The sequence below is a fragment of the Tachyglossus aculeatus genome, chromosome 13 (assembly GCF_015852505.1).
Source record: "Tachyglossus aculeatus isolate mTacAcu1 chromosome 13, mTacAcu1.pri, whole genome shotgun sequence".
Taxonomy (NCBI): Eukaryota; Metazoa; Chordata; class Mammalia; order Monotremata; family Tachyglossidae; genus Tachyglossus; species Tachyglossus aculeatus.
In genome coordinates, this window is record NC_052078.1 from 1,584,956 (window position 1) to 1,729,134 (window position 144,179).

General features: G+C 50.2%; 1 protein-coding gene across 1 annotated transcript; it reads right to left on the reverse strand.

Annotated features, from left to right (window-relative positions):
• Positions 1–32,153: 32,153 nt before the first annotated feature.
• On the reverse strand, positions 32,154–117,247 carry WNT3A (Wnt family member 3A). Its single transcript, XM_038755942.1, has 4 exons — positions 117,177–117,247; positions 74,338–74,579; positions 42,538–42,803; positions 32,154–32,633 (listed from the first exon to the last, which is right to left on the reverse strand). Exons 1-4 carry the CDS (start codon positions 117,245–117,247, stop codon positions 32,154–32,156), a joined length of 1,059 nt encoding a protein of 352 aa, XP_038611870.1.
• Positions 117,248–144,179: the final 26,932 nt, after the last annotated feature.

The following is a 144,179-nucleotide window of genomic DNA, read 5'->3' on the forward strand; positions in this document are numbered from 1 at the left end:
GAAGGGAAGACCTTCTAATTATCCAATTATTCTGTTTCAAGTGACAACTCCTGATAGGTGGAGACTGCCGGGCTCTGCTCCCTCTTTGTTGAGGAGGAATCGAGGATCAAAGCCTTCTGAGTTCTGCACTCTTATTTTCTTCTTCCTTCATCATCATCAATCGTATTTATTGAGCGCTTACTATGTGCAGAGCTCTTCCTTGAGCTCCTTCCCATCCCCCCTCCCCACCCTTTCTTTCACCAAGCGCTTAGTCCAGTGCTCTGCACACAGTAAGTGCTCAATAAGTACGCTTGATTGATTTCACCTCCCCCTCCCTACCACTTCTCTCCCCCGACCCCGGCCACTTTCCTTCATTTGCTGCATCGACCTTGGGCAAGTCACTTAATGTTTGTGCATATTTATCACTCTATTTATTTATTTTACTTGTGCATATCTATTCTATTTATTTTATTTTGTTAGTATGTTTGGTTTTGTTCTCTGTCTCCCCCTTTTAGACTGTGAGCCCACTGCTGGGTAGGGACCGTCTCTATATGTTACCAACTTGTACTTCCCAAGCGCTTAGTACAGTGCTCTGCACACAGTAAGCGCTCAATAAATACGATTGATGATGATGATGATCCTCTCTGGGCCTCAGTCTCTTCATCCGTGTATTGGCTATAAGATACCCGATTAAATAATGATAGTAATAATAATGATGGCATTTATTAAGCACTTACTATGTGCAAAGCACTGTTCTAAGCGCTGCTAGCTAAGGAACTCAAGATCATAATAATAAAAATAATGGTGTTTGTTAAGCACTTACTATGCGTCAAGGACTGTTCTAAGCGCTGGGGGAGATACAAGGTGATCAGGTTGTCCCACGGGGGGCTCACAGTCTTCACCCCCATTTGACAGATGAGGTCACTGAGGCCCAGAAACGTGCAGCTACTTGCCCAAAGTCACACAGCTTACAAGAGAAGCAGTGTGGCTCCGTGGAAAGAGCCCGGGCTTTGGAGTCAGAGGTCATGGATTCAAGTCTTGTCTGCTGTGTGACTTTGGGCAAGTCACTTGACTTCTCTGTGCTTCAGTTACCTCATCTGTAAAATGGGGATTAAAACTGTGATCCCCCTGTGGGACAACCTGATCACCTTGTAATCTCCCCAGTGCTTAGAACAGTGCTTTGCACATAGTAAGCGCTTAACAAATACCATCATCATCATCAAGTGGCGGAGCCGGGATTAGAACCCACGACCCCTGACTCCCAAGCCCGGGCTCTTTCCACTGAGCCACACTGCTTCTCTAAGATAAATAACCAAGTATAAGGTAGCCTGTGTCAAGAATACCTGTAAGGGTGAAATGCGAATATAGCTGTAATTCTATTTATTTCTATTGATGCCTGTTTACTTGTATCGATGTCTGTCTCCCCCATTCCAGACTGTAACCCAAATTGTCTCTCTTTGTTGCTGAATTCTACTTTCCAAGCGCTTAGTACAGTGCTTGGCACACGGGAAACGCTTGATAAATAAATATGATTGAATGAATGCTAAAACCGGGAGTTCTCGGAAGGCAGGGATAGTGTCTGCTAACTGCCGCGTTCCTATTCCAAATTGTCTCTCTTTGTTGCTGAATTCTACTTTCCAAGCGCTTAGTACAGTGCTTTGCACATGGGAAGCGCTTGATAAATAAATACGATTGAATGAATACTAAAACCGGGAGTTCTTGGGAGACAGGGATAGTGTCTGCTAGCAGCCGCGTTCTTATTCCAATGCATAAGAATTGGAAATTTCTTGTGGATAGGGACTGTGTCTGCTAAGTTCATTCATTCATTCAATCGTATTTATTGAGCGCTTACTGTGTGCAGAGCACTGTACTAAGTGCTTTAGAAGTACAAGTTGGCAACATATATATATATATATATATATATATATATATATAAGTGTATTGTACTCTTCCCAGACTCTTCTAATAATAATGATAATAATAATCATGGTGTTTCTTAAGCGCGTGCTATGTGCCAAGCACTGTTCTAAGCACTGGGGTAGATACCAGGTAATTCAATTCAATTCAATCGTATTTATTGAGCGCTTACTGTGTGCAGAGCACTGTACTAAGTGCTTTGGAGGTACAAGTTGGCAACATATATATAACATAGAAGTGTATTGTACTCTTCCCAGACTCTTCTAATAATAATGATAATAATAATCATGGTGTTTCTTAAGCGCGTGCTAAGTGCCAAGCACTGTTCTAAGCACTGGGGTAGATACCAGGTAATTCAATTCAATTCAATCATATTTATTGAGCGCTTACTGTGTGCAGAGCACTGTACTAAGTGCTTTGGAGGTACAAGTTGGCAACATATATATATATAACATAGAAGTGTATTGTACTCTTCCCAGACTCTTCTAATAATAATGATAATAATAATCATGGTGTTTATTAAGCGCTTGCTATGTGCCGAGCACTGTTCTAAGCACTGGGGTAGATACCAGGTAATTCAATTAAATTCAATCGTATTTACTGAGCGCTTACTGTGTGCAGAGCAATGTACTAAGCGCTCGGGAAGTACAATTCAGCAACAGAGACAATCTCAGCCCACAACGGGCTCACAGTCTAGAAGGGGGGAGACAGACATCAAAACAAATAAACAGGCATCCATAGCATCAATATGAGTAAATAGAAATATGGATATATACACATCATCAATCGTGTTTTCATCAATCATATTTATTGAGCGCTTACTGTGTGCAGAGCACTGTACTAAGCGCTTGGGAAGTACAAGTTGGCAACATGTAGAGACAGTCCCTACACAACAGTGGGCTCACAGTCTAAAAGGGGGAACAGTCTAAAAATTAATAGAATTATAAATATATACATATATACACAAGTGCTGTGGGGTGGGGAGGGGGGTAGAGGAAAGGAAAGGAGTCAGGACAATGGGGGGGAAGCAGAGGAAAAGGGGGACTTTTAGTCTGGGAAGGCCTCTTGGAGGAGGTGAGCTTTCAGAATGATGATGATGATGATGGCATTTATTAAGCGCTTACTATATGCAAAGCACCGTTCTAAGCACTGGGGAGGTTACAAGGTGATCAGGTTGTCCCACGGGGGGCTCACAGTCTCCATCCCCATTTTACAGATGAGGGAACTGAGGCCCAGAGAAGTGAAGTGACTTGCCCAAAGTCACACAGCTGACAGTTGGCGGAGCCGGGATTTGAACCTCTGACCTCTGAGTCCAAAACCTCAGTTCCCTCAACTGTCAAATGGGGATGAAGACTGTGAGCCCCGTGTGGGACAAACTGGTCACCTTGTAACCTCCCCAGCACTTAGAACAGTGCTTTGCACATAGTAAGTGCTTAATAAATGCCATTATTATTATTATTATTATTATCACCTTGTATCCCCGCCAGTGCTTAAAACAGTGCGTGGCACATAGTAAGCCAACATTAGAGAAGGGAAGTAGAGAAGCAGCGTGGCTCGGTAGAAAGAGCCCGGGCTTTGGAGTTGGAGGTCATGAGTTCCAACCCCGGCTCTGCCAGTTGTCAGCTGGGTAACTCTGGGCAAGTCACTTCACTTCTCTGGGCCTCAGTTCCCTCATCTGTCAAATGGGGATGAAGACTGTGAGCCCCCCTGTGGGACAACCTGATCACCTTGTAACCTCCCCAGCGCTTAGAACGGTGCTTTGTGCATAGTAAGCGCTTAATAAATGCCATTATTATTATTATTCTCTGTGCTTCGGTGACCTCATCTGTAAAATGGGGATGAAGACTGTGAGCCCCCCTGTGGGACAACCTGATCACCTTGGAACCTCCCCAGCGCTTAGAACGGTGCTTTGCGCATAGTAAGCGCTTAATAAATGCCATTATTATTATTATTCTCTGTGCTTCGGTGACCTCATCTGTCAAATGGGGATGAAGACTGTGAGCCCCCGGTGGGACAACTCGATCACCTTGGAACCTCCCCAGTGCTTAGAATGCACATAGTAAGCGCTTAATAAATGCCATCATTATTATTATTATTATCACCTTGTATTCCCAGAACAGTGCTTGGCACATAGTAAGCCATCATCATCATCAATCGTATTTATTGAGCGCTTACTGTGTGCAGAGCACTGTACTAAGCGCTTGGGAAGGACAAGTTGGCAACATATAGAGACGGTCCCTACCCAACAGTGGGCTCACAGTCTAAAAGGGGGAGAGCCATCGAAAGCCGTCATTATTATTCCCCCCCTGCCCATATCTCTTCCCACTCCCTCCCCTTGGGGGTCTCTCCCCTGCTGTTGTCCCCCATCTCCGCCCCTCTCTCCCCAATTCCCACCTCCCTTCCCACTTGGGCCCCCTCCTCCAGGCCTCACCTTGGTGCCAATTGCATTTGGCAGGGAGTTGTGGCCAGCGTCCGGCCAGGCCCGCTTCCCTCCCTGGGGAAATTGCTGGCTTTATGGGCTTGGACTTCAAAAGGAAAATGCTCCTGGAAGGGGGGAGAGGGCGGAGGTGGGCGGGAAGGGCGCTGGGCGGACAGACCGGACAGACGGACGGACATCCCGGGGGTCGGGGGGCGGCAGTTCCGGGACTTGGGAAGAAAACCCGAAATCAAGGCGTTGAAGTCCTTCTCATCCTCATCCCCGCTGTCCCTTCCCAGTCCTTCTCATCCTCATCCCCGCTGTCCCTTCCTTTCAATCCCAGTTGCAGGCCGGACACGGTCCAGCCGGAGGGAATATGGGGAGAAAGAAGTCCGATCCGAGGGAGACGGATGGACGGGACACGGCCTTGTCCTGTTGGGGAGAAAGGATGGATGAACGGACAACCACAGTTGGACGGAGATCGTCATCATCATCAATCGTATTTATTGAGCGCTTACTGTGTGCGGAGCACTGGACTAAGCGCTTGGGAAGTACAAGTTGGCAACATATAGAGACAGGCCCTACCCCACAGTGGGCTCACAGTCTAAAAGTGGGGGGGAAATGGGAGATGGGGCCGGGGGCTGGACTGTGATCCCACTGTTGGGTAGGGACCGTCTCTTGATGTTGCCAACTTGGACTTCCCAAGCGCTTAGTCCAGTGCTCTGCACACAGTAAGCGCTCAATAAATACAATGGAATAAATGAATGAATGAATAAGCAGCTTAGTACAGTGCTCTGCACATAGTAAGCGCTCAATAAATACGATTGATGATGATGAATAAGCAGCGTGGCTCAGAGGAAAGAGCATGGGCTTTGGAGTCAGAGGGCATGGGTTCCAATCCTGGCTCCGCCAATTGTCAGCTGGGTGACTTTGGGTGAGTCACTTCACTCCTCTGTGCCTCAGTGACCTCATCTGTAAAATGGGGATTAAAACTGAGAGCCCCCCGTGGGACAACCTGATCAGCTAGAACGTCCCCAGTGCTTAGAACAGTGCTTGGCACATAGTAAGCGCTTAACAAATACCATCATTATTATTATTAGTATTATTGGAAAGCAGGAACAGGGTCAAGACTCAATCACCCGGCGAGTAACCTTGCTGAGCGCCGGAAGATGCTATCAAACCCAGAGCCTGGCGGTTGTGAGAAAAGAGAGAAAAACAACCTGGAGGGAGGGTGGACCGGGAATCCTGGGGGCAGGGCGGACCGGGATCCAGACTCTCCCCTGGATCCAAGGAGTGTTTTAAAAATTCCAAGAAGCAGTGTGGCCTAATGGGCTAGAAGCCGGGCCTGGGAGCCGGGAGGATCTGGGTTCTAATCCCGGCTCCGCCACTTGTCTGCTGTGTGACCGTAGGCAAGTCACTTCACCTTTTTGTGCCTCGGTTACCTCATCTGTAAAATGGGGATTAAGACCGTGAGCCCCATGTGGGACGAGTACTGTGTCCAACCCTATTGACCTGTATCTGCCCCAGCGCTTAGTACACTGCTTGGCACATAGTAAGCGCTGAACAAATACCGTCGTTATTATTAACCACGGTATATTGCGGGCAGGGAATGTGTCTGTTTATTGTTACGTCGTACTCTCCCGAGCGCTCAGTACAGTGCTCTGCACACAGTAAGCGCTCGATAAATACGACTGAGTGAATGAATGAAAAGTGTCAGCCACGTACTATGTGCAAAGCACTGTGGCAAGCGCTGGGGTCCCACATGGGACTCACAGTCTAAGCCCGAGGGAGAGCAGTCTTTCCATCCCCATTTTGCAGATGAGGGAACTGAGGCCCAGAGAAGTGAAGGGACTGGCCCAAAGCCACACAGCAGGTGAGTGTAGGAGCCAGGATTAGATTCCAGGTCCTCCGACTCCCGGGCCCGTGCTCCTTAATAATAATGATAATTAATAATAATAATAGTTATAATGATGGTATTTGTTAAAGGCTTACTGTGTGTCAAGCACTGTTCTAAGCACTGAGGTAGCTTGGAGAAGCAGCGTGGCTTAGCGGAAAGAGCCCGGGCTTGGGAGTCAGAGGTTGTGGGTTCTAATCCCGGCTCTGCCACTCGTCAGCTGTGTGACTTTGGGCAAGTCACGTCACTTCTCTCTGCCTCAGTTCCCTCATCTGTCAAATGGGGATGAAGACTGTGAGCCCCATGGGGGACAACCTGATTACACTGTATATACCCCAGCGCTTGGCACATAGTAAGCGCTTAACAAATGCCAACATTATTATTATTATTACAAGTTAATCAGGTTGGACACAGTCATTCATTCATTCATTCAATCGTATTTATTGAGCGCTTACTATGTGCAGAGCACTGTATTAAGCATTTGGGAGGTACAAGTTGGGCCCTGTCCCACGTGGGGCTCATGGTCTTCCTATTTTACAGACAAGGTTACTGAGGCACAGAGCGACTCTCCCGGGGTCACACAGCATAGTGCAACGCTCAGTACAGTGCTCTGCTCACAGTAAGCGCTCAATAAATGCGCTTGAACGATTGAAAGGCCAGCAGACCAGTGGCGGAGCTGGGATTAGGACTGAGGGCCTTCTGACTCTCAGGCTGGGCCTCTTAGGCCCCGCCGCTTCTCTTAAACAGCGTGGAAGCAGCGTGGCTCAGTGGAAAGAGCCCGGGCTTTGGAGTCAGAGGTCACGGGTTCAAATCCCGCTCCGCCACTTGTCAGCTGGGCGACTTTGGGCAAGTCACTTCACTTCTCTGGGCCTCACTTCCCTCATCTGTAAAATGGGGATTAATCAATCAATCAATCAATCGTATTTATTGAGCGCTCGCTTTGTGCAGAGCACTGTACTAAGCGCTTGGGAAGTACAAGATGGCAACATATAGAGACGGTCCCCTACCCAACAGTGGGCTCACAGTCTAAAAGGGGATTACCTCGTGATCACCTGATCAGCTTGTAAACTCCCCAGCGCTTAGAACAGTGCTTTGTACATAGTAAGCGCTTAATAAATGCCATCATTATTATTATTATTATTATTATTATTAAACCCGGAGGGTGACCCGTCCCGGAAGTGAGGGCCGGGATGGGAGAAGCCCACCTCGAGGCCTCAGTCGGTCTTCCCCTACAATCCCGCCACGTCCCGCTCCCGCCTCTCCCCCGGCCTCAGACCCGGGCGCATCCGAGTCGGGAAACCCAGACTCCCCTGGATCCCCGCGCCCCAGATCTGGCAATTATTAAATAAACAAGCCAGGCCCCGTTTGATCTACGGTGCTAATTCTAGCTCCCAGAGAGACTTCAAACGGGCCTCTTCGGCCCTCCTCCCCTCCCCAGCCCGCCCGGCGGATCGGCAAATATGAAATTATCGAGTTCACGAGTTGAGGGCGGTGAGAGGGGGAGCCAACCCTTTGATGGCGGGTTCTGCTGGCGGCCGGCCACCGCCGTGAACCGGGGGGGAGATTAATTTGCAGCGGCAAGATGGCAGCCGTCGGGATTTCGGCTCGCCGCTGGCGGGCCCGGGGAACCGGGGGAACCGGGGGAACCGGGGGGAAGAGATGATTAACCTTAATTAACCTCCCGAGCCGTCGGAGCAGCCGCCGAGCCTGTCGGGGCTGGGGGCGCGGGCGAGGGGGTGCCTCCGTACGGGCTTGCTAAGGCCGGGTGGCGGGGAGCCAGGCGGGCAAAACGTCTCTGGGCCTCTCGTCTGAGGAGCAGCCGGGCCCGGGGCCTTCCTGGTGCTCTGCGCACAGTAGGCGCTCAATAAATAATAATAATAATGGCATTTATTAAGCGCTTACCATGTGCCAAGCACTGTTCTAAGCACTGCGGGGGGATACGAGGTGATCAGGTTGTCCCACTTGGGGCTCACAGTCTTCATAATAATAATAATAATGATAATGGCATTTATTAAGCGCTGACTAGGTGCCAAGCACTGTTCTAAGCGCTGCGGGGGGATACAAGGTGATCAGGTTGTCCCACTTGGGGCTCACAGTCTTAATAATAATAATGATGATGGCATTTATTAAGCGCTTACTATGTGCCAAGCACTGTTCTAAGTGCTGGTGGGGGGGATACAAGGTGATCAGGTTGTCCCACTTGGGGCTCACAGTCTTCATAATAATAATAATAATGATAATGGCATTTATTAAGCGCTGACTAGGTGCCAAGCACTGTTCTAAGCACTGCGGGGGGATACAAGGTGATCAGGTTGTCCCACGTGGGGCTCACAGTCTTAATAATAATAATAATGATGGCATTTATTAAGCGCTTACTATGTGCCAAGCACTGTTCTAAGCGCGGGGGAGGTTACAAGGTGATCAGGTTGTCCCACGTGGGGCTCACAGTCTTCATAATAATAATAATGATGGCATTTATTAAGCACTTACTATGTGCCAAGCACTGTTCTAAGCGCTGGGGAGGTTACAAGGTGATCAGGTTGTCCCACATGGGGCTCACAGTCTTAATAATAATAATGATGATGGCATTTATTAAGCGCTTACTATGTGCCAAGCACTGTTCAAAGCACTGCGGGGGGATACAAGGTGATCAGGTTGTCCCACTTTGGGCTCACAGTCTTAATAATAATAATGATGATGGCATTTATTAAGCGCTTACTATGTGCCAAGCACCGTTCTAAGCGCAGGGGAGGTTACAAGGTGATCAGGTTGTCCCACGTGGGGCTCACAGTCTTAATAATAATAATAGTGATGGCATTTATTAAGCGCTTACTTTGTGCCAAGCACAGTTCTAAGCGCAGGGGAGGTTACAAGGTGATCAGGTTGTCCCACTTGGGGCTCACAGTCTTCACAATAATAATAATGATGGCATTTATTAAGCACTTACTACGTGCCAAGCACTGTTCTAAGCACTGGGGAGGTTACAAGGTGATCAGGTTGTCCCACTTGGGGCTCACAGTCTTAATAATAATAGTAATGATGGCATTTATTAAGCGCTTACTGTGTGCCAAGCACTGTTCTAAGCGCTGGGGGGGTTACAAGGTGATCAGGTTGTCCCACTTGGGGCTCACAGTCTTAATAATAATAATAATGATGGCATTTATTAGGTGCTTACTGTGTGCCAAACACTGTTCTAAGCGCTGGGGAGGTTACAAGGTGATCAGGTTGTCCCACTTGGGGCTCACAGTCTTAATAATAGTAATAATGATGATGATGGCATTTATTAAGCGCTTACAATGTGCCAAGCACTGTTCTAAGCGCTGGGGAGGTTACAAGGTGATCAGGTTGTCCCACGGGGGGCTCACAGTCTTCATCCCCGTTTTACAGATGAGGTCACTGAGGCCCAGGGAAGTGAAGTGACTTGCCCAAAGTCACCCAGCTGACAATTGGCAGAGCCGGGATTTGAACCTCTGACCTCTGAGTCCAAAACCCATGCTCTTTCCACTGAGCCACGCTGCTTCTCTAATCCCCTTTTTAATAAATCCCCTTTTTAATAATAATAATAATAGTGGCATTTGTTAAGTGCTTACTATGTACAAAGCACTGTTCTAAGCGCTGGGGGGATACAAGGTGATCAGGTGGTCCCTCATGGGGCTCACAGTCTTAGTCCCCATTTTGCAGATGAGGGAACCGAGGCCCACAGAATCAATCAATCGTATTTATTTTTTTACAGATGAGGGAACTGAGGCTCAGAGGAGTGAAGTGACTTGCCCAAGGTCACGCAGCTGACAAGTGGCGGAGCCGGGATTCGAACCCATGACCTCTGGCTCCCAAGCCCGGGCTCTTTCCACTGAGTCACGCTGCTTCTCCAGGGGCTGGAGGGGCACAGAAACTGGGAAACAGGTGTGACAGTGACAATGGTGAGGACGAGGATGAAGAAGGCGGGCGGGTGCGGGGGTGAAGATGGGGATTAATGCAATAATAATAATGATGATGGTACTTGTTAAGCGCTTACTGTGTGCCAAGCACTGTTCTAAGCGCTGGGGGTCGATACAAGGTCATCAGGTGGTCCCACGTGGGGCTCACAGTCTTCATCCCCATTTTCCAGATGAGGTCACTGAGGCCCAGAGGAGTGAAGGGACTTGCCCAAAGCTACGCAGATGCCGTGGCAGAGGCGGGATTAGAACCCATGACTTCTGACTCCCAAGCCCGGGCTCTTTCCGCCGAGCCACGCTGCTTCTCATTGGCAATCGTTAGCCAATTCTAACCTTGGCTTGATGTGAAACTATTTGACGGCAGGGATCGGATTCCAACAGTTATTCCTGACTGTCAACTCGCTGTTTATCATCTCCCAAGCGCTTAGTACAGTGCTGTGCACACGGTAAGCGCTCAATAAATCCGACTGAATGAACGGATGAATTGATGGATTGATTCCCCATTAGGGTGCAAAATCTTGGAGGGCAGGGATCATGTTTGCTACATTTATTCTACTCCCTCAACTGCCCAGTGTGGTACTCAGCACACTGCAGGCACACGGTAGATTTCCTGAGCAATTTCTGCATGGAGAACACTGTACTGAGCGCTTGGGAGAGGACGATGCAACAATAAACAGTACAAAATAAAACTACGTACAATAGTGCGTAGACGTGATTCCCGCCCCGGAGGACTCGATGAGTCCTTGGGAGAGTCCAATGATAATAATAATGTTGGTATTTGTTAAGCGCTTACTATGTGCAAAGCACTGTTCTAAGCGCTGGATGATAATAATCATCATCAATCGTATTCATTGAGCCCTTACTGTGTGCAGAGCACTGTACTAAGCCCTTGGGAAGTCCAAGTTGGCAACATATAGAGACAGTCCCTACCCCACAGTGGGCTCACAGTCGAAAAGTCTAATAATAATGATAATAATAATAATAACAACAATAATAATGATGATGATGGCATTTATTAAGCGCTTACTAGGTGCCAAGCACTGTTCTAAGCGCCGGGGAGGTTACAAGGTGATCAGGTTGTCCCACGGGGGGCTCCCAGTCTTCATCCCCGTTTTACAGGGTCGGCAGACACTATTCCCGCTCTCAAGAAGCTTCCCGTTTACTATGCGCAGAGCACTGTACTGAACGTTTGACTACATAGTAGACTGTGAGCCCACTGTTGGGTAGGGACTGTCTCTGTATGTTGCCAATTTGTACTTCCCAAGCGCTTAGTCCAGTGCTCTGCACACAGTAAGCGCTCAATAAATACGATTGATGATGATGATGATGGGTCCCGGGTCCCGGGTCCATCCTCCTCCAGGAGGCCTTCCCAGACTGAGCCCTTTCCTTCCTCTCCCCCTCGTCCCCCTCTCCATCCCCCCCATCTTACCTCCTTCCCTTCCCCACAGCACCTGTATAGATGGATATATGTTTGTACAGATTTATTTCTCTATTTATTTATTTTACTTGTACGTATCTATTCTATTTATTTTATTTTCTTGGTATGTTTGGTTTTGTTCTCTGTCTCCCCCTCCTAGACTGTGAGCCCGTTGTTGGGTAGGGACTTTCTCTAGATGTTGCCAACTTGGACTTCCCAAGCGCTTAGTCCAGTGCTCCGCACACAGTAAGCGCTCAATAAATATGATTGATGATGATGATCCGACCGTCAGCAGTGGTAATTGCTGTTTAGGGGCACGGGGGCGGGCGGGCCTGCCGGGTTTTTATTTGAGTCCTTAATACTCGCCTGCTGCGGACCGTAAATACTCATTTGGCTGTTGCAAATCGGTGTTTTCGGCCTTGGGCAGACTCCACCGTTCGCCAGGGTAAAGCCGGGGCCCATCTCGGCCCCGTCGACGCTCTGCCCACTGCCCGTCCTGCGGGTACCGGAGTCAGGGGGCTCCCACTGAAGCAGCGTGGCTCAGTGGAAAGAGCCCGGGCTTTGGAGTCAGAGGTCATGGGTTCGAATCCCGGCTCTGCCACATGTCTGCTGTGTGACGTTGGGCAAGTCACTTAACTTCTCGGAGCCTCAGTCACCTCATCTGTATAATGGGGAGGATGACTGTGAGCCCCACGCGGGACAACCTGATCACCTTGTATCCCCCCCAGCGCTTAGAACAGTGCTTTGCACATAGTAAGCGCTTAACAAATGCCATCATAATCATCATCATCCCACGCCGAGGGGAGGGGACCACAGGGCTGTGGAGAGCGGGGAGGTGGGTGTGACTTTGGACCAGTCACTTCACTTCTCTAGGCCTCGGTGACCTCATCTGGAAAATGGGGATTAAGACTGGGAGCCCCATGTGGGACAGCACCTGTATATATGTTTGTACGCATTTATTACTCTATTTATTTATTTATTTTACTTGTACAAATCTATTCTATTTATTTTCTTTTGTTAGTATGTTTGGTTTTGTTCTCTGTCTCCCCCTTCTAGACTGTGAGCCTGCTGTTGGGTAGGGACCGTCTCTAGAGGTTGCTGACTTGGACTTCCCAAGCGCTTAGTCCAGTGCTCTGCACACAGGAAGTGCTCAATAAATACGATTGATTGATTGGTAGGGACTGTCTCTATATGTTGCCAATTTGGACTTCCCAAGCGCTTAGTCCAGTGCTCCGCACACGGTAAGTGCTCAATAAATACGATTGATTGATTTGATTGATTAAAAGGGGGAGACAGAGAACAAAACCAAACATACTAACAAAATAAAATAAATAGAATGGATCTGTACAAGTAAAATAAATAAATAAATAAATAGAGTAATGAATATGTACAAACATATATACGTATCATCATCATCAATCGCATTTATTGAGCGCTTACTGTGTGCAGAGCACCGTACTAAGCGTTTGGGAAGTACAAGTTGGCAACCTATAGAGACAGTCCCTACCCAAGAGTTCTTCCTCTCCCCCTCATCCCCCTCTGCATCCCCCCCATCTTACCTCCTTCCCTTCCCCACAGCACCTGTATATATGGATATATGTTTGTACATATTTATTACTCTATTTATTTATTTATTTTACTTGTACATATCTATTCTATTTATTTTATTTTGTTAGTAGGTTTGGTTTTGTCTCCCCCTTTTAGACTGTGAGCCCACCGTTGGGTAGGGACTGTCTCTCTATGTTGCCAACTTGTACTTCCCAAGCGCTTAGTCCAGTGCTCTGCACACAGTAAGCGCTCAATAAATACGATTGATGATGATGATGATAAAAGGAAGGCACATATGTCAGCTGTCAGCTGGGTGACTTGGGGCAGGTTGCTTCACTTCTCTGGGACTCAGTGACCTCATTGTTACTCTATTTATTTTACTTGTACCTATCTATTCTATTTATTTTATTTTGTTAGTATGTTTGGTTTTGTTCTCTGTCTCCCCCTTTGAGACTGTGAGCCCACTGTTGGGTAGGGACTGTCTCTAGATGTTGCCAACTTGGACTTCCCAAGCGCTTAGTCCAGTGCTCTGCACACAGTAAGCGCTCAATAAATACGATTGATGATGATGATGACCTGGAAAATGGGGATGAAGACTGGGAGCCCCACGGGGGACAACCTTGGAACGCTTAGAACAGCAGATAGTAAAGGCTTAATAAACACCATTATTATTATTATTATTATTATTATTCCTGGCCCTCTGGAGGGAAGGGGGGCATCCCGGGTGACCCCTGGGCCCCTGCTGCCCCTCCTTTGTGGAGTCCAGCCCCCCGGCCTCTGATTACTGCCCTGACCCCGCAATTAACCGACTTCTGCGGGGTCTTTGTTCTCTTTGAAAGATTCCTTCTCCACCTCTCCCGCCACCCCCAGCCCCAAATCCCACCTGGTCATGGGTGGCGGGTTGGGAGAGGAGGGAGAAATCATTTTCCATCCCCTCACCCCTGCCCAGCCCCCCAAGATTGGCCTCAGGATGGCCCAGGGGTCGTAGGCCGGACGGGAGCTGGGCCTCCCCGCAGCCCCCCGCCTCCGCCGTTAATTGACGGTTTCACCCAACTGGACCCTCTTTTCTTTCGACTTTAGTGGGGGGCCCACGCGAGGGGGGGTGTGGGATCTTTTCATCTTCGGAGATGGAGGATGGGAGATAAGCGAGTAATTGAGCGGGCTCAGAACAGAGACTGGATTGGGGGGTCGCGGGGAGGTCTGAGCCGAGGTTATTACTCTATTTATTTATTTATTTTTTTAATGGCATTTATTCAGCGCTTACTATGTGCAAAGCGCTGCTCTAAGCACTGGGGAGTTTACCAAGTGATCAGGTTGTCCCACGTGGGGCTCACAGTCTTAATCCCCATTTTACAGATGAGGAAACTGAGGCACAGAGAAGTTAAGTGACTTGCCCAAGGTAACACAGCTGACAGTTGGCAGAGCTGGGATTTGAACCCATGACCTCTGACTCCAAAGCCCGGGCTCTTTCCACTGAGCCACGCTGCTTCTCTAATCAATCGTATTTATTTCCCTTGTGCATATCCACTTACGTATAATGATGGCATTTATTAAGCACTTACTATGTGCCAAGCACTGTTCTAAGCGCTGGGGAGGTTACAAGGTGAACAGGTGGTCCAGCGGGGTGGCTCACAGTTTTAATCCCCATTTTACAGATGAGGTCACTGAGGCCCAATCAGTCAATCAATCAATCGTATTTATTGAGCGCTTACTGTGTGCAAAGCACTGGACTAAGCGCTTGGGAAGGACAAGTTGGCAACATCTAGAGACGGTCCCTACCCAACAGTGGGCTCACAGTCTAAAAGGGGGAGAGAGAGAACAAAACCAAACATACTAACAAAATAAAATAGAGTAGATATGTACAATTAAAATAAATAAATAAATAAATAGAGTAATAAATCTGTACAGACATATATCCATATATCCAGGTGCTGTGGGGAAGGGAAGAAGGTAAGGTGGGGGGATGGAGAGGGGGACGAGGGGGAGAGGAAGGAAGGGGCTCAGTGTGGGAAGGCCTCCTGGAGGAGGTGAACTCTCAGTAGGGCCTTGAAGGGCAGCCCAGAGAAGTGAATGTTATATATAGATGTTTGTACATATTTATCACTCTATTTATTTATTTTACTTGTTTACTTATTTTACTCCAAGTTGGCAACATCTAGAGACGGTCCCTTATTATGGGATCTGTTAAGTGCTTACTATGTTCCAAGCGCTGTTCTAAGCTCCAGGGTAGCTAGAAGGGAATCACGTTGGACACAGTCTCTATATCGTTCTTCCCAAGCGCTTAGTAATAATAATAACGATGATGATGGCATTTATTAAGTGCTTACTATGTGCAAAGCACTGTTCTAAGCACTGGGGAGGTTACGAGGTGATCAGGTTGTCCCACGTGGGGCTCCCGGTCTTCATCCCCATTTTCCAGATGAGGTCACTGAGGCCCAGAGAAGTGAAGTGACTTGCCCAAAGTCGCCCAGCCGACAACTGGCGGAGCCGGGATTAGAACCCATGACCTCTGACTCCAAAGCCCGGGCTCTTTCCGCTGAGCCCCGCTGCTTCTCTACAGTGCCCTGACCACGGTAAGCGCTCAATAAATACGACTGAATGAGGGGGAGAAGTGTGTCTCTGTCCAGTGGGACACCCATCCGAGCCAGGGACGGAGAGCGGGGGCACCATCCTCAATCAATCAATCAATCAATCAATCAATTGTATTTATTGAGCGCTTACTGTGTGCAGAGCACTGGACTAAGTGCTTGGGAAGTCCAAGTTGGCAACATATAGAGACGGTCCCTACCCAACAGTGGGCTCACAGTCTAGTCCTCATTGTCCAGTGGAGGAAATGGAGGCCCAGAGAGGGTAAGTGACTTGCCCGGGGACACACAGGGGGCCGGGCCTCCTGTGTTCTTCCCACTGGGCCACCCTGCCTGCCCAGTTTGGCAGTGTGAAGTGATTATTATTGGCAAATAACAGCCCTATGCACTGTTTAAAGCCGCCCTTTACGATCAGCCATCGGCTAATTGAGGTGGGCATCTCTCCGGGCACCCACTGAGTCAGCGGCGGCGCCAGCCACCGAGTCGCCTCCTCGGCCACCTGCCTCCTCCTCCTCCTCCTCCTCCTCCTCACCTCGGTGCCCGGGTTCTCACCGTGGGCTGAGGCCCAGTCGGACCGTCCGGCGGCCGGAGATCCGGGCCCGGCAGCGGGAGGTGGGAGGACTGGGTTCTCTCAGATAATAATACTAATAATACTAATAAAATAATAATAATAACAATAATGGCATTTATTAAGCGCTTACTATGTGCAAAGCACTGCTGCTGATCGAGGCGATAATAATAACAATAATAATAATAATAATAATGGTATTTGTTAAGTGCTTACTATGTGCCAAGCACCGCTGCTGATCGGGGCGATAATAATAATAATAATAATGGTATTTGTTAAGCGCTTACTATGTGCAAAGCACTGTTCTAAGCGCTGGGGAGGATACAAGGCGATCAGGTTGGCCCACGGGGGGCTCACAGTCTTCATCCCCATTCTACAGATGAGGTGACTGAGGCCCAGAGAAGTTAGGTGGCTCGTCCAAGGTCACACAGCTGACAAGTGGCGGAGCCGGAATTCGAACCCATGAGCTCTGACTCCCAAGCCCGCGTTCTTTCCACTGAGCCACGCTACTTCCCTATAATAATAATAATAATAATAATAATAATAATAATAATGATGGTATTTGTTAAGCGCTTACTATGTGCAAAGCACTGTTCTAAGCGCTGGGGAGGATACAAGGTGATCAGGTTGTCCCACGTGGAGCTCACAGTCTTCATCCCCATTCTACAGATGAGGTGACTGAGGCCCAGAGAAGTGAAGTGGCTTGCCCAAGGTCACACAGCTGACAAGTGGGAGAGCCAGGATTCAAACCCATGACCTCTGACTGCCAAGCCCGCGTTCTTTCCAATGAGCCACGCTGCTTCCCTATAATAATAATAATAATAATAATAATAATAATAATAATGATGGTATTTGTTAAGCGCTTACTATGTGCAGAGCACTGTTCTAAGCGCTGGGGAGGATACAAGGTGATCAGGTTGTCCCACGGTGGGCTCACAGTCTTCATCCCCATTCTACAGATGAGGTGACTGAGGCCCAGAGAAATGAAGTGGCTTGCCCAAGGTCACACAGCTGACAAGTGGCGGAGTTGGGATTCGAACCCATGACCTCTGACTCCCAAGCTTGCTTTCTTTCCACTGAGCCACGCTGCTTCCCTATAATAATAATAATAATGATGATGGTATTTGTTAAGCGCTTACTATGTGCAGAACACTGTTCTAAGCACTGGGGAGGATACAAGGTGATCAGGTTGTCCCACGTGGGGCTCACAGTCTTCATCCCCATTCTACAGATGAGGTGACTGAGGCCCAGAGAAGTGAAGTGGCTTGCCCAAGGTCACACAGCTGACAAGTGGGGGAGCCGGAATTCGAACCCATTCGACTCCCAAGCCCGCGTTCTTTCCACTGAGCCACGCTGCTTCCCAATAATAATAATAATAATAATAATAATAATAATAATAATAATAATAATAATAATAATAATAACAAATGTGGTATTTGTTAAGCGCTTACTATGCGCCTGGCACTGTACTAATACACTGTACTAGATGCAAGCTACTCGGGTTGGACACGGTTTTGGACCGGGGAATTGGGGTCATTGGAGCTCTAGAGAGAGAAAGAGTTCAGGTTAAAAGATAATTAGATGTGTTACAGACAATTTTGGAGCACTCTGGAACATTTGGGAACATTTTGGAAAAACATTTGGGAACCACTCTGCATTATGAGCTTTCTATTCCCTAGCTTGCGGAGTTTTTTTTTTTCTTCAAAAGGTATAAAGTGCTAGGGAGAAAGAAATTATCACCAGAAGGAGAGACCTCCAAGATGAAAGCCAACACGATCCGTTCATTTATTCACTCAATCGTATTTATTGAGCGCTTCCTGCGTGCAGAGCACTGTACTAAGCGCTTGGGAAGCACAAGTTGGCAACATATAGAGAGGAGCAGCGTGGCTCAGTGGAAAGAGCCCGGGCTTTGGAGTCAAAGGCCATGGGTTCAAATCCCGGCTCCACCACATGTCTGCTGTGTGACCTTGGGCAAGTAACTTAACTTTTAGACTGTGAGCCCACTGTTGGGTAGGGACTGTCTCTATATGTTGCCAACTTGGACTTCCCAAGCGCTTAGTACAGTGCTCTGCACACAGTAAGCGCTCAATGAATGCGATTGATTGATTCTCTGAGCCTCAGTTACGTCATCTGTAAAATGGGGATGAAGACTGTGAGCCCCCCGTGGGACAACCTGATCACCTTGTACCCTCCCCAGCGCTTAGAACAGTGCTTTGCACATAGTAAGCGCTTAACAAATGCCATCATTATTATATAGAGACGGTCCCTACCCAACAGTGGGCTCACAGTCTAGAAGACTGACAATTCCAGTCTGTAGGGGTTTATGTGTTTTGTTTTGTTGTCTGTCTCCCCCTTCTAGACTGTGAGCCCGCTGTTGCGTAGGGACCGTCTCTATTTGTTGCAAACTTGTCCTTCCCAAGCGCTTAGTACAGTGCTCTGCACACAGTAAGTGCTCAATAAATACGATTGAATGAATGAATGAATGAATGAAAATGTAAGTTTTGGTGAGTAAAAGCTTCTGCCAGAGCTTTGGAGTCAGAGGTCATGGGTTCAAATCCCGGCTCCACAACTTGTCAGCTGCGTGACTTTGAGCAAGTCACTTCACTTCTCTGTGCCTCAGTTCCCTCATCTGTCAAATGGGGATGAAGACCGTGAGCCCCCCGGGGGACAACCTGATCACCTTGTAACCTCCCCAGTGCTTAGAACAGTGCTCAGCACATAGTAAATGCTTAACAAATACCAACATTATTATTATTATTATTCCACAGGGGCTCATGCTTTTAACCCCCATTTTACAGATGAGAGAACTGAGGCACAGAGAAGTGAAGTAATAATAATAATAATAATTAATAATGATGGCATTTGTTAAGCGCTTACTATGTGCCAGACACTGTATGAAGCACCGAGCACCGAGCTGGGGGTATGAACCTCCCCAGCACGTAGAACAGTGCTTGGCACATAGTAAGTGCTTAACAAATACCAACATTATTATTATTATTATTATTCCACAGGGGCTCATGCTTTTAACCCCCATTTTACAGATGAGGGAACTGAGGCGCAGAGAAGTGAAGTAATAATAATAATAATAATTAATAATGATGGCATTTGTTAAGCGCTTACTATGTGCCAGACACCGTATGAAGCGCCGAGGAAGATACAAGCTTTTCAGGTTGGACACGGTCCATGCTCCACATGGAGCTCATGCTTTTAACCCCCATTTTACAGATGAGGGAACTGAGGCGCAGAGAACTGAAGTAATAATAATAATAATAATAATTAAGAATGATGGCATTTGTTAAGCGCTTACTATGTGCCAGACACTGTATGAAGCGCTGAGGAAGATCCAAGTTTATTGGATTGGACACGGTCCATGTCCCACATGGGGCTCATGCTTTTAACCCCCATTTTACAGATGAGGGAACTGAGGTGCAGAGAAGTGAAGTAATAATAATAGCAATAATTAATAATGATGGCATTTGCTAAGCGCTTACTATGTGCCAGGCACTGTATGAAGCACCGAGGTAGATACAAGCTACTCAGGTTGGACATGGTCCATGTCCCACACGGGGCTCACGCTTATAACCCCCATTTTACAGATGAGGGAACTGAGGCGCAGAGAAGTGAAGTAATAATAATAGTAATTAATAATGATGGCATTCGTTAAGCGCTTACTATGTTCCAGGCACTGTACAAAGCGCTGAGGTAGATACAAGCTTTTCGGGTTGGAGGTAGTCCCTGTCCCATATGGGCCCGTTCTTAATCCCCATTTTACAGAGGCGGGAACTGAGGCACGTGAGAAGTGAAATGACTTGCCCAGGGTCACACAGCGGACAAGTGGCGGAACCGGGGTGAGAACCCAGATCCTACAGCATCACTAAAATCCGCCCTTTCCTCTCCATCCAAACCGCTACCACGTTAACACAATCCCTCATCCTCTCATTCATTCATTCATTCATTCAATCAATCGTATTTATTGAGCGCTTACTGTGTGCAGAGCACTGGACTAAGCGCTTGGGAAGGACAAGTTGGCAACATAGAGAGACGGTCCCTACCCAACAACGGGCTGGATGACTGTATCAGCCTCCTCGCTGACCACCCGGCCTCCCGTCGCTCTCAGTCAATCAATCAATCGTATTTATTGAGCGCTTACTGTGTGCAGAGCACTGTACTAAGCGCTTGGGAAGTACAAGTTGGCAACATATAGAGACGGTCCCTACCCAACAGTGGGCTCACAGTCTAGAAGCTCTCCAGTCCAGGCTTCGCTCTGCTGCCCGGATCGCTTTTCTACAAAAACGTTCAGTCCACGCTTCCCCAGTCCTCCACGAGTTTCCACTCCTGGACTGGAAACTCGACGCGGGCAATGAATGTGCTTGTTATATAATAATGATGGTATTTGTTGAGCGCTTGCTATGTGCCAAGCGCTGTTTTCATTATATTGTTGTGTTATATCCTCCCAAATGCTTAGTACAGTCCTCTGCATACAGTAAATGCTCAGTCAATCAATCAATCACTCAATCAATCGTATTTATTGAGCACTTACTGTGTGCAGAGCACTGTACTAAGTGCTTGGGAAGTCCAGGTTGGCAACATCTAGAGATGCTCCCTACCCAACAGCGGGCTCACAGTCTAGAAGGGGGAGAAAGAGAACAAAATCAATCAATCAATCAGTCGTATTTATTGAGCGCTTACTGTGTGCAGAGCACTGTACTAAGCGCTTGGGAAGTCCAAGTTGGCAACATATAGAGACGGTCCCTACCCAACAGCGGGCTCACAGTCTAGAAGGGGGAGAAAGAGAACAAAATCAATCAATCAGTCGTATTTATTGAGCGCTTACTGTGTGCAGAGCACTGTACTAAGCGCTTGGGAAGTCCAAGTTGGCAACATCTAGAGACGCTCCCTACCCAACAGCGGGCTCACAGTCTAGAAGGGGGAGAAAGAGAACAAAATCAATCAATCAATCAGTAGTATTTATTGAGCACTTACTGTGTGCAGAGCACTGTACTAAGCGCTTGGGAAGTCCAAGTTGGCAACATCTAGAGACGCTCCCTACCCAACAGCGGGCTCACAGTCTAGAAGGGGGAGACAGAGAACAAAACCAAACATACTAACAAAATAAAATAAATAGAATAGATATGTACAAGATAAATAGAGTAATAAATCTGTACAAACGTATATCCATCTATAATTATCCATCTATAATTACCGCAATTATTATTATTCTGGAAGCCGGAGGACGGATCCTCGGAGCAGAGCTGTTCTCTCTCCCCAAAGGGTTGTTGGGATTCTTCCAGTGCCCACCCCAGTTCTTCTTAGAGAAGCAGCGTGGCTCAGTGGAAAGAGCCCGGGCTTTGGAGTCAGAGGTCATGGGTTCAAATCCCGGCTCCGCCACTCGTCAGCTGTGTGACTTTGGGCAAGTCACTTAACTTCTCTGTGCCTCAGTTCCCTCACCTGTAAAATGGGGATGAAGACTGTGAGCCCCACGTAGGACAATCTGATGACCTTGTATCCTCCCCAGCGCTTAGAACAGTGCTTGGCACGTAGTAAGCGCTTAACAAATACCCACAGCACTTGTGTCTATTTGTACAGATTTATTGCTCTATTTTATGAATGAATGAGACTTAACTTCTCGGAGCCTCAGTTACCTCATCTGTAAAATGGGGATGATAACTGTGAGCCCCATGTGGGACAACCTGATCACCTTATATCCCCCCCAGCGCTTAGAACAGTGCTTTGCGCATAGTAAGCGCTTAACAAATGCTATCATTATTATTATTATTATTATGTGTACTCCCCAAGCGCTTAGTACAGTGCTCTGCACATAGTAAGCGCTCAATAAATACGATTGATGATGATGATGATGATATAGCTATAATTCTATTTATTTTTATGGTACCCACACCCGTGTACTCATTCTGATGTCCAGCGCTTAACAAATGCTATCATTATTATTATTGTGTGCATATCGCTATAATTCTATTTATTTTTACGGTATTGACACCCTTGTACTCGTTCTGATGTCCGTCTCCCCCCCTTCTAGATTGTGAGCACGTTGTGAGGTGGGGATTGTATCAATTGGTGAATTGTACGCTTAGTACAGTGCCCTGCACACAGTAAGTGCTCAATAAATGCGACTGATTGATTATCAATCAATCAATCAATCGTATTTATTGAGCACTTACTATGTGCAGAGCACTGTACTAAGCGCTTGGGAAGTACAAATTGGCAACACACAGAGACAGTCCCTACCCACCAGTGGGCTCACCGTCTAAAAGGGGGAGACAGAGAACAGAACCAAACATACCAACAAAATAAAATAAATAGGATAGAAATGTACAAGTAAAATAAATAAATAAATAAATAAATAGGGTAATAAATATGTACAATTGATTGTATTGATTGATTGATTGAATTATTATTCTGAGGAAGGGGCGAGGGGCTCAAACCGCAGTGGCAGGGATTGAGGCTAGACCTGAAGAAGAAGTTTCCATGGCACCCTAGATGGGGGGGGACCCCATTTCTGGGGGTCTCTGGGCCCTCCGCCCCGCCACCCCGCCGCTCGGCCCTGGTTCCCAAGCTGGCTGGAGCTCGTAAAAGGCCGCATGGGACCAGTCCAGGGCCGCGACGCCGCGTAAAGGCCCGGACCCGCTTATTAGGGCCCGTTCCCACCCACCCCCGTGACTCAGTTGCCACCCACACCCCCACAGTCGCCTCAGGGGGTGGGGATGGGCGAGAAACAGAGAGAGAGGGTGGGGGGCAGCGGCCGGAGAGATCATTATTATTACTAATATTAATAATTATGGCGTTTGTGAAGTGCTTACTACGTGCCAGGCACTGTTCTAAGCGCCGGGGAGGATACAAGGATAAGCGCTTAGTCCGGTGCTCTGCACACAGTAAGCGCTCAATAAATACGATTGATTGATCAGATTGTCCCACGTGGGGCTCACAGTCTCAATCAATCAATCAATCAATCAATCGTATTTATTGAGCGCTTACTGTGTGCAGAGCACTGGACTAAGCGCTTGGGAAGTACAGATTGGCAACACATAGAGACAGTCCCTACCCAACAGTGGGCTCACAGTCTAAAAATCCCCAATTGACAGATGAGAGAACCCAGGCCAAGTGGAGTGACTTGCCCAAGGTCACCAGGCAGACAAGTGGCGGAGCCAGGATTAGAACCCATGACTTTCGGACTCTCAGGCCCACGATGATGATGTTGATGACGGTATTTGCTAAGCACTTACTATGAGCCAAGCACTGTTCCAAGCGCTGGGGTAATAATAATAATAATAATAATAATAATAACAATAATAAAGATGATAGTATTTATTAAGTGCTTACTATGTGCAAAGCACTGTTCTAAGCGCTTAGAGGGGGATAAAAGGTGATCAGATTGTCCCACGTGGGGCTCACTATTATTATGATTATGATGATGATGATGATGATGATGATGATGATGATGACATGGGGCTCACTATTATTATGATTATGATGATGATGATGATGATGATGATGATGATGATGATGATTAGTAACAAAATCTGAACGTCCACTGCGGGGGACAGTATTTGTTGAGGGTCTACACGTGTGTGTGTCTGTGTGTTCAGTTGTGGTGGTGACACTATTTTCTCCCTGGTTTTGTGTTTTCCATTACTCCCTCTCCATCCCCCCTGCCTTACCTCCTTCCCCTCCCCACAGCACCTGTATAGATGTTTGTACAGATTTATTACTCATTTATTTATTTATTTTATTTGTACATATTTATTCCATTGATTTTATTTTGTTATACAGATTTATTACTCTATTTATTTATTTTATTTGTACATATTTATTCTATTTATTTTATTTTGTTATACAGATTTATTACTCAATTTATTTATTTCATTTGTACATATTTATTCCATTTATTTTATTTTGTTATACAGATTTATTACTCTATTTTATTTGTACATATTTATTCTATTGATTTTATTTTGTTATACAGATTTATTACTCTATTTATTTATTTTACTTCTACATATTTATTCTATTGATTTTATTTTGTTATACAGATTTATTACTTTATTTATTTATTTTATTTCTACATATTTATTCTATTGCTTTTATTTTGTTATACAGATTTATTACTCTATTTTATTTGTACATATTTATTCTATTTATTTTATTTTGTTAATATGTTTTATTTTGTTGTCGGTCTCCCCCTTCTAGACTGTGAGCCCGCTGTTGGGTAGGGACTGTCTCTAGATGTTGCCAACTTGTCCTTCCCAAGCGCTCAGTCCAGTGCTCTGCACACAGTAAGCGCTCAATAAATACGATTGAATGAATGAATGAATCCCCATTTGACAGATGAGGGCCCAGAGAAGTGAAGCAATAATAATAATAATAGCATTTATTAAGCACTTAATATGTGCAAAGCATTGGGGAGGTTACAAGGTGATCAGCTTGTCCCACGGGGGACTCACACTCTTAGTCCCCATTTTACAGATGAAGTAACTGAGGCCCAGAGAAGTGAAGCGACTTGCCCAAAGTCACCCAGCTGACAATTGGCAGAGCCAGGATTTGAACCCCTGATCTCGGACTCCCAAGCCCGGGCTCTTTCCACTGAGCCACGCTGCTTCTCTACTGGGCCACGCTGCCAAAGTCACCCAGGTGATAAGCGGCGGAGCCGGGATTTGAACCCATGACCTCGGACTCCTAAGCCCAGGCGCTAGCCACTACGCCACACTGCTTCTCTAAGGGATTCTGCGCCCTCTCTCCCCTGCCTCCTGGTCTTACGTTGCTGGTTGCTTTGCTTACTGTAACACAGTAAGCGCTCAATAAATACGATTGATTGATTGATTGATTGATTGATTGATGGGCCTTGGGGGCTAGGAACAGGTGGGAGACGGGGGGTGGGGGGGTCCAGGATGACAACCCCCTAGTATCACCCACCCTGCTTCCTCCTTCCCGTTCTTCCCCCAGCGATGCCCACCCCCAGACTATGCCAGCTGCTTCTTAAAAGTAGTAATTGCGGTCTTCGTTAAGCGCTTACTAGGCGCCAGACACTGTACTAAGCGCTGGGGTAGATTCATTCATTCATTCAATCGTATTTATTGAGCGCTTCCTGTGTGCAGAGCACTGGACTAAGCGCTTGGGAAGTCCAAGTTGTCAACATCTAGAGACGGTCCTACCCGACAGCGGGCTCACAGTCTAGAAGGGGGAGATGGACAACTAAATAAAACATTTGGACGGGTGTTAAGTCGTCAGAACAAATAGAATTAAAGCTAAATAATAATAATGATGACGGCATTTATTAAGCGCTTACTATGTGCAAAGCACTGTTCTAAGCGCTGGGGAGGTTACAAGGTGATCAGGTTGTCCCACGGGGGGCTCACAGTCTTCATCCCCATTTTCCAGATGAGGGAACTGAGGCCCAGAGAAGTGAAGTGACTGGCCCAAAGTCACACAGCTGACAGTTGGCGGAGTCGGGATTTGAACCCAGGACCTCTGACTCCGAAGCCCGGGCTCTTGCCAGTGGGAGAAGAAAGAAGGGGAAGGAGGAGGGGGATGACAGGAAGAAAGGAAGGGGAGGAGGAAAATTGAGAGCAGGAGAAGGAAGAAAGGAGGGATGGAAGAAGAGGAGGAGGAGAGGGAGGAAGGAGGAGGAGGAGAAGGAGGAGAGGATGCCACAGTGCGATGATTCTGTTACCTGATGATCATCAATCGTATTTATTGAGCGCTTACTGTGTGCAGAGCACAGTACTAAGCGCTTACGATGATGATGATGATGATGACTGTGGGGTTTGTTAAGTGCCTACTGTGTGCCAGGCACTGTACTAAGCGCTGGGGTGGATACAAGCAAATGGGGTTGGACACAGTCCCCATCTAGCAATCGAACCCAATTCCGTTGATTCTCCCTGGGCCGAGGGTGGAATCCGGGTGTGGGGACGGTCTCTCACGCCTGTCCCCCCCAACGCAACGATCGAGTCGTTGAAGCAGCGTGGCCCAGTGGAAAGAGCCCGGGCTTTGGAGTCAGAGGTCATGGGTTCAAATCCCGCCTCCGCCCCTTGTCAGCTGGGTGACTCTGGGCAAGTCACTTCACTTCTCTACGCCTCAGTGACCTCATCTGGAAAATGGGGATGAAGACAGTGAGCCCCCTGTGGGGCCACCTGATCACCTCGTAAGCTCCCCCGCTCTTAGAACAGGGCTTTGCACATAGTAAGCGCTTCATAAGCGCCATCATTATTATTATTATTGTCAGCTGTGTGACTTTGGGCAAGTCACTTAACTTCTCTGGGCCTCAGTTACCTCGTCTGTAAAATGGGAATTAAGACTGTGACCCCCCCGTGGGCCAACCTGATCACCTTGTTACCTCCCCAGCGCTTAGAACAGTGCTTTGCACGCAGTAAGCGCTTAACAAATGCCATCATCATCGTTATTATTATTTTTTAGACTGTGAGCCCACCGTTGGGTAGGGACTGTCTCTACGTGTTGCCAACTTGTACTTCCCAAGCGCTTAGTCCAGTGCTCTGCACACAGTAAGCGCTCAATAAATACGATTGATGATGATGATTATTATTAATAAATCGAGCTCACACCCGACGGATTCTGTGTGGGAGCCTCTGGTCCCCCATCCCACCCCCCCCAATCTCCCAACCCTTACTAGCGGTTCCATTACCGGCCCACTGCAGCGAGAAGGAGCCGGGGAAGACTCCGCGGGCTCCGGCCTTAATCCGCCCCCCCCCCACGGGGGAAGGGGTCGCGGCGCGGGAGGGGGACGAAGCGTCCCGCTCCCCATTTCCCAGCCCATTTTTATTTCTCCGTTAATCCGGAGTCCTCTCCCGCCTCTGACCGCGGAGATTGTTTAGGGCCTGGTGGGGGGAATCTAAATCTACTTGTGAGGGTTAGGGTTAGGGTTAGGGGACACAGGGAGAGAAAACCCCCGACGGGATTAGGAGGGAAAAAGAAGGTATTTTGGGCCAAGCTAAATATTATTTTGTTTGCCCTGAAAGGGGCAGAGACACAAAGGCCGGGCGCTGGCTGGCAGCGTAAAGCGGGGTCTCCGGGGGGCTGGGGGGGAGACAATGCTGTCATTCTCTGCCTAAAGCCTTCTCCTGGGCTCCTCCACCAACCTTTCATAATTCCGGCCTTTTCAGGCCTCGGCGGCCCAGCTGAGCGCCTTAAGAAACACTAACAAAACGCAGAAAGAGATTGCCGTCGGAGGCGAGGGGAGGGCCGGCCTGCGGCGGGCGAGGGAGGCGATTAGCCGGAGCCTGAATAGGCCGCCGGGCGTGAGTCCGGGCCTAGCACTGGCCCGTCGGGCCCGCTCCCCCCATTCATCCCGCCACGGTGGTGCCGCCGGAACCCCCAGCCCCAAATGACCACCGGCCCCCTCCCCGTGAGCCGGCTGGGGAGCCGAGGAGGGGCCCATTCAGATCCCGGCTTATTATTTCTGAATTCCCGGGGACGGGACGGGCGGGGGGAAACCGAGCCCGCAACCGAGGAGGGCGGCGTGGGAGCCATTGCCCGGCGTGCTCGGCCGGAGGGGTAAGAGGATCCGTCGCCTGGCACGTACTAAGAGCTGAACAGATACCGCAAGAAAAACCTTGATTCGGTCGATGCTATTTATTAAGTGCTTAATAATAATAATGACGATGGCGTTTGTTAAGCGCTTACTAAGTGCCAAGCGCCGTCCAGGTTACAAGGCGATCCCACGTGGGGCTCGCAATCTTAATCCCCGTTTTCCAGGTGAGGTGACTGAGGCGCAGAGAAGTGAAGTGAGTGGCCCAAAGTCACCCAGCTGACAAGCTGGGATTTGAACCCGCGACCTCTGGCTCCAAAGCCCGGGCTTTTTCCACTGAGCCGCGCTGCTTCTCCTATGCTGCTTGCTATGTGGGAGGCACTGTACTAAGCTCCAGCTGGGGCACGGTCTCCATCAGTCATCGGTCGGTATTCCGGGTGCAGAACACTGTACTGAGCGCTGGGGGTGGAATCCCAACCCTTTCCCCCCAGGCTCCTTCGGGCCCTGGCCTGGGGGCCGGTTTAGAGCAGCGGCATGGCATACGTGGGTAGAGCCCCGCCCTGGGAGTCATGGGTTCTAATCCCGGCTCCGCCGATTGTCTGCTGTGTGACCTTGGGCGAGTCGCTTCACCTCTCTGGGCCTCAGTTCCCTCATCTGGAAAATGGGGATGGAGACCACGAGCCCCACCTGGGGACGGGGACTGGGTCCAACTTGATTTGCTTGTATCCACCCCAGCGCTTAGTACAGTAGAGAAGCAACGTGGCTCAGTGGAAAGAGCCCGGGCTTTGGAGTCAGGGGTCATGGGTTCGAATCCCAGCTCTGCCCATTGTCAGCTGTGTGACTTTGGGCAAGTCACTTGGCTTCTCTGGGCCTCAGTTCCCTCGTCTGGAAAATGGGGATTAAGACCGTGAGCCCCCCGTGGGACAACCTGATCTCCTTGTAACCTCCCCGGCGCTTAGAATGGTGCTTTGCACGTAGTAAGCGCTTAATAAACGCCATCATTATTATTATTATTACAGTGCCCGACACATTAAATGATCAAATCCATTTCCTCCCTTTGGGTCAGTGATCGGCCCGTGGTCCCCTAGGAGGCCGGAAATTCACTGTGGGCAGGGCAGGGGTCAACAGACACGGTGAGCGCTCACTACTGAGAGCTCACCTCCTCCAGAAGGCCTTCCCAGACTGAGCCCCCTCCTTCCTCTCCCCCTCCACCCCCTCTCCAATCAATCAATCATATTTATTGAGCGCTTACTGTGTGCAGAGCACTGTACTAAGCGCTTGGGAAGTACATGTTGGCAACATATAGAGACAGTCCCTACCCAACAGTGGGCTCACAGTCCACATCCCGCCCGCCTTACCTCCTTCCCTTCCCCCCAGCACCTGTATATATGAATATGTTTGTATATATGTTTGTACATATTTATTACTCTATTTATTTTACTTGTACATATCTATTCTATTGATTTTATTTTGTTAATACATTTGGTTTTGTTCCCTGTCTCCCCCTTCTAGACCGTGAGCCCACTGTTGGGTAGGGACCGTCTCTAGATGTTGCCAACTTGTACTTCCCAAGCGCTTAGTACAGTGCTCTGCATACAGTAAGCGCTCAATAAATACGATTGATTGATTGATTGATTGATTGACCGTCTCTATATGTTGCCAACTTGTACTTCCCAAGCGCTTAGTACAGTGCCCTGCATACAGTAAGCGCTCAATAAACACGATTGATTGATTGATTGATTGATAAGTAACACTGTTGGATTGATTGGAAGGCGGCCCCCCACTGTGGCAGCCCTATCCCCCCCAGGAGAGCGGGGCAAGTCTGGGGCCAGTTTAGGCGCCCATGCCAAGGTGCGGTGATGTCACACTTGTGGGATCGTCACCAGAAGGGCTGGCCGGCCCTGGGGCTCACTTTTTTGTCTCCCCCTGGCACGCGGTCCTCCCCTGGCGACCCCGCCACTGCCCTCCACCAGCAGGGCCCAAACTCCCAGGCCCATCCCGGTGGCCGGAGTTGTCCCCACTTGGGCCCATTCCCCATGCCCAAGGCTGCTGGGAATCGTCTTGCAGATGGAAAAGCCCTCCCGGGTCCTCATCGGCCCCCGGGGTCTGGGACCGCTGGTCCGCCCTCTGACCTTCCGGGCGACCCACCCGGGCGGTCCCAGCTCGGTGCCAACGGAGCCCCAGAGGCAGGGGGTGCGGGCCAGGCCATCACCCCTCACGCTCCACCCACCCCGAGGCCGAGCCCGTCCGGGGCCGGGGGCGCCGGCGGGAACCAGTCACATCCTGTGCCACCTCCTCACCCTGGCGCGCCGCTCTCTTCCATTCCTCCCGAGATGCTCCGCCGTAGTCTCAACCGTCCCGCCTTCCCCTCCAGACTCTCTGGAGTCCAGAAATCTCCATCTTCACCTCGCCCCCTCCTCCCTCACCAGGCTGCTCTCCTATGCCAACCCAGCCCTCACGACTCTGCTCCTCTAATGCCATCCTACCCTCTGTCCCTCCATCACCTCTCTCTCGCCATCGACCTCTCGCCCACGTCTCGCCTCCGGCCTGGAACGCCCTCTCTCCTCATATCCCACGGACAGCGACTCTCCCCCCACCCCTTCAAAGCTTTTCCAATCAATCAATCAATCAATCTTATTTATTGAGTGCTTACTGTGTGCAGAGCACTGTACTAAGCACTTGGGAAGTACAAGTTGGCAACATATAGAGACAGTCCCTACCCAACAGTGGGCTCACAGTCTAGAAAGGCCCATCTCCTCCAAGAGGCCTTCCGTGACTACGTCTTCCTATCCTCTTCTCTCACTCCCTTCTGCGTCGCCCAGACTCGTCCCCTTTCTTCATCCGCCATCCCAGCCCCACACCACTTAGGTCCTTGTCTCTCGTTTATTGATTTCTATTCATATCTGCCTCCCCCTCTAGACCGTCAGCTCGTTGCGGGCAGGGAATGAGTCTGATAACTGTTATATTGTCCTCTCCTCGGCGCTTAGTACAGCGCTGTGCACACACACAATAAATACCATCTCACCACCTGACCTCCCTGATTGAGCATTTCCCTTCCACCTCCCACCTCGGCTGGCAGGGAGCGGCTGGGGTTTGGATATCTCTAGACGGAAAGCTCCCGGTGGGTGGGCACCCTGCTGTATTATACTCTCCCTAGCGCTTAGTACAGTGTCCCGCAGCCAGTGAGCACTCTGTATATCCCTGGAATGATAGGCTGCAAAGTGGATGGGAGCGGGGACAGGATCAGAATCAGCCCCGGCACCGCGTCGGGATAATCCCCCTCCCCTCCCCAAATCCACCTCTCCACCGGCGGCCCGAGCCCCTCCGCCTCCTCGGTCGGGGGTCCCGGGCCTTTGAGAACTTCAGAAAAGTAGCAGGCGACGGCACAGGAGATAGATGTATTTTTTTTTTTCCTTTTTCTGTATTTTTTTTTTCTTTCAAAAGCTACAACTAAAACAATTTCTTTCATAGAAAGAAAACATCCACCTTCGTGCTCAACTAGCTCCAGGACTTTGTCGGAGGGCGGGCGGTGGGTCGGAGAGAAAGGGAGGGATCCGTTCGCATTCCGGTGTCCGCGTGTGTTTGTGTGTGACGGGTGGGCACCCACGTATGTGGGGAGTGTGTGGACACCTGCTCACGTGTAGATGGGCTTGACGGGCCCGGTCTGTGCTCCCTCGTGGATATGAGGGATGCGTGTGTGCACGCGGGGAGCGTGTGGACACCTGCCCACGTGTAGATGGGCTTGACGGGCCCGGCCTGTGCTCCCTCGTGGATATGAGGGATGCGTGCGTGCACGCGGGGAGTGTGTGGACACCCGCCCACGTGTAGACGGGCTTTACGGGCCCGGTCTGTGCTCCCTTGTGGATATGAGGGATGCGTGTGTGCACGCGGGGAGCGTGTGGACACCTGCCCACGTGTAGATGGGCTTGACGGGCCCGGTCTGTGCTCCCTCGTGGATATGAGGGATGCGTGCGTGCACGCGGAGTTTACCCTGTGTCCCGCGCGGCCCGGATAATCCACGGACAGGAGGCCAACCTCGGGATAACGGAGAGCGGCAGCCTGGGAAAGGCACGGCAGAGCCGGGGAACGGGGGGGGGGCTGAGTCCGGAGAGGCGTGCCCTACGCGTTCCCCGCGCCCACCCTGTTCCCCGGGCCCCGGAAGCCACCCCCGGGTGGTGGTGGGCGGGAGGGTGCCGCTCATCAGGGGGCCCGCCCCTGAGCCGAAAGACCGGTGGCCCCTCTCCGTCCGTCTCCGGCCTCTAGCCGACGGCGTCTCCGTAGTCCGAAGGTGGGGATGGCGGGGGGTGGGCGTCTCAGGGGTCGCCTCCGTCCGAGCCCCCCATCGTCCCGCGCCCGCGGCGGGGAGTCCCGGCGCCCGGCCCCCCCACCCCGGGCGGCTACTTGCAGGTGTGGACGTCGTAGACGCGGCTGCACTCCTGACAGCTGACGTAGCAGCACCAGTGGAAGACGCAGCGGCACTTCTCCCGCCGGCGCTCGGTGCGCGTGTTGTGGCCGCGGCCGCAGCAGAGCAGGTCGCAGCCGTCGATGCCGTGCGAGCTGACGTTGCAGGCCCGGTCCCGCGTGCCGAAGGAGCCCGTCTCGGCGTTGGGCTCGCAGAAGTTGGGCGAGCCCTCGTAGTAGACCAGGTCGCGCTCGGTGGGGGCCTTGAAGTAGGTGTACTTGGGGCGGAGGGTCTCCACCCAGCCGCGCGACTCCCGGTGCTTCTCCACGGCCATCTCCGACGCGCTGTCGTACTTGTCCTTCAGGAAATCCCCGATGACCCGGAAGTCCGGCTGCGACCACCAGCACGTCTTCACCTCGCAGCTGCCCGACAGCCCGTGGCATTTGCACTTGAGGTGCAGGTGGTCGATGATGGACTGGGGAAAGACGGAGGGCGGCGCGCTTAGAACGGTGCTTTGCACATAATAATAATAATAATAATAATAATAATAATAATGATGGCATTTGTTAAGCACTTACTATGTGAAAAGCACTGTTCTAAGCGCTGGGGAGGATACAAGATGATCAGGCTGTCCCCCGTGGGGCTCACAGTCTTCATCCCCATTTTCCAGATGAGGTCACTGAGGCTCAGAGAAGTGAAGCTTGCCCAAGGTCACACGGCAGACATGTGGCGGAGCAGGGATTCGAACCCATGACCTCTGACTCCAAAGCCCGGGCTCTTTCTGCTGAGTAAGCCCTTAATAAAAGCCATCATCATCATCATTATTATTACAGTGCTCTGCACACGGTAAGCGCTCAATAAATACGACTGAATGAATAATAATCTTAACGACGGTATCTGTTAAGCGCTTACTATAATAATAATAATAATGATGGCATTTGTTAAGCACTTACTATGTGCAAAGCACTCTTCTAAGCACTGGGGAGGATACAAGGTGATCAGGTTGTTCCCCGTGGGGCTCACAGTCTTCGTCCCCATTTTACAGTTGAGGGAACTGAGGCACAGAGAAGTTAAGTGACTTGCCCAAGGTCACAGAGCAGACATGTGGCGGAGCAGGGATTCAAACCCATGACCTCTGACTCCAAAGCCCGGGCTCTTTCCGCTGAGTAAGCCCTTAATAAAAGCCATCATCATCATCATTATTATTACAGTGCTCTGCACACGGTAAGCGCTCAATAAATACGACTGAATGAATAATAATCTTAACGACGGTATCTGTTAAGCGCTTACTATAATAATAATAATAATGATGGCGTTTGTTAAGCGCTTACTATGTCCAAAGCACTCTTCTAAGCGCTGGGGGGGGATACAAGATGATCAGGCTGTCCCCCGTGGGGCTCACAGTCTTCATCCCCATTATACAGATGAGGTCACTGAGGCTCAGAGAAGTGAAGTGACTTGCCCAAGGTCACAGAGCAGACATGTGGCGGAGCAGGGATTCGAACCCATGACCTCTGACTCCAAAGCCCGGGCTCTTTCCGCTGAGTGAGCCCTTAATAAAAGCCATCATCATCATCATTATTATTACAGTGCTCTGCACACGGTAAGCGTTCAATAAATACGACTAAATGAATAATAATCTTAACGACGGTATCTGTTAAGCGCTTACTATAATAATAATAATAATGATGGCATTTGTTAAGCGCTTACTATGTCCAAAGCACTCTTCTAAGTGCTGGGGGGGGATACAAGGTGATCAGGCTGTCCCCCGTGGGGCTCACAGTCTTCATCCCCATTTTACAGATGAGGTCACTGAGGCTCAGAGAAGTGAAGTGACTTGCCCAAGGTCACAGAGCAGACATGTGGCGGAGCAGGGATTCGAACCCATGACCTCTGACTCCAAAGCCCGGGCTCTTTCCGCTGAGTGAGCCCTTAATAAAAGCCATCATCATCATCATTATTATTACAGTGCTCTGCACACAGTAAGCGTTCAATAAATACGACTAAATGAATAATAATCTTAACGATGGTATCTGTTAAGCGCTTACTATAATAATAATAATAATGATGGCATTTGTTAAGCGCTTACTATGTGAAAAGCACTGTTCTAAGCGCTGGGGAGGATACCAGATGATCAGGCTGTCCCCCGTGGGGCTCACAGTCTTCATCCCCATTTTCCAGATGAGGTCACTGAGGCTCAGAGAAGTGAAGCTTGCCCAAGGTCACACGGCAGACATGTGGCGGAGCAGGGATTCGAACCCATGACCTCTGACTCCAAAGCCCGGGCTCTTTCCGCTGAGTGAGCCCTTAATAAAAGCCATCATCATCATCATTATTATTACAGTGCTCTGCACACGGTAAGCGCTCAATAAATGCGACTGAATGAATAATAATCTTAACGGTATCTGTTCAGCACTTACTATAATAATAATGATAATAATGATGATGGCGTTTGTTAAGCGCTTACTATGTGCCAAGCACTGTTCTAAGCGCTTGGGGGGGATACAAGGTGATCAGGTTGTCCCCTGTGGGGCTCACAGTCTTCATCCCCATTTTACAGTTGAGGGAACTGAGGCACAGAGAAGTTAAGTGACTTGCCCAAGGTCACACGGCAGACATGTGGCAGAGCTGGGACTCGAACCCATGACCTCTGACTCGAAAGCCCGGGCTCTTTCCGTTGAGTAAGCCCTTAATGAAAGCCATCATCATCATCATTATTATTACAGTGCTCTGCACACGGTAAGCGCTCAATAAATATGACTGAATGAATAATAATCTTAACGACGGTATCTGTTAAGCGCTTACTATAATAATAATAATAATGATGGCGTTTGTTAAGCGCTTACTATGTGCCAAGCACTGTTCTAAGCGCTGGGGGGGATACAAGGTGATCAGGCTGTCCCCCGTGGGGCTCACAGTCTTCATCCCCATTTTCCAGATGAGGTCACTGAGGCTCAGAGAAGTGAAGTGACTTGCCCAAGGTCACAGAGCAGACATGTGGCGGAGCAGGGATTCGAACCCATGACCTCTGACTCCAAAGCCCGGGCTCTTTCCGCTGAGTAAGTCCTTAATAAAAGCCATCATCATCATCATTATTATTACAGTGCTCTGGACACGGTAAGCGCTCAATAAATACGACTGAATGAATAATAATCTTAACGACGGTATCTGTTAAGCGCTTACTATAATAATAATAATAATGATGGCATTTGTTAAGCGCTTACTATGTGCAAAGCACTGTTCTAAGCGCTGGGGGGGATACAAGGTGATCAGGTTGTCCCACGTGGGGCTCACAGTCTTAAGTACCATCATCATTATTATTAATGATGATGCTTAAGTACCATCATTATTAGAACAGTGCCCCGTGCTTAGAACAGTGCTTTGCACATAGTAAGCGCTTAAGAAATGCCACCATCATTATTATTATTACAGTGCTCTGCACATGGTAAGTGCTCAATTAATACGACTGAATGAATAATAATCATAATGATGGTATTTGTTAAACGCTTACTATGTGCAAAGCACTGCGCTTAACAAGTACCGTCATTATTAGAACAGTGTCCCATGCTTAGAACGGTGCTTTGCACATAGTAAGCGCTTAATAAATGCCATCATCATTACTATTATTACAATGCTCTGAACACGGTTAGCGCTCAAGAAATACGATTGAATGAATAATAATCATAATGATGGTATTTGTTAAGCATTTACTATGTGCAAAGCACTGCGCTTAACAAGTACCATCATTATTAGAACAGTGCCCCATGCTTAGAACGGTCTTTGCACATAGTAAGCGCTTAATAAATGCCATCATCATTATTATTACAGTGCTCTGCACACAGTAAGCGCTCAATAAAAACGATTGAATGAATAATAATCATAATGATGGTATTTGTTAAGCGCTTACTACATGAAAAGCACTGCGCTTAACAGGTACCGTCATTATTATCATTATTAGAACAGTGCCCCGTGCTTAGAACGGTGCTTTGCACATAGTAAGCACTTAATAAATGCCATCATCATTATTATTATTATTACAGTGCTCTGCATACAGTAAGTGCTCAATAAATACGATTGAATGAATAATAGTCATAATGATGGTATTCGTTAAGTGCTTACCATGTGCAAAGCACTGTTCTAAGCGCTGGGCACTGTTCTAACAATGATGGTATTTGTTAAGCACTGACCATGAGCCAGGCACTGTTTAAGCGCTTACTACATGCGAAACACTGTTCTAAGTGCGGGACACTGTTCTGATAATGATAATAATGATGGTACTTGTTAAGCGCTTACTACGTGCAAAGCACTGTTCTATGTGTGGGGCACTGTTCTAATAATGATAATAATGATGGTACTTGTTAAGCGCTGACTATGTGCAAAGCACCGTTCTAAGCATGGGGCACTATTCTAATAATGATAATAAAGATGGTACTTGTTAAGGCACTTACTATGTGCAGAGCACCATTCTAAGCACGGAGCACTGTTCTAATAATGATAACGATGGTACTTGTTAAGCGCTTACTATGTGCAAAGCACCATTCTAATAATGATAATAATGATGGTACTTGTTAAGCGCTTACTATGTGCAAAGCACCATTCTAAGTGCAGGACACTGGTCTAATTATGATAATAATGATGGTACTTGTTAAGCACTTACTATATGCAAAGCACCGTTCTAAGCACAGGGCACGGTTCTAATAATGATAATAATGATAATAATGATGGTACTTGTTAAGTGCTTACTATGTGCAAAGCACTATTCTAAGTGTGGGGCACTGTTCTAATAATGATAATAATGATGGCACTTGCTAAGTGCTTACTATGTGTAAAGCACCGTTCCAAGCGCAGGGCACCATTCTAATAATGATAATAATGATGGTACTTGTTAAGCACTTACTATGTGCACAGCACCGTTCTAAGCACGGGGCACCATTCTAATGATGATAATAATGATGGTACTTGTTAAGCGCTTACTATGTGCAAAGCACCATTTTAAGCGTGGGACACCATTCTAATCATGATAATAATAATGGTACTTGTTAAGTGCTTGCAATTTGCAAAGCACCATTCTAAGCATGGGGCACCGTTCTAATAATGATAATAATAATGGTACTTGTTAAGCGCTTACTATGTGCAAAGCACTGTTCTAAGCACAGGGCACTCTTCCTAATAATGATGGTACTTGTTAAGCGCTTACTATGTGCAAAGCACCATTCTAAGTGTGGGGCACCGTTCTAATAATGATAATAATGATGCTACTTGTTAAGCGCTTACTATGTGCAAAGCACCATTCTAAGCGTGGGACACCGTTCTAATCATGATAATAATGATGGTACTTGTTAAGCACTTACTATGTGCAAAGCACCGTTCTAAGCATGGGGCACCGTTCTAATAATGATAATATTGATGGTACTTGTGAAGCGCTTACTATGTGCAAAGCACCATTTTAAGCGTGGGACACCGTTCTAATCATGATAATAATGATGGGTACTTGTTAAGCGCTTACTATGTGCAAAGCACCATTCTAAGCATGGGGCACCGTTCTAATAATGATAATAATGATGCTACTTGTTAAGCGCTTACTATGTGCAAAGCACTGTTCTAAGCACAGGGCACTCTTCCTAATAATGATGGTACTTGTTAAGCACTTACTATGTGCAAAGCACCATTCTAAGTGTGGGGCACCGTTCTAATAATGATAATAATGATGCTACTTGTTAAGCGCTTACTATGTGCAAAGCACCGTTCTAAGCCCAGGACACCGGTCTAATAATGATAATAATGATGGTACTTGTTAAGCACTTACTATGTGCAAAGCACCGTTCTAAGCGTGGGGCACCATTCTAATAATGATAATAATGATGGTACTTGTTAAGGGCTTGCAATGTGCAAAGTACCATTCTAAGCATGGGGCACTGTTCTAATAATGATAATAATGATGGTACTTGGTAAGCGCTTACTATGTGCAAAGCACCGTTCTAAGTGTGGGGCACCGTTCTAATAATAATAATGATGATGGTACTTGTTAAGCGCTTACTATGTGCAAAGCACCGTTCTAAGCACAGGGCACTCTTCCTAATAATGATGGTACTTAAGCGCTTACTATGTGCAAAGCACTGTTCTAAGTGTGGGGCACTGTTCTAATAATGATAATAATGATGCTACTTGTTAAGCGCTTACTATGTGCAAAGCACCATTCTAAGCACAGGACACCCATCTAATAATGATAATAACGATGGTACTTGTTAAGCACTTACTATGTGTAAAGCACCATTCTAAGTGCAGGGCACCGTTCTAATAATGATAATAATGATGGTACTTGTTAAGCGCTTACTATGTGCAAAGCACTGTTCTAAGCGCGGGGCACTGTTCTAATAATGATAATAATGATGGTACTTGTTCATTCATTCATTCATTCAATCGTATTTATTGAGTGCTTACTGTGTGCAGAGCACTGTACTAAGCGCTTGGGAAGTACAAGTTGGCAACATATAGGGAGGGCTACTTGTTAAGCGCTTACTACATACAAAGCACTGTTCTAATAATGATAATAATGATGGTACTTGTTAAGCGCTTACTATGTGCAAAGCACTGTTCTAAGCGCAGGGCACTGTTCTAATAATGATAATAATGATGGTACTTGTTCATTCATTCATTCATTCAATCGTATTTATTGAGCGCTTACTGTGTGCAGAGCACTGTACTAAGCGCTTGGGAAGTACAAGTTGGCAACATATAGAGAGGGCTACTTGTTAAGCACTTACTACGTGCAAAGCACTGTTGTAATAATGATAATAATGATGGTACTTGTGCAAAGCACTGTTCTAAGCGTGGGGCATCATTCTAATTATGATAATAATGATGGTATTTGTTAAGCGCTGACCATGAGCTGTTCTAAGCGGCTTCTCCCGGGTGTCAGGAATCGCCCTCGCCTCCTCCCACCGCCCCCAGGATCCGGAGGAAGGAGCCAATGTCGCCTTCCCTGCAGCCCAATTTCCCAAACTGGTTTGTCTGGAGATGCTGGGGAGGTGGGCCGGGGGCTGGGGGTGTGGGAGGAATCAATCAATCAATCAATCAATCATATTTATTGAGCGCTTACTGTGTGCAGAGCACTGGAGGAAGAGGGGTTGGGGTCGCTGGAGGGAGAGAGGGGCTATAATTCTATTTATTCTGGTGATTTTGACACCTGTCTACATGTTTTGTTGGCCGTCTCCCCCTTCTAGACCGTGAGCCCGCTGTTGGGTAGGGACCGTCTCTAGATGTTGCCGATTTGGACTTCCCAAGCGCTTAATACGGTGCTCTGCACCCTGTGAGCGCTCAATAAATACAATTGAATGAGTGGATGGGGGGCTCTTGAGGGGGAGGACCAGAGGGAGAAGCAGTGTGGCTCAGTGGAAAGAGCCCAGGCTTGGGAGTTCTAATCCCAGCTCTGCCACTTAATAATAATAATAATAATAATGGCATTTATTAAGCGCTTACTATGTGCAAAGCACTGTTCTAAGCGCTGGGGAGGTTACAAGGTGATCAGGTTGTCCCTAAGGGGGCTCACAGTCCCCATTTTACAGATGAGGTCACTGAAGCACAGATAATAATAATAATAATGGCATTTATTAAGCGCTTACTATGCACAAAGCACTGTTCTAAGCGCTGGGGAGGTTACAAGGGGATCAGGTTGTCCCACAGGGGGCTCACAGTCTTCATCCCCATTTGACAGATGAGGGAACTGAGGCCCAGAGAAGTGAGGTCACCCAGCTGACAGTTGGCGGAGCCGGGATTTGAACCCATGACTTCTGACTCCAAAGCCCGGGCTCTTTCCGCTGCTTCTTTGGGCAAGTCGCTTCGCTTCTCTGGGCCTCGGTTCCCTCATCATCATCATCATCATCGATCGTATTTATTGAGCACTTACTGTGTGCAGAGCACTGTACTAAGCGCTTGGGAAGTACAAGTTGGCAACATATAGAGACGGTCCCTACCCAATAGTGGGCTCACAGTCTAAAATCTGGAAAATGGGGATGAAGACTGGGGATGGGGCAACGTGATTACCTTGTGTCCCCCCCAGCGCTTGGGACAGTTCTTGGCGCATAGTGAGCGCTTCACAAAAGCCATCATTATTTATTATTTGAAGGGCAGGGACGTGACTGTGCGTTGAGGGGGGGAGTTTGGAAAGGGTTTGGAAAGGAGAAGCAGCGTGGCTCAGTGGAAAGAGCCCGGGCTTTGGAGTCAGAGGTCATGGGTTCAAATCCCGGCTCCGCCAACTGTCAGCTGGGTGACTTTGGGCAAGTCACTTCACTTCTCTGTGCCCCAGTGACCTCATCTGTAAAATGGGGATGAAGACTGGGAGCCCCCCGTGGGACAACCTGATCACCTTGTAACCTCCCCAGCGCTTAGAACAGTGCTTTGCATGTAGTAAGTGCTTAACACACAGTAAGCGCTCAAAAAAATATGAGTGAATGAATTTTTGTACCGATTTATTACTCTATTTTACTCGTCTATATTTCCTATTCTATTTATTTTGTTAATGGTGTGCATCTAGCTTCACTTTTATTTATTCTGATGACCGGACCCCCGTCCACGTGTTTTGTTTCATCGTCCGTCTCCCCCTTCTAGACTGTGAGAAGTCTAGAAGTCTAGAAGTCCCCCCATCTTACCTCCTTCCCTTCCCCACAGCACCTGTATATATGTATATATGTTTGTACATATTTATTACTCTATTTATTTATTTTACTTGTACATATCTATTCTATTTATTTTATTTTGTTAGTATGTTTGGTTTTGTTCTCTGTCTCCCCCTTTTAGACTGTGAGCCCAATGTTGGGTAGGGACTGTCTCTATATGTTGCCAATTTGTACTTCCCAAGCGCTTAGTCCAGTGCTCTGCCCATAGTAAGCGCTCAATAAATACGATTGATGATGATGATGTGAGCCCGTCGTTGGGTAGGGACCGTCTCTCTATGTTGCTGACTTGTCCTTCCCAAGCGCTTAGCCCAGTGCTCTGCACACAGTAAGCGCTCAATAAATACGATTGAATGAATGAATGAATGAATGAATGAACAAATACCATCATTATTACCTGGGGGTCTTAGAGGTAGCAGGCCTGTATTTCCCCGCCCTCCCTGGATTTTAGACTGTGAGCCCACTGTTGGGTAGGGACTGTCTCTAGATGTTGCAAATTTGTACTTCCCAAGCACTTAGTACAGTGCTCTGAACATAGTAAGTGCTCAATAAATACGATTGATGATGATGATGATTTATTTATTTATTTTACCTGTGCATATCTATTCTATTTATTTTATTTTGTGAGTAGGTTTGGTTTGTTCTCTGTCTCCCCCTTTTAGACTGTGAGCCCACTGTTGGGTAGGGACTGTCTCTATATGTTGCCAATTTGTACTTCCCAAGTGCTTAGTCCAGTGCTCTGCACATAGTAAGCGCTCAATAAATACGATTGATGATGATGACGATTTATTTATTTATTTTACCTGTGCATATCTATTCTATTTATTTTATTTTGTGAGTCGGTTTGGTTTTGTTCTCTGTCTCCCCCTTTTAGACTGTGAGCCCACTGTTGGGTAGGGACTGTCTCTAGATGTTGCCAACTTGTACTTCCCAAGCGCTTAGTCCAGTGCTCTGCACATAGTAAGCGCTCGATAAATACGATTGATGATGATGATGATTATTTATTTTACTTGTGCATATCTATTCAATTTATTTTATTTTGTGAGTAGGTTTGGTTTTGTTCTCTGTCTCCCCATTTTAGACTGTGAGCCCACTGGTGGGTAGGGACTGTCTCTAGATGTTGCCAACTTGTACTTCCCAAGCGCTTAGTCCAGTGCTCTGCACATAGTAAGCGCTCAATAAATACGATTGATGATGATGACGATTTATTTATTTATTTTACCTGTGCATATCTATTCTATTTATTTTATTTTGTGAGTCGGTTTGGTTTTGTTCTCTGTCTCCACCTTTTAGACTGTGAGCCCACTGTTTGGTAGGGACTGTCTCTGTATGTTGCCAACTTGTACTTCCCAAGCGCTTAGTCCAGTGCTCTGCACATAGTAAGCGCTCAATAAATACGATTGATGATGATGATGATTTATTTATTTATTTTACTTGTGCATATCTATTCTATTTTATTTTGTGAGTAGGTTTGGTTTTGTTCTCTGTCTCCCCCTTTTAGACTGTGAGCCCACTGTTGGGTAGGGACTGTCTCTAGATGTTGCCAATTTGTACTTCCCAAGCGCTTAGTCCAGTGCTCTGCACATAGTAAGCGCTCGATAAATACGATTGATGATGATGATGATGGTGGTGGTCCTTCCCCGGGGGTCCTCCCCGCTGGGGACCGGGGAGACGGGGGCGTCCGGGGTTGGGGGGGGTCTCACTTACGGTGCGTCCCGCCTCGTTGTTGTGGCGGTTCATGGCGGAGCGGGCGTCGGGCCTGTTCTCCCGGGCGTCGGCGAACTCGCGGGAGACCATGCCCCCGAACTCCACGTCCTCACTGCAGCCCCCCCACTTCCAGCCGTCGCCGGGGGGGCCCTTGTGCCGGGCGTCGCACCCGCAGATGGTGGCGGAGCCCTCCGCGCAGGAGCGGGTCACCGCGAAGGCCACGCCGGCCGAGGCGATGGCGTGCACGAAGGCCGACTCCCGGGTGGCTGCGGGACGGACGGACGGACGGACGGGGCGGTCAGCGGTCCCCCCCATCCCCGCCCGACTCCCATCCCCATCCCCAAATCCGTCAAATCGCGGATCGAATGAAATCAGCCTATTTACTGAGTGTCCCTAAATCCGCCAGATCCTCCTGTTTACCGAGCGCGCTTCCCATGAATGAATCTCCGAAGCGCAGAGAAACTATCAGGTTGGCGATGTTTGGTCTTATTCTCTTAGACTGTGAGCCCAAGGTTGGGTAGGGACTGTATGTGTTGCCAATTTGTACTTCCCAAGCGCTTAGTACAGTGCTCTGCACATAGTAAGCGCTCAATAAAGACGATTGATTGATTGATTATTCCCTCGGTGAGAAAAGTACACCCTAAGTATAAATTAGATACTTTGTGAGGAGCCTCAGGGTATATAATTTCCCTGATAATCCCCCCCACTTTTAGACTGTGAGCCCACTGTTGGGTAGCGACTGTCTCTATATGTTGCCAACTTGTACTTCCCAAGCGCTTAGTACAGTGCTCTGCACATAGTAAGCGCTCAATAAATACGATTGATTGATTGATTGTTCCCTCGGTGAGAAAAGTACACCCTAAGTATAAATTAGATACTTTGTGAGGAGCCTCAGGGTATATAATTTCGCTGATAACCGCCCCCCCCCCCCCTTTTAGACTGTGAGCCCACTGTTGGGTAGCGACTGTCTGTATATGTTGCCAACTTGGACTTCCCAAGCGCTTAGTACAGTGCTCTGCACACAGTAAGCACTCAATAAATACGATTGATTGATTGATTGATCTTTGTCTCCCCCTTTTAGACTGTGAGCCCACTATTGGGTAGCGACTGTCTCTATATGTTGCCAACTTGTACTTCCCAAGCGCTTAGTACCGTGCTCTGCACACAGTAAGCACTCAATAAATACGGTGGTATTTGTTAAACGCTTACTAGGTGCTGAGCATTGCTGTAAGCGCTGAGAAATCGTCGTGACTGAACTCCTTAAAATCAGCCTATTTCCTGAGCGCTTTTGTAAATCTGTTAAGTCAGCTATTTACTGAGCGCGCCTAAATCCGTAAGATCCTCCTGTTTACTGACCGCTTTCGGAAATCTGTCAAATCGTCCTGTTTACTGAGCGCTCGTAAATCCCTAGAACCGTAATGACTGAGCGCTTTCGTAACTTTTTAAAATCAGCCCATTTACTGAGCAGTCTCGTAAATCCCTAAAATCAGCCTATTTACTGAACGCTTTCGTAAATCCGTCAAATCGTCCTATTTACTGAGCGCTCTCGTAAGGGTTTTGTTGTCTGTCTCCCTCTTCTAGCCTGTGAGCCCGTTGTCGGGTAGGGACTGTCCCTATATGTTGCCGACTTGTACTTCCCAAGCGCTTAGTACAGTGCTCTGCACACAGTAAGCGCTCAATAAATGCTATTGAATGAGTGAATGAATGAATGAATGAATGAATCCCCAAAAAGAAGCCGCGTGGCCCGGGATCCAGAAGGACCTGGATTCAAATCCCGGCTCCGCCACTCGCCTGCTGTGTGTGACCTTGCGCGAGTCACTTCCCTCCTCTGGGCCTCAGTTCCCTCATCTGGAAAATGGGGATGGAGACAGGGAGCCCCCCGTGGGACAGGGACCGGCTCCAACCCGATTATCTCGTAACAATAATGCTGTTGGTATTTGTTAAGCGCTTACTATGTGCCAACCCGATTATCTCGTAACAATAATAATGTTGGTATTTGTTAAGCGCTTACTATGTGCCAAGCACTGTTCTAAGCGCTGGGGGGGATACAAGGTAATCAATCATACTTATTGAGCGCTTTCTGTGTGCAGAGCACTGTGCTAAGCGCTTGGGAAGTCCAAGTTGGTGATATATAGAGACGGTCCCTGCCCACCAGTGGGCTCACAGTCTAGAAGGGGGGGAGAGAGAATAAAACCAAACATATTAACAAAATAAAATAAATAGAATAGATATGTACAGGTAAAATAAATAAATAGAGTAATAAATATGTACAAACATATATACAGGTGGATCAAGGTTGTCCCCCGTGGGGCTCACAGTCTTCATCCCCATCTGACAGATGAGGGAACTGAGGCGAAGAGAAGTAAAGTGACTTGCCCAAAATCACCCAGCTGACAAGTGGTGGAGCCAGGATTAGAACCCATGACCACTAACTCATAATAATAATAATAATAATGATGATATTTGTTAAGTGCTTACTATGTGCCAAGCACTATTCTAAGCGCTGGGGGGGATACAAGGTAATCAAGGTTGTCCCCCATGGGGCTCACAGTCTTCATCCTCATTTTACAGCTGAAGGAACTGAGGCGAAGAGAAGTAAAGTGACTTGCCCAAAATCGGAGCCAGGATTAGAACCCGTGACCTCTGACTCATGACGGATTAGAACCCCTGACCTCTGACTCATAATAATAATAATAATAATAATAATAATAATAATAATAATAATAATGGTATTTGTTAAGCGTTTACTATGTGCAAAGCACCGTTCTAAGTGCTGACCTCGTAGCTACCCCAGCATGCAGTACAGTGCCTGGCACATAGTAAGCGCTTAGCAAATACCACAGTTATTATTATTGGTAATAGTAATAATTATAATAACAGTAATAAAAGGCCAAGAGGGGGGCAGGAGGGAGGAGGAAAGGTGGTCCGCTGCGGAGAGGCAGGGGACTGGACAGCTTGACCTCCCCACGACCCTCCCTCTAGACTGAAAGCTCACTGTGGGCAGGGAATGTGTCTGTTATATTGTTAAAATGTACTTTCCCAAGCAATAATGATAATAATAATAATAATAATAATAATAATAATAATAATAACAGTGTTGGTTGAGCACATACTGTGTGCCCAGCACTGGACTAAGCGCTGGGGTGGACACAAGCAAATCGGGTTGGACACAGCCCCCGTCCCCCCTGGGGGTCACAGTCTCCATCTCCATTTTACAGATGAGGAAACTGAGGCGCAGAGAAGTGAAGTGACTTGCCTAAGGTCACACGGCAGACAAGGGGCGGAGCCGGGATTTAGAATCCATAATAATAATAATAATAATAATAATGATGATGATGGCATTTATTAAGCGCTTACTATGTGCAAAGCACCGTTCTAAGCGCTGGGGAGATTACAAGGTGATCAGGTTGTCCCCCGGGGAACTCACAGTCTTCATCCCCATTTTCCAGATGAGGGAACTGAGGCCCAGAGAAGTGAAGTCACTTGCCCAAAGTCACACAGCTGATAATTGGCAGAGCTGGGATTTGAACCCATGACCTCTGACTCCCAAGCCCGGGCTCTTTCCACTGAGCCACGCTGCTTCTGACGCCCAGCCCCGTGCTCTAGCCTCTGGACCATGCTGCTTCTCTTAGGACGGCGCTCTGCACACGGTAAGCGCTCATCAAATAGCACTGAATGAAATGGACGACCCTTCCAGGGGGCAGACTTGACGTTTTGTTTTTTTATGGTATTTACTAAGCACTCTCTAGGTGCCAGACACTGTTCTAAGCGCTGGGGTAGATACAAAGTAATCAGGCCAGACGCAATCCCTGCCCCACGGGGGGCTCACAGTCTTAATCCCCATTTTACGGATGAGGGAACTGAGGCCCTGAGAAGGGAAGTGGCTTGCCCAAGGCAAGCGGCGGAGCCTTTCCAATCGATCAGTCCACGGTATTTATTCATTCAATCATTCAATCGTATTTATGGAGCGCTTACTGTGTGCAGAGTACTGTACTAAGCGCTTAATAATGGCATTTATTAAGTGCTTACTATGGACAAAGCACTGCTCATAAGACAAGGGGCGGAGCCGGGATTTAGAATCCATAATAATAATAATAATAATAATGATGATGGCATTTATTAAGTGCTTACTATGTACGAAGCACCGTTCATAAGTGCTGGGGAGGTTACAAGGTGATCAGGTTGTCCCACGTGGGGCTCACAGTCTTCATCCCCATTTTCCAGATGAGGTCACTGAGGCCCAGAGAATAATGATAATAATAATAATGATGGCATTTATTAAGCGCTTACTATGTGCAAAGCACTGTTCTAAGCGTGGGGGAGGTTACAAGGTGATCAGGCTGTCCCACGGGGGGCTCACAGTCTTAATCCTCATTTTACAGATGAGGCAACTGAGGCACAGAGAAGTGGAGTGACTTGCCCAAAGTCACCCAGCTGACAGTTGGCGGAGGCGGGATTTGAACCCACGACCTCCGACTCCGAAGCCCGGGCTCTTTCCACTGAGCCACGCCGCTGACTCCAGGGGAGGGTGCCAAACTGGGATGGGCTCTCCCAGACCGGAGCAGCTGGGTTATTCATTCATTCCATCGTATTTAGGGAAGCAGCGTGGCCCAGTGGAAAGAGCCCGGGCTTTGGAGTCAGAGGTCATGGGTTCAAATCCCGCCTCTCCCCATTGTCAGCTGGGTGACTTGGGCAAGTCACTTAACTTCTCTGGGCCTCAGTGACCTCATCTGGAAAATGGGGATTAAGACTGGGAGCCTCATGTGGGACAGCCTGATCGCCTTGTAACCTCCCCAGCGCTTAGAACAGTGCTTTGCACATAGTAAGCCAACCCCTGCCTCCCCTGTCACCTGTATATATGTTTGTACATATTTTTTACTCTATTTATTTATTTATTTATTTTATTTGTACATATCTATTCTATTTATTTTATTTTGTTAGTATGTTTGGTTTTGTTCTGTGTCTCCCCCTTTTAGACTGTGAGCCCACTGTTGGGTAGGGACTGTCTCTATATGTTGCCAATTTGTACTTCCCAAGCGCTTAGTACAGTGCTCTGCACATAGTAAGCGCTCAATAAATACGATTGATGATGATGATGATGATAAGCGCTTAATAAATGCCATCATTATTGTTATTATTTATTGAGCGCTTACCGTGTGCAGAGCACTGGACTAAGCGCTTGGGAAGTACAAGTTGGCACATTAGAGAGACGGTCCCCACCCAACAACAGGCCCAATCAATCAATTGTATTTATTGAGCGCTTACTGTGTGCAGAGCACTGTACTAAGCGTTTGGGAAGGACAAGGTTACAGGGTTACGGGGTCATCGCGGCCAACCCCTGCCTCCGAGCCGGGCCGCGCCTCGACCGTCTCGGAGACGTGGGGAGGGATGGGATTTGTGGGTCCTCCCCATCGCATCGCCCCGATTCCACCCCTCTAGGGAAGCGGCCGGGATCCCGGGAGCCAAGGATTAGCGTGGCTCAGTGGAAAGAGCCCGGGCTTTGGAGTCAGAGGTCATGGGTTCGAATCCCGGCTCCACCACAAGTCTGCTGTGTGACCTTGGGCGAGTCACTTCACTTCTCTAAGCCTCAGTTACTTCATCTGTAAAAATGGGGATTAAGACTGTGAGCCCCACGGGGGACAACTTGATCACCTTGTATTCCCCCCCCAGCGCTTAGAACAGTGCTTTGCACATAGTAAGCGCTTAACAAACGCCATCATTATTATTATTATTATTATTAGGAGGGGGGCGAAGCCCTTGGGTGGGGCTGCCATTCATTCATTCAATCGTATTTATTGAGTGCTTACTGTGTGCAGAGCACTGTAGTAAGCGCTTGGGAAGTCCAAGTTGGCAACATCTAGAGACGGTCCCTACCCAACAGCGGGCTTAGATACGGCTTAGAGAAGCAGTGTGGCTCAGTGGAAAGAGCCTGGGCTTTGGAGTCAGAGGTCGTGGGTTCAAATCCTGGCTCCGCCGCTTGTCAGCCGGGTGACTGCGGGCGAGTCGCTTCTCTTCTCTGGGCCTCAGTGACCTCACCTGGAAAATGGGGATAAATAATAATAATAATATTTGTTAAGCCCTTACTATGTGCAAAGCACTGTTCTAAGCGCTGGGGGTGATCAGGTTGTCCCATGGGGGCTCACAGTCTTCATCCCCATTTTACAGATGGCGGAACTGTCAAGTCACTTAACTTCTCTGTACCTCAGTTACCTCAACTGTAAAATGGGGATGAAGACCGTGAGCCCCCGTGGGACAACCTGATCACCTTGTAACCTTCCCAACGCTTAGAACAGTGCTTTGTACATAGTAAGCACTTTATAAATGCCCTTATTAGTATTAGTATTAGGAGGCGCGGTCCTTGTCCTCGGAGGGCCTCTGAGGGCAGCGTGGCCCAGCGGAAAGAGCCTGGGCTTTGGAGCCAGAGGTCATGGGTTCAAATCCCAACTCCGCCACGTCTGCTGTGTGACCTTGAGCAAGTCACTTAACTTCTCTGTACCTCAGTTACCTCATCTGTAAAATGGGGATTAAGACAGTGAGCCCCCCGTGGGACAACCTGATCACCTTGTAACCTCCCCAACGCTTAGAACAGTGCTTTGCACACAGTAAGTGCTCAATAAATACGATTGATTGATTGATTGACTGATGAGTTGATGAGTTGATTGATGAGTTGATGAGTTGAGTTGATGATGGGGATTAAATGGGGATTAAGACCGTGAGCCCCCCATGGGACAACCTGATCACCTTGCAACCTTCCCAATGCTTAGAACAGTGCTTGGCACACAGTAAGTGCTCAATAAATACGATTGATTGATTGATTGACTGATGAGTTGATGAGTTGATTGATGAGTTGATGAGTTGAGTTGATGATGGGGATTAAATGGGGATTAAGACCGTGAGCCCCCCGTGGGACAACCTGATCACCTTGCAACCTCCCCAACGCTTAGAACAGTGCTTGGCACACAGTAAGTGCTCAATAAATACGATTGATTGATTGATTGACTGATGAGTTGATGAGTTGATTGATGAGTTGATGAGTTGAGTTGATGATGGGGATTAAATGGGGATTAAGACCGTGAGCCCCCCGTGGGACAACCTGATCACCTTGTAACCTCCCCAATGCTTAGAACAGTGCTTTGCACACAGTAAGTGCTCAATAAGTACGATTGATTGATTGACTGATGAGTTGATGAGTTGATTGATGAGTTGATGAGTTGAGTTGATGATGGGGATTATCATCATCAATTGTATTTACTGAGCGCTTAACTATGTGCAGAGCACTGTACTAAGCGCTTGGGAAGTACAAATTGGCAACATATAGAGACAGTCCCTACCCAACAGTGGGGATTAAATGGGGATTAAGACTGTGAGCCCCCCGTGGGACAACCTGATCACCTTGCAACCTCCCCAACGCTTAGAACAGTGCTTGGCACACAGTAAGTGCTCAATAAATAGATTGATTGATTGATTGATTGATTGATGAGTTGATTGATGAGTCAAATCTGTCAAATGGGGATGAAGACCGTGAGCCCCACGGGGGACAACCTGATCCCCCCAGCGCTTAGAGCAGTGCTCGGCACCAGGTAAGCGCTTAACAAATGCCATCATTCATTCAGTCATTCATTCCGGTCCGGGGGGCGGCGGGCAGCCGGACACCAGATGCCGTCGTACAGGCCCGGCCGGGCTCCGGAGTGGCAGAGAACAAAGACTCATCAATCACGGAGACAGACGGGAGCGCCGGCCGGCCGGCGGGACCCCCCTCTCGGAGGATCCCCCCCACCCCGCCCCGCCGGCCCCCAACTCTTCCTCCTTCGCCCGGGGACATCCCCGCTCCCCCGGCTGCCGCCGGGCTCCCCAGGCGAGACCAGACACCGTTGGAATCCCGGGCCGCGTTTCCCACGTGTCGCGGCACGGGGAAGGGGCCGGAGAAGGGAGGTGGACCCCCCCCCGGCTCCCCTCCCCGACGGCCGGAGACCTGGGGGTCATCAATCAATCAATCAATCGTATTTATTGAGCGCTTACTGTGTGCAGAGCACTGGACGAAGCGCTTGGGAAGTCCAAGTTGGCAACGTCTAGAGACGGGCCCTACCCGACAGTGGGCTCACAGTCTAGAAGGGGGAGACGGATGACAAAACAAAACGTATTAATAAAATAAAATAAATAGAATTAGTATGGACGAGTAAAATAAATAAATAGAATAATAAATCTGTACAAACGTACATTTCTATCCTACTTATTTTATTTTGTTGGTATGTTTGGTTCTGTTCTCTGTCTCCCCCTTTTAGACTGTGAGCCCACTGTTGGGTAGGGACTGTCTCTATGTGATGCCAATTTGTACTTCCCAAGCGCTTAGTACAGTGCTCTGCACATAGTAAGCGCTCAATAAATACGATTGATTGATTGATTGATTATAGGCAGGTGCTGTGGGGAAGGGAAGGGGGTAAGGCGGAGGGGTGGAGGGGGAGAGGAAGGAGGGAGAGTCTAGACTGTGAGCCCGCTGATGGGTAGGGACTGTCTCTATGTGTTGCCAACTTGTAGTTCCCAAGCGCTTAGTACAGTGCTCTGCACACAGTAAGCGCTCAATAAATACGACTGATTGATTGATTGTGGGAAAGGGTCCCATTGAGGCTTCGGCCCCCAAGGTGATTCCTTCCCTCTGTCTCTGACCCTTCTGGCCCCCTCCTCCCCCCGCCCGAACCTCCAATCGTTCATTCAGTCGTATTTATTGAGCGCTTACTGTGTGCAGAGCACTGTACTAAGCGCTTGGGAAGTACAGCTTTTCGTCAGCGCTCAACAACCGCAATAATAATAATTACGGTGCTCACTGAGGGCTGGCACGCGCCAAGCACTGTCCTAAGCACTGGGGAGGTTACAAGGTGATCAGGTTGTCCCCCGCAGGGCTCACACTCACCATCCCCATTTTCCAGATGAGGTCACCGAGTCCCAGAGAAGCGAAGCCACTTGATAATAATAATAATGATGGCATTTGCCACTTAATAATAATAATAATGATGGCATTTGTGAAGCACTTACTACGTGCAGAGCACCGTTCTAAGCGCTGGGGGGGAATACAAGGTGATCAAGTTGTCCCACGTGGGGCTCACAGTCTTAATCCCCATTTTACAGATGAGGTAACTGAGGCTCAGAGGAGTTAAGTGACTTGCCCACGATCACACAGCAGACACGCGGCCCGAGGTCACTCAGCAGACACGTGGCGAAGCCGGGATTAGAACCCAGGTCGTTTCGACTACTGGGCCTGGGCTCCGTCTGCTAAACCACGCCACTCCTGAGGTCTCGTCTGGAGATCTAACCTAGCTCCCTCCCACTGCAGATCAAACCCCCTCTGAGGAAAACGCTCTCAAGAGGCAAAAAACACAGCGGACCAGTGCGGGGATCCTGGGTGGCTACACAATTTCTTCACACACGCGTACACACACATGCAGCGTGAAGCAGCGTGGCTCAGTGGAAAGAGCCCGGGCTTTGGAGTCAGAGGTCACGGGTTCAAATCCCGGCTCTGCCAATTCAATCAATCAATCGTATTTATTGAGTGCTTACTGTGTGCAGAGCACTGTACTAAGCGCTTGGGAAGTACAAGTCGGCAACATCTAGAGACAGTCCCTACCCAACAGCGGGCTCACAGTCTAGAAGGGGGAGACAGACAACAAAACCAAACACACTAACAAAATAAAATAAATAGAATAGATATGTACAAGTAAGATACATAAATAAATAGAGTAATAAATATGTACAAACATATATACATATACACAGGTGCTCTGGGGAAGGGAAGGAGGTAAGATGGGGGGGATGGAGAGGGGGAGAGGAAGGAGGGGGCTCAGTCTGGGAAGGCCTCCTGGAGGAGGTGAGCTCTCAGTAGGGCCAATTGTCAGCTGGGTGACTTTGGGCAAGTCATTTCACTTCTCTGGGCCTCATTTCCCTCATCTGTAAAATGGGGATGAAGACTGGGAGCCCCCCGTGGGACAACCTGATCACCTTGTACCCCCCCACAGCGTTTAGAACAGTGCTTTGCACATAGTAAGCGCTTAACAGATACCATTATTATTATTATTATTATGGTGCTCTGCACGCAGAAAGTCACGCAGTCACTTCACTTCTCTGGGCCTCAGTTCCCTCATCCGTAAAATGGGGATGAAGACTGTGAGCCCCCCGTGGGACAACCTGATCACCTTGTAACCTCCCCAGTGCTTAATAAATGCCATCATCATTATTATTATGCACACACTGGACTGGCCCTGCCCTCGAGGGGTTGCCAGTCATCACCATCATCATCAATGGCATTTATTGTGTGCTTACTCTGTGCACAGCACTGTGGTAAGGGCTTGGGAGAGGACATTACAGCAGAGTTGGTACATACGCTCCCTGCCCACAGGGAGCTTACAATCTGAGGAGGAGACAGGGGACACACACACAAACACACACACACTGTATGCAAAGTTCGGGGTTGAATCAATCGATCAATTAATCCTATTTATCGAGGGCTTACTGCGTGCAGAGCACCATAATAATAATGATATTAAGCACTTACTATGTGCAAAGCACTGTTCTAAGCTCTGGCGGGGGGGTACAAGGTGATCAGGTTGTCCTACGGGGGGCTCACAGTTTTAATCCCTATTTTACAGATGAGGGAAACTGAGGCCCAGAGAAGTGAAGTGACTTGCCCAAAGTCACACGGCTGACAATTGGCGGAGCCGGGATTCGAACCCGTGACCTCTGACTCCAAAGCCCGGGCTCTTTCCACTGAGCCACGCTGCTTCTCTACTAAGCGCTAGGGAGAGTCCACTACAACAGAGTTGGGAGAAACGTTTCCCGCCCACAACGAGCTGATAGTCTACAGTTGAATTCTCTGGAGTGGGGGTGGATTGGGCTAATAATAATAATAATAATGATAATAATAATGATGGTATTTGTTAAGCGCTTACTATGCGCCAAGCACCGTTCTAAGCGCTGGGGGAGATACAAGGTCATCAGGTTGTCCTACATTGGGTTCACAGCCTCAATCCCTATTTTCCGGATGAGGAAACTGAGGCCCAGAGAAGTGAAGCGATTTGCCTGAGGTCACACAGCAGATGAGCGTGCAGCTGGGATTAGAACCCAGGACCTCTGCTTCATTGGGATGACTAGGTTCCCTGCCGACGAGGAGCTTCCAGTCTAGAGGGAGGGTCCCAGAGACGGGCCCGGTATTCAGGGGTAGGCGGAAAGGAAACTGAGGTTCGCGATTTTTCACACGTGTTTGTCTCCTCTCTGTAAAGCAGCCTGGGTTAATAATAATAATTATATATTTTATATATATATATATTATATATAATAGTAATGATAATAATGATGGCATTTGTTAAGCACTTACTATGTGCAAAGCACTGTTCTAAGCGCTGGGGGGGATACAAGGTGATCAGGTTGTCCCACGGGGGGGGGGCTCATGGTCTTAATCCCATTTTCCAGATGAGGCCACTGAGGCTCAGAGAAGTCAAGTGACTTGCCCAAGGTCACACAGCAGACGTGTGGCAGCGTGGCTCCTTGGAAAGAGCCCGGGCTTTGGAGTCAGAGGTCATGGGTTCAAATCCCAGCTCCGCCAATTGTCAGCTGTGTGACTTTGGGCAAGTCACTTCACTTCTCTGGGCCTCAGTTACCTCATCTGGAAAATGGGGATTAAGACTGTGAGCCCCACATGGGACAACCTGATCACCTTGTATCCTCCCCAGCGCTTAGAACAGTGCTTTGCACATAGTAAGCGCTTAACAAATGTCATTATTATTATGTGGCAGAGCCGGGATTAGAACCCATGACCTCTGACTCCCAAGCTCGGGCTCTTTCCACTGAGCCACGCTGTTGTCTCCTCCATGCGACTGGAAGCTCCTTGAAGACGGACATTGTGTTTGCTAACTCTACGATGAGTCCAAGTGCTCAGTATAGTGCTCTGCCCGTGGGAACACTAAGCTCCTCCAGGACAAGGAGAGTGTCTACTACATTGTACTTTCCCAATGATAATAATAATAATGGCATTTATTAAGCACTTACTATGTGCAAAGCACTGTTCTAAGCGCTGGGGAGGTTACAAGGTAATCAGGTTGTTGCCAACTTGTACTTCCCAAGCGCTTAGTACAGTGCTCTGCACACAGTAAGCGCTCAATAAATACGATTGATTGATTGATTGATTGATCAGGTTGTCCCACCGGGGGGACTCACAAGCGCTCAGTATAGTGCTCTGCACACGGCAAGCGGGCTTGGGAGTCCTAAGGTCATGGGTTCTAATCCCGGCTCCGCCGCTGGTCCGCCCTGTGACCTCGGGCGAGTCACTTCCCTTCCCTGGGCCTCAGTTCCCTCAACTGTAAAATGGGGATTGAGACTGTGAGCCCCATGTGGGACAGGACTGGATTTGCTTTGTATCCATCCCAGCGCTTAGTACAGTGCCTGAAACCTAGTAAGCACTTAACAAATGCCATCATTATTATTATTCCTGATGGGAATCAAAGCACAACACCCCCGCGAGACGTGACGTGCAGCGGGAGGAACCCGTGTCCAGCGGCGGGAGAGGATTCGAACGTGGAAGTGGGCACTGCTGCCTCCTTCACGTTGGCACAAAGTTGTTGAGTATTTGTTCATTCATTCATTCAGTCGTATTTACTGAGCGCTTACTGTGTGCAGAGCACTTACTACGTGCCAGATATTGTAGTAAGCGCTGGGATAGATACGAGATTATCAGGTGGTCCCACTTGGGGCTCACGGTCTTCGCCCCCATTTTGCAGATGAGGGAACTGAGGCCCAGAGAAGTAAAGTGACTTGCTCAAAGTCACCCAGCTGACAGTTGGCGGGGCCGGGATTTGAACCCACGACCTCCGGCTCCCGGGCCTGGGCTCTACCCACTGGGCCGCGCTGCACAAATCTACCTCGGCAGGAACGCCCAGACTCAAGCGCTGAGCTGGTCCCCGCGGGCCACCTTCCGTGGCTCAGTGGAAAGAGCCCGGGCTTTGGAGTCCGAGGTCGTGGGTTCAAATCCCGGCTCCGCCACTTGTCAGCTGGGTGACTTTGGGCGAGTCACTTCGTTTCTCTGGGCCTCAGTTACCTCATTTGTAAAATGGGGATGAAGACCGTGAGCCCTCCGTGGGACAACCTGATCACCTCGTAACCGCCCCAGCGCTTAGAACAGTGCTTTGCACATAGTAAGCGCTTAATAAATGTCATGATCATCATCATCATCATCCCTCCCCTGCCCCCGGGCTGGGCTGACTGGAATCACGGCCTTCCGGCCGAGGATGGGAATAAAACCGGTTCCAAGAGCGGACAGGGTCGGGCGGATCCGGGGGGGCTAGGGAGACGCAGCTTCTAGATTGGTGGGTAGGGATTGGCTCTGTTGCTGAATTGGACTTTCCAGGCGCTTAGTACAGTGCTCTGCACACAGGAAGTGCTCACTAAATACTATTGAATGAATCCAGGTGTTGGGTCACTGGGGGGGACAGTCTGGGACGGAGAGGGGAGAATCAGGGGGGTGGGATGGTCCACATTTGACCACAAAAGTGTCCAAGAAGGGGACCAGCACAGAGGACTGGGAGGAGGAGAAGGAAGAGGGCGGCGAGAATAATAATAATAATAATAATAATAATAATGATAATAATAATAATAATAATAATAATACAATAATAATAATGGCATTCATTAAGCACTTACTATGTGCAAAGCACTGTTCTAAGTGCTGGGGAGGTAACAAGCTGATGAGGTTGTCCCACGGGGGGCTCCCAGTCTTCATCCCCATTTTCCAGATGAGGTCACTGAGGCCCAGAGAAGTGAAGTGACTTGCCCAAAGTCACCCAGCTGACAAGCGGCGGAGCCGCGATTTGAACCCATGACCTCTGACTGCTCTCCCGTAACGCACCTACTGATCAGCCAGCGACATTCATTGAGCGCTCACACTGTACTAAACGCCGTACCACCTAACTGCACCCTGAGAACACAATCAATCAATCAATCAATCGTATTTATTGGGCGCTTACTGTGTACAGAGCAGGGATTTGAACCCATGACCTCTGACTGCTCTCCCGTTACGCACCTACTGATCAGCCAGCGACATTCATTGAGCGCTCACGCTGTACTATACGCCGTACCACCTAACTGCACCCTGAGAACACAATCAATCAATCAATCAATCGTATTTATCGAGCGCTTACTGTGTGCAGAGCACTGTACTAAGCGCTTGGGAAGTCCAAGTTGGCAACTTATAGAGATGGTCCCTACCCAACAGTGGGCTCACAGTCTAGAAGGCGGCAGAGGAGGGGGGCCGCTTCCATTGTTGGGTAGGGATCGTCTCTAGCCGTTGGCGAATTGTCCTTTCCAAGCGCTCAGTGCAGTGCTCCGCACACAGGAAGCGCTCAGTAAATAGGATTGAATAAATAAATGAATGAATGGGGCCCCGCTGCCCACTGGCCCGGGGACTGTGTGATCGACGGTACATCTCTGCCCTCCTCGCCTGGACTCGGGGCATTTTCCGAGGCGGATGGAGGGGTGAATCCACTGTGTTATTAGGGGGAAGGGGGTCATTCATTCATTCAATCCTATTTATTGAGCACTTACTATGTGCTGAGCAACCCGCTGTAGGGGGGCGGGAGGGGGTGGCCACCCCCGCTTTCTGCCTCTCCTACTAAGCTCATTATGGCCGGGAATGCGCCAATTCTGTTGTACTCTCCTGAGTGCTTGATGGGTATCTTTTTTTTAACGGTACTTGTTAGGCGCTTACTATGTGCCAGGCACTGTGCTAAGCACCGGGGGAGATTCAAATTAATCAGGTTGGACACCGTCCCGGTCCCACACGGGGCTCACGGTCTTCACCCCCACTGTGCGGGTGAGGCAACTGAGGCACAGAGACTTGCCCGAGGTCACACAGCAAACGGAAAGCCGGACTCTCTCCAGAAAGAGTCTGGGGGAGGTGATCATTCAGTTCCATGCTGACAACCACCTGATAATAATAATAATAATAATAATAATAATAATAATAATAATGGCATTTATTAAGCACTTACTATGTGCAAAGCACTGTTGATCTCCTCCCAAGCACCCTATTCAGTCCTTTGCCTGTCGTAGGCGATCAGTACAGTCCTCTGCCCGCAGTAGACGCTCAGTACGGTGCTCTGCCCACAGTATGTGTTGAATACAGAGCTCTGCCTGAAGTAGATGCTCAGTACAGAGCTCTGCCTAAAATAGGTAGTCAATATAGTGCTCTGCCCTCCGTAGAAACCCAGTAGTGCTCCTTTCATAGTAGACACGCCTTACAGTGCTCTTAATAATAATAATTTTGGTATTTGATAAGCATCAGGCACTGTTCTAAGCACTGGGTGGGATACGGAGAAGCGGCATGGCTCAGTGGAAAGAGCCCGGGCTTTGGAGTCAGGGGTCGTGGGTTCGAATCCCGGCTCCGCCCCGTGTGTGCTGCGTGACCTTGGGCAAGTCGCTTAACTTCTCCGAGCCTCAGTGACCTCATCTGTAAAATGGGGATGAAGACTGTGAGCCCCCCGTGGGACAACTTGATCACCTTATATACCCCCCCGCCAGCGCTTAGAACAGTGCTTTGCACATGGTAAGCGCTTAACAAATGCCACCGTTATTATTATTATTACGGGATGATCAAGTCGGACACGGTCCCCGTCCCACACGGGGCTCATGATCTTTAGTCGACCCTCCGTAGAGTCCTGCGACCGCCTCCCCCACCAAGAGGTGTTCAGTACAGTCCTCCGCCTACAGTAGACATTCACCATAGACCCAAAATACAGCACTCTGCCGACGGCAGACTCCGAAGTACATTATTATTATTATTATTATTATTATTATTATTATTATTATTATTACAGTGTTCTGCCCGCGTGAGCCCACTGTTGGGTAGGGACTGTCTCTCTATGTTGCCAACTTGTACTTCCCAAGCGCTTAGTACAGTGCTCTGCACACAGTAAGCGCTCAATAAATACGATTGATGATCCAGTAGATAGTACGGCCCGGTTTAGACTCTCCCGCAGAACTCTCCCTTGCCGGGCAGCAGCGGCAGGGGACGGATCCGAGGGCGGGGATCCGAGTTGACTGCGTGGAAAGGCGATGGTAAGCCGTTTCCGGATTTTTTCCCAGGAAAACTCTACGGATCCACCGGCAGGATGATCGCGGGTGGAGGTGGGGCGTCCCGGGAGCGGGTGCGCCCAAGGAGCCGCTCCGGGCCGACTCGACGGCCTAAGACCTCACAGACTGTGAGCCCGCTGTTGGGTCGGGACCGTCTCTATATGTTGCCAACTTGGACTTCCCAAGCGCTTAGTACAGTGCTCAGCACACAGTAAGCGCTCAATAAATACGATTGAATGAATGAATGAATGAATAAGACCGGATGAGACCGCCGGCTCCGGCCTGCTCTTGCTCAAAACATCGGGATGACGGGAAAGGCCGGGTCTTTCCAGGGGACGGAATAATGATAATAATGATGGCTTTTATTAAGCTCTTACTATGCGCAAAGCACTATTCTAAGCGCTGGGGAGGTTACAAGGTGATCAGGTTGTCCCACGGGGGGCTCACGGTCTTCATCCCCATTTTACAGATGAGGGAACTGAGGCCCAGATAATAATAATAATAATGATGATGGCATTTATTAAGCACTTATTATGTGCAAAGCACTGTTCTAAGCGCTGGGGAGGTTACAAAGTGATCAGGTTGTCCCACGGGGGGCTCACAGTCTTCATCCCCATTTTACAGATGAGGGAACTGAGGCCCAGATAATGATAATAATAATGATGATGGCATTTATTAAGCGCAAAGCACTGTTCTAAGCGCTGGGGAGGTTACAAAGTGATCAGGTTGTCCCATGGGGGGCTCACAGTCTTAACCCCCATTTTACAGATGAGGTAACTGAGGCCCAAAGAAGTGAAGTGACTTGCCCAGAGTCACCCAGCTGACAAGTGACAGAGGTGGGATTTGAACCCATGACCTCCGACTCCAAAGCCCGGGCTCTTTCCACTGAGCCACGCTGCTTCTCAAGGGGAGGGGAGGTGGGGGACGAAGGGACCGGGGGATGGGGGGGACGCAGAGATGGGGAGGACCGGGGGGCAGGGGGATTTCAAATCAAAAAGCAGCGTGGCTCAGTGGAAAGAGCCCGGGCTCAAGAGTCGGAGGTCGTGGGTTCTAATCCCGGCTCCGCCATTTGTCAGCTGTGTGACCTTGGCCAAGTCACTTAGCTTCTCTGGAGAAGCAGCGTGGCCTAGTGGATTAGAGCATGGGCCTAGGAGTCAGAAGGATCTGGGTTCTAATTCCACCTCCTAATTCCTGCTGTGTAACCTTGGGCAAGTCACTTCACTTCTCTGTGCCTCACTTACCTCATATGTAAAATGGGGATTAATACTCCAAAGCATAATGCAGTGTCTGGCACATAGTATGTGCTTAACAAATACCATTTAAGAGAAGCAGCGTGGCTCAGTGGAAATAGCCTGGGCTTGGGAGCCGGAGGTCATGGGTTCTAATCCCGGCTCCGCCTGTCAGCTGTGTGACTTTGGGCAAGTCACTTCACTTCTCTGAGCCTCAGGTCCCTCATCTGTCAAATGGGAATGAAGACTGTGAGCCCCACGTGGGACAACCTGATCACCTTGTATCCCCCCCAGTGCTTAGAACAGTGCTTGGCACATAGTAGGTGCTTAAGAAATGCCATCATCATTATCATTATTATTCTCTGTGCCTCAGTTCCCTCATCTGTAAAATGGGGATAACACTGTGAGCCCCCCATGGGACAACCTGATCCCCTTGCATCTCCCCCAGTGCTTAGAACGGTGCTTTGCACATAGTAAGCGCTTAACAAATGCCATCATCATCATCATTATTGTTATTCTCTGTGCCTCAGTTCCCTCAACTGTAAAATGGGGATGAAGACTGTGAGCCTCCCGTGGGACAACCTGATCCCCTTGCATCCCCCCCCCAGCGCTTAGAACGGTGCTTTGCACATAGTAAGCGCTTAACAAATGCCATCATCATCATCATTATTATTATTCTCTGTGCCTCAGTTCCCTCAACTCTAAAATGGGGATGAAGACTGTGAGCCCCCCGTGGGACAACCTGATCCCCTTGCATCCCCCCCAGCGCTTAGAACGGTGCTTTGCACATAGTAAGCGCTTAACAAATGCCATCATCATCATTATAATTATCCTCTGTGCCTCAGTTCCCTCACCTGTAAAATGGGGATAACCCCGTGAGCTCCCCGTGGGACGATCTGATCCCCTCGCATCTACCCCGCGCTTCGAACGGTTGCCAACCCGTCCTTCCCAAGCGCTTTAGTCCAGTGCTCCGCACACAGTCGGCGCTCGATCAGTACGACCGAACGGACGAATGAATGAACGGTGCCCGGCACATAGTAAGCGCTTAACAAATACCGACGTTATTATCATTATGATTTAGGGACTCGGGGGGGACAGGGAGATGGGAAGCCCACGGGGGGAGTTGAGGAACGAAGAACCGGGGGGGACGCGGGGACGGGGAGGGGGACGTGAGGGCGGCCGCTCTCTGGCAGAGCCCCCGACGGCTCAGGGCAGACCATCCCCGCAACCCCGCTGAGGTGAATGAATCTGGCTTTGTGTCCGGCGCGTCACGCCATGTTAGCCTGTCAATGTGCCCAGATATTTGATATGAATTTCCCCCACGCCAGTGATTAGTGCCGAACACTCCCAAGTCATAGCAACCTGGAACTATGCGCACCTCGAGCCCCACGGGTGAGGGATGGGGGGACTCTATAGAAATGGTTTAATAAAACAATCTAAAGGGCGTGTGAATCGTGAAAAGCATTTTCACTTTTCTCTTTAGCTTAATCTCATGGTAGCTGGGATATTGTGTTCCGAGTAGGCCCAGCGGGGCACAGGCTGAGGTCCCTGAAAACCCTTTCTGCAGTGAGCTTTTCTGGGAGTTAATGATATACCGGGAGGAGGGGAAGCCCGGCTCCCCCGGCAAGTAAGAACATGTAGGCGAAGAAAAGCGCAGTGCTCCCGACACATCCTAAATGGCAACCATTTCTCATCCGGGGGTCAGAGGTCGCAACCTGGATCCTGGGACACCCGGCCGAGGGGCTCCGCCGGCGCGCCGGAGGGCCCGGGGGGAGCCCCGTGCGGGGTCGTCGGAGCCAACTGGAAAGACGAAACGGACGAGTCAAAGTCGCGGCGTCCGGGCGGACAGTGGGCAGGCTGTCGCCCTGCCGTCGAAGCCGCTGGGAAGGGACGGCGGCTCTCCCCGTCTCGGGCCCGGGACCCTGCGGCCGCCCTCCTTGGGGACGGCGGCGGAGGGGACGGTCTGGAGGCGCGGGGCTGGACCGAGTGACCCCGGGGAGGCCTTCTAGACTGTGAGCCCGCTGTCGGGTAGCGACCGTCTCTAGATGTTCCCAACTTGTACTTCCCAAGCGCTTAGTACAGTGCTCCGCACACAGTAAGCGCTCAATAAATACGATTGATTGCCTGAGACTGAACCCCCCTTTCTCCTCTCCTCCTCCCCATCCCCCCCGCCCTACCTCCTTAATAATAACGATGGCATTTGTTAAGCGCTTGCTATGTGCAAAGCACTGTTCTAAGCGCTGGGGAGGTTACAAAGTGATCAGGTCGTCCCACATGGGGCTCACAGTCTTAATCCCCATTTTACAGATGACGGAACTGAGGCCCAGAGAAGTGAAGTGACTCGCCCAAAGTCACACAGCGGACAAGTGGGGAGCCGGGATTTGAACCCATGACCTCTGACTCCAAAGCCCGGGCTCTTTCCACTGAGCCACGCTGCTTCTCTGTCCCCTCCCCACAGCACCTGTATATATATTTGTACAGATTTATCACTCCATTTATTTTACTTGTCTGCATTTACTATTTATTGTGTTACTCATGTGCCTCTAGCTTTATTTCTATTTATTCCGACGGCTTGACACCTGTCCACGTGTTTTGTTTTGGCGTCTGTCTCCCCCTTCTAGACCGTGAGCCCGTTGTCAGGTAGGGACCGTCTCTAGACGTTGCCGACTTGGACTTCCCAAGCGCTTAGTCCAGTGCTCTGCACACAGTAAGCGCTCAATAAATACGATTGAGTGAATGAATGAACGCCGAGAGGCAGCGGGAAGGGGGCTCCTCCGGGAGAGGAGTGGGTCTGCCGATGGGGGTCGAGAGCCTTGGAGAGAAAGGAGGCCGCGGGGAAAAGTCTGAGGAGGAATTGGCGGCGGGATAGGGGTCTCTCTCCGGTTTTGGGGTCCACTGACTCTGGCGGCCCCGGGAATAGGGGTAGGAGGGGCGACCCGAGGCCCGTAAGTGACCCGGACGCGAAGGAAGAGGGCCACCGATCAGCAGAGGCGGCCGGCTGGACGGACACCTAAAGCTCTCCCTTTGGAGACCCCCGACACCCCCCTCTGCCCCCCGTTGCCAGCGGCGAGCTACCTTTTCTTTAATTAACTCATTAAACCAATTAACGGACGGTTGTGATGGCAGAGGGCAGAGCCGGACTCCTCCCACCCCCACCTGTGGCACGCTGCGTGACCTTGCCAAAACGGCCTAACCTCTCTGGGCCCCCGCTTTCCCACCTGTACAATGGGGAGGCCCATCCCGGGGAAGCAGAAGGGAGTTGGGGGATTTGGGGGCGCTGGGGGTGGTGGGAAGACCACGGGGCCCCCGGTCGGAGAGGGTCGGAGAGCGGGCAAAACCATCGTAATAATAATATTAATGGTATTTTATTAAGCGCTTATGATGTGCAAAGCACTGTTCTAAGCACTGGGGAGGTTACAAGGTGATCGGTTTGTCCCACGGGGGGCTCACGGTCTTCATCCCCATTTTCCGGATGAGGTCACCGAGGCCCAGAGAAGTGAAGCGGCTTGCCCAAAGTCACCCAGCTGACAACTGGCGGAGCCGGGATTTGAACCCGTGACCTCTGACTCCAAAGCCCGGGCTCTTTCCGCTGAGCCACGCTGCTTCTCCGTACCGAGGCCCGGAGAGGGGAGAGGTTCGCCCGAGGTCACCCAGCGGGCCGGGCCCAGAACCCAGGCCTCACTCCCGAGTGGACGCCCGCCGGCGGAGGCGGTTGCTATGGAAACCGGGCCCGAGTGGCGAGGAGGCTGGGGAGGATCCAGAGATTGGGGGGGTTGCGGTACCCGCCTGCCCTACCCTATCCACCGAGGTCCCTTGTTTGAGACCCTCCGGGCCAGGGGCTGGGGGATAATAATAATAATAATGACGGCATTTGTTAAGCGCTTACTATGTGCAAAGCACTGTTCTAAGCGCTGGGGGGGATACAATGTGATCAAGTTATCCCACGTGGGGCTCACAGTCCAGTTCCCTCCAGGAATCCCAGGCCCAGACGGGTGTGTGTGCGCGTCTGTGTCCCCTGTCTCCCCTTCAGACTGGCAGCCCCTGGAGGGCAGGGAGAGGCCAGGGGCGGGGAGGGGGAGAAACCACCCCCAGCCCATCCCCTGCCTCCAGCCGAGCTGATTTGGAGGAGTCAAAGCCTGTCCTGAGTCAGACCACAGGCCGGGCCCCCGTCCCGTCCCGCCATCCCCCTGTCCCCCAACCCACCTCCCCGCCTCCGCCTTGGCGGGCCGCTTCCGCGACAGGATGGGTGCCCGCTGGGTGGCAAGGGGAGCTCGGGCATGCCGTGCAGAGGCAGGGGGATGGCCGCGTTGCCCTCCCAGTTGGCACGCCCTAGGAGGTGTGAAGAGAAGGGGTGTGTGGCTGTTGTGTGAGTATGTGTGTGGCAGGGGTGCCCTGTGGCCCACCTGCCAGGGAATAACTTTGCCTCTGGAGCCGCCCGGAAGCCCGCCGACCCATCCAACCCCGCCGGCCAGAGCAGGGCGAGCTGTAGTCGGTGGGTCTCTCTCACACACACACACACACACACACACAAAATCCCACAACAACACACCCGGAGCGGACCCTATTCTCTCCCCATCAACAAGGCCGCCCCGCAGGCCCCGAAAGGAGCAGCCGCCGACTGCAGAATCGGGCCGGCGCGACCTTTGACATTATTAGGCGCCCCAGTGACCCCGATCCAATCAGACTGATTAACCAGAGCAGAAACCCCATCGGGACCCCCGCCTCCCCAAGCCCCCCGCCGTCGGGGAAGACCTCACCACGGGCTCGGGGCTGAACCTGTTTCCGAAGCGGGACGGTTTCGGGTCCCGCTTCTCCATCAGTGGGTCCGTCAGTCTGCCCGACCTCATTAAGAACTTGTCCCGTCCACCATGACGACAGGTCACTTCTCAGCTCCACGGACAGCTGGAGGCCGGGAGGGCCCGAGCCGGGGGCCGGGGGGCGGGGTGGGGGGAGATGTGGGGAGAAAGGGGAAGATGGGGAGGAGGAGGAAGAGGAGAAGAGAGGGGGTTGGGCTCTTCCTCCTCCTCCTCCTCCCCAGGGGAGGTGGGGTGAGGCTACTGGAGAGACAGAAACAGAAAGATAGCGACAGTTCCGGGCGATCAGTCAATAGTATTTATTGACTACAGTGCCCCACTTCTTAGTATAGTGTTGGGTGCCTAGTAAGTGCCTTCGTAGAGAAGCAGCATGGCTCAGTGGAAAGAGCCCCGGCTTGGGAGTCCGAGGTCGTGGGTTCAAATCCTGGCTCCGCCACATGTCTGCTGTGTGACCTTGGGCAAGTCACTTAACTTTTCTGAGCCTCAGCGACCTCGTTTGTAAAATGGGGATGAAGACTGTGAGCCCCACGTGGGACAACCTGATCACCTTGTATCCCCACCCCCCCAGCGCTTAGAACAGTGCTTTGTACATAGTAAGCGCTTAACAATTATTATTATTACCGGAAAGAGCCCTGGCTTGGGAGTCAGAGGACATGGGTTCTAATTCCGCTCCACCATTTGTCAGCTGGGTGACTTTGGGTGAGTCACTTCACTTCTCTGGGCCTCAGTGACCTCATCTGTAAAATGGGGATCAAGATTGTGAGCCCCAAGTGGGACAACCTGATCATCTTGTATCTATCCCAGTGCTTAGAACAGTGCTTTGTACATAGTAAGCGCTTAACAATTATTATTATTGCTGGAAAGAGCCCGGGCTTGGGCGTCAGAGGACGTGGGTTCTAATACCGCTCCACCATTTGTCAGCTGGGTGACTTTGGGCGAGGCACTTCACTTCTCTGGGCCTCAGTGACCTCGTCTGTAAAATGGGGATCAAGATCGTGAGCCCCAAGTGGGACAACCTGATCACCTTGCATCTATCCCAGCACTTAGAACAGTGCTTGGCACATAGTAAGCATTTAACAAATACCAACATTATTATTATTATTATAGCACCATATTAAGCAGCTGGGAAGGCACATGAGTGAAGCTACTGAAGGAGACAGACTGAGACAGACAGAGACAGGGAGATAGGCCAGAGATGGGGAAGCAGCGTGGCTCGGTGGAAAGAGCCCGGGGTTTGGAGTCAGAGGTCATGGGTTCAAATCCCGTCTCCCCCACTTGTCAGCTGTGTGACTTTGGGCAAGTCGCTTCACTTCTCTGGGCCTCAGTTCCCTCATCTGGAAAATGGGGATGAAGACTGGGAGCCCCTCGTGGGACAACCTGACCACCTTGTAACCTCCCCACTGCTTAGAACAGTGCTTTGCACATAGTAAGTGCTTAATAAATGCCATTATTATTATTATTATTATTATGGAGGTCCAGCCAGGCACCCAGAGAAAGGGAGAGACCCCGCCTCAGGTCCTCCCAGCCAGCCCCCCAACCCCTGGAAGAAGACAGTTACAGTCCTCCTGGAAAACGGGCTCTTCCTGGGGTCTGGTTAGTCATGGGGTGGGAGTGGGTTCCTCACCCGAACCAGAGTCCCCTCTCCCGTCGACTGCCACCCTGCCACCCCCGACCGAGGGGGGCCTCTGGGCGCCTGGACCGTCGGCTCCCCGACCGGGGAAGACCCCCGGGCCGACCCCATCCCCACCCCGGATGGATCTCCCAGGACGACAGCGGTGTCAAACTCCAGGGTCATCCGGTCCAGCCCCCTGCCCCGGGCCGGGACTAACCCGGAATACTCCGCCGGTTCCTAAACTTCTCCATCCCCCTTCACCGCAAAATTCTGCTTTCCGGCTCTTCCGGATCCCTCCTGCTACAGTTTCACCTTGCCTCCAGCTGGGGAGGGGGTACAAATTTGCCTCACCCCCCAACCCCCCCCAACACACATCCCTAGCCCCTGTGCTCTTCCCCACCGAAAGACCCCGGAAGCCCACCCTTGGAGGAGAGGCCTACGCCTTTGCCCTGCAAGGGCAGGAGGGTCTCGAGGAAGCGTAGATGGGTGGGAGAGCAGGGGGATGGGCCATCAGGCACCAAATTGGGGTGGGCTGGGGGTGGGGGGACTGCTCATCCAGCACAGCTGGGCCTAAGGGGGGCAGGGGGGGCACAGAACCCAGCCCCACCCTGCTGCCTCACCTTCCCCAGATGGGGTCTGCTGAGGGGTGGGGCCAGAGGGGCGAGGGGGGGTCGATGGGGATGGGGAACTGATTTCCAGAGAAACAGCGTGGCTCAGTGGAAAGAGCCCGGGCTTTGGAGTCAGAGGTCATGGGTTCAAATCCCGGCTCCTCCAGCTGTCAGCTGGGTGACTTTGGGCAAGTCACTTCACTTTTCTGTGTCTCAGTTCCCTCATCTGGAAAATGGGGATTAAAACTGTGAGGCCCCCCCCGGGGGGGCAACCTGACCACCTTGTAACCTCCCCAGCACTTAGAACAGTGCTCTGCACATAGTAAGCGCTTAACAAATACCATTATTATTATGATGATCCGGAGCCACCCACCTTGTGGGCCTGGGCTTGACCTTAAGGGACCACCCTAACGCTCTCCCCCGACCTGCCCGTCCCGCCCCATTCAGGAGCAGATGCCAGACTGGGGGGCGGGGGGTGGCGGATCAGAGGAGAGGGTCAGAGATCCCATCTGAAGACAGAGACACACATGCTCACACACACACACACACACACACACACACACACACACACACACAAACACACACTCGCACCCCCAGGCCCAATTCTTCAGCTCTGAGTCATGGAGGGCGGGCGGGCCGGCTCCCTCTTGTCTCCCCCCTCTCCCATGGGAGCGGGCCAGAGCACCTGGGCTCCAGTCCTCCCACCCCCCACCCCCACCCCAGCCTCCCCCCGACGACCACCGGGGCCTGGGGTGGCAGGGGGCCCGGCGGGTCCAAGACACGGACCAGAGATGGTTTCAGGATCCGGTCGCCGTGACGACAGAGGACCCGGTTGGGGATCAGAGAGAGGGGAAAATCCCCCTGGGGTCTCGAGGAACCCACCCATCCGGGCGGTCCGGCCTGGCTAGAGTCCGGCGGATTCCGGCCGGCACCCCGCTTTTCCTGGGGCCCGGCCCCGCCGGTGGTACGGACGCTTAGAACGGTGCCTTGCACATAGTCAGCGCTTAATAAATGCCATCATTATCATTATTATTATTACGGAGAGGTGGTTCCCCGGGACAGCAAAGTCACAAAGCCCGGGCAGGACTGTGGCTGGCACAGCACTCTGAACGAAGACCGTCAGCTTCTTGAGTCGCGAAGCAGTGTGGCTCAGTGGAAAGAGCCTGGGCTTGGGAGACAGAGGTCATGGGTTCTAATCCCGGCTCCGCCGCGTGTCAGCTGGGTGACTTTGGGCAAGTCACTTCACTTCTCTGGGCCTCAGTTCCCTCATCTGGAAAATGGGGATTAATGTGAGCCCCGCCGTGGCACAACCTGATCAACTTGTATCCACCCCAGCGCTTAGGACAGTGCTTCGCACATAGTAAGCGCTTAACAAATGCCATTATTATTATTATTATTGAGTCAGTTGATCATACCTGTGGAGTGCTTTCCGTGTGCAGAGCACTGCACTAAGTGCTTGGGGGAGTATGATAGAGCAATAAACATATTCCCTGCCCACCAGGGATCGTGTCTGATAATATGTGCTCCCAAGAGCCCAGGATAGTGCTCTCTGCACATGCTTCTCAAGGGCAGGGAAACTCAATGGTGCTCTCCATAGCGCTCAGTACAGTGCTCGGCAGGTATTAGACTGTAAACTTCTCTAGGGCAGGGTCGAAAAGCCTTGCTTTGACGTTCTACCAAACCCTCAACCCATTTCTGAGCACTCAGTCGATTCCAGATGGAGCAACTGATGGACTAAATGGATGAGGGCCTCTTTTGGGCACTCCAGAAGACCCCCCTGCTCAGGCCTCCCCTCTTGCCAGACTTCTGGGAAACTCTTCCAACTCACCGTCCCAGAATAATAATAATAATAATAATAACAATAATAATAATAATAATAATAGCATTTATTAAGTGTTTACTATGTGCAAATAACTGTTCTGAGTGCTGGGGAGGTTACAAGGTGATCAGGTTGTCCCACGGGGGCCTCACAGTCTTCATCCCCATTTTACAGATGAGGGAACTGAGGCCCAGAGAAGTGAAGTGACTTGCCTAAAGTCCCACAGCTGACAATTGGCGGAGCCGGGATTTGAACCCACGACCTCTGACTCCAAAGCCCGGGCTCCTTCCACGGAGCCACGCTGCTTTTCCCCTGCCACTCAGGCGGAGTGCCGGGAGACCCCCTCGGTCCCCCACGGCCGTGGACTCTGGGCCGCGAAAGGATTCGGGATTGGAAATGAGTCGATACTGAGCGCTTCTGGGAGCGGAGCACTGTACTGAGCTCTTGGGAGTATTCGATAGAGCAAGAAGACCTCGAGGAACTTGTGGCACAAGAAAGCTCCGTGCCCAGGCAGAGGTTGCCTCTGTCCACGTGGCAACGCCAGAGTTCTGCTACCTTGGCAGGACCCCCCCTTACCCCCCTGCGTCCCCGCCACCGGTCAAATTTTGGACCACTCCAAGGGGCAAGTGGGGTTTTCATTCATTCAATCGTATTTATTGAGCGCTTACTGTGTTCAGAGCACCGTACTAAGCGCTTGGGAAGTCGGGGAACGTGGGGATAGAAAGTCACCAGGGCCGGGGGAATTCGGCGACATCCAATCCCTTCACCCCGCTTAGATCATGAGCCCCCCTAGGGACAGGGGCCTAATCCCCTCCTTATTCGTTCCCAGCGCTCAATACAGGGCTCTGCACGCAGTAAGCACTTAATAAATACTATTAACCTGATGCGCGCAGGGAGGATTAATTAAGTCATCAAGGACAGTCTTCTCAGAGAGGAGGCGGGTGGGGAGAGGGCCTCTGAACTCCTATGATGAGGTCACCTGGCTGACTGAGAAAGAACTAAATGACCCCAATCCCCACCCCTCAACCCCGGTCCTACCTCACCTCTCTAAACTTACTGCAGGATCTGTGACGGCGGGAACTACCCAACTCCTCTGGGAGGAAGAACACTGTACTAGATGCTTGGGGAGTTCAGAATCCGTCCACTCTAACGGGAGCGGGGAGAAGTGAGCTGCATGGTGGAAATATTAATAATAACGATGGCATTTGTTAAGCGCTTACAATGTGCAAAGCACCGTTCTGAGCGCCGGGGAAGATATAAGGCGACCAGATTGTCCCAAGCGGCGCTCGCAGTCTTCATCCCCATTTTGCAGATGAGGTCACTGAGGCACTGAGAAGTTAAGTGACTCGCCCAAAGTCACCAGCTGACGATTGGCGGAGTCGGGATTTGAACCCATGACCTCTGACTCCCAAGCCCGGGCTCTTTCCATTGAGCCACGCTGCTTCGCCGGAGGACCTGGGTTCTAATCCTGGCTCTGCCACTTGCCTGCTTTAGGACGTTGGGCGAGTCCTTTCTTCTCTGGGCCTCAGCTTCCTCATCTGGAAAACGGGGATTCAATACCCGTGCTCTCTCACCTTTAGACTGGGAGCCCGGTGTGGGACAGGCACCGTGCCCGACCCGCTTCCCTTGTATCTACCCCAGCGTTTAGTACACACAATGAGAGCGTAACACGACGGTTATGATGAGGATCGCGGTCAAGCGCTGTAGGTACGTAGACACCGACATATGTTGCCAACTTGTACTTCCCAAGCGCTTAGTACAGTGCTCTGCACACAGTAAGCGCTCAATAAATACGATTGATTGATTGGCACGCGTGCTGAAGTGCGGAGCACTAGAGCCGGCCCAAGGGAAGACCTTATTCAGGGGCTGGGACACCTGTCTGGGGAAAACTCGTTGGAGGAAGTGGGATTTCGGGGTCACGGGGTGGGGGGGCGGCCTGGCTTCCCCTCCCCACAATTGGGTCTCTCGCCTTCCCAGCAGCCTCGCTGCCTCGAGGGGGAGGGCTGGGGGTCGAGAGGTCATCATCATCATCATCAATCGTATTTATTGAGCGCTTACTGTGTGCAGAGCACTGTACTAAGCGCTTGGGAAGTACAAATTGGCAACATATAGAGACAGTCCCTACCCAACAGTGGATCCGCTCCATCCCCGTCTCCGGGCCGGGGCTGCCCTTCGACCCCTCCAGCCAGCCAGCCCTCACCCTCGCCACCGGAACAGCTCGTCCTGAACTCTCACCCCGATCCCTCCTATTTGGGGAGGGGGGGGGGGATGCAGGCATTTCCCTCCAACAGACAACTCCCCTCCCTCTCGCTCTCCTCTGATATCTCAGGTATGTCTCCCCCCTCGGGGAATCTGCAGGAAGAATGTAGCCGTGGTGTGTGGGGTTGCCTTTCCCCTGCTATACCACCCTGTTCTCCGGGCCCCCGGCCCCCCGCCCACCGGCCCGGGCCACAGCCTCCCTCCCTCCCACCCACCCCCCGTTCCCCAAGGGGTAGCAGCATTCTTAAGTCTTGGGATCGTCTGGGCTCCCGTGACGCCAGCGGACCGCCGCGGGGGGCTGCAGACGGGCGAGAGGTGGGGGGGCCCGGGAAGGGGCTGGCATCCTCGTCATCATCATAATGATGGCATTTATTAAGCGCTTACTGTGTGCAAAGCACCGTTCTAAGCGCTGGGGAGGTTCCAAGCTGATCGGGTTGTCGGCTCACAGTCTTCATCCCCATTTTACAGAGAAGGGAACTGAGGCCCAGAGAAGTGAAGGGACTTGCCCAGAGTCACCCAGCTGGCAGTTGGCGGAGCCGGGGTTTGAAGCCATGACCCCTGACTCCAAAGCCGGGGCTCTTTCCACCGAGCCCCGCTGCTTCTCCAGCTGATCGATGCGGCCGGCCTGCGGGGGGGGACGGACGGACGGATGGCTTCCCGCGCCCCGAGAGCCCGCCGGGAACGGGGGTCCCGGGCCCCTGAGGAAAACTGTGCCCGGATGGAATCCAGACCCCCCTCCGCATCATCTCTGCGTGGCGCTGGTGGCCCCCGGCCTACCGGACGGATGGACGGAAGGCGGAGGAAGGGAGGGAAGGAAGGAGTTAGGCCAAGCAGTTTGGCTTCCGGATGGTCTGAGGCACCACCTACGGCGTACCACAACTCCCACAACACACCAGACACTGCCCTTACCGCTCCGACACACCACTCGCCGCACCTTCGGCACACCACAACTCCCACAACACACCACACGCCGCACTTACGGGCGTGCCTCGACTCCAACCGACCACACGCCGCACTTACAGCATGCCACAACTCCCACAACACACCACACACTGCTCCTATGGTGTGCCACAACTCCGACTTAGCTAACCCTGCCTCTACAGGGTGCCACAACTCCCACAACACACTTCAAGCCACACCTACAGCACGCCGCGACTCCCACGACACAACACAGCTACAGCACACCACAACTCCCACGACCCACCACACCTAGAAACCTCACAACATCCCCCCAGATACAGTGCATCGCGACTCACCCAACCCACCACATATAGCATCTACAGGGCACTACAATTCACATCCCACAGCGTGGCCTAATAATAATAATGGCATCTGTTAAGCGCTTACTATGTGTAAAGCACTGTTCTAAGCGCTGGAGGGGAATACAAGGCGATCAGGTTGTCCCACGTGGGGCTCACAGTCTTAATCCTAGTGACTACAGCCCAGACTTGGGAGTCAAGAGGACCTGGGTTCTAATCCCCGGCTCTGCCACTTGTCTGCTGGGCAACCTTGGGCAAGTCACTTCACTTCTCTGTGCCGCAGTTACCTCATCTGTAAAATGGGGATCAAGACTGGGAGCCCCACAAGGGACAAGGATTACGTCCAATCCTATTTCCTTGTATCTACCCCAGCGCTTCGGATAATCAATCAATCAATCGTATTTATTGTGCGCTTACTGTGTGCAGAGCACTGTACTAAGCGCTTGGGAAGTACAAGTTGGCAACATATAGAGACAGTCCCTACCCAACAGTGGGCTCACAGTCTAAAGATAAGGATAAGGCTTGGCACAGAGTAAGCACTTAACAAATACCACGGTTACTATTGTTATTATTACCCAACACCTCACCACCGATACATCACAACCCTCCCGCCGAACCGCACTTTCCGTACGTTACACTTCACACTACGCCCACCCCCCAAGGTCACAACCTATCCACCCCACACGTCCGCCCTCCCTTCGAAGCCTTATCGAAGGCCCATCTCCTCCTCCCAGAGGCCCTCCCTGACTAAACCCTCCTTTTCCTCTTCTCCCACTCCCTTCTGAGTCGCCCTGACTTGCTCCCTTTATTCATCTCCCCTCCCAGCCCCACAGCGCTCATGTCCGTATCTCTCATTTATTTATTTATATCAACATCTGTCTCCCGCTCTAGACCGTAAACTCCGCCCGGGCAGGGAATGTTTGTTGCTCCGTCGGACTCTCCCAAGGGCTTAGCACAGTGCTCTGCACGCACTAAGCGCTCAATCAATACGATCGAACGAATGAGCGAGTGAAGGGACGGGCTGGGGCCCGGGATCGGGTCAGGAGGGATGTAATGGCTGGGAAAAGGCCGAGCCGAGACCGGGACCGAGATCTCCGGGCCCCCGGCCCAACTTCAGGCCCCCCTGGGCGGAAGCCTCGTGTCAAGGTTTTATCGTGTGGGGGATCCCCTCGGATCAGCCCCCTCCCACGCCCCCCACGCCCGAACGCCCCAACCGGAGACGGCTCGGATCGGGATACGAGATCCTCGATAGTTTGGGTGCGGAATGCCCGCTGTGTCGGTTACCCACCCCCGCTGCAGACTGCGGTGCCCACATCCGGCCCCCTGCCCTCCTCATCCGCTTGCCCCCTTCCCCAGAGCCGCTCGGCTTCCCGCCGGCCCCCTCCCCACCCTCATCGCCCCCTGCTACGGTGAGCGATGAGAGATGGGGGCAGACCAGCGGGGTCAGAAGATGGTTAGAGGGTGCGGGGAAAACCTCACGGGGGGAAGTTGTGAACCAAGGGTGACCCATCACCCTCCCCCCCCGCCGCCCTCCAGGCCAACTGGCCGCTCCAGGCTGGACAGGAGCCGGTTCTGGAGGTCGGGGTGGGGTTAGCGGGAGGAGGGGGAGGAAGGAAGGAAGGGATTATCCCAAGTGGGAGAGAGCAATGTCCCAAGGCCAAGGGAGTGGATCTGGGAGTGGAGCGGGCCTGGCTGCTGTGGGGGGAGGGGTTGCGTGGGCAGAGTCCCGACCAGGGCACCGCAGACGCTGACCAGACCAGCACAGAGAGGGGTGGGGTGGCCGGGACAGCCGGGGTGCCCGGGACGGCCAGCACGACTGACCAGGGGCGATCCAGGTGTGACTTCCAGGGGTGATCGGAGGGACTGGGGCGGCCAACATGGCCAGGATGAACGGGCATGACTGGGAGTGGCTGGGATGTCCAGCACAGCTGGGATGTTCCGGGGTGACAAGGGTGACCCGGACAGGCTAACTGGGGGGCATCTGGGTAGCAGGGGCGACCAGGGGTGACCAGCAGGGCCAGCATGACCGGGCGCGATCGGAGCGGCCGGGTCCGGGATGATGGGGGGAGCTGGGGCGGCCATCACGGCGCTACCTTTGTCCAGGACGGGGCCGAAGATGGCCAGGCTGTCGCTGACGGTCGTGCAGTTCCAGCGGCGTCCCCGGAACTGGTGCTGGCACTCTTGGACGCCGATCTTGACGCCCTCGGCCACGCTGGGCATGATCTCCACGTAGTTCCGGCAGAAGCGGAGCTGCTTGGGCACCAGGCCGGGGATGGAGCCGCACAGGATGGGCTGGGTGCCCAGGGACGAGTGCTGGGGGCCGATGGCCAGAGACCTGCGGACGAGGGCGCGGTCAGCGCTGGGCGGGGGGAGGGGGTGGCTCCCCCAGGACCGCACCCCCCGCCCCTGTCGATGCCCAGCGATTCTCCCGCGGACCCCTGGCCTCATCTACTCCCCCTCTAGTGACCAGTCATCCATCATGCCACCCCGCCTTCCGTCTCCCAGATCCCACACGCACCCCGACACCCTCTGTGACCCCACTACCCCCCAGGCCCTATAGACTCCCTAACACACCCCTGACCCTGCTCCACCCACCCCCAGAGCCACCCCCCAAAGCCCCTGGAGCACCCCGCTCAACAGTCCGACCCCCAGTTGCCATCTCACCACCCCCCTCTCGCCCACATCCTGCCTCCGGCCCGGAATTCCCGCCCTCCTCGAATCCCACAGATGATGATTCGCTCAGCCCTCAAAGCCTTACTGAAGGCCCAACTCTTCCAAGGGGCCTTCCCCTCCTCTTCTCCCACTCCCTTCTGCGTCGCCCAGACTCGCTCATCCTCCCTCCCAGCCCCACAGCACTTACGTCCATATCCCTAATTTATTCACATTCCTGTCTGTCTCCCCCTCTAGTCAGTAAGCTCATCGTGGGCAGTGAACGTGTCTGTTTATTGGTCTATCGTCTTATCCTGGGCGCTGAGTACAGTGCCCTGCTCACAGTAGGCGCTCGATAAAGATGACTGATCCTCCGTGGCCAGAGACCGCGTGCCCAGAAGAGAGAGGAAGAGCAGAGATCGGTTCGGTTCCTTTCAAGCCCACCGCCCGACTTCCTTTAGGTCCGCGGCCTGATTTCTCTGAGGCCCCTGGGTGGAAGGGCTGAGGAGACCTGGACTGGGTCAACTCATCCATCCCCCTGCTGCTGAACGGGACCGCTCAAACCGTCCCTGGGTCGGGGCTCTGCTGCCCCTGCGCTTGGCAGACCTCCCCATGTCCCCCTCACCCCCAACTGGGGTAGCAAAGAGGAGAGGGCCGGCCCGCTCCCCCGCAACCTCTCTTCTGGCTTCCGGTGAATCACTTCCTCCGCCCGCCCACCTCAGTCGAAACCCGCACCCTTGGGCCCCTGACTGTGCCAACTCTCCCGGGAAACCCCCTCCGCACCCCGGAAACCATCCTCTTGAGCAACTGGCCCCGCTTCCTCTTCACCCCACCGATCCCGGGGGTCAGGTGGAGGTGGTCCCCCAACGCCCCCCGACCGACTGAAGCCCAGAGAGGCCACACGGCAAACCCAAGACCACCGGGCCTCCTCCCTTTCGGCCCCCCTCACCCCAGGACCAAGCCCCACTACCCAACCGCTGGTCCCCCAGATCCCAGACCCCAGCCGGACCGAGGACGGGTCGCGGCCCCATCGCGTCTGGCCCTGCGGCCGACCGAACCCAAAATCTCATCGTCCAGCCCGGCTCCTCCCGGTACTGGAGCCGGGATGGCCAGACCTCCCCCTCCCCTTTTCCGCTTCCACCTGGGGAAACCAAGGCACGGGGCAAGGAGGGACTTGAGTCACAGAGACAAGGTGATGGAGGGAAAGGGGAGCCTAAAACCCAGCAGCCACGTTCCCTGTTCCTGGCATTTTTTTTTTCTGGTATTTGTTAATCATCATCATCATCAATTGTGCAGAGCACCGTACTAAGCACTTGAGAAGTACCAATTGGCAACATATAGAGACAGTCCCTACCCAACAGTGGGCTCACAGTCTAAAAGTTAATCAATCAATCAATCAATCAATCAATCGTATTTATTGAGCGCTTACTGTGTGCAGAGCACTGTACTTAGCGCTTGGGAAGTACAAGTTGGCAACATACATGTTAAGCGCTTACTCCGTGCCAGACACTGTTCTAAGCACTGAGGTGAATATAAGGTGATCAGGTTGGACACAGTCCCCGTCCCACATGGGGCTCACGGTCTTAATTCCCATTTTTTACAGATGAGGGAACTGATAAGAAGAATAATAATGATGGTATTTGTTAAGCATTTACTACGCACCAACCACCGTTCTAAACACTGGAGTAGATATAATAATAATAATAATGGTATTTGTTAAGCGCTTATTATGTGCAAAGCACTGTTGTAAGCGCTGAATTAAGTGCACAGTCTTAATCCCCATTTTCCAGATGAGGGAGAAGTTAAGTGGCTTGCCCAAGGTCACACAGCAGACAAGTGGCCGAGCCGGGATTAGAACCCACGTCCTCCGACTCCCAAGCCCGGGCTCTTTCCACTGAGCCACGCTGCTTCCCAGAGGAGTGAGGTGACTTGCCCAGGGTCACACAGCAGACAAGTGGCGGAGCCGGAATTAGAACTCAGGTCCTTCTCACTCCCAGGCCCAGGCTCCAGCCATTTAGCGGTGCTTTTTCTCCTTCAGGACCCCAAATCCTTCCTGCTGAAATCGACCAGGGAGGGGGATGCCAGTGGCCCGTTGGCTATCCCAGGGGGTCGGCTGATGGCAGCGAGAGGGAGGAGGAGCAGTATGGCCTTGCGGGAAGAGCCGGGGCCTGGGATTCGGAGATCCTGGCTCTGCCGCTACCCTGCTGGGTGACCTTGAGCAAGTCACTTCACTTTTCTGGGCCTCGGTTTCCCCCTCTGCCAAATGGGGCATCGATACCTGTTGTTTTCCCTCTTAGACTGGAAGCCCCATGTGGGACAGGGACTGCTTCCAACCTGATTAGCTTGTCTCTACCCCAGCGTTTAACACAGCGCTTCGTTCGTAGCAACAAGGCTGGCAATTATTATTATTAAGTAGCGAAAGACTCCAGAGAGAGAGAATTTCACCTGCTCTGGACAGATTAGATCAGCGTGGCTCAGTGGAAAGAGCCCGGGCTTTGGAGTCAGAGGTCATGGGTTCAAATCCCGACTCCACCACTTGTCAGCTGTGTGACTTTGGGCAAGTCACTTCACTTCTCTGGGCCTCAGTTCCCTCATCTGTAAAATGGGTATTAAGACTGTGAGCCCCACGAGGTGGGACAACCTGATCACCTTGTATCCCCCCAGTGCTTAGAACAGTGCTTTGCACATAGTAAGCGCTTAACAAATACCATCATCATCATCAGATGCAGTCCTGTTGGAAGGCAGGGGGATGGATGCGATGACCCCCTCAGAGTCCCCTCTGGTTGGAGTTGTCCACATATATGTTTGTACATATTTATTACTCTATTTATTCATTTATTTATTTATTTTACTTGTACATATCTATCCTATTTATTTTATTTTGTTAGTATGTTTGGTTTTGTTCTCTGTCTCCCCCTTTTAGACTGTAAGCCCACTGTTGGGTAGGGACTGTCTCTATATGTTGCCAATTTGTACTTCCCAAGCACTTAGTACAGTGCTCTGCACATAGTAAGAGCTCAATAAATACGATTGATGATGATGATGATATCATGACGCCCCTGCCCTCCCTTCTTGGGTCAGTACTGGACCACTGGGGACCGGCATTTGAATAATAATAATAATAATAATAATTATGGCATTTGCTAAGCGCTTACTATGTGCCAGGCACTGTACTAAGCACTGGAGTGGATACAAGCAAATCGGGTTGGACACAGTCCCTGTCCCACGTGGGACACACAGTCTCCATCTCCGTTTTTCAGACGAGGGAACTGAGGCCCAGAGAATCGATCAATCAATCAATCGTATTTATTGAGCGCTTACTGTGCAGGATTAGAACCCAGGTCCTTCTGTCTCCTAGGCGTGGGCCCTAGCCACTAGACCACACTGTTTCCCAGCTAATAATAATAATAATGATGGTGTTCATTCATTCAATCGTATTTATTGAGCACTTACTGTGTGCAGAGCACTGTACTAAGTGCTTACTATGTGCAAAGCACTGTTCTAAGCGCTGAGCACTGGAGGGGGTGCCAGGCCGGGGGGCCTAGGGCATGGGGAGAAGCAGTGTGGCTTAATGGAAGGAGCCTGGGCTTTGGCGTCAGAGATCACAGCTAATAATAATAATAATGATGGCATTTATTCATTCATTCAATCGTATTTATTGAGCGCTTACTGTGTGCAGAGCACTGTACTAAGTGCTTACTATGTGCAAAGCACTGTTCTAAGTGCTGAGCACTGGAGGGGGTGCCAGGCCAGGGGGCTGGGGGCATGGGGAGAAGCGGTGTGGCTCAATGGAAGGAGCCTGGGCTATGGCGTCAGAGGTCACAGCTAATAATAATAATAATAATAATGATGGCATTTATTCATTCATTCAATCATATTTACTGAGCACTTACTGTGTGCAGAGCACTGTCCTAAGAGCTTACTATGTGCAAAGCACTGTTCTAAGCGCTGAGCACTGGAGGGGTTGCCAGGCCGGGGTGCCTGGGGCATGGGGAGAATCACCGTGGCTCAGTGGAAGGAGCCTGGGCTTTGGCGTCAGAGGTCATGGGTTCAAATTCCGGCTCCGCCAATTGTCAGCTGGGTGACTCTGGGCAAGTCACTTCACTTCTCTGGGCCTCAGTGACCTCGTCTGTCAAATGGGGATGAAGACCGTGAGCCCCCCGTGGGACAACCTGATCACCTTGTAAGCTCCCCAGCGCTTAGAACAGTGCACGTAGTAAGCGCTTCATAAATGCCATTATTATTATTATTATTATGGGGGAGCCTCACTCCGGCCTCCATTCTTGTTGAGGGCCCCCCGCGAGCCCCTCACCCTCTCCGGCCCAGAGCGCGAGCAGACGGGATCCCGGGCCCGGCCTGGGCCGAGAGGAGGCCGAGCGGGCCGCGGGGGCCACAGCGCGAGGGATCGGGGTCAGATTTCCGTCCGGGGCCGCCCCCACCCTCCGGGGCCGGAGTCGGGGGTCCACGGGCCGGCTTGCGGAGGGCTCCGTGGGGGTGGGGGTTTAGCTGAGTCACCCCGAGCCAGCGGTGTCGGCCCCCAGCCGGGAGCGGAGGAGAAATCGTTTTGATTCCTGCAGGCTGCGGCATGCTTTCTAATTGAAGAAACCTACCAGGTGGATTGAAACTCACCCACCCGACCGGAGACCCGGCTCACAGCTGTTTCGGGCTAAGCCCAGCCCTGCTCCCCGCTCTCTAATTTAGGACTGCAGACGCGCTCTCTCCCTCGCCCTCCATCTCCTCGTCCTCCATCATCTCCTCGTCCTCCATCATCTCCTCGTCCTCCATCATCTCCTCATCTCCGAGGGGCCCGGCGGGCAGAGGCGTCCTCGGGCCGTTCGTTCGTCCCGGGTGGACGGTTCTGGCTTCGTGTCTAACCGCCCTCCCTCCCGCTGCGGGACTAGCCTGGATGGAGGCTGAAGAGGTGCTCTCCACCTCAGGCCTCGCCTGACCAAGAGGCTTTTTCTTTTTTTTTTAATAGCATTTATTAAGCGCTTACTATGTGCAAAGCACTGTTCTAAGCGCTGGGGTAGATACAAGGTAATCAAGTTGTCCCGTGTGGGGCTCACAGACGTCATCCCCGTTTTCCAGATGAGGTAACTGAAGCACAGAGAAGTGAAGTGACTTGCCCAGAGTCACACAGCTACCAAGTGGCAGAGCCAGGATTTGAACCCACGACCTCTGACTCCAAAGCCCGGGCTCTTTCCACTGAGCCACGCTGCCTCTCTTGACCGACCGGCATTTCTTTCCGGAACATACCCAGCCTCGCCCCCCCCCCACCTCAGTCGTTCAATCGCATTTATTGAGCGCTTACTGTGGGCAGAGCACTGTACTAAGCGCTTGACCAGTGTAGAGGGGTAAAACTATACCCTCCCAGCTTCCCTGCCGGACCAGGGCTCCTCGGTGCTCGGACTTTGTCCTTCAGTCCGGCCTCCCTGCCGGACTGGTGACCCTCAAGGCCTGGACTCTAGGTTCACTGTGGGCAGGGAGTGTATCTATTTTATTGTCAAATTGTCCTCTCCCAAGTGCTTAATACAGCGCTCTGCTCACAGTAAGTGCTCAATAAGTACGATTGACCGTGTCCAGCTGTCAGGCCCCCTCCTCTCCTGACCATCGCTCCCCACGTCTGTCTGTCCATCCAGTCATCCCCCTGGCTCAGATGTACCCAAAGGCCAGACCGCATCCATCTGTCCAGCCCCTTTAGTGGACGGGGGCTCCTCAAGGATTCATTCAATCGTATTTATTGAGCGCTTACGGTGTGCAGAGCACGAGAAGCAGCGTGGCTCAGTGGAAAGAGCCCGGGCTTTGGAGTCAGAGGTCGTGGGTTCAAATCCCGGCTCTGCCAACTGTCAGCTTGTGTGACTTTGGGCAAGTCACTTTACTGCTCTGTGCCTCAGTGACCTCATCTGGAAAATGGGGATGAAAACTGTGAGCCCCCCCCGTGGGACAACCTTGTAACCTCCCCAGCGCTTAGAACAGTGCTTTGCACATAGTAAGCGCTTAACAAATACCATTATTATTATTTGCCAAATTCATTCATTCAATCATATTTATTGAGTGCTTATTGTGTGCAGAGCAGGGGGATTCAATACCTGTTCTCCTTTCTACTTAGGCTGTGAGCCCCAACAAATATTATTATTATTATTATTATTTTAAAAGATGCATGGGGTAAAGGAAATCGTCCGGAGAAACCAAACTCAGTTCCTCCTCACGTCTGGACTGAGGATTGGGATTAGACTGGAATAACTTGAGGGCAGGGTTTGACTGTACTGGACTCTACACTCAGTGGAACCGTAAACGCCTTAAAGGCGGGGATCGTCTACTATTTCCCAAATGCTCCAGTAGTCGTTCATTCAATCGTATTTATTGAGCGCTTCCGTGTGCAGAGTAATGATGATGATGATGGCATTTATTAAGCGCTTACTATGTTCAAAGCACTGTTCTAAGCGCTGGGGAGTTTACAAGGTGATTAGGTTGTCCCACGTGGGGCTCACAGTCTTCATCCTCATTTACAGGTGAGGGAACTGAGGCCCAGAGAAGTTAAGTGACTTGCCCAAGGTCACACAGCTGATAAGTGGTGGAGCCGGGATTTGAACCCATGACCTCTGACTCCAAAGCCCGGGCTCTTTCCACTGAGCCATGCTGCTTCTCTAAGTACTGTACTAAGCGCTTGGGAGAGGACAGTAGAATGATAAACAGACAAGTTCCCTGCCTAGAATGACCTTACAGTGTACAGTAATAATAATAATGATGGCATTTATTAAGCGCTTACTATTACTCTATTTTATTTGTACATATTTATTCTAATTATTTTATTTTGTTAATATGCTTTGTTTTGGTCTCTGTCTCCCCCTTCTAGGCTGTGAGGCCACTGTTGGGTAGGGACCGTCTCTATATGTTGCCGGCTTGTACTTCCCAAGCGCTTAGTCCAGCGCTCTGCACGCAGTAAGCGCTCAATAAATTCATTCATTCATTCAATTGTATTTATTGAGCGCTTACTGTGTGCAGAGCACTGTACTAAGCGCTTGGGAAGTACAATTGAATGAATGAATGAATGACTGGCTAACCGGGGGGAGGGACAGGGTGGTCTGAGGGGCCAGCCAGACCCCCGAGTGCCCCCCGGGCTGGTTTCCTCGCCCACCAATGCCTTCTGAGGTGGCACCTCCCAAGGCAGAGTGGCACCCGTGGAGAGTCTGCCTGGGAGAGGGAGTTTCCAGAGAAAAACGAACTAAAAAAAAAAATATATATATATATATAAACGTACCCGTTTATGGTTAATAATAATAATAATTTTGGTACTTATTAAGCACTTACTATGTGCAAAGCACTGTTCTAAGCGCTGGGGAGGATACAGAGTGATCAGGTTGTCCCATGTGGGGCTCACAATCTTAGTCCCCATTTTACAGATGAGGAACTGAGGCCCAGAGAAGTGAAGTGACTTGCCCAAAGTCCCACAGCTGACAAGCGGCACAGCTGGGATCTGAACCCATGACCTCTGACTCCAAAGCCCAGGCTCTTTCCACTGAGCCACGCTGGTTGGATTGGACCCTCCCGAGTACTTAATGCAGTGCTCTGCGCACAGTAAGCGCTCAGAAATTAGGATTGAATGAATTCCGCCCCCTGTTCTCAGAGTAAGTCAGGTGGTCATATTTATTGAGCGCTTACTACGTGCAGGGCGCTGTACTAGGCACTTGGGAGGGGACAACGTGACAATATTATACGTACCTTCTCTCTCAAGGCTCCGGAAGGGGGGTATATGTACCTGTATAAAAGTATGTACATATTTATTACTCCATTTATTTTACTTGTACGTATTTATTCTATTTATTTTATTTTGTTAATATGTTTTGTTTTGTTGTCCGTCTCCCCCTTCTAGACTGTGAGCCCGCTGTCGGGTAGGGACCGTCTCTAGATGTCGCCGACTTGGACTTCCCAAGCGCTTAGTCCAGTGCTCTGCACACAGTAAGCGCCCAATAAATCATTGAATGATTGAAAGAATATTCATTCAATCAATGATTCATTCATTCAATGAATGCGATTGAATAAATCCGATTGAATGAATGAATGCTCACAATGACATGAATCCGGGAGGTTGAGGTGGAGGCGGGGGGCTGGATCCGATGACCCCATTCCCAAAGGGTGGTAGAGGCTGGGCGGCAGCCATCTTCCCTGGCAGGGGAGCTGAGCAGGGATTTGAACCCATGACCTCCGGCTCCTGGGCCTGTGCTCTACTCACTCTGCCGCGCTGTTTCTCACCGTACTAAGCGCTTGGGAAAGTGCTATGCAACTATAGTCATTTCTAGACTGTGAGCCCACTGTTGGGTAGGGACCGTCTCTATACGTTGCCAACTTGTACTTCCCAAGCGCTTAGTACAGTGCTCTGCACACAGTAAGCGCTCAATAAATACGATTGATTGATTGATTGATTCATTCATTCATTCAACTGGATTTATTGCAAGCTTACTGTGTGGCAGAGCACTGTATTAAACACTTGGGAAAGTACAGTACAATATTCATTCAGTGGTATTTCATTCATTCATTTATTTATTGAGCGCCTACTTAGAGAAGTAGCATGGCTCAGTGGAAAGAGCCCGGGCTTTGGAGTCAGAGGTCATGGGTTCAAATCCCGGCTCTGCCAATTGTCAGCTGTGTGACTTTGGGCAAGTCACTTCAATCAACCAATCAATCGTATTTATTGAGCGCTTACTGTGTGCAGAGCACTGTACTAAGTGCTTGGGAAGTACAAGTTGACAACATATAGAGACAGTCCCTACCCAACAGTGGGCTCACAGTCTAGAAGAGTGGGCTCACTTCACTTCTCTGGGCCTCAGTGACCTCATCTGTCAAATGAGGATTAAGACTGTGAGCCCCCCTGGGACAACCTGATCACCTTGTAACATCCCCAGCACTTAGAACATAGTAAGTGCTTAATCAATGCCATCCTTAGTATTATTATTATTATGGTGTGCAGAGCACTGTACTAAGCGCTTGGGAAAGTACAAGCACTGCCACATGTCTTCTGTGTGACCTTGGGCAAGTCTACTTAACTTCTCGGAGCCTCAGTTCCCTCATAAAATGGGGATGAGGACTCTGAGCCCCACGTGGGACAACCTGATCACCTTGTATCCCCCCAGCGCTTAGAACGGTGCTTTTGCACATAGTAAGTGCTTAACAAACGCCATAATCAGTATTATTATTATTACAAGCGGGACAACCTGATCACCTTGTAACATCCCCAGCACTTAGAACATAGTAAGTGCTTAATCAATGCCATCATTCTTATTATTATTATGGTGTGCAGAGCACTGTACTAAGCACTTGAGAAAGCACAAGCACCGCCACATGTCTGCTGTGTGACCTTGGGCAAGTCCACTTAACTTCTTGGAACCTCAGTTCCCTCATCTGTAAAATGGGGATGATGACTGTGAGCCCCACGTGGGACAACCTGATCACCTTGTATCCCCCCAGCGCTCAGAACGGTGCTTTTGCACATAGTAAGCGCTTAACAAATGCCATCAACATTATTATTATTACAAGCAGGACAACCTGATCACCTTGTAACATCCCCAGCACTTAGAACATAGTAAGTGCCTAATCAATGCCATCATTCTTATTATTATTACGGTGGGCAGAGCACTGTACTAAGCGCTTGAGAAAGCACAAGCACCGCCACATGTCTGCTGTGTGACCTTGGGCAACTTCTCGGAGCCTCAGTGACCTCGTCTGTAAAATGGGGACGATGACTGTGAGCCCCACGTGGGACAACCTGATCAACTTGTATCCCCCCAGTGCTTAGAACGGTGCTTTTGCACATAGTAAGCGCTTAACAAATGCCATCATCATCATCATTATTATTATTATTATTATTATTACAAGCGGGACAACCTGATCACCTTGTAACATCCCCAGCACTTAGAATGCCATCAATGCCATCATTCTTATTATTATTACGGTGGGCAGAGCACTGTACTAAGCGCTTGGGAAAGTACAAGCGGGACAACCTGATCACCTTGTAGAACATAGTAAAAGTGCTTAATAAATGCCATCGTTATTATTACGGTGGGCAGAGCACTGTACTAAGCGCTTGAGAAAGTACAAGCCGGGCACCCCCCGTCACCCAAACCCACACATGCCCCCTCCCCGCCCCCGGGGGCCCGCGGTAATGGTTTTCTGGTTTCCCTGCCCTCCCCGGCTCCCGGGTACAAGAAGCCGCGGCCTCCACCGCCTCCCGGGCACCGGGCCAGCGCGGGAGGGGTGCGGGAGAAAAGGGGGGGAAAATGGAAAATGTTCCAGGGCCACTGGCTCGGCAGCGGGAGAGACCAGCTCCGACACGCAGCCGCCCGGCCCAGCTCCCGCGGGCACAGCCAGCCCGGGCCCCGGGCCCCGAGCACGAGGCCGCGACGACGCGCCCGCTGCCAGGCCGCGCCCCGGCTCGCGGGCACCCCGACAGCTGGGCCCTGGCCATGCCCGCAGCCGGCCCCCCAAAACAGCCCCCTTTCAATCAATCAATCAATCAATCAATCGTATTTATTGAGCGCTTACTGTGTGCAGAGCACTGGACTAAGCGCTTGGGAAGTCCAAGTTGGCAACCTAGAGAGACGGCCCCGACCCAGCAGTGGGCTCACAGTCTTACTAGAAAGGCTCTGTGGAAAGAGCCCGGGCTTTGGAGTCAGAGGTCATGGGTTCAAGTCCCCGCTCCGCCAATTGTCAGCTGGGTGACTTTGGGCAGGTCACTTCACTTTTCTGGGCCTCAGTGGCCTCATCTGGAAGATGGGGATTGAGACTGTGAGCCCGCTGTGGGACAACCTGATCACCTTGTAACCCCCCCAGCGCTTAGAACAGTGCTTGGCACATAGTAAGCGCTTAATAAATGCCAACATTATTATTATTATTATTATTATTTCCCACCCCCAGTCCCGCCCCCGGCCCGGGAGATGTTGGGGCGACCGCTTCGCTTACTAGGTGCCGGGCCTTCTACCTGTATATGTGTTTGTACAGATTTATCCCTCTATATATCTATATTATAGATATATATATCTATATTATATCCCTCTATTTATCTATATTGTACAGATTTATTGCTCAATTTATTTATTTGTTTATTTTGCTTGTACATATCTATTCTATTTATTTTATTTTGTTAATATGTTTTGTTTTGTTCTCCGTCTCCCCCTCCTAGACTGTGAGCCCACTGTTGGGTCGGGACCGTCTCTATGTGTTGCCAACTTGTACTTCCCAAGCGCTTAGTCCAGTGCTCTGCACTCAGTAAGCGCTCAATAAATACGATTGATTGGTTGATTGATTGATTTTGCTTGTCCATATTTACCATTCTATTGATTTTGCTAATGATGTGCAAAACTTGTACTTCCCAAGCGCTTAGTACAGTGCTCTGCACACGGTAAGCGCTCAATAAGTACGATTGATTGATTGATTGATGTAGCTTTAATTCGATCTGTTCTGACGACTTGACACCTGTCCACGTGTTTGGTTTTCATTCGTTCACTCAATCGCATTTATCGAGCGCTTACTGTGTGCAGAGCGCTGTACTAAGCGCTTGGGATGTACAAGTTGGCAACATCTAGAGATGGTCCCTACCCAACAGCGGGCTCACAGTCTAGAAGGGGGAGACGGACAACAAAATAAAACACATAAACCGGCTTTTGTCCCCCTTCTAGGTCGTGAGCCCGTTGTCGGGTAGGGACCGTCTCTATAGGTTGCCGACTTGGACTTCCCAAGCGCTTAGTCCAGTGCTCTGCACACAGTGAGCGCTTTATTGAGCGCTTGTTTGAACCTACAATTCAATCACGATTTACTTTTACGTTACGATTTGACCTTTACAATTTACGATTTACTTACGATTGAAGGAATGAATTCAGTGGCATTTCATTCACTCATTCGATCGCTTTTATTGAGTGCTGTGCACAGAGCACTGTAGTAATAATAGTAGTAATAGTAGTAATAATTCATTCATTCATTCAATCAATCATATTTATTGAGCGCTTACTGTGTGCAGAGCACTGGACTAAGCGCTTGGGAAGTACAAGTCGGCAACATAGAGAGACGGTCCCTACCCAACAGCGGGCTCACCCTGAGGCCCCCGGAAGCCCTGAGTTTCCACTATGTCGACCCAGACGCTGGACGGGGCCCCTAGGGATTGGCGGCATCCCTCTTAGTGTCATGGGTTCTAATCCTGTCTCCGCCGTTTGCCTGCTGTGTGACCTTGGGCAAGTCGCTTCACTTCCCTGAGCCTCAGTTTCCTCATCTGTAAAATGAGGATTGAGATTGTGAGCCCCACATGAGGCAGGGACTGCGTCTAACCCGATTTGCTTGTCTCCACCCCAGGGTTTAGTACAGTGCCTGGCACATAGTAAGCACTTAGCAAGTACCATAATCATTATTATTAGTACAGCGGGCGGAGCTTGGGACAAACCGAAGGCCCAGAGAGGCGGATTGACTTCCCTGTGGTCACACAGCGTGGGAGGGAGGGATGAGAACGCGATCGGAGTCGAGCCCCAGACCACGGCCAGGCTCGAAACACACTGCGACACCGTCTCTTCAAGTCCGGAGAGACTTAAAGGCCGGCCATAACGATAATGATGGTATTTGTTGGGCACTTACTATGTGCAAAACACTGTTCTAAGCACTGGGGAGGTTACCAGGTGATCAGGTTGTCCCACGGGGGGCTCACAGTCTTCACCCCCATTTTACAGATGAGGTAACCGAGGCACAGAGAAGTGACTTGCCCAAGGTCACACAGCTGACAAGTGGTGGAGCCGGGGTGAGAATAATAATAATGATGGCATTTGTTAAGCGCTTACTATGTGCAAAGCGCTGTTCTAAGCGCCGGGGAGGTTACAAGGTGATCAGGTTGTCCCACGGGGGGCTCGCAGTTTTCATCCCCATTTTCCAGATGAGGTCACTGAGGCCCAGAGAAGTGAAGTGACTTGCCCAAGGTCACCCAGGTGACAAGTGGCGGAGCCGGGATTTGAACCCGTGACCTCTGACTCCAAAGCCCGGGCTCTTTCCGCTGAGCCACGCTGCTTTTCACGCCTTGTCTATACCTACCCCCAGTCTCAAACCGAGCCCCCCGGGACCCTGGCGTCCGCTCCCCAAGGCCGGTCGCCATCCACTAGAACTCAGCTCCGGGACCACCCCATCCAGGAAGTCTTCCTGGGTTTCCCGCCGGGGGTCAGACCCGGATCCCGCAAGTCGGGAGGGGGCATCTAGCCTTGTCGGAAGGAGACGAACCCAGGCGAACGTGCCCCACCCCAGCCATTCTCTCTAAATAATAATCATCATCATCATCAATCATCAGTCGCATTTATTGAACGCTTACTATGTGCAGAGCACTGTACTAAGCGCTTGGGAAGTACAAATTGGCAACATATAGAGACAGTCCCTACCCAACAGTGGGCTCACAGTCTAAAAGATGGTATTTGTTAAGCGCTTACTATGTGCAAAGCACTGTTCTAAGCGCTGGGGGGAATAGAAGGCGAACAGGTTGTCCCACGGGGGGCTCACAGTCTTAATCCCCATTTTCCAGATGAGGTCACTGAAGCACAGAGAAGTGAAGCGACTTGCCCAAAGTCACACAGCTGACAAGCGGCAGAACCGGGATTAGAACCCATGACCTCTGACTCCCAAGCCCATGCTCTTTCAATCGATCAATCCATCAATCAATCGTATTTATTGAGCGCTTACTGTGTGCAGAGCACTGTACTAAGCGCTTGGGAAGTCCAAGTTGGCAACATCTAGAGACGGTCCCTACCCAACAGTGGGCTCACAGTCTAGAAGGGGGAGACGGAGAACAAAACCAAACATATTAACAAAATAAAATAAATAGAATAGATATGTACAAGTAAAATAAATAAATAGAGTAATAAATCTGTACAAACATATATCCATATATCCAGGTGCTGTGGGGAAGGGAAGGAGGTAAGACGGGGGGATGGAGAGGGGGACGAGGGGGAGAGATTTCCATTGAGCCACGCTGCGTCTCTGAGCCACGCTGCCTCTCTTATAATAATAATAATGATGATGGCACTTATTAAGCACTTACTATGTGCAAAGCACTGTCTTAATAATAATAATAATAATAATAATTTTGGTATTTGTTAAGCACTTACTATGTGCCAAGCACTGTTCTAAGCGCTGGGGGAGTTACAAGGTAATCAGGTTGTCCCGCATGGGGCTCTGGGGAGGTTACAAGGTGATCAGGTTGTCCCACGGGGGGCTCACAGTCTTTATCCCCATTTGACAGATGAGGTAACTGAGGCACAGAGAAGTGAAGTGACTTGCCCAAAGTCACCCAGCTGACAATTGGCTCCCCCCAACCCACCCACCCACCTGTCCAAGGAGGGGGTCCTGTCCCCGTCCTCAATCCCTCACACTCCCTGGAGAAGCAGCCTGGCACAGAGGCTAGAGCCCGGGCCTGGGAATCAGAAGGTCATGGGTTCTAATCCCGCCTCTGCCACTTGTCTGCTGTGTGGCCTTGGACAAGTCCCTTCACTTCTCCGGGCCTCAGTTCCCTCATCTGGAAAATGGGGATGAAGACCGTGAGCCCCACGTGGGACAACTTGATTACCTTATAGAGAAGCAGCGTGGTGCAGTGGAAAGAGCCCAGGCTTTGGAGTCAGAGGTCATGGGTTCAAATCCCGGCTCCGCCAATTGTCAGCTGGGTGACTTTGGGCAAGTCACTTCACTTCTCTGGGCCTCATCTGGAAAGTGGGGATTGGGACTGTGAGCCCGCCGTGGGACCCCCTGGTCACCTTGTAACCTCCCCAGCACTTAGAACAGTGCTTTGCACATAGTAAGCGCTTAATAAATGCCATTACTATTATATCTACTACAGCGCTTAGAGCAGTGCTTTGCACATAGTAAGCGCTTCATAAATGTCATTGTTATTATATCTACTGCAGAGCTTAGAACAGTGCGCGGCACATAGTAAGCGCTTAACAAATACCAACATTATTATTTTTTTATTATTATGTGGACTTCTTTTAGACTGTGAGCCCACTGTTGGGTAGGGACTGTCTCTATATGTTGCCAACTTGTACTTCCCAAGCGCTTACTACACTGCACACAGTAAGCGCTCAATAAATACGATTGATGATGACGTGGACAAAGCCTACTCTCTCTCACTCTCTGTCTCTACAGACTGTGTTTCTCTGCAACCTGGGGGTCTTGGGGGGGGGACCCCGAGTGGGGAAGGGGTTTGACCCCTGACTCCGTGGAAGATCCAGGACTTGGAGGGGATTTTCCTCCATTTGCCGGGTCAATAGTCACAGACCCATTGGCCCCATCAGGGTGGAGAGGGAGTAGGGGGAAGGAGGGTAGGGAGCGGAGATTTTCCCTCCTATCAGTTCCTCTGACCATCTCCCTGTCTGCCTCACTCAGTCTCCCGTCTCTTTCTGAATCTCTCCCTCTGTCTCTCTGTCTCTCACCATCTCCAATCGTTCATTCAATCAGCGGTATTTAGGGAGCGCTTAATTGTTGGCAGAGCGCTGTACTAAGTGCTTAGGAGAGTGCTATTGATGCCTGTCTACTTGTTTTGTCTTGGCTGTCTCCCCCTTCTACTAGACTGTGAGCCCGTCGTTGGGTAGGGATTGTCTCTGTTGCCGAACTGTACTTTCCAAGCGCTTAGTACAGTGCTCTGCACACAGTAAGCACTCAATAAATATAATTGAATGAATGAATGAATGAATTGGACTTTCCAAGCGCTTAGTACAGTGCTCTGCACACGGTAAGTGCTCAGTAAATACGATTGAAGTGAATAAATGAACGAGTACAACAGAGTTAGTGGATGTGTAACCTGCCCAGAACTGTCTAGAGTCCCTCTAGTCTTCCACCCTGTGTCTCTCTCTCTGATCATCTCTCTCTCCCTCTGACAGTCTCTGTCTCTCCCTGTGTCTCTGACCATCTCTGTCTCTGCCTTTGGTCCCTTTCTTGGTGTCTCTGCCTCTCTGAGAGTCTTTCTCCCTGATGGTCTCTGTGTCTCTCCTCTGTGTCATTTTTCTCTCTCTCTCTCTGAAGGTCTCTGTGTCTGTCTCTCTGCCTGTCTCTGTCTCTCTGACCATCTTTCTCATCATCATCATCATCGTCAATTGTATTTATTGAGCGCTTACTGTGTGCAGAGCACTGTACTAAGCGCTTGGGAAATACAAGTTGGCAACATATAGAGACAGTCCCTACCCAACAGTGGGCTCACAGAGTCTCTTTCTCTCTGAAGGTCTCTGGATCTGTCTCTCTGCCCATCTCTCTGAAGGTCTCTGGGTTTGTCTCTCTCCCTGTCTCTGACTATCTTTCCCTCATCTGCAAAATGGGGATGAAGACTGTGAGCCCCACGTGGGACAACCTGATGACCTTGTATCTCCCCCAGTGCTTAGAACAGTGCTTGGCACAGTACTTAACAAATGCCAACATTATTATTATTATATGTATATATGTTTGTACATATTTATTACTCTATTTATTTATTTATTTATTTTACTTGTACCTATCTATTCTATTTTATTTTGTTAGTATGTTTGGTTTTGTTCTCTGTCTCCCCCTTCTAGACTGGGAGCCCACTGTTGGGTAGGGACTGTCTCTAGATGTTGCCAGCTTGTACTTCCCAAGCGCTTAGTACAGTGCTCTGCACCCAGTAAGTGCTCAATAAATACGATTGATTGATTGATTGATTGATTTCTCTCTGAAGGTCTTTAGGTCTGTCTCTCTCCCTGTCTCTCTGACCATCTTTCTATCTCTCCGAAGGTCTCTCTCTGTATCTGTCTCTCTCCCTGTGCCTCTGTCTCTCTGATGGTCTCACTCTCCGTGCCTCTTGTCTCTCTGACCATCTTTCTCTCCACATGTCTCTCTCTATCTCTGCACACAGTAAGCGCTCAATAAATACGATTGATTGATTGATGGATTGATTTACAGATGAGGGAACTGAGGCCCAGAGAAGTGAAGTGACTTGCCCAAAGTCACCCAGCTGACAAGTGGCGGGGCCGGGATTCGAACCCATGACCTCTGACTCCCAAGCCCGGGCTCTTGCCACTGAGCCACGATAGTTCTTTTTTCGTTTGTTTGCTTGTTTTGTTTTGTTGTCCGTCTCCCCCTTCTAGACTGTGAGCCCGTTGTTGGGTAGAGACCGTCTCTATCTGTTGCCAATTTGTACTTCCCAAGCGCTTAGTACAGTGCTGTGCACACAGTAAGCACTCAATAAATACGATTGAATGAATGAATGTCCCCCTGACTATCTCTATCTGCCTGTCTCCCTCCCTCTGTCTCTGTCTCTCTAATAATAATGGCATTTATAGAGCACTTACTATGTGCAAAGCACCGTTCTAAGCGCTGGGGAGGTTGCAAGGTGATCAGGTTGTCCCACTGCGGGCTCACAGTCTTCATCCCCATTTTCCAGATGAGGTAACTGAGGCCCAGAGAAGTGGACTTGCCCAAAGTCAGCCAGCTGACAATTGGCGGATCCGGGACTTGAACCCATGACCTCTGACTCCAAAACCGGTGCTCTTGCCACTGAGCCACGCTGCTTCTAACCCCCTCCCTGTCTCTCCGACGGTCTCTCTCTCTAACCGAGGCACGGAGAAGTGAAGTGACTTGCCCAAAGTCACCCAGCTGACAATTGGCGGAGCCGGGATTTGAACCCATGACCTCTGACTCCAAAACCGGTGCCCTTGCCACTGAGCCACGCTGCTTCTAACCCCCTCCCTGTCTCTCCGACCGTGTCTCTCTGTCCATCTGCCTCTCTCTTCCCGAGCGTCTCTCTGGGTCTCTGTCTCTCGGTGTGGCCCGGCCCTCGGGATCCTGGCCTCCGCCGCTGCCGCATTCTTAGGGCAAGCCCGGGCAGGCCCCCCTGAGACACCTCGCATCCCATCCCGTCCCGTCCCATCCCATCCCATCCCATCCCAAGCCGCCGCCGTCGCCCCAGGACACGCGTTCTCCCGCTGCCGCGCTGCCCCTGCCACTGTGAGCGACACGTTGGGCTTCGTCCTTAACGTTGCCGGCCCGCGGGAGGTGGGGACGGGGCCAGCCCATGGCTGCTGCGTCCATCTGTCCGGTGGCGGGCGGGTGGTCAGCCCGCTCACCTGGCCGACGGCAGGATGGGAGAGATTAATATAATAATATTAATAGAGCGCTTAGTACAGTGCTCTGCACATCATAAGTGCTCAATAAATACGATTGATGATAATAACAATAATTATTATTATTTTAGACTGTGAGCCCTCTCCTTTTAGACCGTGAGCCCACCGTTGGGTAGGGACTGTCTCTCTATGTTGCCAACTTGGACTTCCCAAGCGCTGAGTACAGTGCTCTGCACACAGTAGGCGCTCAATAAATACGATCGATGATGATGATGATAAAATAATGGCATTTATTAAGCGCTTACTATGTGCAAAGCACTGTTCTAAGCGCTGGAGGGGTTACAAGGCGATCATTTTAATCCCCATTTTACAGTTGAGGGAACCGAGGCCCGGAGAAGTGAAGTGACTCACCCAAAGTCACCCAGCTGACAACTGGGAGAGCCGGAATTTGAACCCATGACCTCTGACTCCAAAGGCCGGGCTCTTTCCACTGAGCCACGCTGCTTTTCTTAAGCATTAAGATTAAGGTCCGGCCATCCTGACCTGACCGGACCGGTCAAACCCTGCCCCGGGCACTGAGTCTGCTTTCCTTCTCTTGCGTGGAGGTCAACCGGGGCAGCCCCCTGCCTCCGGGCTTCCCCACCCCCTCATCATCAATCGTATTTATTGAGCGCTTACTATGTGCAGAGCACTGCCGACTCACCTCTCTCTCCCTCCTGACTTCCCCACTCCCCCCCCCAAAGATTCATTCATTCATTCAATCGTATTTATTGAGCGCTTATCGGAGAAGCAGCGTGGCTCAGTGAAAAGAGCCCAGGTTCGGAGTCAGAGGTCACGGGTTCAAATCCCGGCCCCGCCGCTTGCCAGCTGGGTGACTTTGGACAAGTCACTTCACTTCTCTGGGCCTCAGTGACCTCATCTGGAAAATGGGGGTGAAGACTGGGAGCCCCACATGGGACAACCTGATCACCTTGCCCAGCGCTGAGAACAGTGCTTGGCACATAGTAAGCACTTAACAAATAATAATAATAATAATAATGATGGCATTTGATAATAATGGGATTTGAACCCATGACCTCTGACTCCAAAGCCCATGCTCTTTCCACTGAGCCACGCTGCTTCTCTAATAATAATAATAATGATGATGATTAGCATTTATTAAGCACTTACTAGTGCAACGCACTGTTCTAAGCGCTGGGGAGGTTACAAGGTGATCAGGTTGTCCCACCGGGGGGGCTCCAGGTTCAAATCCTGGCTCCGCCGCTTGTCAGCTGGGTGACTTTGGGCAAGTCACTTGGCTTCTCTGGGCCTCAGTGACCTCATCTGGAAAATGGGGATGAAGACTTTGAGCCCCCCAAGAGACAACCTGATCACCTTGTATCCTCGCTAGTGCTTAGAACAGTGCTACGCACATAGTAAGTGTTAACAAATGCTGTTATTAAGAGTCAGATGGGGGGGGACAGAGCCCGAAATTAGCCATCACCCATAATTCCCCAGGGCCTCCCCCCCTCACCGCACACACACACATACACATAAGTGCTTAGTACAGTGCTCTGCACACAGTAAGCGCTCAATAAATACGATTGAATATGAATACACACACATACAAACACTCTTCTGTGCCCCAAGGAATCAGTATCTGCCGAACTGGGGTCCCATCCCGTCCCGAACCCTAGTTCCCCGGGCCCATCAGGCGGTCCACTACAGTACCCCGGTCCCGGCCAGCCCCTCGTTCAGCCCCACGGTCGGACCCTCGGCCCAACCAGGCCGGGACTCCGTCTGCCGAGGGGACGCCAGGACGGTTAAAGGATCCGAGTTTTGGTCTCCTTGCTGGACGCCTGCCCACATGATTAAAGGTGGATCATAATAATAATGATGGCATTTATTAAGCGCTTACTATGTGCCAAGCACCGTTCTAAGCGCTGGGGAGGTTACAAGGTGATCAGGTTGTCCCACGGGGGGCTCACAGTCTTCACCCCCATTTGACAGATGAGGTCACTGAGGCCCAGAGAAGTGAAGTAATAAATACAAAATAATAATAATAATGGCATTTATTAAGCGCTTACTATGTGCAAAGCACTGTTCTAAGCGCTGGGAAGTCACTGAAGTGACTTGCCCAAAGTCACACAGCTGACAATTGGTGGAGCCGGGATTTGAACCCATGACCTCTGACTCCAAAGCCCATGCTCTTTCCACTGAGCCACGCTGCTTCTCTAATAATAATAATAATGATGATGGCATTTATTAAGCACTTACTAGTGCAACGCACCGTTCTAAGCGCTGGGGAGGTTACAAGGTGATCAGGTTGTCCCACGGGGGGCTCACAGTCTTCAACCCCATTTGACAGATGAGGTCACTGAGGCACAGAGAAGTGAAGTGACTTGGCCAAAGTCACACAGCTGACAATTGGCGGGGCCGGGATTTGAACCCATGACCTCTGACTCCAAAGCCTGGGCTCTTTCCACTGAGCCACGCTGCTTCTCTAATACACCCCTGGTTCCCCCGTCTCCATCCCTGACTCTGCCTCAGTGACCCAGCACGGACCATCCCAACCTCCACCTGTCCTCCCTCTTCCCTGAGGTCAGGCAAGTGCTCTTATTGCAGCCAGAAGGACTAAGGTTAGACTCTAGACTCCCTCTAGATTGTAAGCAGGGAACTCGTCCACTAATTCTCTTGCACTGCACTCTCCCGAAGCGCTTAGAACAGCACCTAGTAAGCACTCAGTAAACACCATTGATTGTTTGATTGATTGTTCAAGTGGCCAGGCATCAGAAAGCTTGGGCTTTTCCTCCTCCTTGCTGTGTGGCCTTGGGCAAGATGCTCAACCTCTCTGAGCTGCCCTTTGTCCAAATGAGGAGACCCGCTCAGTTGTCCACCTCTGACCGGTCCCCACCTTTGTCCTGTACCCTGGCAGGAATCAGTGGTCCCCGAGATCAATCAATCAATCAATCAATCGTATTTATTGAGCACTTACTGTGGGCAGAGCACTGTACTAAGCGCTTGGGAAGTCCAAGTTGGCAACATATAGAGACGGTCCCTACCCAACAGTGGGCTCACAGTCTAAAAGGGGGAGAGCGGCCTGCAAGGCTCCCTGCGCGGGATGGGCTGGAAAAGGGAGACCCCGTCCATCCGGACGTCTGCTTCTGGCTTGGCCCCCCCGGCGTGCTGGGTGACCTGAGCAATCCCCTCGCCCTCTCTGTTCTTTCCACCCTGGTGAAGGGATTGGAAATCCCAGACGAAGGGGAGAAGTGGCAGAGGAAACCTGCCCCCCTGGAATTCAGGCAGCGGCATGGTCAGCAGATGCCAGGAAAACTTTGGTTCTCCTGGGTGGGAAATGCCCCGAAATTCCCTGAAAACCCACAACCGGAATCCCGATCGAGACTGCAAGCTAGCCCGTCTAGACTGTCACTTGCGCCTGGAATCCCCCTCTAAACTGTAAGCCTGTTATGGGCAGGGACTGCGTCTACTTCATTCAATCGCATTTATTGAGCGCTTACTGTGTGCACAGCACTGTACTAAGCGCTTGGAAAGCACAAGTCGGCAACATATAGAGACGGTCCCTACCCAACAACGGGTTCACAGTCTAGGAGGGGTGTATCCTATTATATATTTATTTTTATTCACGTCCGTCTCCCCCTCTAGACTGAAAGCTTGTTGTGTGCAGGGAAGGTGTCTGTTTATATCATTCCACTGGACTCTCCCAAGCGCTTAGTACAGTGCTCTTCACACAGTAAGCGCTCAATAAATACGATTGGATGAACGAATGAACAGTCTGGCAGTGTCAAAACTGGCAGAAGGTGACCAGATCCGGAGGCGGGGAAGAGCAACAAAATTCGTTCATTCACTTATTCAATTGTATTTATTGAGCGCTTCCCGTGTGCAGAGCACTGTACTAAGCGCCTGGAAAGTACAATTCGGCAACAGGTAGAGACGGTCCCTACCCAACAACGGGCTCGCGGTCTAGAAGGGGGAGACGGACAACAAAACAAGTGGACAGGTGTCATCAGAATAAATAGAAATAAAGCTAGATGCCCATCATTAACATTATCATTATCTGAGTCTCCCCAGAGGGCGAGGAGAATGGGGAGAGGGGTAAATTGAAAGATCTGAAAATGGAAAAAAATTGAAAATTGAAAAATTAAGAGAAGCAGCGTGGCTTAGTGGAAAGAGCCCGGGCTTTGGAGTCGGAGGTCATGGGTTCAAATCCCAGCTCTGCCAATTACCAGCTGTGTGGCTTTGGGCAAGTCACTTCACTTCTCTGGGCCTCAGTTCCCTCATCTGTAAAATGGGGATTAAGACTGTGAGTCCCCCGTGGGACAACCTGATCACTTTGTAACCTCCCCAGCGCTTAGAACAGTGCTTTGCACATAGTAAGCGCTTAATAAATGCCATTATTATTATTATTATTATCATTATTATTATTCCGGCTACTAACTCTATTGTACTCTCCCAAATTAAAGCTCATTTCCTCTTCTCCCACTCCCTTCTGCTTGTGGATTTGCACTTTAATTCACCCCACCCTCAGCCCCAAGGGCACTTGTGTACCCAAATCAGTCATTTGCTGATTTCTATTAATACCTGTCTCCCCTTCTAGACCGTAAGCTCCTTGTGGGCAGGGAATGGGCCTATTTATCATTACATTATTATTATATATTATATGTATCCTGTATATATGTATATATGTTTGTACATATTTATTACTCTATTTATTGATTTTATTTGTACATATCTATTCTATTTATTTTATTTTGTTAGTATGTTTGGTTTTGTTCTCTGTCTCCCCCTTTTAGACTGTGAGCCCACTGTTGGGTAGGGACTGTCTCTATATGTTGCCAATTTGTACTTCCCAAGCGCTTAGTACAGTGCTCTGCACATAGTAAGCGCTCAATAAATACGATTGATGATGATGATGATGATTATATTGTCCTCTCCCAAGCACGTAGTCGGGTGGCAGCGCCCAATAGATACGATGATGATTGACCCCAGTCCTCTGCATAAGGTAGACTGTTCACTCCCTGAGGGTGGGGATCGTTCATCATGTTGATCGTATTTATTGAGCGCTTTCCGTGTGCAAAGTACTGTACTGAGCGCTTGGGAGAGTCCAGTAGAACAACAAACGGACACATTCCCTGCCCACGACGAGGGTGGTGAATGCTCACTTTATTACACCCTCCCCAGTGCTCAGTCCAATGCTCTGCGCACGGCAGACTATCGGCTCCTTTGAGGGTAGGCGTCATGCCTCCAACCTGTATTACACTCCCCCCGGCACTTAGTACAGTGCTGTACCCAAGGGTGGTGCTCAGTACATACTACTGAGGGATGGATTGTTTGGTTTTGAGAAAGCAGCAAGGACTAAGGGGATGATACGGCTTGGATAAGTTAGCTGGGCGGGTGGCGACGACCTCCAAGGACGTCCCTTGGTCCTCTCCACCCCAGCTCGGAATCACCTCCTCCAGGAAGTCCTTCCTGATTTACTGTAACCCGCTCCCGCCCCGCAGCTCCTCTGCTTTTCCGGGGCCCGTCTGAACGTCCGTCCCATCTCCTCGCCGAACTGGGGAGCCCCAGACGCGAAAAAAAAAAATGATGGTATTTGTTAAGCGCTTACTATGTGCAAAGCACTGTTCTAAGCGCTGGGGGGATACAAGGGGATCAGGTTGTCCCACGGGGGGCTCACGGTCTTAATCCCCATTTTACAGATGAGGGAACTGAGGCCCAGAGAAGTGAAGCGACTTGCCCAAAGTCACACAGCTGATGAGTGGCGGAGCCGAGATTTGAACCCATGACCTCTGACTCCAAAGCCCGGGCTCTTTCCACTGAGCCACGCTGCTTCTCATAATAATGATGATGGCATTTGTTAAGCGCTTACTCTGTGCAAAGCACTGTTCTAATCACTGGGGAGGCTACAAGGTGATCAGGTTGTCCCACGGGGGGCTCACAGTCAATCCCCATTTTCCAGATGAGGGAACTGAGGCCCAGAGAAGTGAAGCGACGTGCCCAAAGTCACACAGCTGACAACTGGCGGAGGCGGGATTTGAACCCCTGACCTCTGACTCCAAAACCCGGGCTCTTTCCACTGAGCCACGCTGTCAATAAAAATTGACAGGGTCAGTGACACATAGCGGCTAGAACCCGGGTCCGGGAATCAGAAGGTCATGGGTTCTAATCCCGGCTCCGCTACTTGTCTACTGGGTGGCCTTGGGCGAGTCACTTCCCTTCTCTGGGCCTCAGTTCCCTCATCTGGAAAATGGGGATGGAGACTGTGATCCCCACGGGGGACAGGGACTGCGTCCAACCCGATTTGCTCGTATCCAACCCAGAGCTTAGTATGGTGCCTGGAGCCTAGAAGCGCTTAGCAAATACCACATCATCATCATCATCATCAATCATATTTATTGAGTGCTTACTATGTGCAGAGCACTGTACTAAGCGCTTGGGAAGTACAAATTGGCAACATATAGAGACAGTCCCTACCCAACAGTGGGCTCACAGTCTAAAAGGGGGAGACAGAGAACAAAACCAAACATACTAACAAAATAAAATAAATAGAATAGATATGTTCTATCCATCTACAGTTATTACTATTATTATTGGACTCTACTGGTCCGCCCCAGTATCCTTCTCCCACCAGTTCCAGCCCCAGCCGGAAAAGTTGCAAATGATCCAAAGACACCAGAGGCTAATGGATTATCCGCTTTTTCTGGAGATAGATGCCACCTGAGAGTGTGATATTTATTTATTTATTTATTTATTTATTTATTTATTTATTTATTTATTTATCTATCTATCTTAATTGTACATATCTATTCTATTTATTTTATTTTGTTAGTATGTTTGGTTTTGTTCTCTGTCTCCCCCTTCTAGACTGTGAGCCCGCTGTTGGGTAGGGACCGTCTCTATGTGTGGCCGACTTGTCCTTCCCAAGCGCTTAGTACAGTGCTCTGCACACAGTAAGCGCTCAATAAATACGATTGATTGATTGATTGATTGATAGATAGTCAAGTCCTCCCGGTAAGAGGAAGGGGCAGGGGAAGATATGGTAACAAAGGCAAAGCAGCTTCCCAGCTTCAGTTCAGTTCACTCCTGTTTATCGAGAGCTTACTGCGTGCACAGCACTGTACTAAGCGCTTGGGAGAGGACAATAGAACAATAAAAGACGCATTCCCTGCCCACAACGAGCTTCCCTAGATTTCTCCCCCAGAGACCAGGTTCGGAAGGAGGAATCCGTACAAAGCGAACCGGCTGTTAGAGAAGCGGTGTGGCCCAGTGGATAAAAGAATGGGTCTGGCAATCAGAAGGACCTGGGTTCTAATCCTGGCTCCGTCACTTGTCTGCTGTGCGACCTTGGGCGAGTCACTTCACTTCTCTGGGCCTCAGTTCTCTCATCTGTAAAATGGGGATTAAGAACGGGAGCCCCACTGTGGGACAGGGACTGTGTCTAACCCGACTTCTTTTAACCCACCCCGACGCTTAGTAAAGTGGCTGGCACATAGTAAGCACTTAATAATATTAATGATAATGACGATGGCCTTTTTGAAGCGCTTACTATGTGCAAAGCACTGTTCTAAGCGCTGGGGGGGATATAAGGTGATCAGGTTGTCCCACGTGGGGTTCCCCATTTTACAGGTGAGGTAACTGAGGCTCAGAGAAGTTATGTGACTTGCCCAAGGTCACACAGCAGACATGTGGTGGAACCGAGATTAGAACCCCTGACCTCTGACTCCCAAGCCCGGGCTCTTTCCACTGAGCCACTCTGCTTCTCTATAACAAATACAATACAAATACAAATTCTTCTTAACAAATACAATAGTGATAATAAGCGCTTAGTACAATGCTCTGCACACAGTAAGCGCTCAATAAATACGATTGAATGAATAATAATAATAATAGAATAAAGGGCAGGCAGACGGGTTCCGCCCAAAGTGAACTGCTAATTCAAATTCCCAAAGTTGGAATTTTCAATTCCCCCAGGTCCAGAGTGGGAGACACAAAATCTATACTAACAATAAAAATGATAGTATTTACTAAGTGTCTACGTTGTGCCAAGCACTGTGTTAAGCCCTAGGATGGATACAGGATGGCCAGATTGGATGGGGTCCCTGGATTGGAGTCAAGAGATTCAGATCAGTCTCAGCCCCCCATCCCACCCAGAATTCCAAGGAAGAGCTGCGATTTAATACCCGCATTCCAGGTGAGGCTCAGAGAGGGCGAGTGACTCGTCCAAGGTCACACAGTAAGCCAGGGGCAGACCTGAGACTTGAACGGGGGCTTGGGAGGGAATGATAATAATTACGATACTTGTTAAGCGCTTACTATGTGCCAAGCACTGTTCTAAGCACTGGGGTTGATATGAATTAATCAGATTGTGTCATGGGGGGAATGAAAGGCCACAAGTGTGGAGTTGTGGGGCAAGGAGCTGAGGCAGGAGTGGGGACAGGACCAAATCATCAATCATCAATCGTATTTATTGAGCGCTTACTGTGTGCAGAGCACTGTACTAAGCGCTGACCAAATGCAACCCTTCGGAGAAAAATCAAGGGTGGTTATCTTGTGTCCTCCTCCTCCCCCCGCCCATCTGGCCCCCAGCACTTAGCACAGTGCTTGGCCCAGAGCTGATTCTGAACAAACACCACCATTAATAATAGTAATAATAATGGCATTTATTAAGCGCTTACTATGTGCAAAGCTGGGGAGGTTACAAGGTGATCAGGTTGTCCCTCGGCGGGCTCACAGTCTTAATCCCCATTTGACAGATGAGGTCACTGAGGCCCAGAGAATAATAATAATAATAATGGCATTTATTAAGCACTTACTACATGCAAAGCACTGTTTTAAGTGCTGGGGAGGTTACAAGGTGATCAGGTGATCAAAAAGCCCGGGCTTGGGAGCCAGAGGTCATGGGTTCTAATCCCGGCTCCGCCAATTGTCAGCTGTGTGACTTTGGGCGAGTCACTTCACTTCTCTGAGCCTCAGTTACCTCATCTGTCAAATGGGGATGAAGACCGCGAGCCCCCCGTGGGACAACCTGATCACCTTGTATCTACCCCAGCATTAACAAATGTCATCATAATGCTTCCCAAGAGCTTAGTACAGTGCTCTGCACACAGTAAGCGCTCAATACATACGATTGAGTGAATGAATGAATGAAATAATCATTAATAATTCTCTGTGCCTCCATTTCCTCCCGTGAAAGGGGGGATGAAATACCTATTCTCCTTTACCCTTGGACATGGAGCCCCATGTCTGACAGGGACGGGAGCTAACCTGATTATCCTGCATCTCCCCTGGCGCTTAGCACTGAGCCCGGAGCATAGTAAGCGCTTAACAAATTATTTAGGGAGGTGGGGAGGGCCGCAGTCCGGGAGATTTGGGGCGGAGGGACTTCCAGATTGTTGAGGGGGCGACTGGATGGTGAGCTGTAAGCTCACTGTGGGCAGGGAATGTGTCTATTGATTGTCCTCTCCCAAGCGCTTAGTACAGTGCTCTGCACACAGTAGGCACTCAGTCGATACCACTGAATGAATGAAGCTATGAACCTGCGGGGGGACTACTGGGGTGCAGTGGGAATTGAACTTAGTGACTACTGGACCTGGGTTCTAATCCCGACTCGCGGAAAAGTCGCTTCGCTTCTGCGGGCCTCGGTCACCTCATCTATAAAATGGGGATAAGACAGTGAGCCCCACGCGGGACAGGGACCGCGCCCAACTCGTTTCTACCCCAGCGCTTAGAGCGGCGCTTGGCACATAGTAAGCGCTTAATGGGTACTGTAATTATTATGATCTTTTTTTATTAAGGGACGGTTTAAGAGGGAGGCAGCCTACCTGGGAGAGGGGCCCGGCTAGGGGAGGGTGGGATGGAGGGGGGAAGATTTTATTTATGGCTGACAAGGCTGGGCCTTGCAGGACAGGAAAGGGGGATACATTCCATCGCCAGGAGCAGGACAAAATCGGAGAAACTTGAAGCAAGCGACCGGGAGGACGGAGGTTGGGGCTGGGAGAGGAGGAGGCATCATTTGTTCACTCAATCCTATTTATTGAGCGCCGACTGCGCGCGGAGCACTGGACCAAGCGCTTGGAAAGTACAATTCATCAGGTCAGCCCGTCCATTATCCTTATTGAGCGCTTACTGGAGCATTGCGCTCTCCCAAGCGCTTAGTACAGTGCTCTGCACACAGTAAGCGCTCAATAAATACGATCGACTGGCTGATTTAAGTGGTTGGGAGAGGACGACGTAACAATATAACAGACAGTCCCGGCCCACAGCGAGTTTACGGTCTAGAAGTTGGGGGACGAGAGTTTTATCGATCAATCAATCAATCAGTGATCCTTATTGAGAGCTTACTGGAGCATTGCACTCTCCCAAGCGCTTAGTACGGTGCTCTGCACACAGTAAGCGCTCAATAAATACGATCGATTGGCTGATTTAAGCGGTTGGGAGAGGACGATATAGCAATATAACAGACACAGTCCCGGCCCACAACGAGCTTACGGTCTAGAAGTCGGGGGACGAGAGTTTTATCGATCAATCAATCAATCAGTGATATTTATTGAGTGCTTACTGTAGCATTGCACTCTCCCAAGTGCTTACTACAGTAAGCGCTCAATAAATACGATCGATTGGCTGATTTAAGCGGTTGGGAGAGGACGACATAACAATATAACAGACACAGTCCCGGCCCACAACGAGCTTACGGTCTAGAAGTCGGGGGACGAGAGTTTTATCGATCAGTCAGTCAATCAGTGATATTTATTGAGTGCTTACTGGAGCATTGCACTCTCCCAAGCGCTTAGTACAGTGCTCTGCACACAGTAAGTGCTCAATAAATATGATCAACTGGCTGATTTAAGCACTTGGGAGAGGACGATGTAACAATATAACAGACATAGTCCCGGCCCACAACGAGCTTACGGTCTAGAAGTCGGGGGCCGAGAGTTCTATCGATCGATCAATCAATCAGTGATATTTATTGAGTGCTTACTGTAGCATTGCACTCTCCCAAGCGCTTAGTACAGTGCTCTGCACATAGTAAGCGCTCAATAAATACTATCGATTGGCTGATTTAAGCAGTTGGGAGAGGACGATATAACAATGTAACAGACACAGTCCCGGCCCACAACGAGTTTACGGTCTAGAAGTCGGGGGACGAGAGTTTTATCGATCAATCAGTCAATCAGTGATATTTATTGAGTGCTTACTGGAGCATTGCACTCTCCCAAGCGCTTAGTACAGTAAGCGCTCAATAAATACGATCGATTGGCTGATTTAAGCGGTCGGGAGAGGACAATATAACAATATAACAGACACAGTCCCGGCCCACAACGAGTTTACGGTCTAGAAGTTGGGGGCCGAGAGTTTTATCGATCAATCAATCAATCAGTGATATTTATTGAGTGCTTACTGTAGCACTGCACTCTCCCAAGCGCTTAGTACAGTGCTCTGCACACAGTAAGCGCTCAATAAATACGATCGATTGGCTGATTTAAGCACTTGGGAGAGGATGATGTAACAATATAACAGACATAGTCCCGGCCCACAACGAGCTTACGGTCCAGAAGTTGGGGGCCGAGAGTTCTATCGATCGAGCAATCAATCAGTGATATTTATTGAGTGCTTACTGTAGCATTGCACTCTCCCAAGCGCTTAGTACAGTGCTCTGCACATAGTAAGCGCTCAATAAATACTATCGATTGGCTGATTTAAGCAGTTGGGAGAGGACGATATAACAATATAACAGACACAGTCCCGGCCCACAACGAGCTTACGGTCTAGAAGTCGGGGGCCGAGAGTTCTATCGATCGAGCGATCAATCAGTGATATGTATTGAGTGCTTACTGTGTGCAGAGCACTGTACTAAGCGCTCGGGAGAGGACAATATAACGATATAGCCGTGCTTTGCACCCAGCAAGTGCTCAATAAATGCGATTGAAATACGATTGAGCCAGCGTGTGAAGGAAAAGGGGAGAGAGAAGGATGCAACCGGGGTCAAAAATGGAAAACTCCCCTGCCTGAAAGTCCAGAGACACCTGGGGTGCTGTGTGACCTTGGACAAGTCACTTGAATTCACTGGGCCTCAGTTTCCTCCTCTGTAAAGCAGAGTGAGAACTTCCTGCTGGTCCCAGGCTGGGAAGAAGCTGACCCCCGTCCCCCGCTGGACTATGAGCTTCTCCGGGGCAGGGATTGGGTCTACAAACTTTTGAACTCTCCCCAGCGTTCAGCACAGGGCTCTGCGTACAACAGACTGCGAGGTCCATGAGTGCAGAGACCCGGTCTACGAACTTTATTGCCCTCTCCCAAATGCTTAGTACAGTGCTCTACTCACAGCAGGCTGTCAGCTCCTCAAGGGCAGCGATCATTGTCTCCTAACTCAATAATAACAATAATAATAATAGTATTTTTCAAGCGCTTACTATGTGCCGGACACTGTTCTAAGCACTGGGGTAGATACAAGGTTGGACGCGGTCCTTGTCCCCCACGGGGCTCACAGTCTCAATCCCCATTTTCCAGCGCTTAGAACAGTGCTCAGCGCTTAGAAAGAGTGCTTTGCACATTCATTCATTCATTCAATCGTATTTATTGAGCGCTTACTGTGTGCAGAGCACTGTACTAAGCGCTTGATATACATAGCTTGTTATACATTATTAACTTATACATATACATATGTTATACATGTTATACATATGTTATAAGTTATACATAACTTATACATAGTAAGTGCCTACTAAATGCCATTATTATTATTATCATCATCATCATCATCATCTCATCAATCGTATTTATTGAGTGCTTACTATGTGCAGAGCACTGTACTAAGCGCTTGGGAAGTACAAATTGGCAACATATAGAGACAGTCCCTACCCAACAGTGGGCTCACAGTCTAAAAGGGGCTCACAGTATAAAAGATATAATAATAATAATAATAATAATAACCATTATTGTTATTGTTATTATTATTAGATGAGGTAACTGAGGCACAACAAAGTGGAGATCAGGACTTCCAGAGGACCTCGGGACTTCCAGGCCATCTGGGATGCTGCTACTTCTGCTACACTGCTTCTCCGTTAGGTGCTCAGTACAGCACCCAGAAGGGGCTCAATAAACACCCCCCTTGGTGGGCATTCATTCATTCATTCATTCAATCGTATTTATTGAGCGCTTACTGTGTGCAGAGCACTGTACTAAGCGCTTGGAAAGTCCAAGTTGGCGACATATAGAGACGGTCCCTACCCAACAGCGGGCTCACAGTCTAGAAGGGGACTAGAGAACCCCCTTGGTGGTCATTCAATCATTCATTCAATCGTATTGCTTGAGCGCTTACTGTGTGCAGAGCACTGTACTAAGCGCTTGGGAAGTCCAAGTCGGCGACATCTAGAGACTGTCCCTACCCAACAGTGGGCTCACAGTCTAGAAGGGGACTAGAGGAAGAGACCTATATGTTGCCAACTTGGACTTCCCAAGTTCTTAGTACAGGGCTCTGCACACAGTAAGCGCTCAATAAATATGATAGAATGAATGAATGAGTGAATGAATGAATGACCGTGGGAAGAAGCAGGGTATCACAGGGGGAAGAGGACAAAGGGGACAGATGGGGGCCTCCCCCTAGACGCCCCTCTGTGGGACATTGGAAGTGGGAGCTGGGGGTGGGAGTGGGATTGGGGGAGCAGGAGGCCTCCTCCGCCCCTCCATTTCCATTCCCGGTGGTGTTAGTTTTCAAAGTAGCCCCCAAGTCTAGTCACACCTTGGGTCTCACCACTTCAAAGGGTAAGACCCCCACCTCAACCCCCTCCCACCCTCACTTTCTGATACACCCCCCTGGGCCGGGGCTGGGGCTACTGTCTGGCCTGCAATCCTCCATCGCCCAGGATGGGGTGGAGGGAGGGGGGGAATGATTGATGATGGTGGCGGCGGATTCGCTCTTCGTTCATTTAATTCATTCGTTCAATCGTATTTATCGAGCGCTACTATGTGCAAAGCACTGGACTCGTACCCTACGACAATTAACGGTCACATCCCTGGCCCGCAATGAGGCTATATCCAGACTCAATCCTTGTCCCCATTGGGAAGTGGCCGGAAGTCCCGCTTATTCATTCAGTCATTTAATCGTATTTATCGAGCGCCTACCATGCGCGGGGCACTGAACTGTGCGCTCGGAGCAATAAATATTGATTGATTGATAAATGATTGATTGATTATATAGACACACTCCCTGTCCGCAACGAGCTTACGGTCTAGAGGTGAGCTGGAGAAATAAGTAGAGGCCCTAAGCGCCTTAGTGGAGTTACCCACAGATGATATGTTGCCAACTTGTACTTCCCAAGCGCTTAGTACAGTGCTCTGCACACAGTAAGCGCTCAATAAATACGATTGATGATGATGATGATGATCGTTCGGAGACTGGACTTTTATCAAACGCGCTTTATCAATCAATCGCATTTATTGAGCGCTTACTGTGTGCAGAGCACTGTACTAAGCACTTGGGAAGTCCAAGTTGGCAACATCTAGAGCCGGTCCCTACCCCACAGCGGGCTCACAGTCTAGAAGGGGGAGACAGAGAACAAAACCAAACATATTAACAAAATAAAATAAATAGAATAGATATGTACAAGTAAAATAAATAAATAAATAGAGTAATAAATCTGTACAAACATATATACATATATACAGGTGCTGTGGGGAAGGGAAGGCTTCTAGACTGTGAGCCCACTGTTGGGTAGGGACCGTCTCTATGTGTTGCCAGCTTGTGCTTCCCAAGCGCTTAGTACAGTGCTCTGCACACAGTAAGCGCTCAATAAATATGATTGATTGATTGATTGATTGGAAGGAGGTAAGGAGGGGGGGATGGAGAGGGGAGTTGGGGAGAGTGGAGTGGACGGCCCTGGTGGGCTAGACTCCACTGTGGGTCCCTGGGGGAGAGTCAGGGGGGTTGGACTGTCCTTGCTGGGACAGTGGGTAGGGGCCGTCTCTATATGTTGCCAACTTGTGCTTCCCAAGCGCTTAGTACAGTGCTCTGCACACAGTAAGTGCTCAATAAATACGATTGATTGATTGATAGTAAGCGCTCAATAAATACGTTTGAATGAATAAGGCAGCGTGGCTTGAGAAGCAGCTTGGCTCCATGGAAAGAGCCCGGGCTTTGGAGTCAGAAGTCATGGGTTCAAATCCCGGCTCCGCCACTTGTCAGCTGTGTGACTTTGGGCAGGTCACTACACTTTCTCTGTGCCTCAGTGACCTCATCTGTAAAATGGGGATGAAGACTGTGAACCCACCGTGGGACAACGTCATCACCTTGTAACCTCCCCAGAGCTTAGAACAGTGCTTTGCACATAGTAAGCGCTTAATAAATGCCATTATTATTATTATTATTATTATAAATACGATTGAATGAGTGAATTGGGGAGTTGGGGATGGAAAGCGGACAGTCAGGGGGGTGAGATGGTCCGTGCTGGGTCACTGGGGGGAGAGTCAGGGGATAATAATAACGATAATAATAAGAATAATGATGATGATGGAATTTGTTAAGCACTTACTATGTGTCAAGCATTCATTCATTCATTCAATCGTATTTATTGAGCACTTACTACGTGCAGAGCACTGTACTAAGCGCTTGGGAAGTACAAGTTGGCAACATATAGAGACGGTCCCTACCCAACAGCGGGCTCAGCGCTGGGGTAGCTACAAGGTAATCAGGTTGTACCACGTGGGGCTCACAGTCTTCATCCCCATTTTACAGATGAGGGAACTGAGGCCCAGAGAAGTCCAGTGACTTGCCCAGAGTCACACAGCTGGTCAGTGGCGGAGCCGGGATTAGAACCCACAACCTCTGACTCCCAAGCCTTTTCCACTATGCCACGCTGCTGAGAGGATGGAAAGGAGGGAATCAGGGGTGTTCAGTCCATCCTGGATCCATCCTGGATCGCTGGGGGACAGTCAGGGATGGAGAAGGGCACTTCTAGACTGTGAGCCCGCTGTTGGGTAGGGACCGTCTCTATACGTTGCCAACTTGGACTTCCCAAGCGCTCAGTACAGTGCTCCGCACACAGTAAGCGCTCAATAAATACGATTGAATGAAAAGGGGGAAAGACAGGGTGGGTCACGGGAGGAGTGTCAGGAACTGAGAGGGGTCAGAAGTATTAGACGATCCATCCCTAACCACGAGGGCACGTACCCGCGTGGAGCGGGTAAGCAGCGTGGCTTAGTGGCAAGAGCCCGGGCTTGGGACTCAGAGGTCATGGGTTCTAATCCCGGCTCCCCCACTTCTCAGCTACGTGACTTTGGGCAAGTCACTTCACTTCTCTGCGCCTCAGTTCCCTCATCTGGAAAATGGGGATGAAGACTGGGAGCCCCCCGTGGGACAACCTGGTCACCTTGTAACCTCCCCAGTGCTTAGAACAGTGCTTGGCACATAGTAAGTGCTTAACAAATACCATCGTGATTACCAGCGCTTAGAACAGTAACTCCCCCAGTGTTTAGAACAGTGCTTGACACATAGTAAGTGCTTACCAAATGCCATCATTATTACCAGTGATTAGAACAGTGCTTGGCACATAGTAAGCGCTTAACAAATGCCATTATTATTATTAATCCCCAATTTCCAGTTGAGGGAACTGAGGCCCAGGGAAGTTAAGTGGCTTGCCCAAAGTCACACAGCTGACAGTGGCAGAGCCGGGATTAGAACCCACGACCGCTGACTCCCACGCCCAGGCTTTTTCCACTAAGCCACGCTGCTTCTCAATGTGTATCCACTACAGTGATTGGCACATAATAAGCACTTAACGAATGCCATAATTATTACTATTAATAATAATAATAATAATAATAATAATAATAAGCAGCATGGCCTAGTGGATACAGCACGGACTTGGGACTCAGAAGGACCCGGGTTCTAATCCCGGCTCCGCCACGTCTGCTGTGTGACCTTGGGTGAGTGGCTACGCTTCTCTGGGCCTCAGCTCCATGAGCCCCACGCAGGTCATGGACAGGATCCAACCTCATTATCTCCTCTCTAACCCCAGCGCTTTGCACAGTGTCTGGCACGTAATGAGCCTTTAACATCTAGCCTGAAAAAAGGGAATTCAGGATCCCCCAATTCCCTTTCCTGGGGAATATGGGGGATCACAGTGGGGTCCGGTTGGGGAGGAGGGGCTGGACGGAGAGGGGCTGAAAGAAAAGGAAAAGTGGGAGCCCCCCGGGAACCTCCAAAACGCTTCCCTTGTCAGCTGTGTGACTTCGGGCAAGTCACTTCACTTCTCTGTGCCTCAGTTCCCTCATCTATAAAATGAGGATGAAGACTGTGAGCCCCGCTTGGGACAACCTGATCACCTTGTATCTCCCCCAGCGCTTAGAACAGTGCTTGGCACATAGTAAGAGCTTAACAAATACTATTATTATTATTATTATTATTCCTGGGACCAGGCTTCGGCCCGGCCTCCGAGCGACACCAACGGAAAGCAAGGAGACGATACATCGCGGATAATAATAATAATAATAATAATAATAATAATGGCACTTATTAAGCACTTACTACATGCAAAGCACTGTTCTAAGCTCTGGGGAGGTTACAAGGTGATCAGGTTGTCCCACGGGGGGCTCACAGTCTTCATCCCCATTTCCATTGGATGAATCGATACACTGGGGGAGAATGGATAATAATAATAATCTTGGTATTTGTTCATTCATTCTTTCAATCGTATTTATTGAGCGCTTACTGTGTGCAGAGCACTGTACTAAGCGCTTGGGAAGTCCAAGTTGGCAACATACAGAGACGGTCCCTACCCAACAGTGGGCTCCCAGTCTAGAAGACTGTGAAGATTTGTTAAGCGCTTACTATGTGTCAAGCACTGTTCTAATCGCTGGAGGTGGTGGGGGGATACAAGGTAGTCCGACGTGGGGCTCACACTGAATCCCCATTTTACAGATGAGGTAACTGAGGCTCAGGAAGTGAAGTGACTTTTTTTAATGGCATTTATTAAGTGCTTACTATGTGCCAAGTACTGGTCTAATCGCTGGAAGGGGGGGGGGGGGATACAAGGTAGTCCCACGTGGGGCTCACACTCAATCCCCATTTTACAGATGAGGTAACTGAGGCTCAGGAAGTGAAGTGACTTTTTTAATGGCATTTATTAAGCGCTCACTATGTGCAAAGCGCTGTTCTAAGCGCTGGGGAGTTTACAGTGCGCCCACAGCTGACACAGTCCCACAGCTGCCAAGTGGCGGAGGCGGGATTAGAACCCACGCCCTCTGACTCCCAAGCCCGGGCTCTTCCCACTGAGCCCCGCTGCCTCTCGAGTGGGGATGGATCGATATATTGGAGATGAATGGGATTGCCCCCCGGCCGCCCCTGGACCCGTCCTCCCGACGGCTGGCCCCTCCCTCGCGTAATTACGGTAAACCCTCCTCCCAATCAATCAATCAATCGTATTTATTGAGCGCTTACTGTGTGCAGAGCACTGTACTAAGCGCTTGGGAAGTCCAAGTTGGCAACATCTAGAGACGGGCCCTACCCACCAGTGGGCTCACAGTCTAGGAGGGGGAGACAGACAACAAAACATTCATTCATTCATTCAATCAATCGTATTTATTGAGCGCTTACTGTGGGCAGAGCACTGTACTAAGCGCTTGGGAAGTCCAAGTTGGCAACATCTAGAGACAGGCCCTACCCACCAGTGGGCTCACAGTTTAGAAGGGGGAGACAGAGAACAAAACCAAACATACTAACACAAGAAAATAAATAGAATCGATATGGGGAGGGGGGTAGATATCCGAGACGACAGAGGGGGTCGGGGGGTTGGGGGTCCTGGGTCCTCGACCCCCCACCCACCCCCCGTCTTTCCGGGGGGGACCATAGCGACTTTATTGCGGCCTTATCGCGCCTTTATCGCGACTTTGGCCCTCCCCCCCGCCGACGGCTGGACGGGAGTGTTGCCAACTTGGACTTCCCAAGCGCTTAGTCCAGTGCTCTGCACACAGTAAGCGCTCAATAAATACTATTCAATGAGTAGAAGCAGCGTGGCTCAGGGGAAAGAGCCCGGGCTTTGGAGTCAGAGGTCACGGGTTCAAATCCTGGCTCCACCGCTTGTCAGCTGCGTGACTTTGGGCAAGTCACTTCACTTCTCTGGGCCTCAGTTACCTCATCTGGAAAATGGGGATGAAGACCGTGAGCCCCCCGTGGGCCAACCTGATCACCATGTAACCTCCCCAGCGCTTAGAACAGTGCTTTGCACATAGTAAGCGCTTAATAAATGCCATCATTATTAGTAGTAGTAGTAGTAAGCACAATGTGACAAATACCAAATTAACAACAAATACGATTGAATGAATACAAATGCCATTATTATTAACAAATAATAACAAATGCCAACAAATACCATTATTATTATTACAAATACCATTAACAAATATGATGACGATTATGCTTGTAGGGACCATCTCTATACGTTGCCGACCTGTACTTCCCAAGCGCTTAGTACAGTGCTCTGCACCCAGTCAGCGCTCAATAAATACGATTGAATGAATAGTAAGCATAATGTGACAAATACCAAATTAAACTCTTTATTTATTTATTTCATTTGTACACATTTATTCTATTTAGTTAATATGTTTTGTTCTCTGTGTCCCCCTTCTAGACTGTGAGCCCACTGTTGGGTAGGGGTCGTCTCTAGATGTTGCCAACTTGGACTTCCCAAGCGCTTAGTACAGTGCTCTGCACACAGTAAGTGCTCAATAAATATGATTGATTGATTAGTACAGTGCTTTGGCCACAGTAAGCGCTCAATAAATACGATTGAATGAATGATTAAATGAATAAATACGCTTGAATGAATGAATGAACAACAAATACCATTGAATGAATACAATGAATACAATAGTCCAGTGCTCGGCACACAGTAAGTGCTCAAAAAATACGATTAATTGATTGATTAGTACAGTGCTCTGCACACAGTAAGCGCTCAATAAATACGATTGAATGAATGATTGAATGAATAAATACGATTGAATGAATGAATGAACCACAAATACCGTTGAATGAATACAATAGTCCAGCGCTCGGCACACAGTAAGCGCTCAATAAATACGATTGAATGAATGAATGAATGAATAAATACGATTGAATGAATGAATGAACCACAAATGCCATTGAATGAATACAGTAGTCCAGTGCTCGGCACACAGTAAGCGCTCAAAAAATACGATTGAATGAATGAATAAATGAATGAATGAATACGATTGAATGAATACAAGTGCCATTATTATTAACAAATAATATCAAATACCAACAAATGCCATTATTATTATTACAAGTACCATTATTATTATCAAAGAATAACAAATACCAACAAATGCCATTATTATTATTACAAGTACCATTATTATTATCAAAGAATAACAAATACCAACAAATGCCATTATTATTATTACTAACAAATAATAACAAATACCAACAAATGCCATTATTATTATTACAAATACCATTATTATTAACAAATAATAGCAAATACCAACAAATACCATTATTATTATTATAACAAATATCATTATTATGAACAAATAATAGCAAATACCAACAAATACCATTATTATTATGACAACTACCATTAACAAATAGCATTATTATAATTACACCAATTCCACACACACATACACACACCCACACCACGCCCCCCCCCCCCCACTCAGACCACCTCGAAACGCCCCCACCCACTCAACAAGTCAGACGTCGTGACTCGTGACACAAATCCTGTCGTTCTCCGGGACACAGGCCCACACCGCCACACAAACACACAACAATTTCTCACACTCTCCGCCCGCCACCACACTCTCCACTTTCCCTTTCACTCCCCACTTTTTCACACCCCGCCCCCCCCCCCCCAACAAACTACAGCTCCTGGCACATAGTAAGCGCTTAACAAATAGGAAGCAGAGGTCGTGGGTTCGAATCCCAGCTCCCCAAATCCACTTCTCTGGGCCTCAGTTCCCTCATCTGGAAAATGGGGATGAAGACTGGGAGCCCCACGGGGGACAACCTGATCACCTTGTATCCCCCCAGCGCTTAGAACAGTGCTTGGCACGTAGTAAGCGCTTAACAAATGCCATCATTCATTCGAGAGGCAGCGAGAGCCCGGGCTTGGGAGTCAGAGGTCGTGGGTTCTAATCCCGGCACCGCAGCTTGTCAGGTGGGTGACCTTGGGCAAGTCATTTAGCTTCTCTGGGCCTCAGTTCCCTCATCTGGAAAATGGGGGTGAAGACTGTGAGCCCCACGTGGGGCAACCTGTTAATCTTGTATCTTTGTATGTGCTTGGTACATAGTAAGCGCTTAACAACTTGTACTTCCCAAGCGCTTAGTCCAGTGCTCTGCACACAGTAAGCGCTCAATAAATACGATTGAATGAATGAATGAATGAACAAATCCCACCATTATTATTAGAACAGTGCTTTGCACATAGTAAGCGCTTAATAAATGCCATCATTATTACTGGAACAGTGCTTTGCACATAGTAAGCACTTAATAAATGCCATCATTATTATTGGAACAGTGCTTTGCACATAGTAAGCGCTTAATAAATGCCATCAGTATTATTGGAGCAGTGCTTTGCACATAGTAAGCGCTTAATAAATGCCATGATTCTTATTGGAACAGTGCTTTGCACATAGTAAGCACTTAATAAATCCATCATCATTATTAGAACAGTGCTTTGCACATAGTAAGCGCTTAATAAATGCCATGATTATTATTGGAACAGTGCTTTGCACATAGTAAGCGCTGAATAAATGCCATCATTATTACTGGAACAGTGCTTTGCACATAGTAAGCGCTGAATAAATGCCATCATTATTCCTGGAACAGTGCTTTGCACATAGTAAGCGCTTAATAAATGCCATCATTATTATTATTCATCCATTCAATCGTATTTATTGAGCGCTTCTCATCATCACCATCATCTTTATTATTAAGTACTATTTTGGTGATTATCATCTCGCTTTTGTCACCCATCACGCACTGGACTTTGACGCCCACACCTAACACACTCACAACACACACACACACACACACACAAACACACACTTTGTGACACAAACATCCCCCAAGCACACACACACACACGCCACATTTTGTGACACGCACACACACGCAGATCCCACAAGCACACACACGCTCCCGCGTGCCCCCACCCCCGCATCACCTGGTGGAGATTCTCCCTCCACCGTACTTATTGAGCGCTTACTGTGCAGGGCAGTGTACTGAGCGCTTCTCTGAGATCTGTCGGCCCTCCCGCCCCCCGCAGCCTGTCCCGGGACCGAGGGCGAGGCATTGATGGCCGGGCGGGATGGCATTTAATAATGATGGCATGTATTAAACGCTCACTACGTACAAAGCACTGTTCTAAGCGCTGGGGAGGTTACAAGGTGATCAGGTTGTCCCACGGAGGGGGCTCAATCTTCACCCCCATTTTCCAGATGAGGTCACTGAGGCCCAGAGAAGTGACTCGCCCAAAGCCACCCAGCTGCCAAGTGGCGGAGCCGGGATTTGAACCCACGACCTCGGATCCTCTTCCCACTGAGCCACGCTGCTTCTTCACCCCTCCACCCGCCCGATGAACCCCACGCTCCGCGACACGCTGTGCCGACCCCCGATGCCTCGATTTCCCCCGCCGCCCCCGAAACCAGGCGCCCCCGTTCCGATCCGCTGCAGCCAGCGGGGAAGGGGACAGACAGGTAACTTGTAGCCAAAGCAGGCGTCCAATCTACTCCCCCTCCCCCCCAAAAAACACAGAAATCCCGCGGGGGGAGGGGAAACCCCCACCGGCCCCCCTCCCTCGCCCCCCGACCCAAAATGAGAGCAATGCGGCGGGGGGCGGCGAGGAAGGGAAATAGAAGAGAATGGGCAGCTGACCCTCCCGTCCCCTCCCACGCCCCCCGAGGACACGGTCCCCCCCCCCCAAATTCCCTCCCCACCCCCCGAGTTCTCCCGGGGACACGATCCCCCTCCCCAATTAGTCCGGGGACACGACCCCCCCTCCCCATTTAGTCCGGGGACACGACCCCCCTCCCCAATTATTCAGGGGACACGACCCCCCTCACCATTTATTCAGGGGACACGACCCCCCTTCCCATTTATTCAGGGGACACGACCCCCCTTCCATTTATTCAAGGGACACGACCCCCCTCCCCATTTAGTCCGGGGACACGATCCCCCTCCCCAATTATTCAGGGGACACGACCCCCCCTCCCCGTTTATTCAAGGGACACGACCCCCCTCCCCATTTATTCAGGGGACACGATCCCCCTCCCTAATTATTCCGGGGACACCACCCCCCTCCCCAATTATTCAGGGGACACGATCCCCCTCCCCAACTATTCAGGGGACACGACCCCCCTCCCCAATTATTCAGGGCACACGATCCCCTTCCCCAATTATTCAGGGGACACGATCCCCTTCCCCAATTATTCAGGGGACACGATCCCCTTCCCCAATTATTCAGGGGACACGACACCCCCTCCCCAACTATTCAGGGGACACGACACCCCCTCCCCAACTATTCAGGGGACACGACCCCCCTCCCCAATTATTCAGGGGACACGATCCCCTTCCCCCATTATTCAGGGGACACGACCCCCCTCCCCAATAATTCAGGGGACACGATCCCCTTCCCCAATTATTCAGGGGACACGACCCCCCTCCGCAATTATTCAGGGGACACGATCCCTCTCCCCACTTATTCAGGGGACACGATCCCCCTCCCCAATTATTCTGAGGACACGACATCCCTCCCCATTTATTCAGGGGACACGACCCCCCCCCCCCCAGCTCTACCCTCCTGAATTTTCCCAGAGCCAAGACCCCCAATTTCCCACCCTAATTTATCCTATCCCCCTCCCCCATTTATCTCCTCTTTCCCCCCCTGATTTCTCCCCCCACCCAAGGCAGGTCCCCCCTAAATGCTCCTAGGGAAGCGACCCCCACCTCCCCAATTTTCCCGGACTCCCCCCCTTCCAGAATTCCCTCGGGAACAGGTCCTTTTTCCCAACTCCGCTTCCCGGGGCGCCCCCAAATTCCCCTTCCCCCCCCAAAAAAAATCACGATCCCCATCAGGGCGAGATCCCGCCCCTCGACCCCCGCTCTTGGGGGGGACCCAGGCCCAGGAGGGGAATTGGGGAGGGGTCCCGGGGGGGGGTTAGGGGGGCGGGGGGGGAAAGAGGGGGGGTCGTGTACTCACCACCAGATGGGATAACTAGCTATCGCCGGCTTCAGTCCGCAGAGCAGAAAGAAATATCCAAACGAAGCCATTTCCGAACCCCCCCCCCCCAGTAGCACCCCCTCCCCTCCCCCCCCAGGAGAAAAATGTGGGAAGTGTTTGGGCTTATTTTGGGAAAAAAAAGCACCCCTCCAAAAAAAATCCCAACCCCTCCCCCCCTAAAAAAAAACCCCAAACAACAACAAACAACAACAAAATCCTCTTTGGATCCAAGACAGGGAAAGTTGCAAAAAAGGCCAAGGCGAAATGCCCTGCAAAAAGCAACACACCCCCCAAAAAGCCAAAAAACAAAACCAACCTGTCCCTCGGGCGGGGGGCTGGGGGGAGGGGAGGGGGGAGCCCTGGTTTTCCCCGAGGGAATCGAGGAAAAGCGCTCCGATCCCGAAGGCGGAATCAGGCCCAGGTGGGCCAGAGGTCCCGTTCCCTCCCCACCCCCCCCCCAAAAAAGGGAAATAATCGGCAAAACCCGACGCGAAAAAAGGAAAAAAAGAGAATCCTCAAGTCGGGAGAGGGACGGGCGAGAGCGGAGATAGAAGGAGAGGTGGGGGGAAAAAAAATCTTTGGAAAAGCAACGTCTCGGAGGGAGCTTCGTCTGCAGGGATCCGACGAGGCCGAGGCGCGGGCGACTGAGGTGTCAATCCCGGAGGGCGTCCGGGCGGGAGAGGGAGCCGGCTAATTTGGCGTCGGGGGATGATAGCGTTTTAATAGTTCTTAGGGAGCCGGTGTCAGCTCCGACCCGGAGTCGGTGCGGCTTAGAGGGGGAAGGCGCTTTAAATAGAGCGATAGATCCCCTGCGGGTTTTCGTAGCTATAACAACCTACTTCGAGTTTCCCTCCTCGGGTCGAAGCTGCGAAAATGCAGAGCGGGAGATACGCGCAGAGACCCAGAGACGGGACGGAGAGACAGGCCGGTGGGGGGGGGGGGAGAGACAGGGAGGTGGAGAGACGGGCAGAGACGGGGAGACAAGGGGAGACGGACAGGGAGAGACAGGGAGGGGGAGAGACACAGGGGAGACAAGGGGAGACAGGGAGAGGGAGGGGGGCAGAGACAGGGAGACAGGGGAGACAAGGGGAGACAGAGAGGGAGAGACAGGGAGGGGCAGAGACGGGACGGAGTGGGGGAGAGACAGGGAGACAAGGGAGAGACGGGGAGAGACAGAGAGATGGAGAGGGGCAGAGACGGGACGGAGAGGGGGAGAGACAGGGAGACAGGGAGAGACAGAGAGATGGAGAGGGGCAGAGACGGGACGGAGAGGGGGAGAGACAGGGAGACAAGGGGAGACAGAGAGGGAGAGACAGAGAGATGGAGAGGGGCAGAGACGGGACGGAGAGGGGGAGAGACGGGGAGACAAGGGGAGACAGGGAGACAGAGAGGGAGAGGCAGGGAGAGACAGAGAGATGGAGAGAGGCAGAGACGGGACGGAGAGGCGGAGAGACGGGGAGACAAGGGGAGACGGAGAGGGAGAGACAGGGAGAGACAGGGAGATGGAGGGGGCAGAGACGGGACGGGGAGGGGCAGAGACGGGGAGACTAGGGGAGACAGGGAGACAGAGGGAGAGACAGGGAGAGACAGAGAGATGGAGGGGGCAGAGACGGGACGGAGAGGGGGAGAGACAGGGAGACAAGGGAAGACAGAGAGGGAGAGACAGAGAGATGGAGAGGGGCAGAGACGGAAAGGAGAGGGGGAGAGACAGGGAGAGAGGGAGAGACAGAGAGATGGAGAGGGGCAGAGACGGGACGGAGAGGGGGAGAGACAGGGAGAGAAGGGGAGACGGAGAGACAGGGAGGCAGAGAGGGAGAGACTGACAGAGAGACAGAGAGATGGAGAGGGGCAGAGACGGGACGGAAAGGGGGGAGACAAGGAGGAAGAGACAGAGACAGGGAGAGACAGAGACGGGACGGAGAGGGGGAGAGGCAGGGGAGACAAGGGGAGACAGAGAGGGAGAGACAGAGAGATGGAGAGGGGCAGAGACGGGACGGAAAGGGGGGAGACAGGGAGGGAGAGACAGAGAGACAGGGAGAGACAGAGACGGGACAGAGAGGGGGAGACAGGGAGACAGACGGGGGAGAGAGGGAGAGACGGGGAGGCGGAGGGAGACAGGGAGAGACAGAGAGGGAGAGACGGGGACGGGACAGAGAGACAGGGAGGGGGCAGAGACGGGACGGAGAGGGGAAGAGACGGAGGAGAGGCGGAGACAGGGAGACAGAGAGGGAGAGACAGAGAGAGGCGGAGGGGCAGAGACGGGACGGAGAGGGGGAGAGACGGGGAGAGAAGGGGAGGGGGAGACAGAGAGACTCAGAGGGGCAGAGACGGGACGGAGAGGGAGAGACAGAGAGACAGGGGAGAGAGGGATAGACGGGGGAGAGACGGAGAGACGCGGAGAGGGCAGAGACGGGACGGAGAGGGGGAGACAGAGAGACGGGGAAGAGAGGGAGAGACGCGGAGGGGCAAAGACGGGACAGAGAGGGAGAGACAAAGAGACAGAGAGACAGAGGGGGAGACGGCGAGACAGAGGGAGAGACGGAGAGAAGGGACAGAAAGGGAGAGACAGAGGGGGGAGACAGCGAGACGGAGGGGAGAGGGAGAGACAGAGACAGAGAGACGTGGAGGGGCAGAGACTGAGAGACGGGACAGAGAGACAGAGACAGAGAGACAGAGACTGCGGGACGCAGAGAGGCAGAGACTTAGAGACGGTGCAGAGAGACAGAGACAGATGCAGAGGAGCAGAGACGGAGAGGCTCAGAGACAGACAGAGACAGCGAGACGCGGGGAGGCAGAGACTTAGAGACAGTTCAGAGAGAGAGACAGAGAGATGCAGAGGGGCAGAGACAGAGTCAGAGACAGAGACAGCGAGACGCAGAGAGGCAGAGACTTAGAGACGGTTCAGAGAGACAGACAGATGCAGAGGGGCAAGAGGCGGCATTTAAATGGAGACACACGTCTCTTCTCCCAGAGATCTCCGGAGAATCGGGGACAGATTTAGAGACCGCGAGAAACCGAGATGCAGAGACCTCAGGGATGACAGCAAGACCCCTCTTCGAAGAGTCAGAGACACAGAAAATCAGAGACAGTGAGGGTCAGAGACCCAAGCCGGAGGAGAGACAGAGACGCCCCCAGGCCCCAGGGTTGGAGATCGAGAGACCGAGGGAACTGGTCGGGGAGAGACAGGGGCATCGAGAGTTAGAGACAACGAGAGGCAGAGTTGGAGGCGTCGAAAACGTAGTCGCCCAGGCAGAGACAGTCGGTCAGAGACGGAGAGAGACCCGGAGAGTGAAGAGGCAGAAAATTAACATCCGGAGCCTGAATTAGAGACAGACACAGATCCAGAGAGTTAAAGACAGTGAGTCACAGGGCCAGGATTAAAGGCAGAGAGGCGCAGAGATTCCCAGAGTTAGAGACAGCGAGGGTTAGAGACACAGAGACAGCGAGACGCTCAGAGACACCCCCTCCAAGAGCTGGAGACAGCGAGACAAGGGCCCTGGATTAAAGGGGGAGAGACACAGAGACACGGGGAGTTAGAGACGAGGGAGAGACAGTAACTCCCAGGGGCCTGGGGCGAGACAGAGACCGATAAGGGCCCAGAGACAGTCAGGAGGCAGGAGAGACGGGGGGGGAGGAGAGACAGAGACTGGAAAGGGCACAGAGACTGTCAGGAGGAAGGAGAGACAGAGGGAGGAGGGAGGAGAGACAGAGACTGAAAAGGGCCCAGAGACAGTCAGGAGGAAGGAGAGACAGAGGGAGGGGCAGGAGAGACAGAGACTGAAAAGGGCCCAGAGACAGTCAGGAGGAAGGAGAGACAGAGGAAGGGGGGGAGGAGAGACAGAGACTGAAAAGGGCCCAGAGACAGTCAGGGGGAAGGAGAGACAGAGGGAGAGGGAGGAGGAGAGACAGAGAGATGTCGCGGGGGCTAGCGGTGGGGGGTTGTCTCTCGGGGGTCTCTATCTCCCTACGTCTCTCGGTCTCTGTCCCTGCTTCAGTCTCTTTTCACTGGTTTTCGAGTCCAACGGGTCCAGACAGGGGGGGATCCATTGTTACCTGGGCGACGCCCCTTCCCCAGTTAACCCAGGAAGACCCGACCCCCAGGGAGGGGGAGCCCCCCTCCCCCTCTGACCCTAGCGCCCCCCTCCCCTCAACCTCCCGCAATTGTGGGAGGGGGTGGGCGGACTGAGGGTCCCGCTCCGGGCCGGATTTTCCCCTGGAAACATCTGGTTCCCGCCCCCTCCCCTATTTACCCCTCGGGGACCAGGGGAAAGGGAGAGACCCTCCCTCCTCGCCCCCCTCCCCCGGCCTCCCAGGACTGGCTTCTGGAGCCCTCCTCCCCCCTGCCGCCGCCCGGGATGGCCCAAGGGCAAGAGTGGGGGGTGGGAGGGGGGCGTGAGGGAGGCTGACTGCGCATGCGGCCCTCAGGGGGCACACACACACACACACACACACACACACACACACACACACACACACACACTCACACACATATGTGTGTGTGTGTGGGTGTGTGTGTGTGTGTGGGTGTGTGTTGTGGGTGTGCATGACTGCGTGGCAAGTGGCCCTCCATGGGCGTCGACGGGTGGGCACGTGGGTGGTTGGGCCTGTGACGATGATGATGGCATTTGTCGCTTACAAGGGGCGAAGCACTGTTCCAAGCGCTGCGGGGGGAGACGAGGTTGTCCCACGTGGGAAGCAGCCCGGCTCAGTGGACAGAGCCCGGGCTTGGGAGTCAGAGGTCATGGGTTCCAATCCCGGCTCTGCCTCTTGTCACCTGTGTGACTTTGGACAAGTCACTTCACTTCTCTGGGCCTCATCTGGAAAATGGGGATTAAGACTGTGAGCCTCAAGTGGGACAACCTGATCACCTTGTATCCTCCCCAGCGCTTAGAACAGTGCTTTGCACATAGTAAGCGCTTAACAAATGCGCTTAAAACAGAGAAGCAGCGTGGCTCAGTGGCAAGAGCCCGGGCTTTGGAGTCAGAGATCATGGGTTCGTATCCCAACTCCACCACATGTCTGCTGTGTGATCTTGGGCAAGTCACTTCACTTCTCTGGGCCTCAGTTACCTCATCTGTAAAATGGGGATTAAGACTGTGAGCCCCACATGGGACAACCTGATCACCCTGTATGCTCCCCAGCGCTTAGAACAGTGCTTTGCACATAGTAAGCGCTTAATAAGTGCCAATTAAAAAAAAATGCCATTATTATCTTTTAGACTGTGAGCCCACTGTTGGGTAGGGACTGTCTCTATATGTTGCCAATTTGTACTTCCCAAGCACTTAGTACAGTGCTCTGCACATAGTAAGCGCTCAATAAATACGATTGATGATGATCCCCATTTATCAGATGAGGGAACTGTCATCTGTTTAACATACAGATGAGGGAATTTGTTAAGCGTTCACTATGTGTAAAGCACTGTTCTAAGCGCTGGGGGGATATAAGGTGATCAGGTTGTCCCGGGTGGGGTTCACAGTCTTAATCCCCATTTGACAGATGAGGGAATTGAGGCCCAGAGAAGTGACGGGACTTGCCCAAAGGCACACAGCTGACAAGTGGCAGAGCGGGATTGGAACCCATGACCTCTGGCTCCCAAGCCTGTGCTCTTTCCATTGATCCACACTGCTGTGGGTGCCTGGCCTCAGCCACTGTTCATTCCGAGGCCGTGGACCATCCCTCTCGCCCCTTGGAGGAGCAAATAATAACAAAATAATCATCATCATGCTATTTGTTGAGCGCTTACTAGGTGCCAGGCACTGTACTAAGTGCCGGGGTGGAGACAAAGCAAATCGGGTTGGCTACAGACTATACTGTCAGACTAGGCAGACTAGACTTTTAGACTGTGAGCCCATTATTGAGTAGGGACCATCTCTCTATGTTGCCGAATTGTACTTTCCAAGCGCTTAGTACAGTGCTCTGCACACAGTAAGAGCTCAATAAATATGATTGATTGAATGAATGAATAAATACAGTCCCTGTCCCATGTAGGACGTGTCCTGTGTCTCGATCCCCATTTGACAGAGGAGGGAACTGAGATACAGAAGTCAACCGTCTCTATATGTTGCCAACTTGTCCTTCCCAAGCGCTTAGTACGGTGCTCTGCACACAGTAAGCGCTCAATAAGCATGATTGAATGAAGGAATGAAGTGACTTGCCGAAGGTCCCACAACAGGCCAGGGGCGGAGCGAATAATCGTGAGGATAAGAATGATAATCGTAATATTGGGGGTATTGGCTCAATGGAAAGAACTCGGGTTTGGGAGTCAGAGGTCATGGGTTCTCATCCCGGCTCCGCCACCTGTCTGCTGTGTGACTTTGGGCGAGTCACTTCACTTCTCTGGGCCTCAGTTCCCTCATCTGTCAAATGGGGATTAAGATTGTGAGCCCCCCGTGGGACAACCTGATCACCTTGTATCCCCCCCCCGCCCAGGGCTTAGAACAGTGCTTTGCACATAGCAAGTGCTTAAATGATGGTATTTGTTAAGCGCTTACTAAATGCAAAGCACTGTTCTAAGCACTTAACAAATGCCATCATCATTATTATTATTATTATTAATTCAGCGCTCAATATCTGTGCCAAGCTCTTCTCCAGGCCTTGCTCCTTTCTTGCCTCTCCCTCGCACCTCTGGTCACTCTCCCCCAATCCCTGCACCTCCGCTGCATTTCCTGTGCCTCTCCTGCAGCTCCTGTGCCTCTCTTGCAGTTCCTGCTCCTGTTCCGCAGGTCCCGCACTTCTTCCCCAGCTCCGCTCCTCTCCCACAACCTCTACTTCCCTCCCATAGTCCTTGCACTTCTCCCGCAGCTCCTGTGCATCTCCTGCAGCTCCTGCCTCCTTCCCACAGCTCCTGCCTCCTTCCCGCAGTCCTTGCATCTCACAGCTCCTGCAGCTCTGTGCCTCTTCTTCAGTTCTTACCCGCTTTCTCTTCATTTTTCCTGCAGCTCCTGCCCCCTTCTGCAGGTCTTAGAGAAGCAGCGTGGCTTAGTGGAAAGAGCCCGGGCTTGGGGGTCACGGGTTGTGGGTTCTAATCCCGGCTCCGCCACTTATCAGCTGTGTGACTTTGGATGAGTCACTTCACTCCTCTGGGCCTCAGTTCCCTCATCTGTAAAATGGGGATGAAGATTGTGAGCCCCACGTGGGACCACCTGATGACCTCGTATCTCCCCCAGCGCTTAGAACATGCTTGGCACATAGTAAGCGCTTAACAAATACCATCATCATTATTATTATTATTCTTGCACCTTCTCAGCATTTTTTCCTACAGCTCCTGCATCTCTCCCACCCTCCCTGCATCTCTCCTGCAGCTCCAGGGCCTCACTGGCAGCCCCCGATTCCCTTCCCTGCAGCGGGAAGTCTTTGGGAAGTCTGGGCCCGGCAGACGAGGGCAGAGGCAAGGGCGACGCCTTGGCACTCCTGAAAGCGGGTCGGAGGAGTGGGTTTGGTGGGAGAGGTGATCTGGGGAGAGTGGTCCAGTTCCTGCTGCAGAATCCCCTTCCCCTCTTCCAATCCCACCATTCTGGGTGGCTTTGGAAAGGGAAGTTGGGCTGTGGGACAATGGGACGATCTTCCAATCCCACCGTCCTGAAGCCTGGGCGGCCTTGGAAAGGGAAGTTGGGCTGTGGGACAATGGGACGGGATGCCAAAGATGAGGGGGAAGAGGGAGAGGGCTCCAGGGAGAGAAAATCATCTCGAGGGCTTTCCTCCCCCTCCCCCTTCCCCCTTCCCCCTCCTTCTCCTGCTCTCTCGGTGAAAATCTTCCCCAATTACAGCATTACTGGAAAGAACTGAGGCTTTGAGGGGCTTGGGGAGGGGATTTCTCTCTCTTTTCAACCAAAATGGCCCCTCTCCCAAGTTCAAGGCTCTAAGATCAGATTCCCCGGGGAGAGGGGGGAGGCGGTGGTAGGGGAGAGGAGAGAGAAGAAGGCTGAGTAGGGCCGGGTGGAGGGGGGGAGATGTCTCTGTACCCTGCTGATCCGGCTATCTCTGGCGACCCGCACCTTTGATGTCCCCAGCTCATCCCCGGGACCCCCTCAGATCAGCCTCCCCACCGCCGTGACCCTTCCCCAGATCAGTTCCCCCCCCCAACACATCCAGTCTAGACAGCTAGAAAGGGCTCCGAATGAAGGGCCGGAACTTATTTCTTGCTCCTGTTTCTGAATTATTTTCCCCAACGCATACACACTTGTCTGCAGTTGCCCAATTCAGCCCCCAGCCTCCTCCCTCCCTGTTTCTGGAGAATAGGAATCAATGTTGATCTCGAAAGGGGGAGTTAAAATGTGCTCATCCATCTGTCTGTCTGTCCTTCCATCTCCTGCCTTGGGCTGCGGATTCCTCTAGGGCAGAGAGAGTGAGGTCTTCCTTGTGTACTGAGCTCTTGGGAAAGCACAACACTTAATAGACACAATTCCTGCCCAATTCCGGCTTACTGTATGCAGAGCACTGTACTGAGTGCTAGGGAAGGGACACTAGGGTCCTCAGACCCGATCCCTGCCCTGCTTGGAACAGTGCTCTGCTTGGGAGAAGCAGCGTGGCTCAGGAGAAAAGAGCCCGGGCTTTGGGGTCGGAGGTCATGGTTTCAAATCCCGGCTCTGCCAATTAATAATAATAATAATAATAATAGCATTTATTAAGCGCTTACTATGTGCAAAGCACTGTTCTAAGCGCTGGAGAGGTTACAAGTTGATCAGGTTGTCCCACCTGGGGCTCACAGTCTTAGCCCCCATTTTCCAGATGAGGGAACTGAGGCACGGAGAAGTTAAGTGACTTGCCCAAAGTCACACAGCTGACAATTGGTGGAGCCGGGATTTGAACCCATGGCCTCTGACTCCAAAGCCCATGCTCTTTCCACGGAGCCACGCTGCTTCTCATTTGTCAGCTGTGTGACTTTGGGCAAGTCGCTTCACTTCTCTGCGCCTCAGTTACTTTGTCTTTAAACTGGGGATTAAGACTGTGGGCCCCCCGTGGGACAAACTGATCTGGAACTTAGAACAGTGGTTTGCACATAGTAAGCGCTTAATAAATGCCATCATTATTATTATACAGTAAGCGCTATACAGTAAGCGCTCAGTAAATGCGACTGAATGAATGAATGCCCCGGAGGAGCTGATAATCCAGCAGCATTTAAGTGGGATGGGCATCTCCTCCCCACCTTCTCCCCCACCACCCCGTGATTGGGCTATAACAATAACTGTGGTATTTGGTAAGCGCTTACTATGTGCCAGACACTGTTCTAAGCGCCGGGGTAGATACAAGCTAACCGGGTTGTCCCCCAGTGGGCCCCCAGTCTTCATCCCCATTTTCCAAATGAGGGAACTGAGGCCCGGAGAAGTGAAGTGATTTGCCCAAGGTCCCACAGCAGACAAGTGGCAGTGCCGGGATTAGAACCCACGACCTTCTGGCTCTCAGGTAGGGGACCAGACATCTAGGGAGACGGCAGAGGAGGTGGAAGTTTCAGGGCCTGGCTCGAGGGGTGGAGGCAGGGGGATGGTTTGTTTGACCTCTCGGGTGTCCCTCTCACCCCGAGGAGTCTGTGACTTCACAGGGAATCAATCAATCAATCGTATTTATTGAGCGCTTACTATGTGCAGAGCACTGTACTAAGCGCTTGGGAAGTACAAATTGGCAACATATAGAGACAGTCCCTACCCAACAGTGGGCTCACGGTCTAAAAGGGGGAGACAGAGAATAAAACCAAACATACTAACAAAATAAAATAAATAGGATAGATATGTACAAGTAAAATAAATAAATAAATAAATAAATAGAGTAATAAATATGTACAAACATATATACAGGGCCAGATCTAAATTTCCCTGCCAAGATGGATTTCTCTCGCCATTCTGACTGAAAGGGCGAGATTCCCAGGGGGACACGGGGGTACCCACGGTGACTCTGCCAGGAAGTCCAGATCGGGGCCCCGGGTGAGGCCCCGGTTAGGAAAGGAGCTTGCCCACAGCTGAACTCGATCCACAGGGCACAGAACTGGGAGCCAGGAGACCTGGGTTCTAATCCCAGCTCTCCCCCTGGCCTGCTGGGTGACCTCGGGAGAGTCACTTAACCCCTCTGTCCCTCTGTTTCCTCTGTATAACGGGGATAAAATACCCGCTGTCTTTCTCCGGGACCGCGTGCCCCATGTGGGAGGAGGGACTGGGTTTGCTCGGATTCTCTCAAATTGATCCCAACATAGCGAGAACTTAATCGATACCATTATAGTTTGGGATGGGTAACCGCTGGAGCGTCCTGAGGAGCCGGGAAATACGGACGAGGCACCGAAGTGTGGGCCGGAGTGGGGAGAGACAGGAGGCAGGGAGGCCGGCGGGGAGGCTGCAGCGCGGCTCAATGGAAACAGCCCGGGCTTGGGAGTTGGAGGTCATGGGTTCATTCATTCATTCATTCAATTGTATTTATTGAGCGCTTACTGTGTGCAGAGCACTGTACTAAGCGCTTGGGAAGTCCAAGTTGGCAACATATAGGGACGGTCCCTACCCAACAGTGGGCTCACAGTCTAGAAGGGGGAGAGAGAGACAGAGACAGAGAACAAAACATATTAAGAAAACATATTAACAGAATAAAATAAATAGAATAAATATGTACAAGTAAAATAAATAAAGTAATAAATACGTACAAACATATATCCATATATACAGGTGCTGTGGGGAAGGGAAGGAGGTAAGGCGGGAGGGATGGAGAGGGGGATGAGGGGGAGAGGAAGGAGGGGGCTCAGTCTGGGAAGGTTCAAATCCCGGCTCCACCAATTATCAGCAAGTCACTTCTCTGGACCTCAGTGACCTCATCTGTAAGATGGGGATGAAGGCTGTGAGCCCCACGTGGGACAGCCTGATCACCTTGTATCCTCCCCAGTGCTTAGAACAGTGCTTTGCACGTAGTAAGCGCTTAACAAATGCCATTATTATTATTATTATTATCATTATTATTATTATTATGCAGGAATCAGGTGGGAGAGGATAACCGCTCCCATCAGGGTGGTAGCAGTTCGGATGGAGAAGAAAGGGCGGATTTTAGCGATGTCCCGAAGGTTGAGCCGACAGGATTCGGGGACATCAACTATGTGGGTTGAATGAGAGAGGGTTAGAGGATAATTCTCGTGAAACAGGAAGGTGGTGGCATTGTCTACAGTGCCTCAGCCCCACCGCACTTATGTCCGCAGCCAAAATGTATTCATTTCTATTCATATCTATCTCCCCCTCCAGACTGTAATAATAATAATAATAATAATGGCATTTGTTAAGCGCTTACTATGTGCACTGTTCTAAGCACTGAGGGGGATACAAGGTGATCAGGTTGTCCCACGTGGGGCTCACAGTCTTAATCCCCATTTTCCAGATGAGGGAACTGAGGCTCAGAGAAGTTGAGTTGCCCAAGGTCGCACAACAGACATGTGGCAGAGGCGGATTCGAACCCATGACCTCTGACTCCAAAGCCCGGGCTCTTCGCACTGAGCCACGTTGCTTCTGTAAGCTCGTTGTGGGCCGGGAACTAACTCAGTTTTATTGTGTTCTCCCAAGGGTTTGCTACAACGCTCTGCACACAGTAAACACTGGATTAGCACCGTGGATAAATGGATTATTTTTAATTTTGTGAAGAGGAAACTCTCCTCCATCCATGGGGTACTGGAAACCCTTTTGGACTTCCTGGCAGAGTCACCGTGGATACCCCCTGTGCCTCCCCGGAATCACATTGAGCCAGCTGACTAGATCACAACCAGAAGCTGCACATTCTGGGCCCCAAGACACTAGATTTTTTGGGGGGGGGATCTCAGTTACCCAGGTAATTTGACAATATAGAGCCCTAGCCCCCGATTAATAATAATAATGATGGTATTTGTTAAGCACTTACTACATGCAAAGCACTGTTCTAAGCTCCGGGGAGGTTACAAGGCGATCAAGTTGTCCTGGAGGGGGGCTCACAGTTTTAATCCCCATTTTACAGACGAGGTAACTGAGGCCCAGAGAAGTTAAGTGACTTGCCCAAAGTCACCCAGCTGACAGTTGGCGGAGCCGGGATTTGAACCCATGACCTCTGACTCCAAAGCCTGGGCTCTTTCCACTGAGCCACGCTGCTTCTCTAGCAAATCCAAATCCATCTCTTCCCTTTTCTGACTGTTAAAGCCAGCTCTCTAAGCCTCAGTTTCCCCCCAGCTGGAGGGCCATTGGGAGGTCACACCGGGGCCTGCCTCGGCCCTCTCTGCCTCAGTTTCCCCTGGCTGGAGGGCCATCCGGAGGTCACACTGGGGTCAACCTGTGCCTCCTCTGCCTCAGTTTCCCCCAGTTGGAAGTCACACTGGGGTCTGCCTGTGCCCCCCTCTGCCTCAGTTTCCCCAGGCTGGAGGGCCAGTGGGTGGTCACTCTGGAGACTGCCTCTGCCCCGTCTGTCCACTCTGCCTCACTTTCCCCCAGCTGGAGGTCACACTGGGGCCTGCCTCTGCCCCCCTACTTCAGTTTCCCCCAGCTGGAGGTCCCACCAGGGCCTGCCTATGCCCCCCTCTGCCTCTGTTTCCCCTGCCAGAGGGCCGCGGGCACAAAGTGGCGGCCCGAGAGATCCCATGACTCGGCCGTCCCCACAGGCTGCGACTTAAGGATGAAGAAAGGAGGCCAGTCAGGGTGACGCAGAAGGGAGAGGGAGAAGCACAGCACCTGTATATATATATTTGTACGTATTTATTACTCTATTTATTTATTTTACTTGTACATATCTATTCTATTTATTTTATTTTGTTAATATGTTTGGTTTTGTTCTCTGTCTCCCCCTTCTAGACTGTGAGCCCACTGTTGGGTAGGGACCGTCTCTATACGTTGCCAACTTGTACTTCCCAAGCACTTAGTACAGTGCTCTGCACACAGTAAGCGCTCAATAAATACAATTGATTGATTGATTGATGATTGATTGAGAAGAGGAAAGGGGGGCTTAGTCAGGGAAGGCCTCTCGGAGGAGGTGGGCCTTCAATAAGGCCTTGAAGGCGGGGGAGAGTCATTGTCGGTCGGATGCGAGGAGGGAGGGTATTCCGGGCCTGAGGCGGGATGGGGGTGAGAGGTCATTGATGAGAGGATAGCTGTATTGGGCGCCTGCTGTGCCTGGAGTGCTGTACTGGCTACTTCCCGCTTCTAGAGTGCTGTCTTAGACTCCTCCTGGGTGCCCAGTGCTGTACCGAGTGCCTGCTGCATGCACAGCTCTGGGCTAGACAACTGCCATCTGCAAATAATGATAATCATAGTAATGATGGTATTTATTAAGCGCTTACTATGTGCAAAGCACCGTTCTAAGCGCTGGGGAGGTTTCAAGGTGATTAGGTTGTCCCACGGGGGGTCTCACAGTCTTCATCCCCATTTTACAGATGAGGGAACTGAGGTACAGAGAAGTGAAGTGACTCGCCCAAAGTCACCCAGCTGACAGTTGGCGGAGCCGGGATTTGAACTCATGACCTCTGACTCCAAAGCCCGGGCTCTTTCCACTGAGTCAAGCTGCTTCTCTAAGAACTGTACTGGGCATCTGGAGCCCTTGCTGTGTCCGGAGCAGTGTACTGAGCGCTTAGGGACAAGGAAGCTACCATCTCCACCTCCAGTAGCTTCCGGTCCAGTGAGGAAGCCAAGTAGACGCACGAATGATCCGAGGATTCCCTCTAGACTGTAAGCTCCTCGTGGGCAGGGACTGTGTCTACCAACTCTGCTGTACTGTCCTCTCCCAAGTGCTCAGTACAGTGCTCTGCGTGCGATAAAGCGCAGCAGCATGGCCAAGTGGCAAGAGCCCAGGCTTGGAAATCAGAGGTCTTGGGTTCTAATCCCGGCCCCGCTGCTCGTCTGCTGTGGGACTTTGGGCAAGTCACTTCACTTCTCTGGGCCTCAGTTTCCTCATCTGTAAAATGGGGATGAAGACTGTGAACCCCACGTGGGACTACCTGATTACCTTGTAGCTACCCCAGTGCTTAGAACAGTGCTTGGCTCATAGTAAGCATTTAACAAATACCATCATTATTATTATTCTCTGTGCCTCAGTTACCTCATCTGTAAAGTGGGGATTAAGGCTGTGAGCCCCACAAGGGGCACGGATTGTGTCCAACCTGATTACCTCGTGTCTACCCCAGGGCTTTAAACAGTGCCTGGCGCATAGTAAGTGCTAAACAAATACCAACGTTATTCTTAATATTATTAAATAGACTGTAAACTCCTTGAGACCAGGGATCCTGTTTATCTCTGTCTGGCCCCAGTATAGTGCTTTGCATCCAATAGTCAGAGATCATGGGTTCAAATCCCGACTCCACCAATTGTCAGCTGTGTGACTTTGGGCGAGTCACTTAACTTCTCTGCGCCTCAGTTCCCTCATCTGTAAAATGGGGATTAAGACTGTGAGCCCCACGGGGGACAACCTGATCACCTTGTAACCTCCCCAACGCTTAGAACAGTGCTTTGCACATAGTAAGCGCTTAATAAATGCCATCATTGTTATTATTATTAGTAGTAGTAACTCTCTTTCACTCTCCAAAGTGCTCAGTACAATGCTCTGCACACAATGGACTGTAAACTCCTTGAGGGCCAGGATCCTGTCTATTAAGCCTCTTTTACTCTTCCAAGTGCTCAGTACAGCGCTTAGAACAGTGCTCAGCGCTTAGAACAGTGCTCTGCACATAGTGAGCGCTTAACAAATACCATTATTATTATTATTATTATTATTATTATTATTATTACAGTGCCCTGCGCACACTAAGCCCTCAGTAAACACCCCCCTGGAGCCAGGGAAATACACTGAAGAAATACAGCTTCGGGCCTTCCTTTCTTTGGAGCGTCCCCCTCCCCCCAAAACCTCCCCTACTGAACATTTTATGGTCTGAGAGCCTGTGAGGGGGACTTGTCTTTGAAATACAAACAAATGCCGCCTCCCCTCACCTCAATCCAATTAGAATGTCCTTAATTAACACCTTTCCGGAGAAAGGTAACTTCCTGAGCCTCTTGGATGGGCAGTTACTCACCTGCCTGGAGGTGGGAGTTGGGGGGCTGGGGGGTTTGGGCCGGCTGACCTCTGAGTCCTCTTTGAGGTCCAGGGATAACCCAGCTGATCTCTCATTTATTCATTTATTCCTTCATTCCATCGTATTTATTGAGCACCGGCTGACCTCTGAGTCCTCTTTGAGGTCCAGGGATAACCCAGCTGGTCTCTCGTTCATTCATTTATTCCTTCATTCCTTCATTCCATCGTATTTATTGAGCACCGGCTGACCTCTGAGTCTTCTTTGAGGTCCAGGGATAACCCAACTGGTCTCTCATTCATTCATTTATTCCTTCATTCCTTCATTCCATCGTATTGATTGAGCGCCGACTGACCTCAGAGTCCTCTTTGAGGTCCAGGGATAACCCAACTGGTCTCTCATTCATTCATTTATTCCTTCATTCCTTCATTCCATCGTATTTATTGAGCGCCGGCTGACCTCAGAGTCCTCTTTGAGGTCCAGGGATAACCCAACTGGTCTCTCGTTCATTCATTTATTCCTTCATTCCATCATATTTATTGAGCGCCGTCTGACCTCAGAGTCCTCTTTGAGGTCCAGGGATAACCCAACTGGTCTCTCATTCATTCATTTATTCCTTCATTCCATCGATTTATTGAGCACCGACTGACCTCAGAGTCCTCTTTGAGGCCCAGGGATAACCCAACTGGTCTCTCGTTCATTCATTTATTCCTTCATTCCTTCATTCCATCGTATTTATTGAGCGCTGGCTGACCTCAGAGTCCTCTTTGAGGTCCAGGGATAACCCAGCTGGTCTCTCATTCGTTCATTTATTCCTTCATTCCTTCATTCCATCGTATTTATTGAGCACCGGCTGACCTCAGAGTCCTCTTTGAGGTCCAGGGATAACCCAGCTGGTCTCTCTTTCATTCATTTATTCCTTCATTACATCGTATTTATTGAGCACTTACTGTGTGCAGAGCACTGGACTAAGCACAAATCGGCAACAGATAGAGACGGTCCCTACCCAACGACGGGCTCACAGTCTAGAAGGGGGAGACAGACAACAAAACAAAAATTGTAATAATAATCGTCATAATTGAGACATTTGTTAAGCGCTTATTATGTGCCAGGCACTGTAATAGGCGCTGGGGTGGATCCAAGCAAATCGGGTTGAATGCAATCCCACGAGGGGCTCCCAGTTTTGAAAGTCATTCATTCAATCGTATTTACTGAGCATGTGCAGAGCACTGCGCTAAGCACTTGGGAGAGGACAAGAGAACAACAAACAGACACATCCCCTTCCCGCGACAAGCTTCTCCACCACGGAGTTTTCAGGGGACCTCTTTTAATTCATTTATTCATTCAATCGTATTTATCGAGCGCTTACCGTGTGCAGGACACTGGACTAAGCGCTTGGGAGAGGACGATACAACAATAAGCAGACACATTCCCCGCCCACAGTGAGTTTATGGCCTAGAGGAAGTTTGGGGAATGGGAAGTTTAGGGGACGGGATGGAGCGAAAGGGCGTAAAATCTGGAGTATCGAGCTGGGAGTAGTTTTCCCAAACTCCTGTGCCAAACTTTTTCATCGGTCACGGAGCCAGGCTGTCCAGGACTGGAGATGTGGCCTAGTTGATAAGAGCCCGGGATTGGGAGTCAAAAGGCCCTGGGTTCTAATCCCCGCACCACCACTTGTCTGCTGAGTGACCTTGGGTGAGTCACTTCACTTCTCTGGGCCTCATCTGGAAAATGGGGATTAGACAGTGAGCTCCCCATGGGACAGGGACCGTGTCCAGCACGATTATCTTGTATCTACCCCAGTGTTTAGTGCAAGGACCGGAATAAGCGCTTAACAAATACTGTTAAAAAAAACCCAACAACACAGTACCACAACTATTAGAGAAGCAGCGTGGCTCAGTGGGAAAGGGCCCGGGCTTTGGATTCAGTGGTCATGGTTTCAAATCCCAGCTCCACCACTTGTCAGCTGTGTGACTTTGGGCAAGTCACTTAACTTCTCTGGGCCTCAGTTCCCTCATCTGTAAAATGGGGATGAAGACTGTGAGCCCCACGTGGGACAACCTCATCACCTTGTATCCCCCCAGCGCTTAGAACGGTGCTTTGCACATAGTAAGCGCTTAATAAATGCCATCATTATTATTATTAGTAGTAGTAGTACTACTTCACATTCTGGGCTCTTGCCAGGTGAGGGGACCGGGAGGGTTAGGGTGAGGGGCTCACCGCCCGGTCAGAGCGCCAACATGGAGGGGAGAGGGGGACTGTGGTAATAATAATAATAATGATGGCATTTGTTTAAGCGCTTACTATGTGCAAAGCACTGTTCTAAGCGCTGGGGAGGATACAAGGTATCCCCCCTTCTAGACTGTGAGCCCGCTGTTGGGTAGGAACCGTCTCTATATGTTGCCAACTTGGACTTCCCAAGCGCTTAGTACAGTGCTCTGCACACAGTAAGCGCTCAATAAATACAATTGAATGAATGAACGAAGGATTGTTGTGGGGCTGGGGTGAATATCGAAGTGTTTAAAGGGGTCAAGACCCAAATGTAAGGGTGAGAGAAAATAGGATAGGAAATTGAGGATTTATTATCCATGATATTTACTATGGGCAGAACACTGTAGTCAGCGCTTGTGAGAGTCCAAGCAGAAACGCTCCCTGCCCTTAATGAGTTTATAGTCTGGAGGGGGAGATCATCATCATCAATTGTATTTATTGAGCGCTTACTATGTGCAGAGCACTGTACTAAGCGCTTGGGAAGTACAAATTGGCAACATATAGAGACAGTCCCTACCCAACAGTGGGCTCACAGTCTAAAAGGGGAGATGGACATTAATATAAATAAACAATAATAATAATGGCATTTGTTCAGCGCTTACCGTGTGCAAAGCACTGTTCTAAGCCTGATTTAATATTTAATTCAATCATTTGAATGGGGCAAAGGTGATCCCCGGGACAAATTGTGTGTGTGTGTGTGCGTGTGTGTTTGTGTGTCTGAAGAGGCACACAATCTCCAGTTCAACTCTCCCAACCTTGGCCAGTGAAACTTCGAGCCGGGATGATGGCTGGGAACGTCTGGAAATCCATCCCCTAGTTTCCCGCACCTCTCCCAGGCTGTCTTCACTCATTCGGCCGCGTGGCTCAGTGGAAAGAGCCCGGGCTTTGGAGTCAGAGGTCATGGGTTCAAATCCCGGGCTCCGCCAGTTGCCAGCTGCGTGACTTTGGGCAAGTCACTTCACTTCTCTGGGCCTCAGTTACTTCATCTGTAAAATGGGGATGAAGACTGCGAGCCCCACATGAGACAACCTGATCACCTTATAACCTTATAACACACACAAGTGGCGGAGCCAGGATTAGAACCCACCACCTTTGGCTCCCAAGCCATGGCTCTTTTCACTGAGCCGCGGTGCTTCCCATCTAGCGCTTAATAAATAACCATTGATTGGAGCAAAAGAAGAAAGAGAGAAAAGGAGGCAACATATAGTACTAGTACTATATGAAGTACAAGTCGGCAACATATAGACACGGCCCCTACCCACGACGGGCTCACAGTCTAGAAGGGGAAGACGGACATCAACACTTCTGTCCGTATCCTTAGATTATGCCCCTTCCCCTATATGAATTTATTTTTATGTCTGTCTCCACCGTTAGGATTGTAAGCTCCTTGAGGGATGCTATCGTGTCCGCCAATTCTATTCTCTTATACTCTCCTAAGCGCTTAGTACGGTGCTCTGCACACTGTAAGTGCTCAATAAATACCATTGATTGATTGACTGATTGTTTGAGGGTGGGAGGGGTGGCAAACGAATGGACATTATATGAGAAGCAGCGTGGCTTAGTGGAAAAAACCCGGGCTTTGGAGTTAGAAGGACCTGGGTTCTAATCCTGGCTCCGCCACTTGTCAGCTGGGTGACTTTGGGCAAGTCACTTCACATCTCTGGGCCTCAGTTTCCCTTGCATCTATCCCTTTATCCCCCCGTGGGACAACCTGATCTCCTTGCAACCTTCCCAGCACTTCGAACAGTGCTTTGCACATAGTAAGCGCTTTAATAAATGCCATCATTATTATTATGAGAAGCAGCGTGGCTTAGTGGAAAGAGCCCGGGCTTTGGAGTTAGAAGGACCTGGGTTCTAATCCTGGCTCCGCCACTTGTCAGCTGGGTGACGTTGGGCAAGTCGCTTCACATCTCTGGGCCTCAGTTCCCCTTGCATCTATCCCTTTATCCCCCCCGTGGGACAACCTGATCTCCTTGCAACCTTCCCAGCGCTTCGAACAGTGCTTTGCACATAGTAAGCGCTTTAATAAATGCCATCATTATTATTATGAGAAGCAGCGTGGCTTAGTGGAAAGAGCCCGGGCTTTGGAGTTAGAAGGACCTGGGTTCTAATCCTGGCTCCGCCACTTGTCAGCTGGGTGACGTTGGGCAAGTCGCTTCACATCTCTGGGCCTCAGTTCCCCTTGCGTCTATCCCTTTATCCCCCCGTGGGACAACCTGATCTCCTTGCAACCTTCCCAGCGCTTCGAACAGTGCTTTGCACATAGTAAGCGCTTTAATAAATGCCATCATTATTATTATGAGAAGCAGCGTGGCTTAGTGGAAAGAGCCCGGGCTTTGGAGTTAGAAGGACCTGGGTTCTAATCCTGGCTCCGCCACTTGTCAGCTGGGTGACGTTGGGCAAGTCGCTTCACATCTCTGGGCCTCAGTTTCCCTTGCGTCTATCCCTTTATCCCCCCGTGGGACAAGCTGATCTCCTTGTAACCTTCCCAGCGCTTAGAACAGTGCTTTGCACATAGTAAGCGCTTCAATAAATGCCATCATTATTATTATGAGAAGCAGCGTGGCTCAGTGGAAAGAGCCCGGGCTTTGGAGTCAGGGGTCACGGGTTCAAATCCCAGCTCCGCCAATTGTCAGCTGTGTGACTTTGGGCAAGTCACTTCACTTCTCCGTGCCTCAGTTACCTCATCTGTAAAATGGGGATGAAGACTGTGAGCCCCCTGTGGGACAACCTGATCACCTTGTACCTCCCCAGCGCTTAGAACAGTGCTCTGCACATAGTAAGCGCTTAATAAATGCCATTATTATTATTACTATTATTATCTAGCCACCATTCTGGGCCTCAGAACAGTGCTCAGCACATAGTAAGCGCTTAAATACCATCATTATTATTATTATTATGAGAGGAAGTGAAAGGGATTTGGGGGCAGGGGGTCTGGGGAGGGTAACACCACAGCCCCAGGAAATCAGCACTCAATAAATACGATTGATCGATTGACTGATTGGTTGATTGGACATAAACCAGGTGAGACGGAGATGCTCAGAAAGCTGATTTCGTAGTAGGGAGGCGGGCTGGTGAAAGCGGTCGGAATTTGCAAGGTTTTTCTAACAGGACTAAAAGTCCTTTTCAGTCTTGGCCTTCCACCGGGTCTTGTCCCGAAGCCAAGGCTGGTGAAATCGGGCTGAGAGAGACATCATCATCATCGTCAATCGTATTTATTGAGCGCTTACTATGTGCAGAGCACTGTGCTAAGAGCTTGGGAAGTACAAATTGGCAACATCTAGAGACCGTCCCTACCCAACAGTGGGCTCACAGTCTAAAAGGGGGAGGCAGAGAACAAAACCAAACATACTAACAAAATAAAATAAATAGAATAGATATGTACAAGTAAAATAAATAAATAAATAAATAAATAGAGTAATAAATATGTACAAACATATATACATATATACAGGTGCTGTGGGGAAGGGAAGGAGGTAAGATGGGGGGATGGAGAGGGAGACGAGGGGGAGAGGACATACTAACAAAATAAAATAAATAGAATAGATATGTACAAGTAAAATAAATAAATAAATAGAGTAATAAATATGTACAAACATATATACATATATACAGGTGCTGTGGGGAAGGGAAGGAGGTAAGATGTAGGGCATGGAGGGGGGACGAGGGGGAGAGGAAGGAAGGGGCTCAGACTGGGAAGGCCTCCTGGAGGAGGTGAGCTCTCAGTAGAGCACTGTACTAATCACTTGGGAGAGTAAGCTACATGTCTAAAACGGAATCAGCCGGAGACTCCCAAGAGGGAAAAGATTGGAAAGGCTGGAGGGCGTCCCCTTTCCCTCCGATTCCTTGGAGAATCATCATCATCATCATCAATCGTATTTATTGAGCGCTTACTGTGTGCAGAGCACTGGACTAAGCGCTTGGGAAGTACAAGTTGGCAACATAGAGAGACGGTCCCTACCCAACGGTGGGCTCACAGTCTAAAAGGAATGAAACTAAACCCACATGGCAGGGTACAACCCCTGGATGGAATGTTTTTGAAGGGGGGAAGGGAATAATAATAATAATAAAATTGTGGCATTTGGTAATCACTTCCTAATAATAATAATAACGATGGCATCCGTTCTAGACTGTGACATCTTCTAGACTGTGAGCCCACTCTTCTAGACTGTGAGCCCACTGTTGGGTAGGGACCGTCTCTATACATTGCCAACTTGTACTTCCCAAGCACTTAGTACAGCATCTGCACACAGTAAGCATATATACCTGTATATATGTATATATGTTTGTACATATTTATTACTCTATTTGTTCATTTATTTATAGTACTTGTACATATCTATTCTATTTATTTTATTTTGTTAGTATGTTTGGTTTTGTTCTCTGTCTCCCCCTTTTAGACTGTGAGCCCGCTGGTGGGTAGGGACTGTCTCTATATGTTGCCAACTTGTACTTCCCAAGCACTTAGTACAGTGTCTGCACACAGTAAGCATATATACCTGTATATATGTATATATGTTTGTACATATTTATTACTCTATTTATTTATTTATATTACTTGTACATATCTATTCTATTTATTTTATTTTGTTAGTATGTTTGGTTTTGTCCTCTGTCTCCCCCTTTTAGACTGTGAGCCCGCTGGTGGGTAGGGACTGTCTCTATATGTTGCCAACTTGTACTTCCCAAGCACTTAGTACAGTGTCTGCACACAGTAAGCATATATACCTGTATATATGTATATATGTTTGTACATATTTATTACTCTATTTATTTATTTATATTACTTGTACATATCTATTCTATTTATTTTATTTTGTTAGTATGTTTGGTTTTGTCCTCTGTCTCCCCCTTTTAGACTGTGAGCCCGCTGTTGGGTAGGGACTGTCTCTATATGTTGCCAACTTGTACTTCCCAAGCGCTTAGTACAGTGCCCTGCACACAGTAAGCGCTCAATAAATACGATTGATTGATTGATTGGGGGGATACAAGGTCATCAGGTTGTCCCACGTGGGGCTCACATTCCCCATTTTCCAGAAGAAGGAACTGAGGCTCAGAGAAGTGAAGGGACTCGCCCAAAGTCACACAGCAGACAAGTGGCGGAGCCGGGATTAGAACCCGTGACCTCTGACTCCCAAGCCCGGGCTCTCCCCTCTGAGCCACGCTGCATCTCATATATGTGAGCCCACTGTTGGGTAGGGACCGTCTCCATATGTCGCCGACTTGTACTTCCCAAGCACTTAGTCCAGTGCTCTGCACACAGTGAGCGCTCAATCAATACGATCGAATGAATGAATGAATATGTCAAGCACTGGGGTGTCTCCTCTTCAATCAATCAATCAATCAATCATATTTATTGAGCGCTTACTGTGTGCAGAGCACTGTACTAAGCGCTTGGGAAGTCCAAGTCGGCAACATATAGAGACAGTCCCTACCCAACAGTGGGCTCAAGCCGTCGAGCCGTCTCCGACCCGGAGCGACTCCAAGGGCGCGTCTCTCCCGGAAGGCCCCACTTCCATCCGTAGTCACTCTTGTAGTGGATCCGTTGAGTTTTCCTGGGAAAAATCCGGAAGCGCTTGACCGTTGCCTTCTCCGGCACGGTCGGCCTTCGACTCTCTCCCGTTCCGGCCCTTCCCAAGTTTTGACCGCCGCTGCCCGAGCCAGGATTGGCACGGATAGGCCTCTGCTCGACTCTCCCTCCCGTAGCCGAGACCGGTAGAAGAATGGAAACTCTCTAGATGCCATCCCGCACTTGGCTATTTATTATTCTATTTATTTTATTATTATTAACCTATTTATTATTCTATTTATTTTATTATTATTATTATTATTAATAATAATAATGATGACGGTATTTGTTAAGCACTTACTGTGTGCTAAGCGCTGGGGGGGATACAAGGTGATCAGGTTGTCCCCCGTGGGGCTCACTGTCTTCATCCCCATTTGACAGACGAGGGAACTGAGGCCCAGAGAAGTCAAGTGACTGGCCCGAAGTCACACAGCTGGCAATTGGCGGAGCCGGGATTTGAACCCATGGCCTCTGACTTCTGTGGATAGATCTATAATTTATATTGGCACACTTGATGCCTGTCTATTTGTTTTGTTTTGTTGCCTGCCTTCCCCCTTCTAGACTGCGAGCCCGTTGTCGGGTAGGGACCGTCTCTATATGTTGCCGACTTGGACTTCCCAAGCGCTTAGTACAGTGCTCTGCACACAGTAAGCGCTCAATAAATACGATTGATTGATTGTATTTCCCAAGCGCTTAGTCCGGTGCTCTGCACAGAGTAAGCGCTCAATAAATACGATTGATTGATTGTACTTCCCAAGCGCTTAGTCCGGTGCTCTGCACACAGCAAGCGCTCAATAAATACGATTGAATGAAGGAATGAATGAATGCCGAGAGGGGAAGCGCTGGGGCAGATACTTCAAAATTACTTCTTATTACTTATTTCTCCCCCTTTTAGATTGTGAGCCCACTGTTGGGTAGGGACCGTCTCTATATGTTGCCAACTTGTACTTCCCAAGCGCTTAGTACAGTGCTCTGCACACAGTAAGCGCTCAATAAATACGATTGATTGATTGATCGATTGATTATTCATTCAATCGTATTTATTGAGCGCTTACTGGGTGCAGAGCACCGGACTAAGCGCTTGGGGAGTACAAATCGAGTAGGAGGGAGGACAGGGATTCTGAGTCCCCATTTTGCAGACGAGGGGACTGAGGCACAGAGAAGTGGAGGGACTTGCCCAAAGTCACACAGCAGTTACGTGGCAGAGCCGGAATTCGAACCCACATCCTCTGACTCACAAGCCCGGGCTCTTGCCACTAGGCCACACTGCTTCTCTCGAAGGGCAAGTGGGAGAAAGCGGTGAGGCTTAGCGGAAAAAGCCAAAGCTCAGGAGTCAAGAGATCATGGGTTCTAATCCCGGCTCTGCCACGCGCCTGCTGTGTGGCCTTGGGCAAGTCACTTCACTGCTCTGTGCCTCAGTTTCCAACCTCTGTAAATTAGTCACAGTATCAACTGTGATGCATTGTACTTTACTAAGCACTTAGTACAATGTTCTGCAAGTTACCTAACTTCTCTGGGCCTCAGTTCCCTTATCTGGAAAATGGGGATGAAGACTGTGAGCCCCACGTGGGACAACCTCATCACCTTGTATCTCCCCCAGAGCTTAGAACAGTGCTTGGCACATAGTAAGCGCTTAATAAATACCATTATTATTATTACTTATATCCGTATCCGTAATTTATTGACATATTTAGAGAAGCAGCGTGGCTCAGTGGAAAGAACCTGGGCTTTGGAGTCCGAGGTCATGGGTTCAAATCCCGACTCCGCCACTTGTCAGCTGTGTGACTTTGGGCAAGTCATTTAACTTCTCTGGGCCTCAGTTCCCTCATCTGGAAAATGGGGATTAAGACTGTGAGCCCCGCATGGGACCACCTCATCACCTTGTATCCCCCCCAGCGCTTAGAACAGTGCTTTGCACATAGTAAGCGCTTATTAAATGCTATTATTATTATTATTATTATTATTATTATTATATTAACGCCAGTCTCCCCCTCTAGACTGTCAGCCCACTGTGGTCAGGGATGTGTGGAGAAGCAGCGTGGCTCAGTGGCAAGAGCCCGGGATTAGGAGTCAGAGGTCGTGGGTTCTAATCCCGGCTCCGTCACTTGTCAGCTGGGTGACATTGGGCAAGTCACTTCACTTCTCTGGGCCTCAGTTCCCTCATCTGTGAAACGGGGATGAAGATTGTGAGCCCCACGTGGGACAACCTGATTAGCTTGTATCTACCCCAGCGCTTAGAACAGCTGTACTTCCCAAGCGCTTAGTACAGTGCTCTGCACACAGTAAGCGCTCAATAAATACGATTGATGATGATGATGATAGTAAACGCTTAATACCTTCATGATTATTATTATTATTAAAAAAGAGCAAGCGCTTGAGAAATACCACAATCATTATTATTATTATTGTACTCTCGCTGAGGTCAGGGAGAATGTCTATCAACTCTGCTATATAGTAGTCTCCCAAGCGCTGAGTACAGTGCTCCGCACACAGTAAGTGCTCGATAAATACGATTGCCTGATTGATTGATTGATTGATTAAGAGTTGGCTTGGCCAGACTCGATTGCTTTCCTCTCTGCCCACTCTAGAAGAGTCGGGAGAGGAGCATGTGTGTAATCGGAGCACTACCTACAGGCTGAACAGAAGCATAATAATATTATTATATATCCTATAAATCATATTATATCATATCATATATCATATCATATATCATATATATCATAATGATGGTATTTGTTAAGCGCTTACTATGTGCCAAGCACTGTTCTAAGCACTGGGGGCATACAAGGTGATCAGGTTGTCCCCCGTGGGGCTCACAGTCTTCACCCCCATTTTACCGATGAGGAAACTGAGGCCCAGAGAAGCGAAGTGACTTGCCCAAAGTCACACAGCTGACAAGTGGCGGAGCCGGGATTTGAACCCACGACCTCTGACTCCAAAGCCCGGGCTCTTTCCACTGAGCCACGCTGCATCTCTGTCCAATAATATATGATACGATATGATATATATGATATGATATACGATATATGTATATATGTATGTGTATGCGTATATAAGTATATGATAATATATATGATATATATCATATCATCAATCTTATCTTGCATTACATTACATTGCATTACATTATATTATATCATATTATACTATATTTATATAATCTCAATCTTATCTTATCTTGCATTGTATTACATTGTATTATCTATTGCATTATTATATTATATTACATTACATTATTTTATATTATATTACACCATATTATTATGTTATATTATTATATTATATTTTATATTATATATTTATTATCTTATATTGTATTGTATTGTATTATGTTATATTATATTATATTATATTATTATATTATATTATATTATATTATATTATATTATATTATATTATATTATATTATATTATATTATATTATATTATATTATATTATATATTATATTATATTATATTATGCCATGCCATGTCATGTCATATTATAGTAAGTCATGTCATGTCATGGATGACACACAAATTCGTGAAGCGTTCCATATTTTTACATCCGCCAAGCTATCTCTCTTCCTCCCTTCAAGGCCCTACTGAGAGCTCACCTCCTCCAGGAGGCCTTCCCATACTGAGCCCCCCTCCTTCCTCTCCCCCTCCTCCCCCTCTTCATCCCCCCCGCCTTACCTCCTTCCCCTCCCCACAGCACCTGTATATATGTAGGTATGCTTGTATGTATTTATCACTCTATTCATTTATTTATTTTACTTGTACATATTTATTCTATTTATTTTATTTTGTTAATATGTTTTGTTTTGTTGTCTGTCTCCCGCTTCTAGACTATGAGCCCGCTGTTGGGTAGGGACCGTCTCTAGATGTTGCCAACGTGTACTTCCCAAGCGCTTAGTCCAGTGCTCTGCACACAGTAAGCGCTTAATAAATACGATTGAATGAATGAATGTCGTCATGCTATGTTATATTATATATTATTATTTCATATATTATATCATCTGTTATGATGAGTCTATACAGTATATAATAATACATGATATATCACATTATTATATAATATATAATATAATGTTGCATACAATGTATTACTATATAATATATTATATATAATGCTTATAAATAAGCGTTAAATAAATAATTAGTCATTATTATATGGAATCACAGCACC

Bases quoted from the DNA above. Each gene is read 5' to 3' on its own strand.
- WNT3A (XM_038755942.1), bottom strand. From the start codon at position 117,247: ATGGCTTCGTTTGGATATTTCTTTCTGCTCTGCGGACTGAAGCCGGCG. The intron at 42,804-74,337 runs GTAGCGCCGTGA...TCCGTCCCGCAG, and splicing joins CGGCCCCGTCCTGGACAAAG to CCACCCGGGAGTCGGCCTTC. The intron at 32,634-42,537 runs GTAAGTGAGACC...GTCTTTCCCCAG, and splicing joins ACAACGAGGCGGGACGCACC to TCCATCATCGACCACCTGCA.